Source organism: Tinamus guttatus, unplaced genomic scaffold (genome assembly GCF_059628265.1).
Source record: "Tinamus guttatus ecotype Peru unplaced genomic scaffold, ASM5962826v1 Tinamus_guttatus_pri_ptg000278l, whole genome shotgun sequence".
Lineage (NCBI taxonomy): Eukaryota > Metazoa > Chordata > Aves > Tinamiformes > Tinamidae > Tinamus > Tinamus guttatus.
The window spans coordinates 246125-369122 of NW_028288812.1; the positions used below are offsets into that span (position 1 = coordinate 246125).

General features: G+C 44.7%; 7 protein-coding genes across 7 annotated transcripts; 3 read left to right on the forward strand and 4 right to left on the reverse strand.

The window, feature by feature from the left end:
* The first annotated feature begins 4948 nt into the window (after positions 1-4948).
* Positions 4949-9733, forward strand: SLC25A51 (solute carrier family 25 member 51). Its single transcript, XM_088527322.1, has 2 exons — positions 4949-4981; positions 8804-9733. Exon 2 carries the CDS (start codon positions 8843-8845, stop codon positions 9716-9718), a length of 876 nt encoding a protein of 291 aa, XP_088383448.1. The 5' UTR covers positions 4949-4981; positions 8804-8842; the 3' UTR covers positions 9719-9733.
* An 8628-nt stretch (positions 9734-18361) lies between these two features.
* DCAF10 (DDB1 and CUL4 associated factor 10) lies at positions 18362-26795 on the reverse strand. Its single transcript, XM_088527323.1, has 7 exons — positions 26671-26795; positions 24487-24600; positions 22756-22953; positions 22185-22387; positions 21375-21485; positions 20111-20256; positions 18362-18792 (listed from the first exon to the last, which is right to left on the reverse strand). Exons 1-7 carry the CDS (start codon positions 26766-26768, stop codon positions 18424-18426), a joined length of 1239 nt encoding a protein of 412 aa, XP_088383449.1. The 5' UTR covers positions 26769-26795; the 3' UTR covers positions 18362-18423.
* A 656-nt stretch (positions 26796-27451) lies between these two features.
* Positions 27452-35150, reverse strand: LOC104573467 (uncharacterized). The gene is made up of 5 exons (XM_088527324.1): positions 35100-35150; positions 30565-30741; positions 29213-29312; positions 28466-28596; positions 27452-27742 (listed from the first exon to the last, which is right to left on the reverse strand). The coding sequence occupies exons 1-5, from the start codon at positions 35148-35150 to the stop codon at positions 27455-27457; spliced, it is 747 nt and encodes a 248-aa protein (XP_088383450.1). The 3' UTR covers positions 27452-27454.
* Positions 35151-38482: 3332 nt separating this feature from the next.
* TRMT10B (tRNA methyltransferase 10B) lies at positions 38483-43121 on the forward strand. Its single transcript, XM_088527311.1, has 8 exons — positions 38483-38593; positions 38858-38966; positions 39143-39267; positions 39712-39864; positions 40684-40762; positions 41647-41714; positions 42006-42129; positions 42997-43121. Exons 1-8 carry the CDS (start codon positions 38483-38485, stop codon positions 43101-43103), a joined length of 876 nt encoding a protein of 291 aa, XP_088383437.1. The 3' UTR covers positions 43104-43121.
* A 2497-nt stretch (positions 43122-45618) lies between these two features.
* On the reverse strand, positions 45619-70576 carry FRMPD1 (FERM and PDZ domain containing 1). Its single transcript, XM_088527319.1, has 15 exons — positions 70375-70576; positions 68292-68449; positions 66306-66408; positions 65696-65741; positions 62785-62892; positions 58610-58705; positions 56100-56225; positions 54824-54943; positions 54508-54644; positions 53433-53559; positions 52638-52733; positions 51057-51239; positions 50473-50620; positions 48613-49422; positions 45619-47918 (listed from the first exon to the last, which is right to left on the reverse strand). Exons 1-15 carry the CDS (start codon positions 70473-70475, stop codon positions 45643-45645), a joined length of 4635 nt encoding a protein of 1544 aa, XP_088383445.1. The 5' UTR covers positions 70476-70576; the 3' UTR covers positions 45619-45642.
* A 20749-nt stretch (positions 70577-91325) lies between these two features.
* TOMM5 (translocase of outer mitochondrial membrane 5) lies at positions 91326-92257 on the forward strand. Its single transcript, XM_088527327.1, has 2 exons — positions 91326-91472; positions 91825-92257. Exons 1-2 carry the CDS (start codon positions 91352-91354, stop codon positions 91857-91859), a joined length of 156 nt encoding a protein of 51 aa, XP_088383453.1. The 5' UTR covers positions 91326-91351; the 3' UTR covers positions 91860-92257.
* Positions 92258-96010: 3753 nt separating this feature from the next.
* Positions 96011-111491, reverse strand: IGFBPL1 (insulin like growth factor binding protein like 1). The gene is made up of 5 exons (XM_088527312.1): positions 111104-111491; positions 98559-98668; positions 96931-97047; positions 96479-96631; positions 96011-96076 (listed from the first exon to the last, which is right to left on the reverse strand). The coding sequence occupies exons 1-4, from the start codon at positions 111489-111491 to the stop codon at positions 96482-96484; spliced, it is 765 nt and encodes a 254-aa protein (XP_088383438.1). The 3' UTR covers positions 96011-96076; positions 96479-96481.
* Positions 111492-122998: the final 11507 nt, after the last annotated feature.

A 122998-nucleotide genomic window follows, 5' to 3' on the forward strand; every position in this document is an offset into this window, starting at 1 on the left:
CACTTGGGCTTTCACTTGGGCTGGTTAAACCAAGCTGTGCATAGGAAAGGACACAGCACCAGTGTCCGAACCAAGGCTTGGGTGTTCCTCCTCTTTTGCTGTCCAGAGACTTTCTCTGAAGTCAGCATCCTTGCTGGCTGAGCCTACAAGGCTTCAGGCTTTGAAGCAGAAAGGAGATTATTTGGTTCCTTCCCTATAGCAGTCATTTCATGTGTTTTCACTGTATCCACTGGTGAATTCCTCCAGAGTTCCTGCTTGGTCATGGTACAAGAGGTTGGGTCTGGCACTTGCATGGAAACTGAGTATGACTTGGCAAGTCTGGTGAGGTGCTTTCAGGCCCAGTTCCAGTCAGAGGCTGGGCAGCTCTCCACAGTTACTGAAGCATTTTCCCTCCCAGTGAACTCACAGTTCTCCAGGATTCCACACTGTGGAAATGGATGCTGGATTGGCTGAAGGTGCACAATTTCACCTGCCACGTTCCTGGCGTGTGGATACGCAGCTGCCCATTTTTGAAGTTGCAGCTGTCAAACTGGGCATAGCCTGATGCGGTGTGGCAAACAAGCACATGGTGACAACACTGGACATTACAAGGAAAAGCAGCCTGTAACACCTATTGAATTAACAAGAATCAGTTTTGCAACAAGTGACACCTACCGACTTCTCCCTGCTGGTAAGTCTATATTTAACTTCCCTGTCAAGAGGCAATCTCAGCAAAACCCAGCAGTACAGGAAGCCCTAGAGGATGCACTAAGATCACTAAATCTTAGTAGTGCACCTTGCAGAGAAGAGCCTGTAGCCTCCCAAAATATGAATTTGCCAGCTGGCATCGTTAATGGGGAGCTGACAGCAGCCGTGTCTGGAGATCTGTGGTCCTCTCTGGTGCCTTTAGCACGCTCGGAGGGAGGAGACTGCATGCGTGGCACACAAAATACAAAGCAACAGATAAACATTTCTCCCATATTGCTGCCTGAGCATTACACTGTGGTGTTGCAGCAAGCCAGATTCCATCCACTCCTGGTCTCCATCTAATTGCAGCCCTGATGTCACGACACCTGTAATACAACAGGCCATCCCTACCACAGCCTTTCTGTTTTGTTATGCTATGCATGCAAAGTTTGCAGGTGCTGGGGAACCACATGTACACTTGTGCATGGCAAAATATTTCTTCTTTATCACGCAGGAAGAACAAAGCCCTCTGCTTATCTGTAGAAAGGGCAACATGGGTGAGTCAGGTTCAGAGGGGCCATTTAAAAATGCTGAATAGTGTGTTTGAATCATTATTTTATCTTATTATCCACTAATTCCTACTGGACCACTCTAAAAGGGGACAAATTGATAGGTTTTGACATGTGAGCCAGCACAAATCATCAAGATTTACAGTGTTTGCAGCCAGTACACCCCCCTGACATTTGTTGTCAGCCTTGAACACTCCCAAAAGTGGCCACACCACAAATGGAAACAGGTTTCCCTGCATTCAAGGACACCACCACAGAAATCTTGCCAGACCATGGGCTTGTTTCACACCAAATCATATCTCCCATTTTTTTTAATTAAAAAGTTAATTAAAGGGGGCACAATCACATCAGCTTCTGTCCAGAGAAGCTGCTTGTAAAAGCCCTTCTGAAGTGCAGCCCAGTTTATTTGATTTTCCATTCATTTTTCATTTTGTGTTCTGCTGGTGGCAGACACTTTATCCAAACACTTTATCACGCTGCTGAGAATAGGAATGACAACTGAAAGATGACATGCAACAGCTTTTACAGACCATAAACCAAGCACAGGAAATACTGCTGAGTAAGAGATAACACATCTGTTTCAAAAATTTTGCAGGAAACACAGGGATAGGGCAATTTTCAAATTAAATGTTCAGCCTCATGGTCCTTGGTGCCCTCCATGCAGTCCGGCCTCGGCCGTTCCATGGGCAGTATCAAGGAGGTGACAACTGTTTGACACTTTCCCCTGCTCTCCACCACACAGATGACAGATTATGTGGAAATAATCAGAGAAACGATCCATTATGAATTTGGAGGAGTTGCAGGGTTCTGGTGGTTTTTCTTTCTTTAAAAAATATATATTTTTTAGGAATTTTCTGGTCCTAGAGATGTGGGGCTAACATGAAAGGCAACCAGACATCACTTCCCAAGCAGGTGACAGGTGACTGCTCACTGTTATGTGAAGTATCTCCGTGCTCTCCGTGGCCGAATGGAACTGTTCTGTTGAGGTGGGAAAGCCAGAACCAAGCAACTCCCCCAGCTGAATCTCGGTGGAGGTCTTCTCATCTCACTTCTCTAGGGCTGCCCTCTGAAACGATATCCTGCCTCCAGATTTTCCTGTGAGGAAGGTGAGAATGACCGTAAAATCAGTATGTTGGTTTTAGCTGCTCGTTCCTATTGCAAGAGGCAGGGCAGTGATTCGTGGTGCAACCAACTATCTCATGAAACCAGCGCACACTGCACGGAGATACTGACAGTGCAGTGCTAAGTGACTAAGGTGCTCTCGGAGTAGTAAAGGGCTGTTAGATGCACTATGCATACGAAATAATGGCAATAATCAACTAAACAGTCCTGACCTTTTAAATTCTGGACATTCTGTGGAGCAAACTGTCCCCAAGACATCCAGGACAGAACTAGAGCCTCAGCACCCTTAGTGCCCTGCATAGCTGCAACCACAAACACCCTCATAGCTACTGCCTTGCTACTGCCATGCAAATGTCTTGTCTTTCTTTTCTTTTCTTTCCTTTCTTTTGTATGGCCCTCCCTCCTGGGCTATCATCTGAGACAATTTTTTTCCCCTGCAAGTTCCCATTCAGCTGTGCAAGAAAGAAAAGCAGGGCGAAGAGACCCCCCTTCCCAGCAGTGATGCAGCCCGTGTACTCTTGCCCAGCCCAGGAGGTGCCAGACAGTGCTGGGGGGCATTCATCCAGCCACCCTCACACACAGCTACAAAGGCAGTGTGGATAGGCAGAGGTACACAGCCGGGGCTGTATTTTCCTTCCCCGTAAGCATTCACCAAAAGAAAACACAGTCACAAGTTAAAACGAACAGGTTAACTCCTGCTACACAGTAAGCTTGGCCAAAACTACATGATGAGGATGCCACGACTTTTGCTGGGAGGGATTTCAGAAGGTCATCAGTCCAGTCTCCTGCTCCAGGCAGGACTCAGTCAATGATCCCTCAGGTTGCTCAAAGTCTTCTCTGGATGAGAGCTGGGTACATCCAAGGATGTAGATGCCCCTACTACTCTAGGCCCGGTGCCAGGGCTGCCCCACTCTCCTGGCACAGCCTGTGGTTCCTGGGAACTTGTGTTGCTGTTGCTGATTCTCCTCTTAGGGTGAAATCCCCAAAAGAGCATGGCCCCACGAAGCAGCACGTGACTGCAGCCACATCCATTTACCTTCTCTGTTCCGGACTGATTGAGTTCAGCACTCTCAGCCCGTCCTTACATGCCATGAGCACCACCAGCACGCAGACCACCCTAGTAACCTTGTAATGAACTCTCTCCAGTTTGTCCACCTCTCTTCTGGTGTGAGACAGAACTTCAAATTCTCTTGTTAAGAAAGGATTTCATCAATCTGAAAATCTCTCTCCTCCTGGGTCACTGGGTTTTTTTCTTACCCTCCCTTCCAAAGGGGTTCCTGGCGTGCTCTAGCTTCCAGTCCACTGACATAAGTGCTATTTGCGAGGCAGCTTTTCACACCGGCAGGTTTCTCCCAAGGGCGCCCGCCCCTGCAAGCTGCAGGCCGGAGCGCTGCTTGTTTCGAGCACACGCAAGGGGGCACTGGAGCCACTTGAGGGGAGGCTGGGGCCGCCGTGGCTGCGTGCCCGGCAGGGCCACAAACCCGGCGTTCCCTGCTGATAGTCACCTCTAAGGCTTGCGCCGAGAGCCTCAGGGTTAACACACAAACAAAAGGAAAGCAAAGGTATAAAGTGCTTTTGTACTGATATATAATGTGGTTGTGCATAAAGTTATCTTGACTCTGGAGACACAAGTCTGACATCACCTCTCCTACAGAAAAAGCTGCGTCAGTTGGAAAGCCCTGGCTTTCTGATATCCTGCAGATGACCCTTTGAGAACCCCTGGGAAGGGGACGCAATATTCCCATGCTGGACGCAGAACCAGAGCCATTTCTCATCCAGAGCCAGGGAGAAAAACGCAGCCTGGTGCGCGGGAACTCATTCCCGAGGTGGAAATCCTCCACGACCCCCAGTCCGCCTCGCTGGGGCCTACACAAGGCAGTGTGTAGCCCTGGGAATGACCGGCTGTGCGGAGCGGCGTCCGGGCTGGCACCCACTTCCACACGGCCCGTGTCCCAGCTTTCCCTCTCTGGTGATAAAAATCTGCGTTTTTTTTTTTTTTTTCCCGGCATCTTTCCGCAATGACACTCCTGCCTCTGTGCCGATCCCGGTAAGGAAAAAACCTTTTCCGGCTCCTTTCGCCTCTCTCCTCCCGCGAGGCCCTGCCCTGTGGAACCCACACGGGGACCCGATTCCCGGCGACGACATCGCCCCTCGCTGAGGGTCGGAAACGCGTCCCTTGTGGCAGCGGAGCGCGGTGCTCGTTAGCTGCCGACACACAGGCTCGGAGATGAATTTCCCGCCACCGAATTGGGGAAAAAACCGCCGTTTTCCGCCCCATTTCGCAGCTCGCGTCACGCCACCGCCCCCGCTCCGCGGCGCGTGCGCACGAGCCAGGCCCGCCCCCCCGGCGGCCGCGCCCTCATTGGCTGGGAAGGGCCGGGAAGCCCCGCCCACCGCACCGCCCGCCCGCGTCACGTGAGGGAAGGCTCGACGGCGCCGAGCGACTTCCGCCCGTCTCCGTGACGTCACGCGGCGCGCGGGCCGGCGGCGCTGCGTCACGCGGCGCGCGTCAGCCCGGGCCCGCCCGGCGGCGGCGGCTCCCGGTCTCGGTCCCGCTCGCGGTCCCGGTCCCGGTCCTGGTGCCGGTGCCGCCCGGCCCGCGGGCGCCATGGCGGCCGCCGCAGGTGCGTCACGGCGCGGGCAGGGGGCGGTGGCCCCGCCCGGGGCATGGCGGAAAGCGGAGGAGGGGAGCGGGGGGGCGCGGCCGGAAGCGACGGCGCGCGCGGCGGGTCATTTCGAGGCGGGCGCGCGTTGCGGCGGCCTGCGCCGCGGCCGGGTCCGCGTCGCCGTCGCCGCTGCCCGCGGAGCGGCCGGGCCGCGCGGGGTGTCCGCGTGTGCCATGGGCGGCGCGCGGCCCCCAAAGCGCGGCCCGTGGGGCGCGTTAGCGCCGGCGTCGCGGGGAGGGCGCCGCGAGGGCAGCCCGGGCTCCCGCCGTGTTTCGGGGCGCTTCGGGCCTGAGGGACGTTGCCGGGGAGCCTCCAGCTGGTGCGACGGCGGCGCAGCGGCAGGTAGTGAAACCTGGAAATGTGGTGAAACAAACCGCAACCCTTGACCGTCTTTGGCGTCAGAGAAGGAGTCAACCCTAAATATGTAGGTGCAGGGTTCCTCACGCTGGGTGGTGAAAGCAGCGAGGTGCTGCCTCTGGGCGAATGCCCAGTTCCCGAGATAAAGTACAGCTGGGCCCTGAGGATGCTTTAGGCAGCACGTTAACCCCTCAGCGTTAAGCAGTTTGCAGTCAGGTAGCCAGCGTTGTGATCTCTTGCTGCTGTTACAGGTACAGCAGAATACTGGGTACCAAATTACTCTTTCCAAACCCGCCTGGATGCCACCCTGTGCTCTGGGTGTCCCTGCTGGAGCAGGGGGTTGGACTAGGTGATTTCTAGAGGTCCCTTCCAACCTCAGCCGTTTGGGATTCTGTGTGATTCTTTTGCTTTTTCTCTCCAGTGTGTTTCTGATCTAGCAGGTTTTGCCAGAGTTTTTAAAAGCATGGTCATTTAGGCCAGTAAATTGCCTCAGATCCTTCTGAGGAGGTGGGATAAATGCTTTATCCCACAGGCTGATAAAAGTTGTCAGCACCTCAAAGTATGGTCTTTGCATAAGGGAACACACTATGGAAAAGAATCATTTGTATCTCCCCTCTTAGGGTCCTGTGAAACTTGTCCCTGAGGGGAGGATAATTCCTTTGAAGAAATCCTACCTTGTCAGAGGTTTGTATATATTTGTATTGCGATTGACCCAGGATTTTGTTCTTTTTGAGAGCAGTGTTTTTGTAATACGTTTTAGCCAGAAAGCACCTGTAGTCGCTGTAGTTGGGACAGCAAAGGCTCTGCTCTGGAAAACATCTCTGGAAAGCCTTGCTGTACCTGTCTCTTGCATGCTTCCGAATCCTAGGCGTGAGACCTAATATCTGGATTAATAGGGGGTGTGTGCGCAGTTTTAGATGCTTTTTGATTGGCAAATGGAGCTGTTCCACCAAGGGGAACATGTAGCTTGTGAAGTTGAACAAGGCGTCCTATTTTATTATGAGTGTGTCTTGAGGAAAAAATGTCTGGGATGCAGGCAGCTGTCACCAGTATAACAACGACTACTCAGTTATCTTTTGAGTCCTTTTCTTTTGTTTCTCATGATATTGTTCACTACTGCTGTAGCAAAGTGAGTGCATCTCCCCCTTCTAGTGCACAAGTAGCTCTGGGAAGGTGAGGGAGAACGTGGGCCTGTTGCTGAGTAAGGCTGGAGCCCTGGTGGCAAAGGACGCCGAAGAGGCAGAGGTGCCCAGTGCTTTCTTCTCCCCAGTCTTTGCTGATCAGACCAGCTTTCAGCAACGCCAAGGCCCTCATAGCACCACAAGGAAGGTCTGGAGCAATGACAGCTTGCCCTTGGTGAAACGGGACCGTGATAGGGAATGCATAAACAGATTGAACGGACACAAGCTCGCCGGCCTTGGTGGGATGTACAAACAGCGGCCAAGGAAACTGGCTGATGTCATTGCAAAACCACGCGTGATTATCTTTAAAAGGTTATTTTGGAATTGATTTTGGAATATTTCTGATGACAAAGAGAGCAGAAGTGTCTTGAAGAGCGAGGAGGGAAAAAAGAAAAAAGAAACCAGAAACTATAGGCTTGTTACCCTCACCTTAATGATCTGCATGAAGAGACCCGGTGCATCCTCAGCAAGCCCGTAGTCACACAAAACTGGGAAGAGTGGCTGGTGCCCTCGATGGGTATCTTCCTGCCAAGAGGTGCTTCAGGAGGCTGGAGATGAGGGCCAAGAGAAACCTCATAAAGTTCAACAAGGGGATGTGTAAAATCCAGCTCCTCGGGAGGAATCAGCCAGTGTGGCACGACAGCATGCAGGTCATAATTGCGGGCATTTATCTTGGAAAGCAGCCTGGCAGAAGAGGTGGTGGATAAGTTGGACACAAGGCAGCGCCGGCCCTGTGGCCAAGAAGACAGCAGTGTAGTAACCTGGGCTCCCTCAGGCAGTGTTGCCAGCAAGTTGTGAAGCAAGAGAGTTAGTAATTCCCTCCTGCTCAGCCCTTATGGCCACCCCGGAGTGCTGCGTCCCGTTGGAAACCCCATGGGGCTTCCCAGTACCGGATGCATGGATGTGCTGGAGCGAGCATGGTGAAGAGCTGTGAGGATGATTAAAAGGCTGGAGCATCTGTCATACGAGGAGAGGCTGGGAGAGCTGGGCCTGTCCAACCCGAACAGGAGAAGGTGTGGGCAGGGAGGGGATTTCACTGCTGTTTGTACATATCTGACAGGAGGATGTGCAGAGAACTGGACCAGAGTCTTCCCCGTGGTGACCAGAAGCAGCGTGAGAGGGGTTGAAACACAAGAAATTTTGCTTGAACACGAGAAAACAGTTTACTGCGAGGGAATATCTTTTCATGGGGAAGTTGCGGGGTCTCTGTCCATGGAGATATCAGAAATCATCTGGATGTGGTCCTGAGCAACCTGCTGTAGCTGAGCCTCGAGCAAGGGGATCTCTGGAGGTCCTATCCAACCTAAACTATTCTGTCATTCTCTGAATTAAATAAAACTATATTTTCTGTTAAAAAGAAGGAGTATGCCTGTTGAAAATAACTAATCAGGTTGCCTCAGGTAACACAGGTGTTTAGCCTTTGCTGTGCATCGTTCCTAGCACAGTCTGCAGCAGCTGCATGTGGAGAAAGAATTTCTCTTGCCAAGCAGGAGATATAGCCAAAAACATCTTTTAAAAAAATATTTTGAAAATATCTTTTACTGCACCATCAGAATCTACTTAACTACTAATTGATTGTTTCCAACTTCTTACTAGGCTGTGATGCAATGGAAATGAGGATTCTGGTCAGCTACAGGCCCAGAAATTGCTGAATAACTACCCCAGTTTGAAATGCAGATTGTGGGCTTCCTGTTCGTGGCTACTCCAGGGTTTTCTCTGCTTTAGGAATAGTTCACCGTGTCCTTCAGAGTCTGGGAATGAGCGGAATGCCTCCTCAGATGGCATTCGGTGGCCAGTTTGGGGCAAGTGCGGCTTCGAGATGCTGTCCTCTCCTGCAGGTCATTTAACTGTATCTGGAGGTTGAGTTGCAGACACAGTAACTCCATTTTCCTAGGAACTTCGTTGTCATGTCAATTTAAATCTGTGATAAAAATAATAAAAATTGTTGAAATATTTAATGGGAAATCTAATGTGTAAAATTCTTATTTATCTTGAAATTTCCAGACAGAATGGAAGAGGTTCTTATCTGAACTTGCTTCCCCATTTGTTTTTTATTAACCAAACATACAGAGACAAATAGGTGTATTCTGCGTGTACCTGTGACTGTCAGATGTGGCATGACACTTTTCTCCTTCAAATTTTAGGGACTCATGGCTCGTGTATAATACTGGGTATTGCACAAATGATCTAGCGGAGGGAAAAAAACTGCATTTTTTCCATGTTCTTTCTTTTCTTTATGTAGGAGAAGAGAACTGAGTTATAATACAGTAAGAAAAACAAGATGATGGATTCAAAAGGCTGTGCCCCAGTGAATTCAAAGCAAGATATAAGTCATCACATAAAGGCTACATCTGGTAAACATTATCTTTGTGGCTATTGTGCTGCCTTCACAAACATAGCAGTCACTTTTCCCATCCAGAAGGTCCTTTTTCGGCAGCAGCTGTATGGCTTGAAAACAAAGGATGCAGTACATCAGCTACAGAAAGATGGGATTCGAAATCTCTACCGTGGCATCCTTCCTCCCTTAATGCAGAAGACGACGACTCTGGCTCTCATGTTTGGGCTGTACGAGGATTTCTCTTCGTTGCTGCACAGCCACACGAGCGCTCCCGAGCTCTTCACGCGTAGCGTAGCAGCGGTGCTCGCAGGGACCACCGAAGCTCTCCTTACCCCTTTTGAGAGAGTACAAACTTTGCTCCAGGACTACAAATACCATGATAAATTTACAAACACTTACCAGGCTTTCAAGATGCTGAAAAACTATGGCATGAGGGAATATTATCGGGGTTTGGTACCTATTCTGCTCCGAAATGGACCCAGTAACGCGCTCTTCTTTGGCCTACGTGGACCCATCAAACAGTGTCTGCCTGAAGCAACCTCTTACAGCGCTCACTTGGTGAATGACTTCATCTGCGGAGGGTTGTTGGGTGCCGTGCTGGGATTCTTGTTTTTTCCAATGAATGTTGTAAAAGCCCGTATGCAGTCTCAGATTGGTGGAGAATTTCAGTCTTTCTCAAAAGTCTTTGTAAAGATCTGGCTAGAACGTGACAGAAAACTGATCCATCTTTTCAGAGGAGCCCATCTGAATTACCACCGCTCAGTCCTGTCTTGGGGCATAATCAATGCAACTTATGAATTCCTGCTAAAGCTGTTATAAAAACAAAACAAAACAAAAAAAGAATCTACATTTGCAGGCTTTCTGTTCACTTGGGTATTGGCACACGTGATGTCACTGAACCCTGGAGAACAGATCTGTTGTGAAACTTTCTATGAGTAACATTGAGTATCATGAAACATAATTCAAGGCAGCAAATATTACAGTAAGGAGATGAGTGCCCACTTTGTGTGCACTTAACTTAATCTTGGCCTTTAATACTCATGAGGTAAACAGGGGTGCATCTAAACTCAGATGCATTTAGAAAAAAAAACTGAAGTATTTTATGTTCTAGCAGTTCAATTTGACTGCAGGGGAATTCCTAGACAAATGCAGGATTTAGAACAACGAAAAACTTATATATCAGTCCAACTGTTTATTCCATATCACTCCCAGTTTTAACACTCCCTGTGACTGGAAATGCTTCATGGTGTGCATTGTAAAATATGAAAGTCAAGGAGGTCCTGATGAAAGCTATCTTGATACAAGAAATACATTTTCAAATGCTTGGGAGTTCAAAGCACTTGTATTACAGTTTAAAACTACATGGACAAGTTCTTATGGGGATGTTTTACTTCTTGAACCTCAAAATTAAGTAAGTCTATACAATCTGCTCTGCGCGGTATTTTGCTGCTTGGCTTTGACATGAACTGTTCAATTCAGCAGTGTAAAAGCAGTTATTAGATGTTTAATTTCAGTGTGAGCTGACCCCAGTTCAAAGTGGGATTATGTATGTGAATGTGTGTGCCTTGATGTGAAAAGGGAAATGGGGAAAGAATGAAACAGGAATTTTACTTAAAGCTTTAAAGTGTCCTTTCCTGTTTAATAATCTTCCTGTGAACTTGTGAATGTCAGAGTACTTGGGTTTTTGTTTTTTTTTTTTCCTTTTCTGCCTTGCATTATTTCTGTTGCAAACAGCTATGGTGCTGAAAAGATGACTGCTCTTTCTTTAGTGTTAATACAATAAATAGTTCAGCTTCCCCTTGTCGTAAAAGTAGTTCACAAAGCTCTTTTCTACAGATATCCTGCCTATTTTGCATATTATTTCTGTTTCCTTTGGGCCTTGGTGTAATTGTGGCAGTTCTGTCCACTTTATGCATATTCAGAACAATCTGTAGGACAGGACGGTGCATTTAAGCAGAGGTTTGTAACTGTAACAGAGATGACACCAGGAGACAGACAAAGAGGGCACTAGATGCAGCAGGGCAAGAGAAATGCAGAATTTGGAGGCGCCTTAAGGACTTCTGTAGCCTTGAGTGCTGGAAAACACTTGAGTACTGTATTGCAGACTTGGGAGCTAAGGGAGGTGACACAGCATTAGAGGGGGGACAGGACAGCAAGCGTAACCAGCTGTGAGATGTTTGTCCTAATTAATAAAAGCTATTTGATTCTCTGGGGGAAGAAGGGAGGAATTCCCCACATGTGATGGAATATTCGCTTTTGTGGGTGAACAGGAAAGCTTTCAGACTCCGTTCTGAAGTGATCTTTTCCTAAACTTGAGGGGCTATTACATTTATTATGCCTTTGCTGTACCTCTTCCTAGAGATTGATTCTAAGGAGTACCTTATGGATGTAATCGTAATAGGTAGCACCTAGCTTCACCTTCAACACAGCCAGGCACAAATGATCATTTTTTTATCTATCTCAATGTTGTGATTATATGCATTTAAATATCTGTTGAATGTTTATTTGCAGATTCTGATTTTTACTAGTGTATAGTGTGTTTTTTTTTTTTTTTTTGTAATCACTCCTTGATGGAATAAAAAAAAAAGTGAATCCCGTCTGTCTTTTGGAATGTGCTTCTCTAAATTACAGAAATCTGAGGAGTTACACATAAGGGTTTAACAGAGGTTGCCCCTCCTTTGTCACCCACCTTACCCTTTTTCCTATAGTAAGTGCAGGCCTTATCTATGCTCCTCATGCTTAATATTTCTTTGTGTTGTAAAATTCAGTCATGTCATAAAGGAATAGCTTACATTAGAGATTTTTAACATGCAAGAGGACAGAAAACAGAAACACTAAAGGGATTATGAAAAATGCTTAGAATTTGGATACTAACGACTTTGAGTGGTTAAGTGTAACACGACACAACACTGCTGTCCCCTTTGAGGCTGATCTCCATTCTGAAGATCTACCTTTTTTAAGCCAGTCAAGCCTGAGCAACTGCAACTGCTTTCCAAGTTGTCAGTGCTCAGTTGTTCACACTGAGACAATGTTGAATCTCTTTTATAGAAAAACAGCAACTAATATAAAGGAGATCATGGTAGCTTTCAGCACTCTTAATGAGAGAATGCCTGGAAAATGCAAGAAGCTTCACTAGTATCTGCATGAAATAAACATGCAGCATTTACTCATTGTAATATGCTTTCTTTTTCTCCTCTTCCTATAGGGAGAATAAAGTAATTATTCATCTAATGATGAGACAAAAACCTTTCCCCTCACTTACTATGATGTGTTTAATAAAGGGCCAGGAAAGCTACATGTGCTTTAGAGACTGAGAAGTACCTTTCCAGAGTCAGTACAAAACACGCTGGCACCAGGCCTTATTTTAACTGAGTACAGAGTGTTTAGCACAGTCTGCTTCCGAAGCTGGCCTCAAGAACAAGGCTATTCCACGCACAGAGGTCAGATTAAGAGCTAGAGTGGAATTTCAAGGGAACACAATGGAAGAAGAAATGCAACTGGTACTTTCCTGCAGGGCCTCGAGGCTTGCAGCACCGGTTCAAACATGTTACTGCTCCTATAAAGGCAGTAGTAAGCGAGCTAAAAAAAAACCACACAGGTAAACAGGGTGCTCGTTTCTCTGCAGCTTAGCAGAATTGCTTTGGCTTCCTGCACTGTCTCACTTAAGCTTGTGTTGAGCTCAGGACCACGACTGCTCCTGCCGGCGCTGGGGCCTCCTTTACTGCGAGCAGAGTCGCGTATCTGAAGAATGCGGGGGCCTCTGTCACATATCTGAAGAGCGCGGCGGTACTAGCACATTACAGGCCCAGATGGACACCCTGATCCACCCTTCAGGTGATGTTGGAGAGGCAGAATTAACTCTTCCAGGTGCCGTTCTCACTGTATCTAGCAGCAAATGGCTCTAGCAGAGTTCCACACTTTGCAAGTGGAAGTGTAATTCTGTGGAGAGCAAATGGGATGTCACATTTGCAAGAAAAGGCATCTTTCTACTCAGAATACAAGAAGAGGGTAGTTACCCAGAATACCTGCAGTACCTCCCTTCCACTCAGAGACAGGGAAGAATTGCCTTTAAAACAAAGCAAAAATTGATATTGTTCCTGTTGGATTGTGTTCTTGTTACCTGTTTTGGCAAGCAGAAGGCCCACAATTTAATTTGTATTCCATGTAACAATTTTGAGGTCTGCCAAAGCACAGCTTGGGGGAGAGGGCAGCATCCGGCATAGAGACAGTTTCAGAACACACACGCACACGTTATATAATTACATCTTTAGGAGAGGACAACTGTGTGAGGCAGCATTTTTTACACCAAAGAAGCCACTATACCTCATGCACGCCTATCTACCTGCTCTGCCAAGGATAATTTCCTTTTCCAGTTTTTCATTGTTCCATCTCAGCTGACACCTGCTCGCTTGCAACTGCAAAACTCCCTCAGCACAATTTCTAAGACCATCAATGCCTCTGCTGTGCAGCATTCAAGGGTTGGAAGGGTTCAACATGGCCACAAAAGGAACTCCGTAAACGGCAGCTAAGATCTCAGTGAACAGTGTGATCAAGTGCAGCCTCACCTGGTTATTTCCACACTACCCCCAATGTATTACCTGCTTCCTGGGCTCGGCGAGTCAGACCGATGGGGGAATCACACACTGCAAAGGCACCAGTTGTTTTCTTGTGAGCGCTGCTCCTTTTTACCCTTTATAGGGAGTGGACAAAAGGCAGCGCTATAGAGGAGAGCTCAGTGCAACTAGAAAACATTTTAAACTCACTTGGTTATTACGTATCTAATTTATCATGCAAGCAAGAGGAACTGTCTGCAAACTACAAACTACTCTATGGCTGTAAGCACAATATATTTTGAACAGTTCTGATACTTTAAAGTCACAGTAAAAAGCTAAAGATTCTACTATGAAAACTTAGGTATTTTAAAGTATTCTAAATGCACAAACTGGTTTTGCATATATATATATATATATGTATATACACACACACACACATATATGTATATATAAAAACACCCTTAGGCCTGATTGAGGATACTTAGTGATTTTAAAAAATGCCCCATGAACTGGTATAAGGACATGAAAAGTGTGGTTTTTTTTCCCCTCTTCTCTGCTCCAGAACAGATATCTTATGGATACTGTCAACTTTTTCACTGTATGCTAATCTATTCATTTTGCAGATCAGACTTTTCTTAACTTTCACTTGGCAAGTGTATTTTGCTATCAGGGCTCCTGTTCACAACATGGCCTAGGATCGCCTTACCAGCACGGTCTGTGTTCCAGCCGTGGCATTGGGCAATAAAGAAGAGCATCCTTTTCAAGGCAAACCCCGGAACAAGGGGCTATCTCAGTCATGATGCTCTTCCCCTAGCACCAGCTTCTTTTTTGAGACTACGTTTTCCCCTGAAGTAAGCACATTTGACAAACACAGGGACTCTCCATAGCTGTAGGGGTATTGCGCTACGCAAACATACCTAACACAGAGAAAACACACATAAAGAAATGCCGTTTTGTAATCCAGTTAAGTTTTTCCTTTCTCCCAAGCACTAACAGGGATGCAGTGATCTGAAGTCTGAGCTCTAGTGGAATATTCAGAAACACATTTGATTCCAGCAACGAAAGGCTCCCAGACTGTTAGCAAAGGCTAACCGCCTCCAAGCACACTAGTGCGGCTGCAGAGATTGTGCTGGGCAGCTTATCCGCGTCTGCTGACCAGACATGATGAGAATGGAAGAATTATTGTACTTATAGAGATTTATAGAGCAGATTACAGTCAAAATAAGAGTTCCATCTTCAGCATAAATTCTGTAAAATTTAGCAAGTGATGTAATACTGGAGTGGTCTAAAACAGACCACTGTATAGAGAAACTAGTATAAACCACTACTGCCTTTTGCTATTAATGCAAAGTTTCAAATTCAAGCTATTGTTTGAAACATTTTCTTACACATGACAGTTGCTTTTCTGCTTCTTTTAATAGTTCTGCCCCTTTGAAGCTTAAGGATTGATAGTTAAGAATTTATTTTTCCAATCTAAAAGATGGAAAATTACACATATATATTTTTTGATTTCAAAATAATCCAAAGCTCACCTACAAATTACTACTTTAATTCAGTAAGGCAAGATAATATGACCTAGAAAGACAAAAGATGAAAATCATTCCATCAACCAAGATGCAACTGCAAGGTAGATCTGTTACAGATTACTGAATGCAACTTTAAGGTAACCGTTGCGTGAACTTCATAGGTTCTGTTGGTTGAACTTTATATTTGCTGTCACTGAAGACTCCCAAGTATTGGTGCAGAAGAGAAGCAATCACTCACAGCTTAAGACTGTCTACTCATGCTAGCTCAAACTTATTGTAACCTTCATCAGAAGAGTTACGATATTCCCACAGTTCACATGCATTGAAACTGTCTTAACACAAAGTGCGCCTACTCCTTTCCATTCTGCGCATGCTACAAAAGCATCAACACATCATCAAGACCCTCAAGTAGGTCAGCTTCTGCCATCGGTCTTGCACTTCTCAGCAGTCTTCGTTTTTCAGGGCTGTGACCAAAGTTGGCTAAGATATCACTCTTGATGCTCTATACGGTATGTAATATTTACATAAAATAGGACATGTACCACTTTGTAGCAACAGTTCTTTATACAGTGTAGTGTCCAGTATGTCAGAACAATAACCTTGTAAAAAACAGCATGTTAATAGGTAGAATTAAAAAAGTAGAACTCGGTATGTATTAACAGGCATAGCTTAAAGTAACAAGCAGTCCTCGTGATTGACAAAATAAAGAGTCTGGAGGACACACATCTTGTGATATCACATCTTGTGGTAAGTCCAGTTAACAAAAATCTGAATTTAACACTAACAGGCCACAGCAGAGAAATATCCAATAGAAGATCTCAAATAATTTAAAATCATATCTACTTCTCCTGGGTTGATCACAGTAAATCTAATACTTCCACTGGATTAATTTCAAGAATCCAGTAACCAGCATTTTTTCTGGACACAGTGTTTTTGTTTTTACTTTTAATTTGTAAATAGCCTGGCAAATAAAAAACACATTGTAGTTAGGTTTCTACTTTGTATAAGAAAATTGTTTTCCATCAACGTCACCGTTACGTGCACATTTCACTTTCTGTGCTTCATGTTAAAAAACAGAAGCTGCTCTCAAGTCTTTCTACGAAAGCAACAAACCCAAGCTGCCTGTGATCTACATTTGGTCGCACAGGCTGTTGTGCACACCTTGCACACCTTACATGCCAACTGAAGTTACACATTACTTGTGGGTCTGCGTAGGCTGACATCTTTCCACATTGCTGCTACACAAGCCTTATTTTTGCAGTTACTAGACCTCCATCTTTCACGACTTCGCCAATTTGCTTGGAGAGAGGAACATTTTTATGAATAACTTCTTGCTGTCTTCTGAAAGCACTTATGTGTTTAAGGGTCTGAACTCAAGAGCCATCGTGTCCTTTTTTAAAAACAGAGGATGTCCCTTAGTTCATGATTTTCCATTAGTGTAATTTTGAGTTCTAGGCAATAGTTTCAGCAAGAAGAGAGCTGCTCAAAAGGCATTTGATGGAACACAGATCCGAGTTGCTGGAAAGATCATTAATGTACCTCTGCCTTAAGTTAACTCAGGAAATCTACTTAAAAATTCCACCTCCTTTAGGTGGGAAGACATTCTGCTGAGACACAAACATAGAATAATTCTGTTAAAAAACACATTATGAGACTATAAAATTGTGGACACTTATCCAAGAATAAGATGTCTTTTATCTAAGTCTTTTACTTCTCAATTGAAGATGAAAACCCAAGGAAAAGTAATTAACTAGCCCAGTGTTCAAATACCAATATTAAAGGCTTAATGCTAAAGAAATTCACCAGCAGAAATGGCAAGCTTAAGTTTTTTTTCCCTACACTGCAGAGAAGCATTAAGTTTCAGACACTCCTCCATCAGCAGCACAAAGAAGAATACCTACAAAAACTCAAACTCACATTGGAGGATTGTCAGCTTTATGGTCAGCTTTACGTGTTCCCAGCTATTTCATCCTCACTGATGTCTCATTTTTTCCCCAAGCATCAAAGATTTTTGGCAAAAAGGATGTTATTGTCAGCCTTCAACAAGTATGTTCTGTCAAGCTGTAGGTACTTAACCTAAACACCAAAATATGACAGTCCTTTTTAGGTAAAGCTTCCTGTAGAATTATGTTTATGTTTGTCAGTAAAATCTTAGTGAAATACTCCGTTACCTTAGAACATGTAATGGTGTGAATAATATAAACCGATAAGGATGTAAGAAACTGCAGTTACATTTACAAGGTTAGCTGTAATAACTCAAGGATTAAAGCTTGACATTTGTACTTAATATGTGCATTAATGCTAAACATCAATATTTTTCACATCTTGTGATAAGTCCTGTTAAATTCAGATAGGCCTTACTTTAGGCAGAGAATACTTTTAATCTATTCCATAGAACACACTTGGAAAAAAAACGCTTATTTGAGGCAGGTAGACGAACTCCTCTAACAATGGTATACGCCGGTTGCAGAAGAACATTCCTCAGTTGGAATATGGCTTTAGTATCAGCTGAAAAAAAAACAAAAAACTGTAGAACGGTAAGTGTCAAATATGTTATCAAGATTTATATCATCAATGCAGAAAGCTTCCCACAACAGAAGTACCCCAGTAGCTAAGCAATACAGTTTGCTCAGAGGCCAGCTAACCTATCAATTTACAAAAAAACATTCCATATACAGTGATTATGTGGCAATATTTTTGCCCATTAAGCTCTCAATTCCCTGCCCCAGTCTTCTACTAAATTCTCTTGAGAAAAATGCAGCTGTATCTCCATCCAGACGCTTTTCTCTCTGGCAATAAAGACAATATATACAATTAGGGAAAAGCAGCCTAACAGACTTTAACTACAGCAAAACATCACAGTAAGTTTACTAATCTTTCTAGCCGATCACAAATAACCAAATTTGTATATATAAATGAAAATGTTTTTTCTTTTTGTGGCAGTAACCAATCTGGCATGGACAAAACCGGCTCCATTACCTAATCATTGTTGTATAGTAGCTTCTGCAAGAGAAAAGGCCAGTCTATGCAAGGAAGTCCATTTCCCCTGGAGCAAAGGGACATTGTGCCAGCGAGACCTGGGTACGTTTGGCTGAACTACTACTCACGCTGCACCTGCATCTCTCTCGGAGAGTCCACTTTAAGTCACATTTAAATGAAAGACCAACAAGTATTGCTACACAAAGCAGCCAGAAGGACAACGCAGTGGTGCAGGATCAGCGGGAGCAGAGGTCTGCAGGGAAGGCTGAGAACAAAACGCACATAGCCTTGCTTCTGGATGCAGTACATCAGAACGCACACCGTGACAGAACGTGCTTCACTGCTATGTTCACCGACCATAGTAACTATGATCTTATCTGAATTTATACGATTTCAAGAACACACTTCAACTAAACTGAAGTAATTAACACAAACAACTGGAGTTCCTGTTGATGAATGGATGTCCCTAGAACTTTGGCTGGTACAAAGAAACACGTCCACTAAGGCACCCTGAGGCAATCTGACAGTGCGTTGGAGAAAACTTTGTTGTCAGTACCACATCATTGTGCGAGTAGAGGGAACGGATCTCCTGTAAGGGACTAGCTTCTTTGGGCAAACAGTCAACGAGTTCACTGCACTGCGCGTCGAATCCCAGCAGGCGGATCCCGTAGCCGTGTGGGGATGAAATCATCCGACCATCAGGGCTGAAACAGAGTTCTTTGATGTATCCCCGGCCCACATTGGCTTCTTCAATGCAGTGAGTTAACCGCAGAGAACAACGAGGAGAGACAGGACGCACGGGGGCTCCTTCCTGGAATTCATAGACACAGGTCCACTGAAAAACAGAGGCAGGGCAGAGAATGTTGAGATACTGTCCAAATACTGACTAAGACATGCTGGAGTAAATTACAGAGAAACAGCCACAGTTGCCACTCTGTGATAAGTATTTACTATGAACTGCTGAAAATAGACTCATGCTCCTTTTCTTCTTTGAACTCTCTATGCAAAACAGCTTAATTGAACTATTAGTATGCCTGTTAGATGTAATCTTCAAATCTATTTTTAACTGGAAATATTAGAGCCTAATCCTTTTGACAGGAGTTTAGTTAAACACTTAAATAACTTACAGTTGCTCTCTGGTATAATAGAAAAAACACCTTTCAAAGGACCAATACAGATTTTGAAGTAATGCTACAAACAGATCTACAGGCAGTTTATAACATGGGAGACAACCTGGGATTTTAACGCAGAATGTAATAATTTAATTTCAAGGCAAATGCAAATCCATTATTCCAAACCAAGTTTGTATTACTGCAAAAGGTACAGACAGTGCTGAAGATTTCCATCTAACTGACAGAAGAAATGTTCCTAGTACGGTTCAGTGTACTCTAGCATAGTAAACACAATGAGAACACACACCTTGTGTGAGTGTTCATAGAAGAGATTATGGTAGACACTGGAACTGTAGAAAATTTTAACTAGCTTATTTGTTAGGATTAACCCGGTCTAATATATGCATTAAAAAAAAAAAGACTGTTAAGTTGATAGAGGAAATACTAAAATGGATAATGAATCTGCTAAATTTCTACTCAGTCATCTATACCAGATCTGCAGGAATATACAGTGTTATCAGAAGATGCAAAAAATATAGTATAAGATTTTCGTGGCCATATAAAGTGTATTTATCCTCGAGACACTGATGGACAAAAAATACATTCTCTTGAAAAGACTTCAGAGGAGACGGTCTCCTCAACTTAAGCCACAACAAGCAATACCCAACTCTGTAAGTCTGCTTTTTCCAAGAACCATCCTTCCATTGGCAGGTACTTTTTTTTTTTTTTTTTTTTAAATCACACAGCTGGAAGAACAGCTGTTCTTCCTGAAAGTTTTCAGACTTTTATATATATAAAAACATAAGTTATGCCTAGCTCTTTTAGGGAATAAAAATGCAAAGCCTTTCAAGGAATCCATAAAAAAAAAAGAATAGTAGAGTAACAAAGCTTTTTAAGTACATAAGTACATTAACTCATTTATTTAGACTCATATTTACCCCAAAAGAAGGAATTTTTACACAGTTGTATGATCAAAAAGTAGTTATTTAAAATAGCTACTCTTACATATTTAAAATCTTTAAAAAAATGTATTTATTTTACCTCCTGGTCATCTGTATTACTTGAACACCGCAGAAGCGTGGCCCACCCTTTTGGATGGAGCTGAAGCGATGTAATGCAGTTCCCACGGTCTCTTTCTCCAGGAACTTCTGGTGTTAAAACCTCTAGACTATTTCTAGGTGATCCACCTGGGAATGGAAGTCAACTTTAAGTGTAATGCACTCTACAGATTTATTTTCACCTGTTTATTCAGTCTGACTACTTGAGCATGTGAAGTTTACAGTCTTTTCTAGCAGTTAGATACATTACCTTTATGAAAGTATAAAACACACCAACAAACAAAAGGTTATTGTGACAAATGAAGTTAATACTAAGAGCTCAGTCTTGATTCCAAACATCCTTTTTTTAAAATCATCTGCAGCGGCCAAAGTTGGATTCATCTCATATCATGAACTAGGTCAGGGATAAGTATCCACATGTAAACTTTGTTTTAACTTTGTTGTTAATAAAGAAAAGTTTGAAGAGTTCTTGTAAGGAGTTACTAGCTATCTAACATGCATGATGTCCTTTCCAAACTCTTGTAAATCTACTCAGCTGTTTGCAGTTTGCTTCCTTTCTACACTAACCCGCAAAGAGTGTTTTGCAGATAAATTGTGTCCTGGGTCCAGATAATCCTCCTTCTTCTTCAGTGATGATTATCTTACAACTGGAAGTAGTTAGAGCTTAACACTATCCTTATTTTAAGGTGGCAAATGGAATTACACAAATACTTGCCTCTTTGCCCAAGTTCATGCTGACTCTCTGAAGGGGTATTCAAGACCAGACCCAGCCTGCTAAACATAGTTTCATGGTGTTTTATAATTTGTATTTAGCTAGGATTTGATTTCTAAATCATAACTTCAAAAATAATCCAGCCAAGTCTAAGAGCCTAACAATACACCTCTTTTTCCATGCTACTGACAACAGAACGTACATCTGTCTGTATGGTAAATGGTCTGCTATTTGTTTACAAGGGCTACATTCTGCTCTTTTAAAATACTTTTTAAAGATGATGTATGTAAAGTTTGCTGAAGAAAAAATAATAAAAAAGACAGTACATCTGCATAACAAAGTTAATGTATTAATAAAAATTAAATATCTTTTTGCCTATTTTCAGATTTCTTGGGAAAAAAACAAATTAGATCTCCAGCCTTTACTGTGGCAGTGCTATATACTGGTTTTTTTTTTTTCCTCCAAAAACTGCAGCATTTCTAAAAAAATCAAAGGAAAAAATGCAGTTTTCCACAATTTCTCTATCTGCACTCACCTTCTCGCTGTGATGGCCGTGACATGTGTTTCTCAAACAACAGACCTGAATCGTTCTGCTGACACGGTGAACTCGCAGCTCGAGAACCCGATGAACTCGTAGATGTTGTATCTGCAAAGAGCATCAGCCACATGAATTCAACAATAAGAATTGCCTTTTTAACTGTATTTATCCCTCACTTATCATTCTTTAGGAATGGCACCTTCCAAAGAAAAGAGTTCTCAAAGAATTGCAGATACCTCAAGTTGCAACCTGAAGTACCATTATGTTTTTGCCTCACCCAAATACACCACAAGCATAAACTCTTCCCCGGACCACTCCTTTCATATTTAGGCACCCAAAATGGCAGTTTCTGACAACTGCCTCTGTTTTGCTTTGACACTGCTACACGGCAGAATGAAACAAGAATCAAGACTTCAGAGCACATATTCTACCAGGGCTGCCACTGGGAATAGTTGCAGCACCACACAGGAGCCATTAGCATTTGTCGGAGAGCTCACACACCAAACTCACTTTTCTTTTACTACAGGGCTAGACAGGTAAAAGCAGACATCACCAGCCTGAGCTGACAGACTAGCACAGGCTAGTCTGTATTAGCAAAGTCTCGGTATCAAGAATTACCCTGGACACTTTCTACTCACTGACACAGGACATGTCATGCAGCAGTATGGATGTATGAAACCTTTGAACAGATCCCCTAGAGCTCCCCTTCAGAGTCTGGCTCCACCTCTAGCTTCTTTTGCTAGCCAGGAGTATCACACGAACCATTTCTAAGGCAGAAGGCTGTGACAGTCTCACAGGAGCACTCACCTGAACTGGATGTAGTTCTCCTAGCTCTTAAAATTGGGTAGCTGCCAACCTCTAAAGATTTATTCAAATCAAGATCATGCAAAATCAGAAGATATCCAGAGGAAGTAGAGATCAGCATCTTGGAACAGTCTGGTGTCAGCCTCATTCTCATAAGAAAACGGGTGTGAAAAAACTTCTTGTGAGGACACCCATCTTCTGTGCACCTGGACCAGAGAGGAAAAAAAAAAATGATGCTGAGAATTCTGGTCTACAAACTTGTTTTGGGCACTTCTTTTGTTCTACTTAGACTCTAATGACATGTCACATGTAGCATTTTCGTACTGCCATGACAATGAAGATGCCACATTTTCATGAAAAAAAGCATTTCTCAGCAAATAAAATCCCCTTCTCTTTCCACCTGCTGAACAACTGCTGTATCAAGGCAATGCAAACTTCCTTAAAAAGGCTTATAAATTAACAGTAGTATTTAGAAAGGACTACGGCATCCTTCAGTGAATAGCATTTACATCTTATGTAAAATAATCCTATCTTTGCCTGTTCTAGAAATGTCACAGTTGACACACACACGTACCTGTTTGTGTCCCAGATGATCACATTTCCATCAAATCCTGATGTTACTAGCAGTCTTGTATTGGTATCATACTCAATGTTCTTAACCCAGCTAGTGTGACCATGTAAAGTGCATACTTTTGTATTCAGCTTTCTTAAATCCCAAAGTGCTATTGTAGTGTCATCAGAACAAGTTGCAAACAGTCGATTATCTAGAAACCTGCATATTGGACAGAAATACATCTTAGCACCTTCTCCAATTTAAATATTTACACACATTTAGACTTAAGTTAACTTTGGAAAACAAACAGGAAAAAAAAACACATACAGAATGACGAAAATAAATTAATTTATATGAGAATGTTTGTTGAGAAAACTTGCAGTTGTGCTAAAAATAAATAAATAAATAAATCACAAAACGATTAAGGTTGGAAGGGACCTCTGCAGATGTAGTCCAATCCCCCTGCTCAAGCAGGATCATCTAGAGCAGGATGCCCAGGATTGTGTGCAAGCAGGTTTTTAGTATCCCCAGAGAAGGAGGCTCTCCGGACAGCCTGTTCTGGTGCTCTGTCACCCTCACAGTCAAGATGTTTTTCCTCAAACTCAGGTGGAACTTCCTGTGTTTTGGCTTATGCCACGGCTTGTTCTAAGCCATGCCACTGCTCCATACCCCAGCATTTCTGGGAATGAAGCACCAGACCTACAGAAGCACAGCAGGGGGTTTCTTTTTCCTTTTAAACAAAAGATTCTTTCCTTTTAAGTAAAGATTGCTGATAAATGATCAACAGGTTGTCCCCATAGTAACTAAAGCAGTTACTCAGATTAACACTGTTCAACTTGATTAAATTTACCATGTCTGGATGAAGCACAACCAACTTCTGACTGGTCAGTTTTTAGATCACTTACTGGCAAATATTCCCACTGACTGGTCTGGCAGCCCCTGCAATAGAGGTCTGATATCCTAGATGGCACCTAAACTCTCTCTTCAGTGTTTCCCACTTTTGCCAGATCCCTTTGTTACTCTGGTTCAGCAGCATCAAAAGACACAACAATCCTAACTTTCAGATTAAGAGTTTAATGGCTCTTGATAAATTAAAACCATAGTTTACTTTTTGTTTCTACTCCCCTTTCATTCTTCCCATGCTGTTTTTTAAGTCTTCATCTTTTTCCCATTACACATGCATACTCCCTCCATGCAAATTAGATTTTTTAGAAAAGGTTACTTTTGTTAACACCCTGTTGAAGTTTTTAAATCCTGCTGTTCCACACAGCACACATCCTGCCTGCTCAGCCAACACACTTTGTATCAGAGCTTCTTTTAGATAACTTCTGAACTCAGTTTGAAAGGATCTGCTTGTGGTTTGCATCACGTATTACTTAGCACTTCACCTTGTCAGCTGGGAAAGCAAGCAGGGAAAGATCTTACCAGACCTTGACCTCCCTGCAACATGTGAAACAGACTAGTTAAAACAGCTGATAACAGCTTGAGAAAGCTTCCCATAAACTGCACCTCCCCCACTAAAAAGGGCATTTGGCTTCATTATATACAACCACCATCAGACGCCTTATTCCCCTTCCAGCGCTCCCCACCCCTAACTTGGGAAGAGAAGGAAATGGCACAAAGAGTACAGCCCTACAGCTGCATGAATCCACTCCACACACACAAAAAAGTACAAAATTTATTATGCTATTATAAAAAAAAAAACCCCACCACATCTACCAAAAGGAAAAATTAGGGAAAAAAATGACTTACCTGATGTTATTTACACAGTCTTCATGAGCTTCAGAGAGAGTTTTAATATGTTTTGAAGATATTGGGTCAAAAAGCAGGACTTCAGTTTGTTCACAAGCAACAGTCAGCACTGACCTGCAAAATAAAGCAAAAGGAAGCATTTTCATTCAGTAAAACATAGCATTTACGCCTGCCTAGCTAACTCTCATCCCTAACCTCATGGAAACACCACTTAGGTTGTAAGTTATTTATTGTTTTTTTATTTTATTTTTTAGTTTTATATTCTCCATACACAGAGCCTGCAACAGCATTTATCTGTTTTTAACTGCCTTTTTCTAAATTCCTTCTTTCAAATATCCTTAATAATAATAATTTTCTAAATGCTCAGGGGCAAAAATAGCCTAAACCTGATATTAGCAGAGACTCAGGCTGCCAGGGTGACTACTTGTTATCCACACTTTCTGAGACTAATTTGGCAATAGCTACCAAAACAAGCCCAGAGCAAGACCTAACACCTTACTACACCATTAATTCATTTGCAAATAACAGGAGACATTACCTATTGATTCAAAAAAAAAAAAAAAAAAAAAAGGCACCTTTTCTTCCCCACATGAAGACAAGACCCCAGGACATCTAATAACAAATATCAACAACTACTGCAAACTCCTCACAGGAGATGAAAATGGGTTCTTGAGCAGCAGCTCTCCATAGGAAGGGCAGGTGAAATTGCTAAGGCACATACAGTCCTGGAATGGTACTTTGAGGAGGCAGAAGCTGCTACAGGATGAGCAAGGAACGAGGGACACAGCACAGCCGATCACTGTTAGCTCTCGTGAGAAAGGAGGCTGCAAAGAGACTGCAAGTTACCAATGCAAAACACAGCTCTGGTCAACATCAACATGTCTGTAGATTTCTCACTTTAAACTAATCAACACAGATTTGAGGAAAAGTAAACAAAGTTTATGTAGCGGGGTTAGGTCCTTGCTCTGATACGTGGGGTAGCAGGAGGAACAGGGAATCTTATCACAGGAGCTGGCAAAGATGACTTTACACTGCAGCGCAGCTGCTGCAGTCTGCACTTTCTACACCAACACAGCGTACTCCCGTGTGGGGGTTTTCCACCATCATGTCACTGCACCCAAAGTAAAGAAGTGCCTGGTCTAGGAAGGCTGCAGCGTTCCCTCCTCAAGCGCTCCTTGCTGAGGGGCTATAAAATAAGTTACTTCCCTGCAAGGTGCTAGTTACCCAAGACCGGCTTTGGTAACTGTGGGAGCTCGGCTCTGCCCTTCTTTGAAGGGATGCAGGAGCAAAATTAAGACTGGAATGGCAAGCGGCACCATGATGCACGCAGGGTAAGCCTTACTCGGCTCTGGTGTACAGGGAAAGGAGAACTTTGTTCTGGTAAAAAGTTACCAGAAGCAGTGAAGGGGACTGACCATCACAGGGAACACATATTTTAACTTTTAAAGTTTCTGAAAAAGGGACTGTTGGCGGCTGCTCCAGCACATGCTATCATCCACGAAAATACATGCCACATGCCACGAAAATACAAGTACACAATATGCAGTTATTACACGGACAGCTCTGGATTGGCCTGGTTCCGAGCTGCTGTGGCAGCACTTCCCAGCGCTTTAAGCACAGCCCAAGCCCCGCTGGGTGGCACCTTCCACACACGTACATTTAACGTGCACAGTTTGATGTGACTCGAGCAGCAAACTCCAAACCTATGCGTGGGTGCAGGCCCATCTAGAACAATAAGTCTCCTTTCAAAAGCACCTCAAAAGACAACAACAGCTTAGGACACGCAGGGCCTCACTCTGAAGACCTGCCAGCACTTTGCTCATTCCGGGCGCGACTCCCCTGACACATGCTCATCCTTGTGCCCCATTCCACAGAATCACAGGACGGCTGAGGTTGGAAGGGACCTCTAGAGATCAACCCCCTGCTCCATGAGGGACACCCAGAGCACAGGGTGGCATCCAGGTGGGTTTGGAAGATCTCCTCCTGAAGGAATGACCTGCAAGCGCTTAGAGGAGACAGCAGACACAACAACCGCGGCGGCACGGGCCTCTCCCAGCTCCCCCGCAACACACCTGCTAACCTAGAAGGAAAAAAAAGACCCAGCGGGACTGCTGCAAACGCCGCGTGGGTTTGAGAGCCGGGCACGGCGGTCCAGGGAGCAGCAGGGACCGCGCGGGGCCTTACCCGTCGGGCGAGTACTCGAGGTTGAAGACGGCGCCGTGCGTGCGCGTGCTCAGGTGCACGGAGTCGGCGGGCTGGATGGAGCTGTACAGGCCCGTCATGGCGCGGAAGGTGTCGCGGGCCGGCTCCACGGCGCCGCTGCGCCCCAAGCAGCGCCCGCGCAGCCACCTGAACAGGCCGCCGCCGCCGCCGTCCCCCGCGGCCTTCGGGGAGGCGGCGCGCGGCGCTTCCATGGCGGCGGGCGCGCTCATCCCGCGCCGGGAGCGGGAGCGGGAACGGGAGCGGCGCCAGCCATGGCCGCGGCGCCTGCGCGCCCACGTGACCGCCCCGCGCGACGTGACCGGCCGCCTCCCCGCCCACGCGACCCGCTTCCGCCTCCTCCCCCGTTACCCTCCTCCTCGGGCTGGGCCAAATCTCGTGTTTTTTAAGGAAAAACGCGCCCCCGTCCCCCGCCCCGGCTCCTCACGCAGGTGTCGCCTGCAGAAACACGGGCTGCAGCGCGGCGTGTCCGCTGCGGAATTACAGCACGGTGCGGCACCCTGTTTGTGTTGCTTTTTGACCCGCTTAAACGCTTTCCAGCGTGAAATTAACTGTTTTAGCAGCAGGGAAGGTGCTCAAATCGCCATCTAGTCAAAAAAGCCCTTGGGGGAAAAGAAAAAAAAAACACAGAGTCATGTGCCATGATTAGAATCCGGTATTAATGTTTAAAAGTACATTCGGGAGTGGGCGAAGTGAGCTTGGGACCTTGGCAGATCCCTCGGAGGCCTGCAGGTGCCTGAGCAGTGGGTCAGGCCTGCTCGGTTTTCCCGTTCTCCTTTTCCTCCCGCGGTGTCCGGCCCATCGTGTAGAACTCCGCGTTCGGGCGCAGGTCGATGTAATGAGCAATGCGATTAGACATGGCGAAAAAGGCGGAAATCATGCCGATGTCCCAGGCGTCCTCACGGTCAAAGCCGTGCGCCTCCAGCTTCTGGAAGTGCTCCTCGGTGATGTTATCGGCTCGGCAGACCGCGAGGGCGAACTCCAGCATGGCCAGCTCCCGGCCGCTCAGGTCGGCCAGTTTCCAGTTCACTACGACCTGCGGAAAGGCAGAAACTGGAGTAGTGGGAGAAGCACAGGCGGAACCAGCAAGCGGTGGCGAGGTGGCTTAACACCCCCTTGTCTCCGTGAGGCAGAAAGGTGGCAGCGTGTGGGCTCTTTTGCTCACCTGCTGAAACAGAAACTGTGAGTCAAAGGGTCTGTTTTGCTCTCCCTCTTATCCAGGGATGGTGGAGGAGCTCTGGGAAAGGGACCCAGTGCCCGCAGGATGCTGCAGTCTTCCTACAGCAGCAGGTTCCTTCACAGATACAGGGCTGAAGCAGCTAAGGCTGTGGGCAATAGGTTGAACACCCTGCAAAGTGACTGACCATCCCTGCACATTTCTTGGAGAGTAGATGAGATGCACAGACCTCCTCTCTCCAACTTCTTCTCCAGGGCTAAAGCCAAAGCTCACGCTGGCTTATGAACACAGTTTCAGTAGTCAGCCGTGCATTTCATGCTTGTTACGGTAACAGCATCATGATGACGCACTTCTGTGTGACACACTTCGGGTGGTCTAACTGCACAGCCACAAACCACACTAGCCAGGTATTGCATTAGGGCCCCAAGCGCATGGAGAAGCTTTCCTCTGCCTGTGCTGGGAACCACAGACTAAACCATCAAAGTTGTAGGTGAAGAAGCAAACACATAAGAGAATGCCATTCCTGCCTTCCAGAAGTACATTCAAAGCAGTTGTAGCACATGTAATTGCCCCAGCACTGACCTGATCAGCCAGTGCTGGCTGCTTGGAATATATCCGATGAAGTGCTCCATGTGCAACCACGCAGTAGGGACATCTATTCACAGCACTTGTGGCCACAATTATGAGCTCTTTGTCCGCCTTGCTGAGCCGACCTACAAGGAGAGGAAATGGTTGGGCACATTTTGTTATTAAAAAGTACCCTCTGACACAAGTGTCACTGGGGAAACAGGGCTTTTCGTACCAGCTGCTCAATAAAACAGCCCAGAGGACGTAAGTCCAAGGGACCTCCTAGTCAACTGTGGCCTAAGCTCCTGCCAAAACTGCGGCCCTGCTCCATGGCTGTGCCTGGCCCTGCTGATCTGCAATGTGAGCCTGGCCTATCTTGAGCCTGCTTTTTCTTGCGTGGCTCTTGACTATCCCTGGTCACCTGCACCACACCTACTATGTTCTCCTTACTTGGGTAACGTAGGACTACACCCCTGTCAGTGAAGCCATTGGCCATGCCTGCTCTTTTACCAACTTTAAGCCCCAGCTCATGGTCCCAAATGCAAGTCAGCCTCTGCTTGGCCTTTTTAATCTCAGGCAAAAAAGGCTGAAGATTTAATGCATATTTGCAGAAGGGAGAAGCTGCAAAACAGATCCAGCCTCTGCGAGCTGTTCCTCTGAGCTGAGATAAAGTATACTGAGGGAGTTCAACATATGATATCAAAGATATCACTTAAATCAGTTTTTCACATCCATGGAGCAAGCAGCAGTTTGAAGGCTTACCTGTGTCTTTGTTCATAATGGCATTGTAGTAAGCAAAGAATGCTCTGAATTCAGCAGGCCGATGAGACATGGCTTTGAACACATTAGGCAAAAATCCGGTCTGTTCAAAGAAAAGGGTAAGTCAAGAACTGTAATCGTTAATGCACAGTGCAGCAGGCAACATTAATGTGTGAAGCTTAGCAAAAAAAATGTTAGCATGGAGAGTCTGCAGCCTAATTCTCTCAAATTCTACTGCATCCATTTACAAATATGACTGTTGGTGAAATTATGTGGTATTGCTATATTTTCATAGAATGAAATCTCCCCTGCGGATCTTCTTCCACACAAGTAATGGCTACAGTCATCTCACCCCTTATGGCAACTTTCCTCCGAAGTGGGAAATTGCCATCTATTTTGTCTCTGCCTTCACAGAACCTGCTGTGTCCATCTGACCATCCAAGATCTTCTCTAATTCTCCCCTTCCCTACAAGATTACAGGACACAAGAGAGGGCCAGCCTAAACTGAAACCCACATAATTGGAGGTACAGGTGTGCCATGGAAGTATGTGCTGGTCCAAGCTGTGGTTCTTCACTCTTTTTTCTCTTTCTGATGCTCAGTTCTTATCTTGGATGGTGCACTAACCTACCATTCCCAAAGACCTGTTGCCTCTCCTATGCAAGATCCCGTAATACTGAATGCAGAGGTCTCCAGGTCCTTCCACTCAACATTTACCAGTATGGGATTTCAGCTACTGACTGCCAAACACCGAGCAATCCCATGGCAGTTTTATTCAGTCAGGTTTTTTTTTAAGACTGTGGTGTGACTGCAGACCCTACTGGCTTGCTGGCTGTTCTTCAAGATGCTTATGAAAAAAGAATAGTTTAGATTTGTCAGACAATCTCCCTCCATTGTCACACAGCTGACTCTGTATTCCTCCTACCCCACACATCTGTCTGTTGTTAGTTAACTGAGGGGAAGGTCCTCCCTCTTAAATCATGATTGAATTATCTTTTCAGGAGCCTTTGGCCACAGAGGTTGGCAGCAGTTTCTGGAAATCTTAGTCCCTTTAGATTCTACATCTAAGTCTTTGCTGAGCCCTTTAATACACCAACAGAGAGGAGTTTACATCACAGTATAAGAAAGTTATGCTGGATTTACCTGTGAGCCTCCTGACTCTTTTTGTTATTGCACAAATTTCACGGAGATTACTGCAACTGTAGTAGAGCAAAAATACAGTAGACAGCAGGAACTATAGGGGTGGAAGGACCACGCATTGCAGATAGAATAAACCACAACAGAATCTTACAGTGTGTAACATGTGAACACTCTGGACCCTTTCTACTGAGAGGATTTTGCAGCAGAGCACTTTTACCTTCATTTCCACTTCCTCCATGAGCTCCACAATATCATATGGCATATCCTTCTTGTTGGGCACCGGGTACCGCCCAATCGGCCTTGCAGAGCCCTCTTCCTTGGTGCTGTATGCGTGGGGCAGGGCTGCCACGTGGGGCCTTCTCTGTAGCCCCACTGATACAAGGCGATGCAGGTGCTAGTGGGAAAGGAGAGAGGAAAATGTATCATTGCGTAGGACAATTATCATCTTGGCCATCTGGAAAGAGGTTACTATTTCTTACACCCTTGCCAGAACTCACAGGCATTTCTATCAGGCACTGCCCATTTACAGTGAGACATCTCCTAGGCATAACAGCTTCTTCCAGCTGCTCTTCACACAGCAACGTCACCTAAACATCTAACAGTTGCCCTGAGGATCTCCTTCAGTAAGGACAGCTCTAAGAACTAATTGATGTCTGGGTTTTTCAGCCTTCTTTGAGGGAAAGCAGCTTGGCTTCCTGGGGTATAATTAGCAGCTGAAACCTGAAAGGTAATCAGATTTAGATCTTTCAGTGTTCTGAAGTAAACTGTATTCCTATACCATAGCAACTGGAAAGGGTTTTGTACTGACAGGATGCTCTAAAATTCTCTCATTATTGCAATAAAAGTTGTGGTTGTGCAGCATCTAATAATATGGAAATGCTTTGCCCCTAGGCAGTTCTTCATTCTACATTCTTCTGCACACTGAACTGTGTTCAGTTTTGGGCCCCTCACTACAAGAAGGACATGGAGGTGCTGGAGCGAATCCAAAGGACGACAGTGAAGCTGATGCAGGGGCTGGAGCGCAGACCTGTGAGGAGCAGCCGAGGGAGACGGGGTTCTTCAGTCTAGAGAAGGGGACACTCGGGGGAGACCTTATTGCTTTCTACAACCACCTGAGAGGAGGCTGTAGCAAGGCAGGGGTCGATCTCTTCTCCAGAATAACTAGGATAGGACAAGAGGAAATGGCTTCAAGTTGCATGAGGGATGGTTCTGGGCAGACATTAGGAAAGGATTCTACACAGAAAGAGTAGTGAAGCCTTGGGACAGGCTGCACAGGGCAGTGGTGGAATCACTGTCCCTGGCAGTGCTCAAGAAAACGTGTACATGAGACACTTAGGGACATGGTTTAGCAGGATGGTGTTGCGGGGCTTATGACTGGACTCAGTGGCCTTGAAGGTCTTTCGAACCATAACGATTCCATGGTTCTACGATTCAGCTGTTTCAGAAAACGCTTTTCAAAAACCAGCTTCATCTTATTGATGGGAAGCTAGGGCTGAAGGGTGAAGTGACTAAGACCAGGTCACTCTTAGGCCATCAGCACAGAAATAGGAACAGAACCCTGATGTCCCAACTTCCTGCTTGGATGGTACCACATTCTTTCCAGGTCTGGCACAGAGCACAACAACCTTGAATTTTCACAGGATCACTGTGAAACACCCCATACTCAAACACCCCATGATCACAGAGAAAAGCACTAGCTTTCCCCACAGTTTTAATCTGAACATTAAATGGGTGTTTTTGAGTGGCACAAGCTGGTGTCAGTTCCAGTCAGAGATCCCAAACTGCTACTACAGCACATATGAAAAAAACAGTGATAGCTGGGACAGAAACACATCTGTTTGCTGCTAAGTGAAGCAAGACACTTAAACATCTGTACATGTACAACCTGCACAAAAATGATCAGAAAAGCACTGCAGAAAATATAAACAGTAAAACCATCTAAGAAATGAAATTTCTGAGAATAAGCATGACATTGAATTGTAAGAAGTGACTTAGGAGTTGACCTGCTGCCAAGCAGCTCTGTGGAGAGGGAAGAGGGGTTTGGGAGTCCTGGCTGATGATAGGTTATTGGCACTGGATGGATGGCAGAGCTCAGAGGGTGGTGATCAGCGGTGCAGAGTCTAGTTGGAGGCCTGTAGCCAGCAGTGTAGCCCAGGGGTCAGTCCTTGGTCCAGTCCTGTTTGATTTATTCATCAATGACCTGGATGAAGGCACAGAGTGCTCCCTTAGCAAGTTTGCTGATGATACCAAACTGGGAGGAGTAGCCGATACCCCAGGGGCTGTGCTGCCACAAAGAGGGACCTGGACAGACTGGACAACTGGGCGGTGGAAAACCTCATGCAATTCAACAAGGCCAAGTGCAAGGTTCTGCACCTGGGGAGGAATAACCCAATACACGCTGGGGACCGACCTTCTGGTGAGCAGCTCTGCAGAGAAAGACCTGGGTGTCATGGTGGACGACAAGTTGACCATGAGGCAGCAGTGTGCCCTCATGGCCAAGAAGGCCAATGGAATTCTGAGCTGCATTGAGAAGAACGTCTCCAGCAGGTTGAGGGAGGTGATCCTGCCCCTTTACTCAGCTCTGATGAGGCCACATCTGGAGTATTGTGTCCACATCTGGAGTATTGTGCCCAGTTCTGGGCTCCACAATACAAGAGGGATGTAGAGCTGCTGGAGAAGGTCCCGCGCAGGACTACAGGGATGACTGGGGGCCTGGAACATCTGCCCTATGAGGAGAGACTGAGGGAGCTGGTCCTGTTCAGCCTGGAGAAGAGAAGGCTGAGAGGGGACCTGATCAATAAGAACCTCAAGGGAGGCAGTGAAGAGGATGGTGCTGGCCTCTTTTCACTGGTGGCCACTGATAGACCTAGAGGTAATGGCCACAAACTGAAGCACCAAAAGTTCCACAGGAACTTAAGGAAAAATTTCTTAACAGTGAGGGTGACAGAGCACTGGAACAGGCTGCCCAGAGAGGTTGTGGAGTCTCCTTCTCTGGAGATCTTCCAAACCCGCTTGGATATCTTCCAAACCCGCAGTCCTGTGCCACGTGCTCTAATGACCCTGTGTGTGCAGGGGGGTTGGACTAGATGACCTCTAGAAGTCCCTTCCAACCTTAAGCATTCTAGGTTAACCATGAGGCAGCAATGTGCCCTTGTGGCCAAGAAAGCCAATGGGCTCCTGGCTGTACCGGGAGGAGCGTTGCCAGCAGGTCGAGGGAGGGGATCCTGCCCCTCTGCTCAGCTCTGGTGAGGCCGCACCTGGAGTATTGGGTCGGGACTCCCCAGGACAAGAAGGAGATTGAGCTTCTAAAGAGGGTCCAGTGGAGAGTGACGAAAATGATTAAGGGACTGGAGCATCTATCATATGAGGAAAGACTGAGCGAGCTGGGCCTGTTTAGTCTGGTGAAGACTGTATATCTTATCAGTATGTACAAATACCTGAGGGGAGAATGTAAAGAGTATGGGGCCAAACTCTTCTCCATGGTGTCCAAGGACAAGGACAGGACAAGGGGTAATGGGTACAAGTTGAAAGCCAGGCAGTTCCATCTCCATGTGAGAAAGAACTTCTTTCCTGTGAGGGTGCCAGAGCACAGGCTGCCCAGAGAGGCTGTGGAGTCTCCTTCTCTGGAGATCTTCCAAAACCGCCTGGATGCCACCCCATGCCCCGTGCTCTAGGTGACCCTCCTGGAGCAGGGGAGTTGGACTAGATGATCTCTAGAGGCCCCTTCTGACCTCAACCAGTCTGTGATTTTGTGTGACTTTTTGGTCACGCAAGCACACAGAAAAGCAAGAATTGCGTAACATAAAGACCTATTGCATATGCTGTCCAAAATCAAAGCAAATCCGAATATGCATAAATACAAAAGCATTTGGTGATTTTTTTCTGTAACATGGTCAGGAAAACTATTGTTACAGATGTACAAGGTATGCAGGGTGTATGCAACACTACAGAGATAGCCCACTGAGGGGGTGGTAAGCAAATGACTGGCAGATTTGCTGTTTGTTTGCAATGATTTTTAACAACATGAGAAGTAAGATGTTCAATCTAAATTACTTATCTGAAGAAGTCCACAATATTCCGGGTACTGTAACCTACATTAATGATAGAATGAGTGTTTCCTTTTTCCAGTTGTTTACAGGGGACCAGCTAGAGCACACAGGTTCACCTGGGCCTCTCTTAAATTCTTGGCCATGCAGCTAAATTTTAAACCCTGACTAACTGCATGAGTTAAATTACATGCTTAAGGATGGAAAAGAGCAAGGCACGTAAGACTAGTGGAAGACAACACAGTAGTACTACAGCACACGTAACTTACAGCTGCAGAGGCAGTAATATCAAGCAGCCACAGAAGATCATTTCAGTGGGATGGTGGCTTACACTTTGATAAACCAATGCAACCTGCCAGGCTTCCCTTTGGATTATTTTTTTTTCATCTGTAAACATTAGAGGGGCAAGAAGCAGCCGGGATTTGGAAGCCGCCCGCATTAACGTATTCCTGAAGCACGGATGTCTGCGTCGCGGTAGGAGAGGGACAGCAGAGAAAAACGCTCCGCAGAGCGATGTGCCCAAGCTGCCACGGCGCCAAACCCCCACTCCCGGCGTGTCCCCGAGCCGCCACCAGGCCTCTCCACACCGATCCGATCCGCGGCAGAAAGGGCCTTCCCGGCCCCGCTCCACAGACAAGGGCGGCAGCGGCGCCATGCCGGAGGGGCGCCGCCGTGCCCGCCTCCCCCGCCGCGCCGCGGTACTCACGGGCAGCGGGGCCCGCGCGCGCTGCAGGCCGCGCAGCGCCCAGGCGCCCATGTCGCTCGCGCAGGGCCTTCCCGGCAGGCCGCGACGGGACGCGGGGCGGAGCAGCGCGCGGCCCTGGCAGCCGCAGCCCGGGGAACGAGGGGGCTCGGAGCCAGGGCAGCGCCCCGTGCACGCGGAAAGGGAAGTCTCTCCCAGTGCGTGAGTGGCCATCTCGGTCAAAGGCACCGATCGGCGTGACAAAGTGTTTCAGCACCTGCAGACACACGCGTGTGTCATGAGGCACAAAGCGTGTGCTGGACCCAGGCGAGCTCAATATGTTGCTGAGCGAGCTTTGCGTCTCTATGTTGGGGATGTTGTCACAGAATGTGGGACATCCGCCATCCTGAAGTTTCTTGGAGAGCTTCTGTACACCCTCCTCTGTGTCTGCAGCAAGTGCTGCTGCAAGATGAGGTGAGGGCTGCTCCTGAGGCAGGAGATGCCCAGGCCCCAGGGTAGGAAAGTGAATGCAGGCAGCCGAGTGGTCTGAAGGTGACAGGACGGAAGGCAGGATAATTTCAGCTTGTGCATGTGGCATCCAGCTTGCTTCTGCTCAGGGATGCACAGAACAAGGGCTATTTGTGGATAGGCTTTGCTCTTCACTTGAAAGAAGAGGAGGCCAGCCAGGCTCCTCAGTTTTCTGTCTTTGTCTCTCTTGGAGAATGAGCTGGGGGCAGGATGGCCAATCACACACCCTTTGGTAAGCGGGAAAGTCCAATATGCCTCTGCTGCAAACTAACTCACCCTGTAATTAAGTGGGTATATGCCCTAACGTATCCTACCATGGGAGAGCTCAGTGAGCAAGCAGGCTCCCTCCCATAGCTGCAGCAGGGAGTCCCTGCCACCGCAGAAGGACAGAAGATCAGGTAGATAAAGGCAAGGCTGGTTTCTGCAGTAACTAGTGCAATGAGATACAGCATGAGTCTGCTCCACTGAGTAAGTAACAGGAATTTTGCCTTGTGCTGCCTGTGAAAAACTGCCCGTTGCACTTGTCATGTCCCACTCACCCTGGTGCTGCTTGGAGTCCTGAGAGTCCAACTTCTACAGAGTCAGCTCCACTGTCTAAACATCAGGTAACTCATTTCCATACAGATGCGGTTATTCTTCCACAATGGGAATAACTGAATGGGAACAATGGAAAACATTTTCCTAACACCCTAAATGAAGAATTAGGCCCATTCTCAGCACAGTCTCATCTCTTCCAATCAAAGGAACAGTCAGCCTAGACTACTGTTTTCAGGTGCTCCAGAAACGCCTACGAGTTCTGTAACATTATATTAGAAACTGGAGTCCAAACTGGTTCTGACGGTGATTTTGGTGTGTCAAAGTGAGCCAAGAGCTGAAAACTGATGAAAAGGTAGGCAAATTGTGTGAGGGTGCAATCTCAGATTATCTGAGCCAGGTTAAACACAGCAAATACAGAGATTGTGTCCAGGGTCAGACAAGGGATCAGATTGCCATGACATGGCAGGCCCAACAGCAAGCCAGAAAGTTAGTTGGAGGCATGGGTACAAGATCAGGCCCAGCCACTGCTGTAAGACAGTTGCAGTGCAGCTCAGGTGGAGGCCAAAAGCTGGAATGACGGTATGAGAGCAACTCTGAAGGGAAGCGATAGGCCCTTGCTGAAACAGCATGAGGAGATGTGTTCAGAGCTCTGAAGCAGTGCATTATATGTTGTGAGATCTCCACCATCCTGATACAGGGAGATATGCTTTGAAACACCAGACTGGAGAACATCCATGCACAAGGAAGCTCTACAGGTATAATAGCATGTGCAGGATGACTCTCAACCATCGTAGATTTCCGTGCTTCCTCTAAAGGTGGATGGAGTACTCCAGTTGTCCGTATCGTTTCTACCATAAGGCACATTTGGACAGTTTAATGCTTTCAGCCGTGTCATTCCATGCCAATTTTTCAGGCTCTAAGACACTGCTTTTCACTGGCAGCAACAGACAGCAGAGTTTTGTTGTCCAAGAAGTGAATTCATCACCCGGTATGCAACAAGCCAATAATCACACATGCAGGAGAGACATTTGCTTGTTTATTTTGGAGTTGTGCAAGGCCAGGCGCTCGGTGTTTTCTCACAAATCAAGCACAAACTCCTGGCTTTCCAAACCATATTTACGCACTCAGAAATCATCCCAAGCACACTCTTACAGTGATTGGTTAGTGATTTTACACATAATTATAATTTTGCTTTCTTACTATGCCCAGTATTTCTCATGCTCAGGGAAGGGGTCCTTACCCCCTGGGCAAGGGGCTTTTTAACCTATGGGCATGATTTTTAGTATTATCGTGAAAGTAGTTGGCTTAGGGATGCATTGACTCAGAGTTTTCTTGCCGACTTTGCGAAGTGTTAAAAACATTTTGATTTTAATGAGCAGTTTCAGGTTGTCCTTGGTTAAAGAATGCTGCCTGCTCATTGTTGCTCTACCGATAATGTCAACTAGTTGTTCTACTGATAACCTAGCTTAGTCTACCGAGATACATCTGTTCTCCTTACTTATAAATACGGTGAAGCAATTTACCACATAATTAATCCTAATTTTACAACAGTTTTGCCCTCAATTTTCCAAGTGCAGAGTTCTTCACCTGGCCTCAGGGCTGACAGGTATTTCAGAGCGTTCTCAAGGGCACTTTGCACCCTTTCCTCAGCAGCTCAGGAAGAATCGAATGCAAAAGGGTCTACTTTCAGCATTTTCCCTGTCCTAACTTCCTCCAGGCTCCTCATTGCAAATATTGTCTTAAAACATGTGCTCCTGTGATACAGAAGATGCACTTTCCACAGTAGGTGTCCTGCTTGCTCATTCCATAGAGACGCTGGGAACTGAAGGGCTATTTATTTTATCTCACTGAAGAGAAAAAAATAAATAAAAGCTCTGTTTTGGTTTCCTCCATCTCGTGGCAGACAAGCAGAGGAGGCTCGAGCCCTCGCTCGCTGTCACACACAACCCTGCTCCTCTTTAAGCCGTGGCTCTGCCCTGGAGCCATTTCAGAAACAGGGAACGACCATACAAATCCTTATGCCCCCCCACCCCCCAGCCTGCTTATTGTTTATTTTTTCCCTAAAAAAAATAAATAAAATCCCCAAAATAATAAAAGGCTCATGCAGAGCCGTAGCCCTCACAGCGCTGCACGCGATGGCCGCCGCCGGCCCGGCCAGGGGGCGGGCAGAGCGGAGCGGGCCGGGCCGGGCCGCACCGGGCCGGGCTAGGGGCGGGCAGAGTGGGCCGGGGCGGGCCGGGCCGGGCTAGGGCCGGGCAGAGCGGGCCGGGGCCGGGTCCGGGCCGGGCTAGGGGCGGGCAGAGCGGGCCGGGCCGGGCCCGGGCCGGGAGGAAGCGGCGGCCATGGCGGGCGGCGAGGCGGTGGAAGGCGCCTGCGAGGCCCTGCGCCTGCTGCAGATCGACCTGGTCGCCGGCCCCGCGGAGCCGCGGGCGGCCGCGGCGGAGCCCTGCTCGGTAGGAGGCGGCGCCGGGGCCGCGGTGCTCGCTGGTTTCTCCGGGGTTTGGGTCGTCGCGTTTAGCGGTTTTGCATGCGAGGTGCTTTGAGGGCGCCCTTTGCTCCTCGTGAGGTGCCAGAGCCATCTGACTGCAGGCTGCCCTTCCTGGCAAGGCATCCCCGGCCGCACGCGCTGCAGCCCCCGCGGTGCCCCAGGGCTCCCGTCTCTGCTGCTGGAGGTCCTGAGGCCGGGCATATCTCTTTGCTCTCTCCTTTGCTAACAGCGGAACGTCCTCCGGAAACAGAAACACTGGGAGAAAGTCCTCGTGGCGAAGAAGAAAAAGAGAACGCAGGAAAGAGAGAGAAGGAGAGCACGGCAGGCTGAAGGCGGAGGTAAGAGGGAGCCATCCAGCAAACATGGAGTATGATGGCATCCAGCGAGGAAGGATCATACAGGAGGGAGCAGGAATCACTTGCATGAGGACAGCAGCATGCTTTCTTGTGCATACCGATGGGGCAGGTTCACCAAGCCAAAGTGCAGGCTGCTTTTCTCCTGCTCTGCATTGCAGGCACCGCAGGACAGCCTAGCAAAAGAGTTCTGAAAGCCCTCACAAAAGAACGCCTCCTGGAAGCGAGGGAGTCTGGTCCTCGGCTCTGCGTGGACCTCAGCATGGCTGACCACATGACAAAGAAGGTAAAAGGGCTCTGCTTACCACTCCCTGTAAGTACAGCCCATCTGCAGCCTGTAAGTACAGTCCAGCTTTGTGACCGTGAGACTCAGGGACGCAGATGACATATCATCATAGGTTTTGGGGGCTAGTTTGTTTTTTAAATATGCTTATGGAGACTTAAGAAGCCATCCATCAGACTAGACTTGGGACATGTGAGGGTGTGTGCTGTCACAGAAACACACAGAACACATAGAGCAGCTCTCTGACGTCTCCTGAGTTTAGGTTCTTGGGAGACACTGGACATCTTGAGGATTTGCCTCTCCCTTGGCCACAGGGCCTGCTTGCTGCTATCAGGTCTTTAAGTTTCCCTCTTTGGGCTGCCATGTTCCGTGAAAGCATGGCTTTCCCTGAAGGTGATGGATTAGCTGTGGACATGCTGTGTAACTATGCTTCTTCTTTCGTGGCAGGAAACGAGCCGCCTTGCTGCGCAGATCAGAAGACTGTACGGGGCCAACAGGAGAGCGGAAAAACCATTCTGGCTGTATCTCACTGAGTTTGTGGTGGGCTCTTCGATCTACAAGGAGTGCATCCGCATGAACGATGGCTTCTGCAATTATTTGGTAAGAGTTTCTGACCGCAGTATTGCCAAGGCCTAGGAGGAATGCCTCCCTCTGCCGGTGGCTCAGGTCTGTGCCTTGTAACAACTTCAGCTGCAGTGCTGGCCTCAATGCTGATCTGGTACAAGCTGAATGTCTAGCCTGCCATCGGCATTCGGCCAGATAGCAGGTGCTGGTCCTAGCAGCAAGATCGGCCATGAGTGTGAGAGCTGCAAATGGGGTAGAGGTACGGTTTGTTGGTAGTAGATAAAGGCAGATCGTCTTGCTCTTTGGGCAGGAGATGAAAGGACTGAGAGAAGTGGTCATAAATGTGCCAGACCTTCAGGGTTAGAGCTTGTGGTCCCTCCTGCCTGCAGGAGGAGAGTTCATCCCAGATGCTACTTCCATAAAGAGGTATGTGGACTTACTATAGGCAGGCACACCAGACTGTACAGTTTTGGGACAAGTCGTGTATTCCTGTCCTAGAGTCTTATACTGAGTTTAGTGGGGCTCAAGTATGTAGTCTGCACACAGAAGTTATGTGAAATTCGAATTTCATTTAGGATTAGTTAATTATTGCTGATGTCCCCTCCTTAAGCCATGTCTAAGGGTTTTGATTAGGAGAGGGTATAACAGGTCTTGAGAATAATTTTTTTTTATTGAGACCACATACACATTTTTGAGTTTTTTTTTTAAAGTGCTATCTGCAGCTGTGTAAACACCAAAGGCAGTGCCATCAGTTTCAATAAACTTCTCTATCTGAGGTTGGATTCTGCTTCAGGCAGATGGACTTTGGGCTAATGGGTTACTTTCCTCTCCATCTTGCTTTTTTTTTTTTTCCAGATGGATATAACTCCAGAAAGTTACCTTAACCTGTTTCCTATAGATGCTATTATTTATCTAACTCCGGACTCCGAGAATGGTAAATATTTTGCTTGAAGGAAGCACAGGCGCACAACGGTAAAAGACTGAATTCCAGCTGTTTAGAAATTATTTTTTAAGTCTATCTTGTACTTCTGGTGATTCATTTCAAAGCATTCGGTGTCTCAGATTACATGAGATAACACTCATGCAACTGACCACTGATCTGGTGGTCAGTTTACCCTGATCTTAAACTGCCTTGGAAGGGAATGCAATTTTGAGTTAAGGCTGTGTGTGATTTGCAGATAACTAAATTTGAAACCTATTTGTACAGTCCTGCAGTTTGTAATACTTCTGTCGATGAAGTGGATGTGCTGTGGTGTTTGAGTTTTGGTTGAAATTTAAATTATTCTTTGAAAAAAAATGCAGCAGTTTAACATCCTCTTTATTGCTTAATTTGCTGTATTTATTTTCTCTTCTTCCTTCATGTCTAATTGGTGACATGCTTCTGCAGACACAGACTCATTTTACGGGAAAAGTCTAGCTCTGCTAAGGGAGGTAATATAGCCAAGGGAAGGTTTTGGTGGGTGACATTGATGTGATTAGAGGGGAGGCATCTGCAGAGCAGTCTGTCTGCGGAGATTGGACTAACCAGATAATCTGCATGTCAGAACAGAAAACATTGAAAAAATGACCAGTGTGAAGCCTATAAAACTGCACTGTGCTCCTTCAGCCTATATCTGATAACCCCTTTTCAGGCTGCCTGAAGGTGAAGGCAGACGGTTCTGCCTTTAGGGGCTCAGTCGACTTTATATTCAGAAGCTCTAGAGCAGGGAGTGACTTTGGCCACCACTCTTTAAGGTAACCATGGCCTCGCTTGGAGAAGGTGCAAAGTGAGTTTTGTACAGGTGAATGCTAATGAGCGTGTGCTTATTTCCTTTCTAGTCCTTGAAGATATTGATCCAAAAAAAGTGTATATCCTTGGAGGACTGGTGGATGAAAGTATTCATAAGGTGGGTAATGAAGGTGCTATCTGTTCTGTTTTCAATGAGGGATCAGATACTGCTATGGTAGCATCCTGTGCTTCTGCTGCCTCAATCTGGTATGTTCCTTCTGTGCATTCATGCATTCTTTCCACAGCACTGCAAGGTCCTGCCTTGATTCAGCACCAGTGTGAAAGAGCAGTCTGGACGCGATGAACCCCAGGATCCCTGCTTTATAGCTGCCTATATGCAAGCCAGAGTACATGCTATAGGGGTATAGGTCTTTGCACATTAAGTGTTTTGTTCTTGTTTCCCTTGCAGAGACTGACCTTGCAAAAGGCTCAAGATGAGTCTTTGCAAACAGCCCGCCTCCCAATTCGTGAGTACATGGTGAAAACCATCAACACCAAGAACTACCATTCAGAGACACTTGCAATCAATCAAGGTGAGGGGCTGTGCTGTTTCCTGTCACTTGCATGGGGTTCGTGTGTGTAGGCAGATGTCTGCACTGGAGATAAGGGGGGGCCTCTGAAGTCCTTAAATAGGTCCATTTCCTAAATGGAGCTACGGTGCTGACCGATGGTGGAAAGTCCTGTGCAGAGTTTTTTCCTGATAGGCTTTTTCCTTTCTGCCCCCATTTTAGTGGTTCGTGTGCTATCTGGTCACATTAATGGACGTGCCTTTTGCTTTTCCACCTTTGGAAGGGTGGCGGTTTGTGGCTTTGCAACCATTGTATGCCAGGTATTGATGAGAAGCTGAGGCCCTGGGCAAGCTCTAGCAAATTCTGACTTCCACCTGGAGGAGTTTGTCCCTGTTACCTGTCACCTTCACCACAAGTGTTGATGGGATGGCTGAAGGCTCTGTGGAGCACCAAGCCTAGCTTCTAAATAGCATAGTGCATTCAGAAGAAGCCCTGATGTGGAGGCACAGCAGCTAAGAGGCCCTGGTGGAATCACTGAAGATAGATGATTTGAGTGAGCAGTACTGTCATCTGCAACACAAACACAACTTGGGAAATACAGGATAGCTGAAAAGATGATTTGGGATAACCCATAATAGCTGTCTTGCCTTGGCTGACACAGCTTTTGCTTTTCCTGGTCAGAACTTTCAAAAGTAACTTGTGAAGTATGTATATTATTTGTTCTCAATCATTGCTCATCAGATTTTAAATGAAAGAAAACAGAAGATATATGCTAGCCATTTGGGGCATCAGTTTTTGTATATTCCTGATGTTTGCAGCCAGTGGGGTATGTATGACAGCTTGGCATTGATATCAGTATCACAGTCTTGTCTGTCTCTCTGTTATTAACAGTCTTTGACGTCTTATCAACTTTCTACAAAACCCGAAGTTGGCCAGCAGCTTTGAAAGCTGGAGTTTCTTCAGGAAAAGGCTATGTGCTCCCAAATGCAATGAATTAAGTAAAACTACATGGCAAAGCACAAGCAAATTCTTTATTTTCTGATGTTAAGGAGTTATGACAAACAAGGGAAGCAAACTCCATATTTCAAGCAGAGACATCACCATGAATGTGTATACAGAAAATAGAAATCAGCTGAACTCTGGGATAAGAAGCTTGTGAAGAGTGAGAAATTACACCCCAGCAGGGTTAAAGATATTAAAGAAAATCATCAACTGATAAGGAAATCATTCTCATCAAAACAGTTAGTACTGTTGGAGATCACAGGATGGGAAGTGATTTCTAGACTAAAGAGGTAACAAAGTCTAGAAGTACCATGTCCCATTTTCCTTAAGCCAGCTAAAAGACTCTGAGCTGCTGAATTCCATAACGAATTTTGTGCATTTTGCATACAATCTACAATAAATTTTTTACTTTTCAAGATCTCTACTTGCAGCCTGATAATTATCAATGTGTGGTGCTTGAGAAGTTCAGCAGCTCTCGTATTCCTCCTGGAAAGCAAGACAACTAGGTTTTGACTGTGCTCTGCCTGAAGAGCACTGACATATTTCAGGACCAAAGTAGGAAGCATTCGGATGTTTATTCTGCATCCAACTAGAAATTTTCCTTCAGCAATTGTTGCAAATAAGTACATAAAATCAAAGTGAGTGACTAGCCATCACTGGAAGCAGTTGAAGGTCTTCTGAGGTAAATTCCTCTCTCATTTCCCTACAGGTCTTCATTCCTCTTTGCATTAAAACCGTTTTACAATGCTTTGAATGAGACAGACAAAACATGTTGGCTATTTGTGGATACACTGACCCTGAGTTTGCTAGGAAGCAGCATACAATTACTCAAACCAGGTGGCAGTGATGAACTGCCCTGAAATCCTGTTTGGGATGTGCAGTTTGAAGAGTGCTGCCCTCCCCAGTAGCTGAGGACATCATGGCCATCCTGTCCCTATGCTACCAGAGTGCCTTTGGTTAACTACCTGGGTGCCTGCAAGGATGCCAAGATTGGTGGCTGCCGTGGCTTTGGTGTAGTGCTTCCAAGTGCTGCTGAGTTCCCATGTGAGAGTGCTTGCCTGGCTGCTGGCTTCTTTTAGGTTAGGTAGCTCCTTCAGAGCTCCCACAGCACCCCAACCTTCCTTCAGACCAGTTCCTTCCCTCCCAGCTGCTTGTCTAGTGCCTACTGAAAGGTCTCAACCTTTCTCCCACAAAGACATTATTAAAATACAAGGCAAAAGTAAGGCTGGCCTCTGTTTGATGTCATAGAACATCTGTTAGGAATAGCATGGGCACATATCATGTACATGTTGTCCTGCTGCTTTGGAAGGAGTGGCTTGTTGCAGAGCTAGCCACCTCTCTTGTAAAGGCCTATCTGCTTGACTCATCTGAAGGTCCTTCAGTTGTCTCTCTGCTGCCTCGTGCAGGCTCCTCTGTCTTGAACACAGACTCTCAGCTGGGTGGACCAACAGACAGCAGTGTCAACTTCCTGTCTGCTGCCTGCATATCTCAAGGAATAGAAGCAGCTACACAAGGCCTTGAATTAAACACCAACAGTTGAGTACCTGCCTCTGTCCTCTTCAGCGCTGGAAAGCTGAGGTAGTGCCTTCCAGTGACGGAAGTCATGCTGATCCCACTAAAGATGCACAGCTGGAAGACATTTAAAACTGCTCACATCTAGCTGGGTATATAGAACGTAAGAGAAGAAGAACAATTAATAAGAAGGCTGGGGAATGGCTTACTTTCTCCTGGTCTAGTAGGCATAAAGGGTCATTTGTTCTCTAACACTGTGAGAGCAATACTTCAGTGTTCTGGATCACTTTTTCCTTTTTTTGGAAGACAGGGATCCATAGGTAGCTAAGGGGTGTGGGTTTAGACTGGGACTTTTTTTAAGCATCAGCGGAAGGCACATATTGTTATGGATAACCCTCTTTTTCTTGCCTTGCAAGAAGAAGCAATTAAATACAGAATAGATTATTTACAGAGTGTCTTTTTTTTTTCTTTTTTTTTGCTATTCTTTTACCATTCCTTTAATCACAGATGGTGGCTAAAGCAGTTTGGGTCCTTCTGCATCAGACCAGGGCCAGGGAGGACTCTTCACATGAAGAGTCTGCCTGGTCTCCTATATTCTTTGGTAGTCAGTAAGAAGTGAGAGGCAGACAGGCCAGCTGCAAAGGGCTCCTGTCCTTCTCCACAGATGACAAAAGGAAGCTAAAGCAGCACCCTGAGACTAGCTATCTGCAAGGTGTTCAGGATATGAAGGACAAGCCCCTGACAAGATACATAAGCCCAAGCCCCTGAGGAACTCTGTGAGTTTGCAAATTAGCCTGAGATTGTCTTTGCAGAATTTAAAGAAGTTTGATTGGAGTGGGGATGGGCCTTTCCCCAGGACCACCCTTGGACGGGGCTGCTGTTCACTGGTGGTGAGCAGGGAAGCATGGACAAACCAATCCATGACCATTCTTTGAGTTGAATGACTGCGCACCCTGCTGACAGACAGCAGGAAATACAGTCGGGTTTCTTAATCAGCACCTCTGTATGCCTAAAGAAGCCTTATCACAAAGAGGAGGGCACCCCAAACTGCTGCATGAGACAAAGCACTGAGGCTGTAAGGGCTGTGTGTTGGCAGGCAAGGAGCTTGGCACTCACAGCTGGGCAACTCTGCCCACGAAGCAGCTGGTGAACAAGCTGAACCAAGTGGTGGTAGGTGTCTACCACATCTGTGAGTACGGCCACAAGCTCACTCTGCCTGTGCGTGCACAGCTGGCAGTGTGTCACCTGAAAGCAGGCCACTGTCAACCGGACCAGGTCATCAAATGTCACTCTCAATGCATCGTGCAGCTCCTTAAGGGGTCGCTCTGTTTTCAGGAGCTCCTGGCAATTGGACAGCAGGTCCTGGGAGGCTGATTGAAGCACACCCTTTCTCTTAGAGCTGTGGTCTGCACATCTGTCTTGCAGGTGTGTTGATTTGTTGCCAGAGAGCTTTCCCACAACCTCCTGAAGTTCTGCAATGTAGGCAAGGAAGCAGGAGAAATCTGCAGGGCTCATCTGCGCTTGTTCCTTCAACTTGGTCAGGGCTTGGATGTGAGGCTCCAGCCATGCCCTGTCGCTAGCAGTAACATCTGTGTGACTGTCCATAGGGGTGCCAGGAAGATTGTGGATGGTGGATGGTGGAGTGGTGAGGGGACTCGAAGACACGCTGTGTGTAGGGGTAGTGTTTTCATGTTCCCCCTCTTCTTCAGGCCAACGGAAGCAGCTTACATAGGACAACTGACAGCTGCACTTGTCCATCCCAAGCTGTGGTGGAAATGTGTTCTTCATGGTGGAAGGACCCAGAGATCTGGTCATGTCGCTGGGCGGTGTCTGCTCATCCTTCTTGTCGTTAAAGCAAAGGAAAGAGTGATTTGAAGCCCTGTGGTCTCCTGTGGTCTTCCCCAGAGAGCCCAAAGGAACTAGACTGGAGGGAAAGGAAAGCCCCAGGGATGGAATTAAGGGATAGTCTTTCTCAAGTACTGTAGCTTCTTCTTTGTGAATAGGAGTCTGACTATGCTCAGACTGCCCATTATCCACATTTTCCCTATCTTTTCTGAGCTTTCCTTCATCTGGGCCCTGACGGCTCACCACTTCTTTTTCAAAGGCTGGTACTGCTGAGGGTGTTTGTGTCTCCATTCTCACAGTATCAGCCCCACAGTATCCACTGGTCATGTGAGCTCTCTCTGAAGAGTCCAAAAGCCCAAGTGGGTTGCTCCTCCCCTCCTTAGTTGAGTTTGGCGATGTGAGGTCTGTTCTCACCTCAAATGAGAGGCAGGAGATGCGAGTTACGATGCCTGAAGTGCCACTGCAGTCTTTTAACAGTTGGGTGACATTTGGAAAGCCCACATGACTTTTGCTGTGCGCTTTCCAAAAGGCTTCCTCACCTACTGCCTTTCTGCTTTTCACCTGAGACAAACCTATGTCACTCTGTTTTTCAGCAGAGCTGACAAAATCACCTTTTCTTTCTTCATAGGGAGCAAGAATAAGCTCTCCACGTCCTTCTTCTTGCCCTGCTGCGGGAAGGAGATTTAATTCTGAGGTCATACCACAGGAAGAAGGGGCAGAGGGGCATATCATTTCCTGGCTTTGAAATTCAGCTTCACTGTTGACCTCGCAGTGGGCTTCCATCATTTCAGCTGGCTCTCTGCTGGCTTCACAACTTTTCTCACTTTGCCACCCAGTTTTTAACTCAATGTTGGGATCTTTTGTAGGACTTCTGCTTTGTTCTCTGGGAAGGTGCACAGTTTCCTCCCACAGTTGGAAAGGTGCATGTACAGCACTTGCAGGATTGAGGCCATCATCCACACATCCAGCAGTGTCTGAGTTCTCTTCCCCATTCTGGTCAACCTGTAGGTGAATAGCTGAAATCAAAGGAAAAAACAAGTCAGTCACTGATTTTGTTTCCAGAGTGTCAGGTTCCATTTCCATCAAGTCAGCCGATGGGTTTTTGCTTGCAGTGTTTCTCTGGGCCTCTGTATTAGTTTGAGCTCCCACTTCTGTGTCCATCTTGATGTTCTCTGAGGAAGTTGGATCCAGAGGCTGAGGGAGGAATGATGAGAATGACCAACTGCAACTCTGCTGAGAGTCTGGTGACGTCAATGGGAAAGTGACCTGCGAGGTATAATCAGTTTTTAGGAAAGATCTCCTCTTCCGCTTGGCGTAAGTCATATCTTTCTCCATCCTGTATTTTTCCCTTGTTGTCTGCCTTGACACGAGGTTTTCCGCCAAGCTGTAACACCTTGATTTCTTTAGGATGCAAGAGGCATCTTCTACACTGTCCCAGGATGTGAGGCTATGGCCTGCAGGTAGGGACAGAGTATGGGAGTGAGGAAGTGGCACCAAGCAGAGCATACAAGCATCTATGCATACGGCCAAAAGATCTTAACACAAGTCCTGATTATAGGCCTACATATTCAATATCAGAGACTGGCTCCACGTACCAAAGGAAGGTGTCTCTTACGGTACGATCATTCATGTGCTTGCAACCAGCTATATCAGAAAAAGAGAGGAGTCTGGAACTGTGACCACAAAGACTGAGTATTATGAATCTCCTTGCTTGAATAGCTTACTGGGGTCACTTCATCTGACTGCAGATACAGCTATAATTTGTAAACTGAAAAATGTGTTATTAGTGGCAAGCTATAGAAAGCACTGTCTAACAGTGGCAGATTATTAATATTGAATAGAAACATTAACAGAAATTCCCAGCCTAAACTCTTTTTTTCCTCCTGGGACCAGTGCTTGAATGTCATGAGAAAACACCCCCTGTAAAACTGCAGTTCTGACCCTTATTGAACACCCACTACCAGCTTGGTAAGCAGTAGAAGCTCTGTTTAAAGCTCCAGCCCCTAGAACTCTAGGGAAATCTATGAAAATCTGAAGGAGCAAATGGTCCCTTCTGTATGATTGACACAGTAAATAAGCAGAAGCCTATCATAAGAAGTGGAAAAGGTGAGGACAGGAAAGTAGCTGCAGGGGGCCCATGAGGTTTACCTGCTAGAGCATCTGGAGGGCTCAGTCTGTCCGCTGCATCGTAGAACTCATCCTCGGAGCTGGTGTCTCCAAAGCCCGGCGGAGGGTCCAGAATGAGATCGTTCACCTCAGCCGGTTGGTCGGGCCTGCAGAGTACGCCCGCCTGGGCAGGCATGTCTGTCCAAGAGCTTCTCCCAGGGCTGTGACCGATGTTCCTCTCAGCGCTGCCAGCAGGGGATGTGCTGTAGCAAAGGCTGTAATAGCCCATGGCATTTCTCTCAGACAGCTTGGTCTCCAGCACAGATGCAGCCATGTCCTGTCTTCTCTGCTCATAGTGATTGTGTTCAGACCCAGGTTTAGCTGCTTCTGGTGCCTGAAGGAAACAGAAGTCTCTGGCATCTGTCCTGCAGGAGCCCATTGAAGTACCAGTGGGGAAGAAGCTCTGGACTGGGCTGTTCATCTCATGCACTGTTGGCCTATAGAGATGGAAGAACTCTGGCCTAGAAGAGGAGCAGGCTTCCAGTTCATCTTCCTCCAGTGCATCCATAGAGTCACTTGAGCCACTTGTCTTATACCCTCGGCTCTCAGTGTTGGCAGAATCTGAAGCTTCTGATATGCTATCTGTTGCGTTGTCAGACTTGTTGCTTTGTGCACCCCCTCCAGCTTGGGGCTTTATGCTGTCCTGCTCTAGGCTGTGGAGGTCTTCCATCTCCTCCTCCTCACACACATGGTGGGCATGGCCATGTGGTGCAGGAATGTCCAAGCAATGCTCTGAGGAGGAATCTAGCTCCCAGGAGTCTTCAGAGTCACTGCAGATTCTAGATTCATACCCTGAAATTTAAACACACACATGAGTCTGCACTTAGCAGAGCAAGGACAAACAATCAGACAAACTTAAGGCCCAGGGAGCTCTGCCCTCATTTTTGCTCCACAGCAGTCAATATCTCAGTATCTCAATATCTCAAGTGCAGGGCCATATCTGGGAGCTACGACTTGCTCCTTCTTGCTTTGTCTAGCTTTACTGCACAGAGCATGCAGGTGGAGGGACAGTGCCTCTCATGCCCTTCATTCCAACTCCCTTACATGAGTGGAGATGGAGAGGAAAGCCTAGGCCCAAAAGCATTAAAGGGTGAATACTGTATTTAAAATCTGCATTTTTGCTTCATAGGCTGCCCCTAAATCCCTGAGGTCTCCTGATTTTGAACATAGCCTTGGTCTCAGTAGTGCCCAGCATCTCCAGTTCTCCTGTGCACCTCACGAGTGATCAGCTCAGAGGTCTCACCAAGCAGTCTTGTTTCCCTAAAATTCTTCTAGGGCCCCTGCACAGAGACAGGCTGACAGGGTGAAGCATGTCTAGGCAGCTCAGTTGATCTGAACAGACCCTCGAAGAACCCTGTCTCTTAACAGAGAAAGCTTAAGAAAAACAGCCAGCCTATTGTCTAAAGTCTCAGTCTAGCATCTGCTAGGTTGCAGTTATCCTAACAATGGACAGGACATCATGAGAAAGAGATACCCCTGTCTCCTGTCTGGAGAAGCTAACAGATGGCAGGTGGTTGAAAAGGCTGGAAATACAGCACAAGGACTTGGTTACTGGTCTGCAGTTTCAGTGATAGATTCAGCCTCCATTTCTTGTGGAGAGAAGAGAAGCACTGCTAGCTTTTCTGTTGCTGCCCAACTTGTTTGGGGCTGATGGAAATGTGGTAGGGCCAATACCAAAACTGACAGTCTCACGACTAAGGGCTACTGTAAGGGCTACCCTCATGCCCAGGGCTACTGTTCTAGCATACTGGAAGGCAACAGCATAGAGGTGTCCCTTGGCAAAAAGGTGGCTGTTTGGGGTTTTTTTTGTTTGTTTGTTTTTTTTGCTTTTTTTGTTTTTACCTTCTTCTGCTGATATACGGTGGAGTTGCTGTTTTTTCTCCCCCCAAGTAAATATGGAGACATTTGCATCCACAAACAGCCTGTAATAGCCACTGATGAGGCAGACCAGGTCTTTTGCACTGTTTGATTCCAACAGCAGAGTCAGCAGCTTTTTTTGGGTATTGGGAGAGGAAGAAAGAAAACCACAATAACATTAAAAAAGGCGAACACCATTTGTGCTGCAATCTGCAGGAGTGTGCTGCAGGCTAAAAAGACATTCCCTGTCTCCTATACTACCCTCATTGCAGAACACTCTGATTACGCATGAAGCACAGAGAATGAGTATTTTTTTGGTGTTGTTATTGTTGTTTCATCTTTGTTTTTTGAAACATCTAGCTTATCAAGGACACCCGGAGGAATCACTTTCCTTCCACCATTTTGTGTTCTTCAAGAATTCTTTCCTTCTGAGTCTGTTCCTAGTGATTATCATGAAGGACACTTTCAGCTAAGGCGTCACGTTTTGAAAAATCATGGTGAGAATTGACTCCCCCTTGTTCTCTGGCCCTGACAGATCCGCGTGCTGGCCATTGTGAAAGCACCATTACCTTCAGATCCTGCAGGTAGATTTTCACCATGCTCACTTTCTCAGACTCCGCCATAAGTTCCAGCCTGCTGATGTTTGCAAACTCTGCCAGACTTGTTATGATGTTGAGCTTATTATTGATAATCTGGCTCACCCCGTACTTGGCTCCAACCAGCAAGGCAACGTATGATTCTCTGTCCTGTAGCTATAGGGAGAGAGGTTAAATCAAACTTCAGCTGAAATCTCAGATGAGGTGAGCCTGGCAAGACCTCCTGGAACAGGTCAGAGCTCAGCTCTGCTCAGGAAGGCAGACTAAAACAGCCTGCAGAAAAGGCTGTTGCAGATCAAGAGAAGTCTAATACGTTCCCTTCAACCCAAAGCAATCAAGGCTGCAACCCCTCTCAGGACTCAAAGGAACTGCCACTTTGTGAGCATTGTCAGACAGACACTGTGTTAAAGAGGAGCCTAGTATACAGAAAATTGCATCCAAGACTGCAATTGGTTTCTTTTCAGCAAAATTTAAAGACAGAATATTACACCTGATTTCTTTTTCCCAGTATATGCTCTTTTCTCCTGGCCAAAGAGGCACTGATAAAAGTCTGTGGTGGTTGATGCTGGGTGACCACCTCAGAGCACAGCAGATAGAGAACACCTATGAGGCACTATAGGATAATACACAGTCAGCCTTTTTTTTAAGAAAATGCCAGTGTTTTCTGTTATTATCAGAATTAAACAAACACTGCCAAATAGCACAAGTGTAAACATAGAAATTAATATAAAACAACAGCAAGGCACCTCTCTCAGCTGCACTGATCATCTCTCTGCACAAGATAGCCTGTAATCCCTGGTCTAGTGTGTGATGCAAGTGGTGACAGGTAGGAAACCAAGAGACTCTTATGAAAAGAGCACTGCTATTTTATTTTATTTTATTTTATTTTATTTTATTTTATTTTATTTTATTTTATTTTATTTTATTTTATTTTATTTTATTTTATTTTATTTTAATTTTATTTTTCATTTTAACAGAAAGGTTTAAGTTTAGCCAATGTATTTTCTTAATAGTTTTTAAAAGACCCTGAGATCTCTGAAGTCCTTTAAAACATACAAAATATGGAGACAACTCATCCAAGAAATAAGATTCACATATTTTAATTAGAAAATAATTATTGGATAAGCTGGTATGTTATTGACTTTAAAAGCGTTATGCAGAATTAACCTAGCAGGGAGCATGATCAATATTTATCATCATCTCTCAAGATGAAGTACTAGTAGCATGACTGGAGCTTGTTGAAACAGCATTGGCAGAGCTAATGTTGCATTTTCTACAAGCATTACAGCAAAGACAGGAGAGAAGACCCAGTTAACAGGTTGCTAGCTTTATATCAACAATCAATTTAGACCAATATGTACACATTTCTGCTCTGCATAGTGTTTCCTTTTGGTCAAGAAGTGATCTTTACTTATAAGTGAAAAAAGGGTTAAAACTGCTTCAAGTGCCTAATCCTTCCAGTTACTGTCCAAGTACACTGCCATGAGAAATACACAGAGCAGGTATTAAGACAGCATGTGAAAACCCGGTAAGACAGAAAAGCATCACTCCTACCATCAGAGTGGCATTAAAGGTCTTCCCGCTGTACATCTTCAGGTCTCCCAGTATCTGTAAGTAGCTCAGGCGCACTTGGACTGCTGCAAGCATATGCTTAGTTTTGCAAAAGAAGAAAAATTGTTTAGAAACATAGTGTTTACCATGTATCCTGTCGGCTAGAAGAATCAGGAAAGGTTATTTTCATATGGGATCTATTTTAGTTCAGATACACACTAGATTTGTACATGACTGTCCTACACTATAGCATTTACTGTCTGGAAACCTCACAAACTCCCCCACTAAACATGGAAATTAGGGGGTGGGGGGCTGTAGGAAAATCACAGAATCATAGAATCCTTCTTGTTGGAAAAGACCTCTGAGATCATTCAGTCCAGCCATAAGCCCCTCAACACCATCCTGCTAAACCATGTCCCTAAGGGCCTCATCTACACGTTTCTTGAGCACTGCCAGGGACAGTGACTCCACCACTTCCCTGGGCAGTTACAATGCTTTATCACTCTTTCTGTGTAGATTTTTTTCCTAATGTGTAACCTGAACCTCCCCTAGCACACTTGAGGCCATTTCCTCTTGTCCTGTCTGTAGTTATTCTGGAGAAGAGATCGACCTCCACCTCACTACAGCCTCCTTTTCAGGTAGTTGTAGAAGAGTTGTAGAAAAATGAGGAGAGGAACATATACCAAAACACAAATGATCATGTAGAAATGAGACCAACACAGGAAAGAAGTCTTGTCTCTGGACCTGAAATGTGCTTTTGGCACCTTAGGAAGAACCGCAAAGCTATATCCTGTGTACCTTCTGACGAGGATCAAGCAGGACCTGGTTCCGCTTCATGTGGTAGCTGATAGCCCTCTTGATATCTTTGCCTCTCATGTTTCGAAGCAAAGTTGGTGAAATGAAGTTTTCAATGCCCCAGTCCTTCCTGCCAGAAAGATGAGGAAAAGAGCAAAGGCAGTTCCAGCTCTGCTGCATCTGAACCATGACAGAACTTGCAGAAGAGAAGACTGTCTTGGACAGGGAAGGATAGAGACACCACCTCTGGCTTAGGAAATACTGAGTGCCAGTGTGCAGGGAGATTGTTCTGAAGTATCATGCAACATGACTGTCTTGCTCAAATCCTCTTCTCTGTATATGCATCTGATTAGGAGATGGGTATGGAGGACTGTGTAGAATGTTCATTTTCACATGCTCATACAAAAGACAATCTGTAAGCTCAGTCAGCACAATGGTCCTGTCTGTCTTTGGCACACAGAGAATGAAATATGAGCGTCATGTCAGCACTGCAGCAACAAATACCTGTTACCTAATGACTGACCCATCTTAAAGCAGGATTATCCCTTAAGTCAACTATGATCTGACAGTATCTGCAGCACAGTCCATGTGTGGCATGTTCTCTTTTTTTTTTAATCATTACTTCAGGTCCTAACAATTGTACAGAAATTAGATATACTGTCCATGCTATCCAAGCAGCTCTAAAGGAATGATAAAGACAGGGAGGTTTGATCAACTGTCATATGGCAGAATCCCAGAATGGCTGAGGTCGGAAGGGACCTCTAGAGAACATCTGGACCAACCCCCCTGCTCCAGCAGGGACACCCAGAGCATGTGGCACAGGGTGGCATCCAGGTGGGTTTGCAAGATCTCCAGAGAAGGAGACTCCACAGCCTCTCTGGGCAGCCTGTTCCAGGGCTCTGTCACCCTCACAGGAAAGAAGTTCTTCCTTATCCTAAAAGGTCTGGCAGGACTAAGAGTCTGTAATCTCTTTGGGTGAGGGACAGTCTCTTACTCTGTGCTGACAATGGGAAAATGCAGAGCAAATGCCATTTTGACTGACTCTTTCTTTTGCCTGGCCTAGTCACAATACACTTACTCAATGTATTTCAAGGACATTTTCTGTGGCTGAGCACAAGTGTAGATCCTTTCCTGTATGTGCAGGGCAGCTAGACGTAATGCCACACTGCATTTCATTTCCACAGCAAACCTTTCCTGAAGCACATCACTGCAGCTCTAGAACAGACGAAACAGAGATAACACAGTAATGGGAGCTCAAGGAAAAATCAAGGTGAGATGTCTAATATGAGTATCACGAGTTACATAAAGGGTGGCATAAATTATGCCTTGCTTTAAAGCAGACATGAAGTCTTGGTTAAGAAGGGTTCTTGAATCAAGGGATGCATTAATGTCACCTGCAGATAAAGATACTCAAAGGCAACTGGGTCTTCCTGCAGGAGGTCTAAGGGATCCTTTGGGATGAAGCAAACTCTGAAGAGGCACCGGCAGTCATGGGATTCTCTTTTTTGGACCACCTGCAATGAACAAACGCAAACAGCATTGTATCATAGCAACTGATGAATTCTTCCCTTTAATAATTGCACATTTTGGCTCTCATAAACATATACAGACTATTTACTGCCGCTAGTATATGGCATGGCTGCAGATTAGCAAGCACATGGGGGCATTGCTAATGCTTTTTTATTATTATTCTTTGTTGTTGATGTTGTTTTCTTTATTCTTTTCATTTTCTCTCTGTGATAGGGAGGGAGTCCTTTGGCAGCCAAAACTTCACTAAATATCCATGAATCCATTAAGTATCCATTGATCTTATGTACTTGTAGTGTAACCATGACAGAGGGTTCAAGGCCATAGAGTATCTCTGATTTTTAACTTCAGTTAGAAGATACAGCAGCCCAAAACAGACACTTTTGTCATCATCACAATATCAATACAATGCTAATACGTCAGCATATTTTATTTTAGGCAAAACCAGAACAGGCTCATCAGGAGAAACTAAGCAGAAATTCCTGGACTGTAGTGCTTCATGGACAGTCTGATGGAGGCTGTTAACTACAGAACCTCTGTGCATCAGAACCAAGTCAAGAGCATAGAGACCCTTAAATAGACTCAATGTCACAGCCCGGAATCTAGCTCACTAGAACAGCCCAGGATCACTAATAAAGCAGCTATGACACAAATACAAGGTTAGATCTGAGCAGGTTTCTGAAGTGATACACAGTTATTTTAAGGCTGTCTCAAATGCTCCTCTGCAGATGAGCCTAATAGCTGGCACAAAGAATGCTGGTCCTTCGTTGCACTACTCAGCTAGAGCATCAATAGCTTGTGGGTATTGCTCTCTAAGCTGAGTGAGCTCTGGTTAATGAGCTCTGCTTTCTCAGTGAGCTCTGGTTAATGCAGTTTTAATGTGTGTGACGCAGAGAGAAGACAGGACCTCTGTAGATTAGCTGCAGTGTCATAGCAGGATTCACTACTTCTAACATTGTCCTCCGCAGGTATTTGGTAGCTCCCTCTCCTTCACAGCACATCTAGTCAAGTCCTTTTCATTTCATATCTCTTGTGATATCTACAAGCTGGGCCCTCTAACTTGCTGAAGCAGGAGGGGCACCAGGCCAGCTCATCCTGGGACCCCCTGCATGGGTGCAACTGCATTGGAGGGGCTCTCCTCACCTGCTCAATGAGCTCATCATCATGCAGCAGGTAGATCTTAGCAATATTATACTGTTCCTCCAGGGCTAAGGCGAAGTGTGCTATGCTTCGTATGGAGAGCTTCTCCTTCAAGGTGAGAACAATATCCTAGGAAGGCAAGACATGCAGGCAATCGAATGCAATTTAAACACAGCTGCTGAACATTGCTAGGGCACTGCATGAATCCAGATGTTAACAAAGCCACCCTTGATGCCAGCCTACCATTGGCAAATGCTTGAGAAATAGCTGAATCCAGGCAACAGGCTTCTGCAGCACAGCAGTGAGTTTTGTTTTTTTTTTAGTGCTATTTGACAATGAATCAATGCCTACATGATTGTATTGCATTTGCTCTTCCCTGACAGACTTTGAAAGCATTAAGCTAAACAGACCGTTGAGGTCTTATGCTTAGATAAAGCTTGAAAGCTTATCAGAAAAAAGAGATACAGGGGACACCAGTCTCTTCGTGAGGTCATATACAAGTCTGACAGTCAGCTGTTAGCCCAGCAGGATGGCCAACCAGGAAATGTATATGCCACCCAGTCAGTCATCATTAAGGCAGAAACACCCATGTGCACTGGCTATAACTAGTGAGTAAGGGACAAGGGACAGAGCTGAGACAACTGTAGGGAAGCTTGGGAACTGTAAATCAAAGAAGGAAAGTGTATTTTTCAGTAGGTCAAGAAGGCTAGGGAGAGAAAGTGGGACTTGTGATAAAAGCATAGTAAGATGCAAAGCTTCAAAGTATAGCAGACATCAAATCCATTTCTTAAGAGTCGCATGTCATAGAATCACAGAATCATAGAATCATTATGGTTGGGAAAGACGTACAAGATCAAGCCCAACCCTAGACTCTTTCATTTTGAAGGCTTTTGCCTTGTAGACTTTAATCTTTCTTTATAGTTTTTAGTGGTGTTTGCTCTTACTCATTCTAGCTTTTCAGCTCTCCAAGATGCTATTCAAAGAAACTAAAAAGAACTGAAGAATATTCTTCTCTTGCAACAAAAAAGGAAGAATTTGAGAGCACAGTTGTCAGTAAATATATTCCCAAACTTGATGAAGTGTTCAGCTGTATGCAGAACTCTTAGAATATTAATTATTTATGGAAATAATAATTATTTGTTGTTGTTGTTGGGAAGCAGAAAACATTACATAAGGCTTGACTGAGTACAAACTAAAACAGAACTGCTTTGATTCACTCAAGCCTCATGCTTATGAAAAGACTTATTTCAATTTTCATCAGAGATCTTTCAAATAGGAGAGAAACTTCTGAAAACACCTATCTCAGCGCTTACCTATTCAAATGCCTCTCTGAGGGGAGTTGGTAAAAGTTTCACTCAACTCCTGTAAGAAAAAATTTGTTCCAGAATAGAAGTAGATAACTCAAGTCAATTGTGAAGATCAAAACCATTTTTAGCAATTAATCCCTTGTAAAAGGGCATTCAAATCTGACTTTTCTACTGCCTCCTTCTTTCATGGTTTTAATTTTCTCTCTCCAGCAACTGATTCTCAGAAGGTTTGACTTAATTGCATGAAAGACCATCACAGTTTTGTGAAATTTAAATTAACTGGACTTTTTGAGGATAGTTATCAATAGATTATAAGTAAGATCCCCCCTTTTTTTTGCCTCCTTGATGCTATTTCCGTTTTATACTCCGGAGTGTCTGTACATCACTTGCATTTTCATACTAGCTGCATCACTTCAGGATGGCAGATATTTAAAGAAATGATGGCCTCCAATTGCCATACACAAGCAAATCTAATCAACTCCAACAGAAACACTGAGCAGCTGTGAAGACTAGGCTAGAAAACCTCACAGCTTGTGGGCCTTTTTCTAAATGCAACAATTATGAAAGTGCTAGATTAATTGCTCTGGAGACCAGCAATTTATATTTTGAAGAGAAGAGTGGTAGCTTTTTGTGATGAATCCAAGCACAACTGATCGTAAGGAGATGGTATTGCTTTTCATCTCAATGGGTTATTCCGTTCTTATATCCCAGAAAGACGTGCTTTCCCTCATGCAGAAATGAGGGTGGCACACAAGACGCTTTAAAGAACAACTGGTGCTAATGCACTTGTTGAATTCACTCCAAACCTGGGCTCTACCCTCCACATTGCAGGCCAGGAAATGTGTTCTCCCTTTAAGGGTGCGCATTGTCAGCGCCATGTTAAACAACCTGCTTCTGAATATGCCATACTGTAGTTTCCTAGGAAATAAACGTTTGTGTGGGCCACTGCTGGTTTGCCTATCCCCTTCCAAGATGTACTGTTGTCCAGTTTCACAAGCTCTTCACAAAACTCTTCACAAATTACTCGTCACAAAGTTGTAATGGTTTCACAAGAAGGTTCCTGCAGGTTCCATGAGTGTTGCTAGGCAGAAATGGCCATAAATGTCACTGACTGATCTATAACCAAGTCTTTGTAAATTCTTCTGCTTGTACACTTTTGTAGAGATCATAGCAACAAATACAAAAAAAAAAAAAAAGCATCATTACCTTCACAGTAGTGCTCATCTCAAACCTGAAAGCCTTCGTTTGCCCATTTTCCAAGTATACCTTGAGGACGTTAGGCATGCAAAGAAGAGAATTCCCCTGTGCAACAAAAACAACAGTCCTAATTAATCTCAGATCTGAGGTCTCTGAAAGTCAGACTGCTCCACTTGACACAGCACATCTTGAAAAAAAATGCAAATCTTTCTCTGATGTTAAAACCTTATTCAGGGCATTTAGCTTTACGCAATGATTCTGCACTTGGTATGAGACAAAGGAAAGAGACCATAATAAATTAATTTCAAACAAAAAACACTGCCAGGTCAATAAGTGTACACGGCCCACTGTCCAATTCCCACATGGCATGTTATCACAAGCCATCATCCCTGCTCACCTACAGAAGAGCAGTAAGGGCTTCCAGAAAATAAACCTTCCCATTGCTGGGCACCAGACAATACAACCTTCACACTGACATCCACTAGCAGCAGCAGGGTCTTCACTGAAGAGCTACGCAAGCCCTTCATGCTACCATAAGCAGACCTTGCACATGAGGGGAACACGTATGGAAGAGTACTTTTCTTGAGAATACCCCTAAGATTTGTGATTCTTGTAACAAATGATGTCACCAGAGTTTCTTGCGGCATGTCTCAAAAGCATTAGGAAAGGCAATGACCACCATAATGAAACCACCTTCCTTGGATGTCCCCAATCAGAGGAGAACCTGAGAACTTGGCCTTTTTCCTTTTGCATGTGCCTAGAACTTCATCCGTGAGCTCACCTGCTTCTTTCTTAGTAGAGGCTGTTTCTGGCTTCCCTCTTGTTTATTTCAGCCTTGTTCTTATTCCTGCTCAATGCTGAAAAGGTGTTTACTCCTCCACTCTGAAACTAGTCATTCATGTCTCCCTTAACTGAGCTTGAAGCAACACAACATTTTTTCTACTTTCATGACAATCTCAAGGCTGAGTGGCATTTCTAAGATGATGTCATGCTTTATCTATGTTTCACCTGCTGTGAAACCTTACAAATCTCATGACCTTGGTCTCTATTGATGGAGACCCCACATGCCTTGGATGTATTAGAACAGAATACAAGAGTACTATTTGAGTCTTGTGCCTTTTTTCCCTTTTTCCTTACCTCCCTCCCTCACCGAGAGAAATGAACCACCATTGTCACTATAGCTGTACTCAAACTCCACTGCCTTTATGTTAAGTAGTCTAAACAGATAATGTCTTTGACAAGCTTTAGGCCCTTCATCAGTTATTGAGTGGTGAGGCTCTTTTACAACTGATGCTTATCGCCTTTGGTACCTCCAGTAGGTTATCATATGAACACAGCTCATTTGTTTTGTTCAGCCAGCACACAGCTGAACTTTAAATATATAGAATTTTTTTTCAAGTTACAGAGCAAAATTTAACACCACGACTTTCCTGATCAGATCAAATTGACAGCCTGATTCATTTGGTGAAGGCTCCGATAGATTATTATGAATGAATTCTGAAAGTTTCTGATATGTCTTAATCACCGATACTGCTCCAGTCTTGTCTGATGCAAGGTTGAATCACACCAGATTAGAGCTGGTCCACAGTTCCTGACGTTGATCTGATGATCCTGACGAATGTGTCTCCTGCATATCATTTAGCTATATGGCAATAACCCAAGTTTGGACCAGAAAGCAGAGGCTTAATAGCATTTGGGCTCATCAAAAATTTATGCTCGCAAACAGGAGTTTCAGATTTCATCTGTAGAATGCAGCTTTTTGGCTCTTTCCAAAGGTCACAGAGCTCATTTAGCAGTGCTTCATTAAGATGACAAGAGTTGTACATTTACTGAAACAGGAGACTCTGCAATTTTCAGTGCCACAATATTCACTTTGTTTGCTTTCATGCATCAATCTTCTCTGTGTCTGAAGGGATGCACATACAGAGTACCTGTCTGTGATGAATATTGCTTTTCCAGAAAGATGAAGTGAATACACAACAAATACGCTTACTCTTCTTTTTGTTCTAATATTTTACTGTACAAATCAGGGACTGTATCCAGTTGGTGTAAAGGGAGGTGAGACCTGTGGGATCCCATCTGTGGAGGAATCCACTTTATTGTATTTCTCTTACCTCTGCACATGAAGAGGTAAGAGAACTATCTCACTATCTGCACATGAAACTAGGTAGACTGTTCCTCCTCTGTACTCGCAAGGAGTTGATGACATGGCTCAGCAGAATATTGATAGAGGCTCTTTCCTCTCCAGTTGGAAAGTACAACTTTCCATCTGGAAGTCCCTTCTTAGTGATCCAGCTGTTGGAACTGTTGAGACTTACCTTGTACTCAGTAGAATGGCACAAGCTGGAGACCTCCATGCATTAGCAGGGTTTTCCCCTTCACACTTTCCTTTTTCAGGCACACTGGTGCCTAAACTTTAGCTCTAACTACTTCAAGGAGAAGCCAGTGTGAACCCTCAAGAACGAGGAAGTGCTGGCATTTTCGGCACTTCAGATCTGGCTTAACGCCAAAACCAGATTTGCCTGAAGCCTCTCACAGTCATCCCTGCCCATGAACCACTCCAGGGCTCTCTTTTCTTCTTTCTTGTCTGTATGAGATCTGTGAACTCATATCTTCCAGCCATACGAAAAGTCCAGCATGTGGCTTTTATGCCAAGAAGGGTGGCCCTGCTACAGCAGCACTCAGCTAGGACTGCATTAAGATTATCCTGCATTAAAATTATTGGGATGTAAGCACATTCCAAAATGGAGCAAAACCTTGCAGCAGCACTAGCACAGCTGGCAGAGAGGAAAGGATCCTTGAGTCTAGAAAGCTTAATGGCAACTGTGACAGAAGTGACACCTAATGCTCTCCTATTCTTGAAAGAGTGCCAGAAAAGAAGGAGCGATTCTGACATGCCTAGAGTCAGACATGGATGTCAAAGCATTCACACTCTGCCTGTCTAAAGTGCTGGAGATATCCAGAGCATCTCCAGCTTCATCTCTGTTTTTCTGCAGGATGAGAAGAGGAGGGCAATCAAATGTATCCCATGGAGGACTGCATTGCCTGAGCCAGGTCAGGAAAGCTGAGTACAGCTGGAATAGGACAGCCTAGAAGAGAAGAAGGAAAGGGCCTAGTGACTGGTTCATTACCTTGCTAAATGCAAAGAAGTAGAATTTAATCAGATCACAAACAAATACTGAGCAGCACTTAAAAGCACAGGATGAGGCAGGGGAAGTTTGGATACTGAACTTTATTCAGAAAGGGAAAAGGGAAAAAATGTTGAAGACTCCCAGCTCATCCCAATTCACACTGAATTACTTAGTAAGCTACATAAATGGAAAATATTTCTTCCACATAAGGATAAGTATTCCCACTGCTTGTACTTTTCTGGCAAAGGCAGACCCACAAGCAGTTTATCTGTTACCAGTACTAGAAACCCTGCAATAAACTTGCAGTGAGCCACGCTCTTGCTTGACACCAGGATGGACTACAGATGGTCTATCATACAAGCAGCTGTGAATATGCTGTGTAGTCCTCTGCAAGGACAGGAAACACAATGAGGCACCACCAAGTCATCCTATCATCTAGAAAATGTCTTGTGACAAATTTAATAGCCGAGCAAACTGCTTAGCACCAAACGACCTGAACACAGCATTGCCCAGGGCCAGGAGGAGATGCCTCTGCTACTTTGGCAGTGAAAAAAAACCCGTCGTGGACAACACGATTCACCTCTTCCTAATCCTAATGCTAATCTTTAGAGTGAGGAGTTAGTATTTGTTGTACAAAAACTTCCATCTAGGCTTACTATGACAAGATCAGCATCACAGAAGATGACTCTTCTGTGCCACGGCAGCAGTAGCACAGTTAGGTAATGCTAGGGCAAAGATTATATGATGACAAAAGGACATAAGAAGTATCTGGATGTATTTTTTATTAGTCTAAGGAAAAAAAAATCAAATTAAAAACCCCATGGTAAGGAATAAGACCTCTTGAGATTCCCCACTGATCACAAAAGAAACCTGGGAAGAAGGTCAAGACAGGATGCTTGGATACATATTCAGGAAACCCTAAATACAGTGAGGGTGTCACTATGCTGTAGGTCCCAGCCATACCAACCCAGTCAGGCATCTCTCCAAAGGGGTGACCTATTTCTCCCAGATATGTGGTCCCAAACATCCCACCAGCAAATGTGCCCCACTGACCTGTGAGTGTCCATTCACCAGCACCTCCTCTGCAAACCGCACTTTCACAGGGTTTGTTTTTAACTTTGCCCTCTTCTCTGCAGTGAGAAATGATGACTTAGGCCCGCCCTGAAAAAAACAACAGTATGGTGTTGTCTGCTCAGTTTGCTGCAACTTATGCGTGAGGTAAAATCCTGTGATTCAGGCATAATGTGATCACCACCCATGTCAAAGCTGCACATACCACACTGGCTCACGCTGAGAGAAACAGGTGATGGTGTTAGAGTCTCCTATTTTCTGGTGAAATCCAGGTCTGCTACATGTTCTCTGAGTTATCTGAATAGTTGCTGTTTTCTGAACCTAAGCCCACATGTTTAATAAATGGACACAGGTATAACACATATTGTGCACATTCCTCATTTCACTTAAACAGTGTTAACTATTTGCAGCATCTGACCATCTTCCCAGTTCCTGCAATGAAACAAAGATCCTGCAGGACTCACTGCTAAACAACCAATGGCTTGTTTGTAATGGGACTGCACACTACAGACCAATGTATGCAGTCTGCCTGCAAGCCATGGACCAGGAAAGCTCTCTCCAGCTCCTGTATGAACATATCAATGTGTGCAACCGTTTCCAGTCCAGCAGGGGTTTCTGGAGCATTCTATCACCTTACAAATATTTAAGAATTTTTTTGGAGGGCAAAAAGGTCAGGTTGACTTCGTAGTACTGTTTTCACATAACCATACCTTTACCATTAAGGGAGGCCTCACCAAATTCACACAACAGTCCAGAAACGACTGAGTCCTTGAGCCAAACTGTTTCCTTGCAAAGTATGATATTCCCTAAGAGGAAGCCACCAGGGAAAGAGATGTTTCTCAGTATCGTCACAAAGATTTTCAGGTGAAGCAATTCCTACACTATTCCAGAGGCTCCGGTGCCACTCAACCTGTCATAGAACCATCTTGCTCTAAAACTTTTTGGAAAGCACCACGGAAATAAAGCAGGCATGAATTCCCAGCCAGCAAATAATTCTCTAGTCTGGTTTCATTATATCCCTAAGGCTGTTCAGGAGGAGGACCAGAGCCTGGGGGAACATTTCTAGATCAGCCAAAGCAGCTCTGGCAGAAGGTTTGATATCCATCAATGGGAGGTGTTACCTCTCAGCTCTAATCACTGATGCCTGCAGAATGGGGCAAGAGTCTACCTTAAACCCAAGATCAGCCTTGACTGTATTTGAGGTGTCCTTAAAGTGACCTGCAAAGGAAAAAACAAAAATGGGTTTGTGCTCCATTTGCCTCTCAAAAATATACAAAGGCCTGTGAAGGGCTTTCCAAATCCCTTTTCTTTGTTGTTTTTTTAACCATTTTGCTGACATTCAGGTCTTGTCTACCTCTTTTTTTTTTTTATCTTAATTTCCAGAGCCAGACCAACCACTGGCAAGACTTGTATTTGACATACTATACCAGGGATGTCAGAGTAACAAAGGGCAGTCCCTATTTACTGGGTTTGCTTAAAGCATAAACCTGCTTTGGCTTTGTGCACATCTATTGAATTTCAACACCTGGGATAGTTTGGGCAGGAAAAGATTATTTTAAAGAGTTGTTTTACATCCCTACTACACCTTCAATGAACAAGAAACCTCCTGACATCACCCCTGAACTTCATCAGCTCTCCTGAAGGAGAACCACCATTCTTTATGTTTCTAAGAATAAAACTGCAAACAATCAAATGAGATACTGTCCCAAAACACTTCCATAGGGGAAAATAAAATCCTTCTCAGGCCATACATTGTAAGAAGCCAAAAAGCACACAGACCCAATTTTGCCCTTGCTTTGCAGCTCACCTTAAATACCCATAGGAATACATATGGCTAAACACATTATATTGGGAGAAGATCCCTTCCAAGTATCCTTATGCTAGAGAGGTTGTCCAATCAGCTCTGAAGTTTCCTGTTAAAGCTTTGATTCTTTTCCCAGTGGGGTGGAGGGAGGAAAATGCAGCCAGGACAAACAATTTTGTTGATCTGGGAGAGAGGTAGAAGAGCAAGAGTACGGGGAGAAAGTATTTGTAGATCATCTCTCACACAAGGACAATGAAGCAGGGTAGTGAGCAGCCTAGCACAGCTAGATCCCAGATTCATTGAATACATATATAAAAAAGGGAGAAATTCAAGAAGTCGAACCTCAAAGCTTTCAAGCAGCTACAGAGAATGCTGCACCAGCACCCTAGGCTATTCCCTTCCTCGTCCTCAGAGTGAAGCTAGCCTGCTGCAGGGGTATCCCAGTAGACTTGGACAGGCCAATAGCATGTGGAGAACATACTCAGCAATTCCGTAAGGGAACCTGCTTCTGCAACGAGGTACAAATCTTCAGGGCAGCTTGCTTTTGAAAGTTAGCCACTATCAATGCGGACCTTAACCTCCTCATTCCTGAGGAGCAGCTCTGGCCCCAACACACTCTCAGGCCCACAGACCTCCCCACCTCTGGATGGACGGGTGTGGAAACACAACTCATACATGTACTGGCTACCTTTCTAGGGCTGCAGGGGCACCATGATGCTTAGAGCTGCAATTTACTAGCTGCAGTTTACTAGCTGGGTCTGTTTACCAGAAGCAGTATCAGCCACAAGTCAGGACTTTGCAAACAGCTCTTGCCCCAGTGTCCAGAAGAGCTGTGAGGAAGCCAGTGCAGTTATTTTCCCCCAAGGCCCCTCCAAAGATAAATTTATTATCTGCAAAGACAGAGGGCCCTTTGCAGTTATTCAAGAGCTCTTTGATGGCTTTGGTTGACCCCTCGTTTCTTATACTGAGATCTTGTATCCTCATCTTCCAGACCTTCATTTGGTGGACATTGCTCTGTTAACAACGGCTGGACCAAGACCATAGAACAGGAAGCAGCACTAATAATAATGCCCAAGAAAACCAAATTACCGATGCACAGCGCAGAACAGTTAGGAGGAGTTTATCGCCGGCCTCCCTGTAATAGAGAAAGATGCAGTCAGCCAAGCTAAGCAGCACTTGATTCTTCCTTTCCATTTTTTTCTGGTAGATGGCATTAACAAGGCCTTAAGCAGAACAGATTTCACCATGAAGGAAGAAGTGTGGTTGGGTGGGATGCAACCCATGATATCCAGTATTCAGAACACCATCTTGACAGACAGTGCTTTGCTTTTGAGATGCTAGAGAAACACATGGGTCCTGCTGTGAGAGCCTACAACCTACCAAGCAGCATTTCAGGAACACTACATGTGCCATTTGATTTACACAGTGAACTTCTATCTGTGGGATTTGTTTAACTGCCACTCAGTTGCCAGCATATTCAATGGCCTAAGCCTAGCCTGCAAGGTTGTGGTTAGGCAGGACCCTAAGGTTGAAAGGGGAGATATTCCCTTGTGATAACGCTTTTTTCACATAACTGTACTTAGGACTGCACTCTGTCAAATACCTTCACAACCACTGGGAAAACTTTGCTCCTACATCTTTTCTCTCCTTCCACTACCTCATCCCTGTCATAGCACTCTAGTTTCTCAAAGGACCATACCTGATGAGATCAGCTGCATGTTCAATAGAAGTGTCTTCCACGGCTGTAGTGTTTATCAGAAGGATCTGGTCACCTGGCAGCAGCTTTCCATCAGCTGTGCTCCCTGTTGGAGATCAGCATATGGTTAGTCATGACAGACATACAGAAAACAGAGCTCCTGCCGTTTGAGATGGCTGCTCTATGACCTGAAAAGATCCTGTTACCACATGACTTGTGCTTGCCTCAGCAACTTCCTCTAGACGGTGAAATACAGATTTCTGGCCCTGGAATGAGCTGGTACATGTTGCCTGTGTCCATGCACATAGCCTTGGCTCTCCTCTGGCTTCATGTGGTGCTTCTGTACCTCATGAAATTATTTTTTGTACATGATTTTCTTCCCCAGTTGTAGCCCATCTGCACACTGTTGTCATAGTCTGAAGTCAACACAGAAAGCTCTGGAATGAACCAGCTGCTCGTTAGGACAGTCCCTGGACCATAATGTCCCCAGACCTAGGTAGTTAGTACTAGTTGGGAGACAAAATTATAGTGGGTCAAAACTGCACTGGAGCTATGATAAAAATTAAGCAGAATAGATGAATCAGAGACTTAAAGCGCGTAATTGCTCTCTGGCTCTCTTTATCATATAGATGAATCTATAGGCAAACTAGAGTCAGCTTCCCCCCTCTTCCCTGAGAGTACCCAAAACAAGGAAGATTGCCCCCACCAAAGCTGCAGCTTTACTGTGGAGTTCTTACTGACCAGAGCTGTTGGTAAGGTGCTGAAGCTCCCAAACATATGTGGACTGTGCCTATACAGTGAGGGAAGGGCAGCACAGGATCAATACAGATTTTCAATTTCCCCTCTGTCCTTGCTGATTCCTTGTCCTTCAGAGCTGAAGAGTTAGCTCTCCAGAACTGCCTGCAAGTCCTGTGCCCAAGAATGCCCCTTCAGCTCCTGGACACTTATCATAATACGGCACTCCTTTACACATTCTGCACCAGCAGAGAGATCCCAAAGTTTCACCACACTGTGAAACATTAGACACAAAGGCAAAGGCACGATGCTATTCGCAAGCACTAAGGATCTAGATCAAGGAGCAATGCTAGATCTTGGAGCATGTGGGTTGGATTCCTGTCACAGTAACTTCCCCTTTGTGACTCAGACTTTTCCTATAGTCTTGATAGAAGTGAGAAGGTTTCCTTAAAAGCATGCACTGCTATGAGAATACACAACTAATGAGAAAGAAGGTTTCAGAACTTTGATATCTAGAAGAAGAGCAGCCACAAAAGCTCTGGCTCTGAGAAAAAGATTTCTGTGAATGTGACCCACAGGCAGATCTGCCACTGCCTACCTGGTGAGTGAGGCAGAGCATTTAATTACTCTCACAGAGAGATTACTTACTCTTACTTGCCAAGTATCAAACTTGCACCTGTCACTCAGGGAAACCATAACATAGGTGACATATGTGAAATGCAGAACTCAGAAAAAAAAATGCTTGGAATTGAACACAAGGTTTTTAATCTTTAGCTATCGCAACACAAAAACAAATAAAAAAATCATATAAACAAAAAAAAAATCCCAGGACTTAAAAGAAAGGGTTTTGCTGCACCTCAGTTTTAATAAAATGCTCACAATTTCTGATTAGGAAAGAAAGGATAACAAAAAGGGTCCCTCACCATTTTTATTACATCCCCATACTTTGTGCTCATTTAGTAACACATTTCGCATGTGGCAAATGGGAAAAAAAAAAGATAAAACTTCACTAAAGAGTATTGTGAAAGAAGAGAGAACATGCTGAGGCAGCTTTGCTAAACATGCAGCAGATATGGACAGGGAGCCTTACCTGCGTGGGGAAACTGAAACACATAGCTGCTGAATACCACATTCCACATGGTCTGGGAGAGCCATAAATGAACATGTGAAGCCCATCACAAATACCATCTGGAACACCTCAGGCCACATATGCTGACACATATGCTGTTGTAGACAGAGAGAGAAGATCCCTACCTGCAGTGACAGACGCAATGGTAAGGGGAAGGTCTGGGCAAATCTCAAAGCCATAGTGATGGTGAACCAAATCCTTGTATATAGTAACTTCGAATTTGACACGGCTAGCAGGCTGGCCACTGCTGTCACTGGGGATATCTGCCACAGATCCTCTTCCCCTGTGAGACAAGAAGCTGGTGATTAGTTAAGACTCAGGCAGGAAATACCTCTTCAAACAGTTCCAGAAATCCTACACTTCCCTTTCAATTGGCTGTGCCAATACAAGGATAGATTAGTTGTTGGTATATCTGCATGCAGATCAATACTGAGCATGTCTGCAGTGCTCCCCAGTGAATGCCTAAGAAGTCAAGGCAATTTAACCAACTAGTTCCAAGACAAGCTGGAGTTGCAATTTCCCCAGGCACTTCAGTCCAGGGGTTGCATGGAGGGAGAACTCCAGGCCTTCTCAGCAACAAATCCTGACCTGTATGGGTAGCTCTTGTACCTGAAAGGCAGCAAGAGAACTCACAGCTCTCAGCTCCTCTGGAATCTAGTCCAAGGCTGTGTGGGCTTCACATTTTCAGGGAATCACTTCTCACCTTTGGTAGACTCTTTGCTGCTGGAAACTGTCATCTGTGCCCTGAGCATGATTTAGTTTTGGAAGGATTGGAGGACAATTCATAGTACCACACACACTAATACTTCAGGTTAATAAGCATAGGTAAGGCTGTAGATAATTCCGTCAAGGCTGTATCCAAATTCCATCAGAACCAAGAAAAAAAAAAGAAGAAATTTGGAGAATCCTCCAAATCCCACTCTGGGCTTTACATGTAGCGCTCAAGCACAGTCATGTGTCACAGCCTTCTCCTGTAGGAGCTTCTCAGTTGAAGACTGATGGCCCCTACTCTTCATGAGCCTAAGCAATGCCAATAGCTCTTTCCTCTTCAGTCTCAGGTCTGCATGGGAGAGAGGCATTAGATAACCCAAGGAAGAATTCCATATGACAGCTGTAGCTCCCAAGCTACTGCCCCAAGAAGAAAGAGGCCATGGCTGAAAAATGCAGAAAAAGTTAGATGTTTCCCAACAGGGCTCATTTCCTGACTCCTAATGCACTTCCATCTTGCCTGATGCTTCCATACACTGGAGAAAGACTAGTCCTGTGCTGCTCTTCCATTCATGACTTGAGACGCAAGGATTGCTGAGAAGTTAGTTAAAAGAACATCTGTCAATTTCAATGGGGACAAATTAAGATGACAAATTAAGAGGTAAACACATGGGTGGCTTTGTAGATTGAAGTCTGTCAGCTGACTGCCAGTAAAATTTCCATTATATTTTTTCTGATTTAACAGTGTACTGCTTGAGTCTGCTGGAGATTTTAAAATGTATTTGTCCACTCTACGGATCAGCAAATTTAGTATTTGACAAATCAAATAAACTAGAGATTTGAAAGCATAAAAAAGCAATTGCACTGTGCAGCAAAAGATGGTATGAAAAAATCTTCTGTGATCAAACTGAAATAGTGATTCTGGCAGGAAATAACCAACACAGATTCATGTTCTTTGCAGAGTGTGGGATAGTTTTGCAGAGTGTGGGATAGTTTAACCTGCTAAATCAGCCACTTCAGGCTGATTATTCCAGTCAGTGCTTGAAAGAGCTCAAATCCTTTGGCATTCACAAGAACAGGCAACAGATAGCCCACACCAAATGGAAGTATCCTAGGTTTTAAATGCAATATGTGTTGTTAACAGCAGACTTTTGGACATGGATCTTAGGAAAAGAAACCAGCCATGAGCAATGCTCTTCCCCTTTTTAAGTGTAACAGAGTCTTGCTCTAAAAACATTGACCAATGGCAAGCCACAAAGAGAAATAAAACCCAATCTGCAAGAGAAGAACATTTGGCCAACTGGAAACTTCAGGGGATTGCTTAAAAAAAAACCAATTTTCTAGAGAATGCAGCAGTACAACAAATATATTTCTCAAGAACAATTTAAAGAACGATTGAGATCAGTAGCCTGTAATTGCCTGTGTTCACTGGAAGCAAGTTTGTGCTGTCTCTGATCAAAGGTGATTAATAGGTGTTTCACTCACAACGATTATGATTACCTGGATGCTCCACTCCGAGAGCGATGGAGCCATTTTGCTACCATTTGTTCAATGCCACGTGCTTTGCGTGTCTGGACTAAGTTAGTCTCTAAATCTTCCATTTGCCTGAAAGTGATAGAAATCACAGAAAGAGAGAAGATTTACTATTATGGACCAGGCACTGAGCCCAGTTGCTAAGATCAATTCAGAAATTTTGGTAAAAAAAAAAGTCTTCAATGGCAAAAATGTATTTAACATCCCAGCTAGTATTTTTGCCTTGTTCAGTTGCAATACTGATTGCTATGCTGAATTAGCATAACAAGGAAGACCTGAGGTAATTGTTGTAGACTTTTTTTTTACACTTTCTCAGCAAAATAAAGTTGATTTCCTTAGTCATAAGAAAGCCCCTCTCCACTTTGGTCCATGTTCACTCCATGATGCATTTGGAAATACCTGCTGACTGCAGTGATTCAAATCAGACACACATTTTCCATTGACCATCAGCACTACAATTTGTCTGTTATTTATTAAACATGTTACTTCCACAAGTATTACTACCTCAATAGTTCATAACTGGGCAGCTAAGGTAAGCGAGTATCTTATCAACTACATAATTACAGCACGTGGCACGTACATCCCAACAATATTTGCAGTGCAGGCAGTAAGTGAAAAATACATGAGAGTGAGGATTGGCATGAAAACCAGAGACCTTTCCACTCTAAATGGCCCATACAAAAATGCAGGGATATTGCAACAAAACACTACTTTTTACAATGTAAAAATTGAATCATACTAGCTCTAGAAAGACAGGGGACTTTCAAAGAGCCAACTTCTATCCATTACACACATCTGCATACTGCAAGCAGCATTTCCATAGAAATGGTCTTGTCTTTTTAGTTTCTCTCTGTAAATTAAAAGGCCATCAGTCCTCATTTTGAGATCTTAAAACATTATGTCCTTTTTACATTCTCCACATGATATGGTTGAGCAATATAAAAATAGTTACTCACCCTGTGCATGTACCTGCTGCTTTTGACAGGCACTGGTATAGTTCAATTTTTTTTTAGTCCTACAGAATTGAAGAACCATGGCATTGGAAGCATTTGTCTCAGACTTGGTTAATTCATCTTGAATTTAATCATATCCATAAATGGTATTTCCTGTGAAGATGCGAAGGCTAATCTGCTTCCAAATCCCAAATCGAAGGTGTGAGGTGTGGTCTACCAAACCAGCTAATTTGCTACTTTAAAACTGTGCCTTCCAAGATGCATAAACCCATAGTCACAAAATACTTCTTCAAACACTGGTATAAACTGCTGGCAGCACGTGAACCTGAAGAGAAAATATGCCTGTAGCTACAAAAAGTCATGAAGAATTCAACCCTCAGATTTTGAAATATTGCTAAGAAAACAGAATTATTCTATTCACCTTTCACGTTGTGTCTTCTTCTCAACCTGTAATATTGGTAGGTCCTCAGCTTCTTTCTCTTGTTTATCTCTCAGACAGCAAGCTCAGTGTGCCAGAGACATTCTTTGGTACATTGGAACTATGTGTAGGACAGTGGGCTGCTGGTCTATTGTGTGAACTCTGCTGTAATAGAAATACTGATAAATTATCATCACTGTTGCTTAAGGTATAAAAGAAATGCTAGGCATGTGCCAGTACAGAGACATGAAGCATTTTGTCTCAACACGAATCTGCCTGTTTCCCTCAGCATCCTCCCAACTCACCACACTCACACTAAATAACCAACATTTGTTGATTGCTGTCTCCTTCCCTTTCATCAAGTCTTTCTGGCCAATTTCACTGTGTGACAATGTGGCAATAGACAGAAAAGAGGATGGATCATGAAATTCATCCCTTTGGCAGTTTTTCCACTGAGTGTCCTTATGGCTGCTTTTTCTTTTGCAAGACAATGCAAACTCATTCCTTCAGTCACGCTGCTGCCGCACCTGCCATGAGCACCCACTGAGGGCTGTGCAGGGAAAATGAGCGCCCTTGCAATCAAAACACATTTCCCAAAGCAAAACAGAACTTGCAGAATGGTAAATCTGCTACCTTCCCTGAAGCGCAGGTGGGAAATAATCACAGCACAAATATAAGTGCAGCTATTCATCAGTCAGGAAAACATATATATAGTCACGTCAAACTAAGGTATGAGCTTTCATTGTCTATACCTTGCTGGTTCCTTTCAGCCTCCATATTTCATGTCAGTTCTCTGGTCACTGTGACACTCATGCAGTGCTGTAGCTGCAGAGATCTTCTGATTATAACTGAAACTCTGTTCTCAGTAGCATCAAGTGCTTTCTGTTTTACAAATTCCCTCAAGTGCTCCATCATTTCTCTCAGTGCCATGTGGACTCCTAGAAAGAGGTTACTTCAGTTGCTGCTGAACTGAAACCAGTTGCTCTTTGGTGTTTCCTAGTTACTTCCATCTACATCTCTAACCTCTCTTCTGGCCCCTTGTCTTTTACTTCCTTGCAGAAGTAAAATGTGCTTGTGCTATGCTTCAGAAAAACCATCTCTATCCAAGAATGAGTGCCCCCAGTTGTTGCTGTCTTTGCTGTTCAAGTTCTACACTTGTGTTTGAATCTCATTTGAATTATACTTCAGGCTGGAATAAAATCTAAGGAGCAAGGAACTTTTGGAAAAATGGTTAAATGCCTGTCATATTCTGAAAAAGCACGAAGAAGGTTGAATGGTTTTGCTGATCTGATCACATATATGCAATGTGGTTTCATAGGCTTTAGGAAAGAAGTGACTGTTGACAGCTCCTTCAACTCGTGATATTTGGTGGTTTCTCTAAAGGCCCAGTTCCTGCAATCTTATGATTACAACCAAATCCACAACTTGGCAAGGAGGAAAAGCTTGAATAATGAAGGTAAAGGCTCAGAACCCAGATGAAATATTAAAAACAGATGGACAAACAAACAAAACTTCAGGATTTTTGAATCAAATAATATACTTTTCAGAAGAAGCAGCTTTTGGCAGATCTTTCCTATAGGAGTGCACAGGTAAATAGAGGTAAATTATTTTCCTAGATTGACTAGGCTAGAACTCAAATATGCAAAGATACTTAAACTCTGTTACAGACTACTCTTTGTTGGCATTTGCATAAGTGGCAAATGCGGAGATCTAGCGTCTGGTGTCTTACAGGAAACCTGGGTGATTCTTGCTCTTCAGCAAAAATGCTCAGATGTCAGAGGGCTATGGCAATTCTCAGAGTGCACAGGTATGGGGCAGCATAAATCCCTATGAGAAGAAGCTGTGAAGAGATGGATGCAGTCTCTGGAAGAAAACAAAAGGCCCTCGATTGGTTAGTGTTCAGCCAGTTAGTAGAGGTATGATTAGCAGGAAAAAAAATGTATTCTTTTGAGAAAAATACTTCCCCTTTTCTCACTTCATTAAATAGAAGATATCAATTCATTAAACTGAAGTTTTTTAACAGAGAGTTCTACTAGTATTTTGATTTTTTTTTGTTTTAAATTGTTAACTACAATCAAAATGTAAAGCTGCAGAAGATTCTTACTCTATAATGCTGATCCCTGGAGCTAATATCTAGACAGAGCTGCATAGCACAAAGAAGTACTTAATCAGAGCTCTAAGGAGAAATAAGATTTTTTTTTTAATGAATAAGCAAATCAGATTTTTTTAAAGTCACATATTTGCAGGGCATGAAACACATGCCGATAGATATTTCTAACACAGAAAATAATTTTAAAGAATTTTAAAGAATTTAAAGAATTTTAAAGAAAAACTTGGGAGACAAGCATTCCTTCCCACGTAGGTAAGACATCCCTGTATTCAGAACCAGTAGTAAATCTAGCCTTTAATACCAAGGGTTTAAAACCATGTAAACCCTTCATTTGAAATACTTCTTAGTCACATAGAGAACACTGAAAGTCAGAGAATCACAGAAGAGTTGAGGTTGGAAGAGTTATCTGGAGATCTTCTGCTCCAACCCAAAGCCGGATACCGCTTGAGTCCCACTGAGAAGAGTCTGCCCCATCCTCTCTGCTCCCTCTAGACCCAAGGTCTAGGCTTTTTATGGAAATTAAGAATAGCGACAATGTCACAGAGGCAGTCAGAGCAGTAGCCACGCAGCAGAGTCCTCTGTTAGCAGGTTGATCTCCAGCTGAACTGAGACTGAGACTAGCGAATAGAACATTTAAGGAAAAGGCAGCATTGATACACTGTCTGAGGTGAGCCATGCTGCTGTGATTTGGATGCATTCCAGCTACCCCTCCTATGATCTCCATAGAAAATTAAAACATGACACAATTTAATAATTTAAATTTCACTCACATACACACACACACACACACAGACATGCACACACAGACAGAAAAAAATGTTCTGGTCATCTTCTTTCATAACACAATATGAATAGGAGAAGGTTCCCCTGAATGAACCTGTAGTTCTTCACTAGCTTCTGTGCAGACAACCTGTGGAGACAGTCCCCTGGGCTTGCCCAGGTCAAAGGCCAGATCAAGGAGTTAACACAGAAGCTGCCTCCAGGGGAAAAGTTTTGGGACTCGTCTGTTCTGCCCAAAGGGGGCAGATCCTCTCTCTATGTTTAGAGTACAGTTGGCCAGAATTGTCATCCTTTATCATAATGTCCATCCTCTCACCTCTTGCAGGAGTGTTGCTTTTCACCCACGTGGAAGACATTACAAAGCCATTACCACTTAATAGTCCCTGTCTCATTAATAGGATTGAGGTCTGTTCACCACAGCTTAACCTACATACCCTTATATTTGCTGCTTATCTGATCACCTCTGAAGCCCTGATTATAACCACTTTGGTTACAGAATCATAGAATGCTTACGGTTGGAAGGGACATTTAAAGGTCATCTAGTCCAATCCCCCTGCACATGCAGGGTCACCTAGAGCACGTGGCACAGGACTGCGTCCAAGGGGGGTTTGAAGATCTCCAGAGACGGAGACTCCACAACCTTTCTTGGCAACCTGTTCCAGCGCTGTCATCCTCACTGTTAAGAAATTTTTCCTTAAGTTCCTACGGAACTTTTGATGCTTTAGTTTGTGGCCATTTCCTCTAGTTATTGGTGGCCACCAGTGAAAAGAGACCAGCACCATCCTCCTCACTGCCTCCCTTGAGGTACTTACAGACACTGATTAGATCCCCTCTCAGCCTTCTCTTCTCCAGGCTGAACAGGCCCAGCTCCCTCAGCCTCTCCTCATAGGGCAGATGTTCCAGGCCCCTGATCATCCTTGTAGCCCTGCGCTGGACTCTCTCCAGCAGCTCCACATCCCTCTTGTACTGTGGAGCCCAGAACTGGACACAATACTCCAGATGCGGCCTCACCAGGGCTGAGTAGAGGGGCAGGATCACCTCCCTCGACCTGCTGGAGACGCTCTTCTTAATGCAGCCCAGGATCCCATTGGCCTTCTTGGCCACGAGGGCACACTGCTGCCTCATGGTCACCTTGTCGTCCACCATTACACCCAGGTCTTTCTCCGCAGAGCTGCTCTCCAGAAGGTCGGTCCCCAGCCTGTACTGGTTTCTGGGGTTATTCCTCCCCAGGTGCAGGACCTTGCACTTGGCCTTGTTGAATTGCATGAGGTTTCTTACTGCCCATTTGTCCCGTCTGTCCAGGTCCCTCTGGATGGCAGCGCAGCCCTCTGGGGTATTGGATGCTCCTCCCAGTTTGGTATCATCAGCAAACTTGCTGAGGGAGCACTCTGTGCCTTCATCCAGGTCATTGATGAATAAATGGAACAGGACTGGACCAAGGACTGAACCCTGGGGGACCCCGCTAGCTACAGGCCTCCAACTAGACTCTGCACCGCTGATCACCACCCTCTGAGCTCTGCCATCCAGCCAATTCCTAACCCAGCTCACTGTGCACTCATCTATTCCACACCTCCGGAGCTTGCCCAGGAAAATCAAGGCGAGAATCTACTTTCTGCCCAAAGGACTTTAGAGCTGTGCTGTTGTCCACCTGGCTGCTTGAGTGTACCGAGGTCTTCAGCCCAGCTCCTTCATGACAGTGAATATAAGCTTTGACCAGGAAAATAAGTTTCAACACAGTTGCTAAAACAAGAAAGAACTCTCTAGCATCAACAGGTGAACCAGGAAGTTGGCAACTTAAATCTGAGGAGCAAATGACAGTCTGTTGTCTGCTGTTCAGTGAAAGAAAGAACAATCCACACCAATGAAACCATTTGTTAGAAAAATATCCCCAGAGGTACAGATCATGTATACTGCCTCTCACCCCTTTCCTCATACTCTCTTTTACTAAGCTATTTCTACAGGCCCTCAAAAAACTCCTAGCAACTGATATGTGCAGGAAAGCTACAGTGGTTGCATCAATTACTGGTATTGTAGATCTTAGTGAGAGACATCAATGAGGCATGCATTTACAAAGACGATTGCAACCTCATTGCTTTCATTCTGCTGAAGAGGAAGGGCAGCAGTACCACAGGCATCGCTATGAAGTAGCCCATTACAGAGAGACCAGTCCTGGAACAAAATATGCAACAAGATGATGACAAATGCAATTGCCACACATAAGTTAGCCTTGTCAGGAACATGAGAGTGATCTTGAGGTATACTTCTGGCTTTACTTGCATGCTGCAAATATTCAAGTTCTTGTATCTCTCATTTTCTGCGGAGAAAGTAAAATTTTACAGATTTCACCCCAAGGTAACTTGTCTAGGCTCTGACAAACCAGAGTATCTTCACAGATTCATGTTATTGGAGATAAGCTTCTCAAAGTCCTAATATCTTCCTTCAGATGATCTTCATGAAAAGAAGCCTGCCTTACTTTCGGCAGATGTGCCCAGCAGAGTTACAGAAACAGGGGACAGCATGACCATGGAGGAGAGGAAAGGCACAAGGCCCGGCTCCATCTGAGGACACCCTGTTTACTGGCAGTGTGGAGAGACTCAGAACAGCACCTGAACCTCATGTGGCATGGCTCTTGCAAACAGTAATGAGCAGGCATGATAGGTCCAACCCTAGCACTGCAGGGAAGTCTTGTTTCAGCAAAATAACAGTGGCGGGAGCTCAGCAGCCACTGACCAGCTAAAAGAGGAAGCTAAAGGTCCAACTGAGCTGTCCCCCTCACCAACAGTTATCTGGTGCATCCATCTACTAAGAGGCTCAGAGGAATCATTGCCATTTGGCATCTTTAAACACAAGCCAAGTATTCTTTACAAGGCCCTCCCTCAGTTAAGCCAGAGTGTGCAGACAGGAACATTCTTGATGAAGAAGGCTGAGAAAACACATGAGGCCAGTATGAACTGCTGAGCTGGAAAATGAGTGAAGGAGGGGGGAAAACAATGTCTGAGAAACCTTGAGGAAGCAGTCATATATTTGCTTTGAAGGAAATCAAAAGAAAAGTGTGTATTGTCACTTCTGGTGCCCTAAACACAAAGGACTTTCTCAGACAAGAGGGTAATGACAAGTCCTGCACTACCAATCCGCCCTTAAACTCTTCTTATCCCAGCTAAGGCTCTGCTTGTTCTGCCCACTGTGGAGTCATGAGGCTGGGCCTCTCATTCCAACAGTGTTTTTCTCCTGTTCTTTTTAGCTGCAACAATCTCTTCTCTGGTTCTGACAAATGCCAGACCACATTTATACGGGATGCTGGTATAAACACGTCTTTCCTAGAATGCCACCTCCGCTGAGCATCTCCTTCTCTTTTGTCACATACAGATTTTAGACAAGCAGGGCTTTTATTTTCTCCTGTGCAACTTTCTTTTCCAGGAGCTCTCCACTAGTATCTAGAGTAGTGCTGTGTGTTCCTTCAAATTCCTCCTTGGTGTAACACAGACAGAAATCCTAATTGGATCCCGGTGTAGCAGGTCTGCTTTTTATTGCACTAGCAGAAGTAACCATTTCCCTGGCTTTCGTGTCTGTCCATCTTTGCCTGTTGTCTTCTGTCCTTAAAGATTCCAAAGGCTCCCTTCATAAGTATATGTGGCCAGCAAGCCTGGCTCATGGTTTGGGCTTTTGGCTGCACTCTCAAGGTGGGCTCATTATAAACCCATAGCTGCTTACATGGGGACCACTGGCTGTGAGGACAACTGCAACGTAAGGAGCAAGTGGTGGCTGCGCTGCAACTGTCCTTCTTGGACTCTTGAGGAATCAACAGGGATGGCTGCTGTCAGCCATCCCACTCATCCCCAAGTAAATCTGCTCCATCGCACCATGTGAAACACTTGCCCAGGAGCATGATCTACCTGAGAACACAGACAAACATTGGAGAGCACATCAGCCTGGCCTTCAGCATCTCACCTACTTCTGCCAAAAACTCATGAAGACTATCCTTTTTTTTTCCTGAACAGCTTGCCCAAACATGCTAATGGTGGCTGAAACATATTACTAAACAGGAGTGTAAATCAGCCATTAACTATTGCTCTGCCCAACTAATATGCAGACATTGTCCGCTACTAACTTTCTTTCTGAAGAATTTTGGGATAGTTTGTTCTGTAACATTGCCTCTTTATACTGCTCTGGTTTAACAACTTCCTCTAGACATAGAACACTTCACATGAATGTTTTTAAAATATAGTGGTCTACACAGGATTTGCGAAAAGTTCCAATGCTGACTAACAATAATTTTTGCAGACTCCCCACATCCTTGCCTGGCTCCTGTATCTGGAGCCAAAGGGGAAAAGCAAGAATAGCTTCATAGCTTCATGTCCATTACACACAAACTGAAGAAAGTGATAAACAGAATGTTCAAGGTGAAAAAGGGAAATCAATACCTTTCCTCCTGAATAGCTTCTCTTCTAAAAATAGACTTGTGCAGAAATGTGTGGACACTTTCTTTCCTTCAGTAATAATTCTCTGAATAAGAATTGCATATACAAGGATGTTTCCTTCTCATTTCCTGGCTTAACTTTCCAAGAGCAACTTCCTGTAGAAGTGATAAAAACAAATGTATGAGTGCTGGTAGCTCCTCTTTTCCAGCCCCTCACTGTACAACACTGTTATGCCACTTGCAGTTTATACAACAGGCAAGTAAAAAAAAAAAAAAAAAAAGGGGAAAAAAAAGATTCTCTGTTCCATATGTCATTGGCACTGACCTCCAAGTTTTGGTGCAGACCTGGAACCCACTGATATACCTGTACAGTTCAGCACTCTGGACTATTTCCAGTGTCTTCGTAGAACTGCTCACAGAGAAAATTCACCTCATCAGACACAAGTTCAAGGCAGACAGTTTAGCAGGTTCTTCCATACCTGGCAGTGATCTTCATTTCTGGCATTGAGCATGAATATGTGCTGGCAAACAAATTCTGTGCAGACCCTTTTGGCAAGTATCAAGAAAGGAAGAATAAAGAAAAGGAAGAATACATGTACCTGTGAAACAGCTCTGCTTGCAGCACAAAACTGCAGTGTCAGTATTTCTTGAAACTCCTTAAGAGCTCCCCTTGAGCTTTAAAAATGACAGGCTCTTTGCCAGCATTACGGTCAAGATAGCTGAGTAGCATTAGGCACACTGCTCTGCTTGCTAGCAGCAGGAATTTAAAGGATAACTTAGCAAAATATGAAGGATAAATTAGATAGCACTACACTAGGAAATACATGCCAGATGCAGCTACCAGGGGCTAAACTAAAGGAAGAATAGAGTCCCCACCAGCAGGCTTCACAGTTGTCTGCAACACCAGCTTTGGCTTTCCTGCGGTCAAACATTTCTTTTCCATAGCAGCCAGAGCGAGTGAAAAACAAGAACGAGAAGCTCTGATAGAAAGGAGCTTCATGTGCTCTTTCCCTGAGAGCTTTGCTGTCTTCTTCCAAGTCTCTTTTCTCTCCATAGACCTCCTGCCGCTCTACTCAGTCCAAGAGATACTGTGTCCACATTTCAGTCTCTAAAGTCTCCTTAGGAGCATGGATTTGGATGGAGGACCAATATCTTCCTTTGCATTATGCTGTGTCCTTGCATTTTGTTCCACTATCCCCTTGCTTTCCCAACCAATTGGTTGGCTTTCCCAACCAGTTCAGCCACACTGCTTACCCATCAGGAGATGATCACAGAATCACAGAGTGGTTGAGGTTGGAAGGGACCTCTAGAGATCATCTAGGTCAACCCCCCTCCTCCAGCAGGGACACCCAGAGCACATGGCACAGGGTGGCATCCAGGCAGGTTTGGAAGATCTCCAGAGAAGGAGACTCCACAACCTCCCTGGGCAGCCTGTTCCAGGGCTCTCTTCTCAGAGACACACTGGCTGCACACTCTTTGCAGGCTGGTTTAGAAGCAGAAGGATGGAGCAAGGGAAGGATTAGATGCCTCTCTATTGAATCCAGAGGAAATTTGTAAAGTGAAAAGGAAATCTTCCTTGCGGGCTTCCAGAAGTTTTTCTTTTACAACTTTGACTTTTGTCAAGCTGTGCAGTAGCCCTCTGAACGTTTCTCCCTTTGCTTTGCTACTGAAATGCTCTACTCCACTTAAGGGACTGGAAACAGTACCAAAGAAGGAAATGTGATAGAAATGGTCCATTAAAGGCTTCCAGTCTAACATGACTATCATTTCATTTCCAGTTCTGCACAGTTTCAGCAGGATGCTCATGAAGTACAAGTGCCTTAAAGAAGTCACAGACAAGCAAACACAGGGACTTAGCAAAAAGGCTCTTCAAAAGGTAGGGATCAACACACAATATCCAGGAAAGTTACATGAGGAACTCTGAGAAGTGTGCTTTCGTGGTTAGATACCCATCATTAACACGCACAAACTGAGCAGATACAATGACTTCAGTCAGAAATACTAATTTATAGTATCACACAAATTTGCACTGGCATCCCAGTTTTATCAAGCATCCTTCACAGAGTTATATTCCAGCTGTCTTATCTTACACTGCCCTGCAAAAATCTTGCCTTCACCCAGCGAGAGCAGCACTCTTGACTAGGAAGAGGTTCTCCATGGCACAGTGTGCTTTCCACCAATTAATTAAAACTGCTCTGATTTCTGCTCTTTCAACTCAGGTAAAATTTCTCTCCTCTTAATTTTCCTTTGTGGTCAAAATAAAACAACACACAAAAAATATCAAGATCAGTGACTCTCAATTCTACCCTGGAGAAGGTTTAATTTTGGTGGAAGTCATATAGCTTTCTCCCATGCCAGGAAAGAAAAATTAGTGCAGAGTTTCGTGTGAAATTAGGACAGCAGTCACTAAACAACTGCCTTAAATGAAGAGAGAAGCACTCAAAATTCAGGGTTGTTAACACACAGAAAGTGCATAGAAGGTTATGATGCAGCTATGTAGTACTATTTTGGGACAGCAGGATACTGGAATAACAGGATAGTAGAACAGTAGACCAAACCCCAGTCCCACCAGTTTCTGACAGATTTCTGGGCTTCTACTGCAGAATCTCTTTCACTCTTTATAAGTCTGATCATGACAATCATTTGAACTAATTCATTGATAATAGCATGTTTTGGGTCAGAGCACACAGAGGTCGGCTACAACAAACTTCCTGTGCGTTTTTTATTTTTTATTTTTTATTTTTTTTGAGAAGCAGTCGAGGCTGAACAAAACCTTCCAATAACAATAAAATTTATCTTGAAGCTGAAAGAGTTTGGAAAAAGTAAAATCTTAATACACACTGGTATGTACATGCTATATGTATGTGCTTTAGCAGTGACCCCCAAGCACATCCAAACTCTCAGAATATCTCCATACTCCCCCACTGTCTCTCTGTATGTCAAGGGCAGTTTCCTTCCAAACCGACCACAGCAAACTAGATAAATAAATAAGGACAACAATGTCATAAGAAAATGAGAGGTGCTCCTAACCAAAATAACTCTTTGACGGGAATTGGCAAGAAACAAAAGTTTCACACAGATGACTTGCATGTAGGATGAAATCAATTGGAGCCAGTCATTTCTGCTGCTGCTGGCAAGGGCAGTTTTGCAAGTTTCCTGTGTTCCTCCTGAAATCTTCTGCAGCACTGTGCTGTGTGTTTTCAGAGACGATATACAGGCAACAATTTACAGAGCAATTTTTTTTTTTTTTATGAGAGAAGACTGTAACTCCTTCAGCACAGATCTATCCCGGCAGCCTGGCATGAAAAAAAGGTCTGCAAACTGGGAGACAAATCCACCTAGGAACAAGTCCCACTTACCCCTGCCAACCTCCTTGGCTGAGAGAAGCCGTGCGGGATGTCGCTTGGTGGATGTCGCTGCCAGGGGAGCCCTGGAGAGCAGGGCAGCATGTGCACCCCTGCCTCCAGCCTGGCCACAGGAGCACAGCCTGGAGCGCGCCCGTTCCAAAGGGCGGCGCAAAGCTAAGGAGCTCTCGGAACTGGCTCTCCCCGGCGCTGAATATGGCTCCGGCAACTTGAACGCAGTGGGAGCCCCAGCGTGTTGCAGCGCGGTCCCTGCAAACCAGCCCCCGGGGCAGGGATGCTGCAGGGCATCAGCGAGGACCGCGCTGCCCGCCCGCTCGGACGCGCACGCCCGTGCGCAGGGAGCTCCCCGAGCGCAACCCCGGCACGGGCGCCCCGTACCTGCTGGCAGAGCCGAGCCGGGCCGAACCGAGCCGAGCCGGGCCGGGCCGCCCGCGGGGAGCGCGGAGCTGCGGCGCCTCCACGTGCGCCCGCGGCCCGCAGAGGCGGAGCGCGGCCGGCCCGGCTCGGCTCGGCTCGGCCCGGCCCGGGCGCCGCCCCTCGCTGCCTGCGCCGGGGCAGGATTAACATAATCACAATAACAATATTAATAACAATGGCCTGGCTGCACAGCAAAGCTGGCTGTACGCACTGTGACTAGTCCGCACAGCTACAAGCTGGCAACGCTCTCCATCCCACAAATCTCCTACAGCCCACACAAGTTTGCCTAATTGCCACTGACTGATTTCTTCCTTTCTTTCCTGAGCATTAACATCCTCTCTCTATCCTGCATCTTTTCTACCCATCTTTGGCAGGTCCTGAGCTAACATCCACGTCTCCCCCTCACCTTGGCTCCTGAGCTGCCTTTATCTGTCCCCGCGTAAGTACATGCTGCCTATTGTGGGCTGCAGTTAGTGCTGACTAGTACTGCCAGATCCTAGCGCTCCATTTTTTTTCCCAGGATAAGGATTTCAGGAAAGCCTCAGTTTTGATTGCAGGCTGGCCTTGCATTCCCGTTGTGTTGCATTGCTAATGAGATCCTCCTAGGATGCAGAGCACAGTGACTTTGATGTGGAGGTACTGTGGAAAGACCTAAAACAACATGCGCATCACAGACTTCTGTGAGGTTCTGTCCTTGCTCTGCACTGTGTATCCAAATAAGTCGTGCTTTTTGTTTTGTTTTGTTTTGGCTTTATTTTTCTTTTTAGAGCACAATCTCTGCAGTGCTGTAGTTCCTGACACATCAGATATCAGCTGGTGGTGCTGAGGGCACAGAAACTGGGTGCAAGGCTGCTTGGAGATGGCCCAGCACTCTGTGACTTCCACTAGTGCTGGGCAAGCCGTGACACAGCTCCACCGCTTCAGTTTTCCCCTTCCTTCTTCTTTGACACTGGCCTTTGCTGTAAAAATGCCCCACTTGTGGTTTAAGCTTCTCTGTGATTATCCGCAGCCCTTTATTTAGCACAGGGATTATTAGGGAAAGATGACAGTCACCTATCTATTGAATTTGAAAAGCATTGATTTTTTTTTTCTGTTTGTGCTTTTCCGGTTTTGTTCTTTCAACTCCCTAATTAGCCCAGACTATTTTTGCACTGCGTATCCCTCTGCCCTTAGCTTGTCTGCTTTTCTGCTCTTATTCTACAGACTGCTCTTTTCTCAAACTATCTGATCTTCAGGAACTGATTACTGTTTACTTCTATCAATACAAATGTCTTTGCATCGACAATACTTTGGCTGGCACCTTTCAAGATCACTGCTTCTTTATGATCACTGAACTTGACCAAATAGTTGTAGTTAATATGATGTTTAACAGTGCCAAGGGTAAGTTTTGCATCAGCTGCTGACTCATGCAGCTTTCATGGTACAAGTGGTGATAGGCTCAACATTTACACATTGCTTATTTGGTTTCTAGGTTTCTGAAGACAGCCTTCATTCAGAATACTCAAGTCCTTTAGATTCACTGTTTTGCATGTGGAATTTTGCTTTTCACCACAGAACAGCAACAATTCAACATTCTAAGGTTTTTCCTTGTTTGTTTGTTTGTTTATCAGAAGCTTGAAAAATAGGAAGCAACTTCACTGGCAGTACTGGGGTGGAAGAGGTGAAAAGCAGAAGTTTTCTGCTCCTATAGTGACAATCATCATCATCATCTGCCTGAATGGAGAGAAAGGCTCAGATTTGTCTCAGACATGGCCCCGAAGAAGCAGTGGCATATAGGATAACCTTGTCATAGTTAATAGTCATATGAAGCGGGCCTCAGCCAACTCAGTCTAGCTTTTGTCTTAGCTCAGGCTTGGATCAAGGTGTTGCACTAGAGAACTCCTGCAGAAGTCTCTTCTGAATGGAATCCTTTATTGTAGATCATGAATCAGGTAGACTCAAAACCAAAGAAGTACCTGGAAAAAGAAAAGCCATGTACAAATATTCTGCAAAATGCTGTGATGCTAAAAGTTAACAGAGCTTCAAAAAGAGATTTTAAGTGCCTAGGGGCACAGTTACTGTAACACAGAGACCAATTGCATCTCTCAAGTCTCTGAGCTGAGCTCAAATCACTGAGCTTAGGAAGCAGTATCAGTGGATAATGTGGTTTGATGTACTCTTGCATGATTGAGAGTGGGATTTTGTTGTGCACAAAACTAGACACTCATTCTCCTTAATCCTTAAACCCTTCTGCCAAAGTATGAAATAAAGCATGCCACAAAATAATTTTTAAATATCCTATTTCTGACACTGTGTGACTACAGTGCCTTCAAAGAATCACAGAGCGGATGAGGTTGGAAAGGATATCTGCAGATCTTCTGGTCTAACCCCCTTGCTCAAAGCAGGGTCAGCTGCAGGATAATGTCCAATTGTTTTGAATAACTCCAAGAATGGAGACTCCACAAACTGCCTGGGGAGCCTGTTTCAGTATTCAACCCACTTCACAATGAAAAAATGCTTTCTTGGGTTCAACTGAAATTGCCTGTGTTTCAGTTTATGCATGTGTCCTCTCTGGTGTTGTTTGGGCAGTACTGAGAAGGGTCTGACCCCATCCTCTCTACATCTTCCCACTAATCTCATCTTTTTCAGCTTCTCCTCCTATGACAGCTGCCCCAATCCCTAACCATTTTAGTGGTTTTTCACTGGACTTGCTCCAGTAAGTCCATGTCCATCTTCTACTGGGAAACCCACCAGGGAAACAGCAGTCCAGATGTGACCTCACCAGGACCGAGTGAAGAGGAAGTATCACCTCTCTCGACTTGCTGACAACACTCTGCCTAATGCAGCCCAGATTACCAGTGAACTTCTTTGCTGTGGTGGTCCATTGCTGGATTATGTTCAAATAGCTGTCCACCAGGACCCTCAGGTGCTTTTTTTACTGAGCTGCCCTCCATATAATTTACCTGCAACCCATACGGGTACATGGGCTTATGCCTGTCCAGGAGCATGATCTCTTCCTCTTGTTGAACTCCTTGGGACTCTTGTTGGCCCATTTCTCCAGCCTCTGAGGTCCTTCTCAACAGACTTCTGAAAGGGCTTTCAGAGTCCTAAAAGAGTCTTAGGATATAAGATCTGTCTCTCTCTTTCTCTCCTTTGTAAATGCAGCTTATCTCAGCTATCACTCTGGAAAACCCTAGGTTTTCAGTACCATATCCAAGAAATGCTACAAGTTCTTAATTAGGGACTACAGCTGCTGGTATCCTATATAAACTGGGAAGGGTGGGTATAGTCTTAATCAGAAAGTTTTGCTTGATTCTAGGCTACAGAAGTCAAAAATGGTAGTAAAGAAGGATGCTGATGGGCCTAAAGGCCTTCTGAAAGAGAAATACACGACTTTGCTTACAGCCTGTGCTTGGAAGAAAATCGGTGTTTGCAGCTGCATTGTTCTGCTGCTTAGATAAGTTTTCAAGGCAATCTACACAGGGAATCAGACATTAGCTTAAAAAAATCATAGTTCTCTTCTATGGTGATGAAAATTGGTATCCTTTAACATGAGAACATCAGAGCTCTAGGCCAAGCTGTCATTTGTATTAAATCCGTAGCTCTGTGCTTGGCAGAGCTGGGTGTGTGTTTGTTTTCTGTCTATTTCAAACATTAAGAGCCTGGAGAAATATATCCGGATAGTTATGAACTATTTTGTCTCTAGATCTTCCAACTGGATGCTCTTTGCCTGAAGAATACCAGAACACAAAATCTCTAGGAGCTGATTTTCGTCATTACCTGGTCTTGTGAACTCACCTTCATGTTCTGTGATCCACAGAACAGCTCTGGAGTTGCTGGGTCTAGGGAGCTAGGGAGCCATCTGAAGAAGAGTAAATAAGATTTTGTGAAGGAGAAAAGACCTTCCAATTTCACACAGATTATCTGGATCTGGATGGTCTGCTTATCTGTGCCTTGAATGAGTTATTTGCTCCAGAAGCTCCATTTCAACTGCAGCAATGTTCTCCCTGCCCCTCTCAGCAGACATGAAGTAGCTCTGTCCTAGTTTCCTCTCTGTGGAGTTGGTTGTGCCATTTTGATGCTGCCCAAAGGTCTGATGAGGTTTCTGATGAGATATAACCCATAAAGAATCATTTAAAAATATGTCTGCAACTCAAATTACCTCCTTAAAATACTACACATCACAGGGATAAAGACAAAAACCTGTTAGATCCATAATTACAGAGATGAATGCACCAGAGCCCAAAGCAGCCTGCCTCCCTCAATATCCATGCAAGCCAGTGAAGTTGGCTCTCTTCTGACAAGCTTGTGTCTGTCTAACCCTTTCTGAGTGTGTCAGCTCTCCCTCCCCACGGTATGACCTGTCTGTCAGGCATTATATTGGCCCAGAACCCTCTGCTGAGTCTCTCCTATACAAGTGCATGTGTGCCCTTGAGAACCCCACGTCCTTGAAGCTCTTGCCCTTTGCACTTTGCTGTAGCAGATGGCACCAAGAGACAGTGCCGAGGAACTCCAAAGCCCACTGTGCAGCCACCCTTCACCAAACTATTTTTTAAGGAGTATCTTTTAGATTCCTTAGCAAAGAATGGATGAATGAGCCTCTGAAGCTCAAATGTTCTACTGTGTGATTGACAATTGACCTTGAAATGCTCCTCAACTTATGCAGAGCTGAACTGGCTGCAGTATGACATGTGTCCCCCTGTCTGTAACAGAAAGCAACCTCTGGTCATACTTCCCTTTCTCTTTCCCAAGCACCTCCAAATGAGCAGCTGGCATCTAGTTACTTTTTCCCCATTGTTAACAATTTTTTCTATGCCCATACTGTGTTTGGTATTTGTCTTCTCCTGCTCTGGTCCTTTCTGTGTTGTTTTGATAAAGATTTGTCTGTATTTACTTCAGTTCCTTTATTTTTGATCAAAGACAGGCTTGAGGGAAGAAGTGCTTTTAAAATATATATGAAATTGGGACGGATCAGCTATTTTGGAAGGTAGAGTGACTCCTTGCTTCTCAGGTAGGATGGGTCTGATATCTGCTAATCTATTTCTGCTAACAGGGCCAGAGAAAATCACCGTTCAGAATGATGCTGTAAGTAAAACAGTGAGACTTCACAGGAGGCAGCAGGATGAAGCTGGTTTTTATCCACTGCTAATCTAGACAGCTCAGTTAGATCTGTCTCATGTATGTTCTGTAAAGCTCTTGGGAAGGCACTTGCATGATTCTCGTAACCAGGAAGGACTTCCCGTTCATTTGCACATTGGAACAGGGAAGAGAAGGTCCTGCAAAAAGTCTGGAAAAGGCTCAGGGTAAAGGAGGGAAGTGGTTTACGAAGGCCCTCCTTGGTTACAGTTGGCAAAGGAGGCTCTCTGAGGCAGCACAGAAAGGCAGGAGAACCTCCCTCCCCACTGAAACATTGCAATTAGCCCCACTAATCTTTGATAAAATGCCGCCAGCTGCTTTGTAATTGGCTTTGCCTCAGGTCATGGAAATCAGTTTTCATGAATCATCTGCCTGTTTCTGCGCGCTGCAGGCAGAGCCCAGATGTCTTGCGGGGACGGTGGAGAGAGCCATGGGGCACCAGATGATTCCTTGTGCCTCTCCAGGCAGCACCAGCTCCTCCTGCGTATGTAATTACCATCTCTGACAGGGTTCCTGGCATCAGCGTGGTGATTCAGAAAGCACTGCCGGCTGCTTGGCATGGGCAGGAAATGCAGGACTTGGCTGGCTCAAGCCTTTCCGCTGCAGATAGCAGCCAAGCATTTCAGATGAAGCAGCACATGCAAGCCAGTCATGAGCTAAAGCTGAAGCAAGCCCTGCAGATCAGCAGTGGAGCCAGAGAGCGGTGCGTGATTTACCACATCTGCTGACATGATGCTCAGGAAAGGAATTTCAAAAAAAGTTGGGCACTTCAGAGGTGAAACATGCCTTTTATTTTATAGGAGATCATTAGTAAAAAGAAAACAACAGGTAGGTGCTATCACATCATGGTCTCATTGTGGTTGTTTGGCATTTCCTTTCTGAACCCAGACTACAAAGATGCTTAGCAATTTGCTTTCCATAGTCTCTCCGGTAAGAGTGTTTTTTGTTATTGCTTGGGGTTTTTTGGGCTTAAACAGCTTTCAATTTTAATTCAAAATAATTCTCCAGCAAGAAACTTGCTTCAAGTTTTCATGTACCAAGAAATGTGCGTTTTTCTCAGAATTCTTCTCTGCAGACAGACGATGCAGATCACTGCAGATCTTCTAGATCACTGTGGACATTTGCAGAGCCTTCACGCACGGGCTGGTGTCTGAACTGTCCCCTGCGGGGGAAGACTTACTATTGACTTGTTTTGTGAGAAGTTTTTGATTGTGTTTCTGAGGCTCCTGAAGCTGAACTTTTTCTCTGAAGAGAGCCAGCCATTGCAATAGATTTTGCTGCTCGGGTGATGCACCGACCAGAGGGAGAGCTGTGAACTGTGCTCGCAGCTTCCTGAAAAGCTGAGTTGGACTGGATATAGATAAAAGTTAGGCTTTCTTGGGTTTCAGTGCGTTAGAGCCCACCCTTGGCCAGCTTTCCCCTGATATCTTGTATGACTTCACACAAAAGGTCATTTGGGGGCACTGCTGGATTCAGGAAGGAGAAGGAAGGCCAATAGTGGGGAGCGCACACAGCCAACGCACCGATGACCGCTCCGGGGGCCAATGGAAAGTGGTAGTAAAACCAGGTGATCAGCACACGATGGTCAGGAAAAGACAGCGTGCACTGAGATATAGCTAAGCTAAAGCCATCAGCCATTTCATTTTTGGGACCGCTGCTGTAGCTACAGGGCTCTGAAAGAATAAGATGGCAATCCTTCTTTTGCCACAGTTCTCCTAAGAGCATTAGTTTACAGGATACTCTTTTGGGAGAATCCCAATAGGACACGTGATTCACCCCAGCTTCTGCCTTTCCCAGCCTTGCCCATTTCCTACCTGGCATCTTGAAGGCTGGAGCATGCAGAAACACACAGGCCTTGAGCAGAATTTTGGGCCCAAATGCAGGATTTTCTGTCTAGTCTTTCCTTTCTACTTCCTATTGCAGTGACAGGCATTGTATGATGCTTTGGGCCCAACATGCAGGATTTTCTGTCTGGTCTTTCCTTTCTACTTCTTAATGGAAGGCAGAAGACAGAGGTTTCTCTAAGTTCAGCAATGACTCTATCCTGGGACAGCTGTGGTGAGCGGGAGCTCCTGCTCCTTCAAGTCTTGTCAGAGTAACCCTTGCAGAAAGGCCCCCTGATTTCAAACCTGCACTGCAGCTTCTCTTTTGTCCCCAAGAAACCAAGCGCTGCCACGAGCAACTTGGCAATGACAAAAGACTGCCCATCATGCCTGTTTTATGCTAACCACTGGCCTGAAGAGGTGCAGCTGCTGTCAGCCTCCATCCTCTGTGGAAAAATCTCGCTGTCAAGAACTGAGTGTCCACAAAGGAGACAGAGGAGCCCTAAAACTTTAGTTGAATAAAGGGAGAGTCCACCCGGGCATACCCCTGTGGGGTCTCTCAAATAACAGAAGGGCACAGACTCCTTTCATCCAAATTTCCCCGCCTAGGTAAGAATTCTCCTTTCCCCCATCGGCCAAGGTACTCGGAAGTTGCAGACTTCTCAGCCTGCGTAACGTATGTTGCTCCTTGATATGTTCCCCCTCCCTGGTCAGACATCGGATGTCTAATTAAAGTGACTTTATGCCTCACCTGGGTGTGAAAGTTAATATTCATCAGCTCATTACGCTTCATGAATATGCTAGTAGAGCCTATTCTACTAAGGCTCATTCTGTGGTCATTTGTCGATATGAATCTTTCTGCCTCCCTCCTGTTTCCCCCCCACCCTAAGGTCAACTACACCCAATTCCATATGTATAGCATGGCCTCCCTAGCCCTGTTTGCCAAAAAATGTGGAGTATTTCACACATTTGTAAGGACACAGGCTCCTTTGTTCCACCCAGTCCCTAGTCCATGCTCTGTATGTCTCTCCTTTGGGCCAGGGGATCCAAGGTAACAGCTAGGGCACTACGGGGTAACCCATAGCATGTTACCACCTTCTACCTCCTCTTCCAGGGAAAAGGAAGAAGGAAAAGAAAGACAAAATGTTATCTTGTATTTTTGCACCAAAATAGACATATGAAACGTTTTGGAGAAGCTTTTGCAACCCTCTCTCGGGGATAGGTAGGTGCTGCCTAAAGCACACGCTGGAGGAGCCTCCCAAGCGCCTTCCCGCCGCCCCCACACCACATCCAACGCGGAACGCGAATCCCGGGAAAGCACCAACGCCGCAGGCACCGCCTAGCGCGGGCGGGACCCCGCCCCACTGCGGGCAGCGGCTTCACGAAGCTGCTGCGCAGGCGCCCCCGACGCCGAGGCACCGCCCATCTGCGGGCACGCCCTCGGGAGGGAGGGGAAGGGCGGAAGAGCGGCGCCGGAAGTGACGTCAGGCCGGGCGGGCGGCGCGAGGCGGCGGCGGCGATCGTGGCGGCGGCTCGGGGCACCGACATGTTCCGCATCGAGGGGCTGGGGCCCAAGGTGGACCCAGAGGAGCTGCGGCGCAAGATGCGGCGCGACGTGCTCGCCTCCGTGCGCAACTTCCTCATCTACGTGGCGCTGCTGCGCATCAGTGAGTGCGGGCGCCGCGCGGGCCCCTTCCGCCGCCGCCGCCATGGCGAGCCTCCATGTTCCCGCGCGCCGCCGCCCGGGGCGGCCTCGGCAGGCCCCGCCGCTGCGAGCCGAGCCCCCCTCGGCCCCGGCGTCCCCGCGGCGCCCGCAGGGCCGGCCGGGCCCACCCGGAGCCGTGGCCGCCCCGCGGTGCCGGCGGGGAGGAGGCGCTGAGGGGCAAAGTGCTGGGGGCTTATGTGGAATTGGGGCGTTATTTGTGTCGTTTGGATCTGCTACCGTCTCAGGGGTGTCTGGTTGGGAAAGGTTGCGTTGCGCAGAGCTGAATTCCGTGCTGTTTCCTTTCTCTTCCCCAGCTCCGTTCATCCTGAAGAAGCTGGACAGTATATGAGGATGTGTGAACTGCAGAGAAGAGTCGATACATGAAAACGTGGACCTTGGCTGATTTTTTTCCCCGTTCATTAGTTAATCATGGTGCCAAAGGCATCCCATACTAAACGGATCCAAATATTTTCATCTAATCATATATGACTTGAGAATGATAGCCTAGCTGGGAGAAGGGGGAAGATGCCAGTCTACCTTGCAAGGGACCTCTGGTCACCTTCAGGCAGTGACTTATGTGACCTCCCAGTGACCTGCAAGCACCTAGTCACAGCAAGCAGTGATTTATGATGGTAAATGTCTTGTGCTGCTCAGAAAAAAGTCCATCTCTATTTTGTATAAAGTGCTAAGTGCAAGCGAGTTATTTTGTTATGCAGCTACCTCCAAACTGCCACATGCTGTTGCTCTCAATCTCTCTAAACCTGTCCGAGTGAGGGGAAAAAAAAAGGGGCTTGTTAAAACCGATCCAGTTCACAAGTGTTTTTAACTGAAATAAATGGAAGAGCACCTGCCATTCAAAGAACAACTCTGGGAGTGATTTATTTTCATTACTCATCAGTTGAAGTAGAGGGCCTTTGGCACCTTATTTCCCTGGCTCCTTTTTTAAGCTCTGTCTTTTTTCCTCCCTGTCTTTATACACAGATTGAATTTAAAAGTTAAGGATAGTGAGAAGGGCTGAACTTGTCAGGTTCTGGATTGTGTGATAACTCACCACTGTGAGACATCTAGTCAAGTCTAACAGGCGTTAAGAGGGGAAGAACCGCCTAGTTTCATCTGACAGGCCTGTGCCAATTTCCTACTCAATGAGAAACTTACAGGCACTGAATCATGCAAATAAAACATGAATGAGATGTTATTACTTCAGTTAACTGTGAGCTATAACTGAATCTGAGTCACAGCTGACTTACCATAGTAGCCTCTGGCCACTGTTCGTGCTGTGCAGTGTTCTGTCGTATCATGAATTTATTCCTTTTGCCATGCCAAATTGCTGTATTAAGTTGTGCAGCAGGAAATGTTGATTTAAAAACTGGTAGGCTGCCTGTGCTAGTCTTAGCTTGGCCTTTTATGCGGATCTTGAAGTGGCAGATAATGGTTTCTAGAGAAACAGCTTGCTCTGTGAAGAGGATTGTGATTGTGCTCCCTGGTGTTCGGTGTGTGTAGTGCCCAAGCCCTGATGCTCCCTGTAGTGTCCTGTGGTTTGAGAGGAACGTGAGCTGGCTCGCCGCAGGGGGAGTTGGGTTGTCAGCCGTTTCGGGGGATGTTCCTCAGTTTGCCTAATTCTGAAAAGATACATTTAGGATTTGAATTCTTGGATCAACAGCACAGCAGATCCTCAGACACCGTTAGATTTTTTGAAGCACCTGAAAGTAAATCCTTCAAATCACTTGTCTTTGGGGAGTGACTGTAGAGTTACTTCTAGCAAAGGCACTGTTTTAGACTCGGGCTGATGTGAAGAAAGAGTCTGATTCTGCCCTTTTTTCTTGTTTCCTTGGGTGAGCAGTGCACCTGTACAATGTATGGCTGAATAATTTTTCTGCTCACCCAAATCCTGCAGCCTTCCATGAAAGGGGGGAAGATGGCTGAGTTAGTTCATATAGAAGGAAAAGACTTAAGGCTGGAATCAGGAAGGGTTTAACGTTATGGAGATTTGACCTTTGGAGCTTCCCCTGCTCCTGTTTCGGCCTAAGGTGGAGCTGTCCTGGAGAGTGAAGGTCTTAAATCCTGTGCAAGCCTGAGGCTGGAAGGGGGTGGATTCAGGAAGGGCACACAAGGGACTGTGGTCTACATGATGCCTTGGAGTCCCCATCCTCAAGTCAAGCAGCACTTCATGAATCTTCACAAACAGTTCAGGCCTGATTACTGGGTATTAGTTTGGTAGCAGGAAACAACTCAATACTGTTTAATTTCCTGAGTTTTATTGACTATGCAATGATGGTGGTGAATGGCCGAGAAGGCCAAGGGCCTCCTGGCTGCTGTAAGGAACAGGGTAGCCGGCAGGAGCAGGGAAGGGATCGTCCCCCTGTGCTCGGTGCTGCTGAGGCCGCACCTCAAACACTGTGTTCAGCTTTGGGCCCCTCACTACATGGACATGGAGGTGCTGGAGCGAGTCCAAAGGAGGGCAGCAAAGCTGGTGCAGGGGCTGGAGCACAGACCTGTGAGGAGCAACCAAGGGAGCTGGGGTTCTTCAGTCTGGAGAAGGGGAGACTCAGGGGAGACCTTATTGCTCTCTACAACCACCTGAAAGGAGGCTGCAGTGAGGCAGGGGTCGATCTCTTCTCCGGAGTAACTAGGATAGGACAAAAGGAAATAGCCTCGAGTTGCACAGGGGGAGGTTCAGGTTAGACATGAGGGTGAATTCTACACAGAAAGAGTGGTGAAGCCTTGGAACAGGCTGCCTAGGGAAGTGGTGCAGCCATCATCTCTGGCAGTGCTGAAGAAACGTGTAGATGAGATCCTTAGGGACATGGTTTAGCAGGATGGTGTTCAGAGGCTTAGGGTTGGACTCAATGATCTTGAAGGTCTTTTTCAATCATACTGATTCTATGATATAAGTCTGTAAACAACAGGAGTTCAAGGTCAGCAAAAGTCAACATGTGATATCTGTGCAGTCATACTCCTCAGAGCTGCTATTTCAGTATCAACATTTTCTAAAACAGTCTGTGCTTCGTCTAATCTTGATACTTTGGGGCTTAAAATAGAGAAGTTGCTGTGGTTTGTCAGCATTATTCAGGCTTCAAGTTACAAGGTTCTTCCAAATACTATGCTTAGGTCTTCTGCTTATCTTAAATGGAATGTGTTTTATTCTGAGGTGGAAGGTCCCGTTCCCAGTGTGGGATCTTTCTCTAATTCCTTCCCAAATTCCTCTTTCACACTGTCCTGCTGGGCAGCTCAGTGACTTCTGCACCACCATGCTAGGATGCTCAACAGTGTTAGAACTCCAACAAAAGGGAGAAGCATGACTTTTTGGGGAAAGGGCATGCAGTATCTTGAGAAAGAAGTTGTTACATCATGAAAGCACTGATAGCAGCCTCCTGGGCTGCGGCAAATTCCCAGAATTCCTGGGAGAAGCCGAGGAATATGGTACTGCTGTTACTGTTCTGTAAAACCAGTGACTTCTGCAGCACAGACTGTCTGAAATCCCATAGTGAGTGTTTGCATGTCCCGAGGTGTTTTAGGACGAGAAGTGGTGTTACCCTCTTGCACCAATCTGCTGGTGAGGTAACCATGCTCTTGCACAGTGTGGGTCAACAGCTTCTGTGGGGCCTGCTCTGGTTACCTCTTCTGGAAGTCTAGTGTATATGGATCATATCACTTGGCCTTGTTCAAAATGTTGCTTGGTTGTGCCTATCCATTGACTGTCCATACAGTGCTCCCCAGCATACAGCATATCCGGGACCTTGTAATCCTGGGGCAGGCTCTGACCTCAGAGAGAAACCTAACAGAAAAGAATTTACCAGAAACTTACCAGGGAAGGAGGTGGGATATCCACAGCTGCCTGAGCAGCAAATGCATTAGCTAGTGAAGGATGAAGTGGAGGCCTCGCTGAACGCTCGGTTTTCTGCATGAGGTTGCAGAGAGGTCTGCAAACCTTGATGCCAAGAAGGCTTTCTTGACAGACTGCCAGGCAGCAGCATTCAACCTAGCAGGACTTCCAGCAGCTTCCTGCCATTTGCTTAAGGGAGTCTGCCAACTGAAGGAATATTTTTCTAGTAAGTTCTGTACTAGCCATACTTCAGGCTGGTGAGAACACGAAGGTCACTTGTTGTCCCATACTGCAGGACAAGCAGGTAGAGCTCAAGGCTCTTGAGACTTTAGGCTGTGCCAGTTTTCATTAGACAACAGAGTAAACCAGCAAAATGCTTTACCACAATAAATGTAAGTCCAAATAAGTTTTATCATACCATGAAAAAACATGCCAGAGACAATGTCATTTAAAAATGCTAAAAAAACCCCTTGCTTTTATTGCTGTTTTCTCCTTACGTATTTTCTACCTATTTTCAATATTAATACAGATTTTCACCTAAGGATTTTGAGTATTAATCACATATCTTCTAAAAAGGAAAATGTATAAAAGTCACATTAAGCCTAGAACAAGAGTATAAAATCAACACTTTCTAACTCTTACAACCAAAGGAAATCAAGGTAACTGGCTGTTAGCCACTATCTGACTGTTTTTAGCTTGTACTCCACAGCGCAGCTCCTCTTGAAAGAACAAATGCTTTCTCCCTGGAACAGGAGAGAGGACAGATTTGAGTGAATGTTACCAAGCAGTTGTTTAATACAAAAGAGAACTTCCTAAACAGTAATTAAACTGCTTTCCCCTGCCCCCTCTCTTGAAGGTAGAGATTTTTGCACAAACTACTGCATTTCCAGAACAACCTTTAAAAATATGTACCCCCTCTCTACTTTCTTTCACATCTCTTGGTCTACCTTCTGGTCTTTCTTTACACAGAGCACACAATTCACCAGTGTTTTACTTTCTGGTCCAGCACAATATACGCTATCTCACCGGCATGCAACGCAAGAGGATCCAGTGTCAAACTAGAACTATTGGAAATAACGAAGCCTCCAGAGAAGTGAAGAAAATTCCTCTCTGAGCTAAGAATGCACTAGTGATGTTACTATTACCTTCTAGGAAGGGTTGTCCCATGCCAGGAGAGATGCCTTCTTACTTTTGTTCTGCTCTATCACTGTGATACTTCCATCTGCATGTGCCTCTCCGGCCATGTTGGTAGCATGACACTGGTAGGTGCCCTCATCTTCCTTCATTAGTGGGTTAATCTGTCAAAATCCACACAGAAAATATTTTATGCAAATATATTCTGGAAGGAAACTTGGGATTGACTCTCACAACTAAGATGATCTGAGCTTTTCTAATTTGCCATCTGTTCAAAATGGGTATATAATGTTCATCTGCTCTGTTGAACACATTTGACTGGATGTTCCTCCATGGTTCTTCTCTTACCACTCTCACCAGGGTGCGCTATATAGAGATGATTGAAAACTGGTAATTTTCCCTATAATCAGGATCTCTTCCCCATTCAAGCTTGTCCTTGAGCAGTTTTTTCTGATGTACTTACCAAAACCCACGCTGTGCCCTCATGTTGGGAAGGTCCTCCCCGAACTTGTACGGCCATGTTCACTCTGTCTCCAGGCAGTTCCTCCATAAGTTTGACTCCTTTGGGTGATTCTGAGACCTGCAAATTTTCGTAAGAGTGGGAAGATACTAGAAACATTTACTCATGACACGGTTCTCTCTTTGTCTACGATGTGACACATCTAAATAAGCAGACAGAAGAGCAGCATGCAGCACTAACAGTAGCAAAAAGTGGGGAATGTGCTCACTGGCAAGGTGCTCCATGAAGCTGCAGAGAAATACAGTGGTGAAATGCACCTATTCCTGTTTGCACCCAACCAGTGTCAGGACCTTCTGGTCCCTTTATTTTTCATCATTCCTGGAGCTGGGGCCTATAGGCCCTTAGGAGCATCTGTCTCAAGCTTACATAAGTCTCCCAGGATAGCTCCAATATTAATGATGAAGAGGAGACCCCTTCTTATCGTACGTACAGGACTTTGGATAGCACCTCTGAGCACTTTTCCGTACTTCTGAACACTCTGATCTGTATGCCCTTTGTCCGTCATGTATTCTTCAAGGTGCTCAGTGTTCCTCTGAGGTTCAGCACAGAAGCCCTGCAGACCCAGTCCTCTAGGTATCTGATGAGCTGAGGAAATTTTGGACACAGATTTTGTTGTGTGATTCATCCTGAAATGTTCTTGTGAGTGACTAACAACTCCTACAATGAAGGAAGGCTCACAGGAGATGGGCAAGAGCTACGTCATCCTGGAGCTAAGAAATCATGTAGGATGTAACTCACTAATCCGTTGCCCAGAGAACTGACTTTATCTTAACACACAGGGCACCAGAGGATGACCTTCGTGTTCGATAAGCAGTTGTAACTGCTGAGTGCATTATTTGGTATAAATCTTTCTTCCTGAGCTGATCAAATCCATGTGTAGGTATCCCTGAGATTAGCCATTGCAGCATGAGGGAAGTGTAGAGATAGCTCAGCCAAACATGGGTATAAAACCTGAACAACAAACAAGGAATTTTGAAGACAGCAACAGACGTGAACTACCTTCAGCCCATGTATTCCTTCCCGGTGATTAGGGATGCCCAGCAACATGACAGTATGCATGGAATATCAGGAAGAATCTGTTTAGAGAGCACTCTCCTCTGACAGTTCTCATCAGAGAACATGAGAACTGTTCTCGTTGCCTTCAGACACAGAGATAAAGCTGTGTAGGCAAACCACTAGCATGACATAGGCTCTGTTTTACCAGACATAAGGGTATATATGCGCTTAGCGTACACCACACTAGCTCTGTTGACTGCTTGGGCTGGTCCCTGCTTCAAAGTGTTTGGCAAGGCAGTCTGACATGGTTAATTATCTTCAAGTAATGTGAGGAAGACACTTTAATTCACCAGAAACTCTCAGGGAGATAAAGACTGGACCCTCACAGATGGAAACTGATGGCTATAGAACTGTTGGAAAAATCTGGCCCTATGCTGTGCTAGGCAGCATGCAGAACTATGTGAGTGCAGGTACCTGCAATGCAGTACAGTAACAGAAAGCATGTGTAAGAATGCAGAGTCACATCTGTATCTACACACTGAAGTAGTCCTCCTTTACTAGGCCCCCCAGCATACCTTTCTCCAAGTGATGATAGGAGTGGGCACAGCCTTTACTTCACAGGAGAGATACACCTGGACTCCAGTGACATTGTGAATTTTCTTTGGTGACACAACAATCACAGGAGCTAGAAGAAAAGAAATACCTTCCTGGAGGCAATGCAGCCCCTTGTTATGATCCAGCATTCCCCATAGAATCATCGTAGAATCATAGAGTCATTATGGTTGGAAAAGACCTCCAAGATCATCAAGTCCAATTCGGATGACAACACTAACGCTGTTTTCTCCTCTAGACCCACAGAAGCCCCTTGTGTGATTTCATGCTTACTCCTCCATGCGTTTCTCATTCTGGCCTTCTCTGGCATCAACTGATCAGCTGGAGACCAGTGCAAAGGAACACGTAAAAGGCAGTAGAAGCAACAACAGAAGCATTAACGCTGAAGTGCCTTGACTGAGGTTCATGAGCCACATGTGCCATACAGACTAGGTGCAGATGCCATTGCTCAGTCACAAATGGTTTGCATTTCTCTCCCAGCCAGAAACAGTTTGTGTTTTAAGCCCTCTTGCCTGGAAACATCACTTTCACCATTCAATGGAGTAACTCAGCCATGTTTTGCTTACCACCAGGTAGCTCAGAGCAAATGTGTTTCTCCCATTCTGCTCAGCTTTTAGCAATAGATAGCATTTTGTGGTGCAGTGCAGGCAAGGAGGGTAGGACAGGGCACCACCTAAATAGATCAGGAGAACAGCTGTAAACCCATGGCCACAGCCACAAAGTGCTATTCTAATCATATAAAGAAAATACGGGAGAGGCCAGACACTTCTAGGTCTAAGCATGTACCATTGCAGTGTAATCAGAAATGTGAACCCTCCATGCACTTTCTTGTCTCTCCTCTATATGCACCAGAACTAGCTGGTCTGAAATTTGGGATGTTTAAACACTAAAGCAGATACTTTCAAAATAAATATAGGTTTAACTGCCACTGAATCAAAATTCTCAGGAATTCCGTATCAATTTTGTTAAAGATGATGCTAAATCAAAGTTATACTAACCAAAGCTAAGACAACCGTAAATAAAATGTTAAGGACAATTACTTTCCTAAGATGCAGTGCCCAGGGCCCTGAAGCTCATGTTTCACATCTGAGTCACATCTGCAGGGAAGATACCAGAAATAACTCTGAGGATAGCTGTCGTTAAGAAAAGAAATGTGCCTCTGCTAGCACCAATACTCCATCACCATCACCTCAGAGAGCTCTTTCTAATGTATCTCAGCACAAGCTGAAATATCTCATCACAATGGGAAGCTCTGGTTTGGCACAGAAAGGATCATGTGGAGTGGTTTTTTTTTTTCAAGAGATGGTGCTTAGCTGTATGTTTCTAAAACCCAGACAAGTCCACAGCAATCTGTTGTGAGTCATGTTTCTCATTTAACTATGTCAATAGTCTCCAGAGAGACTCCTGGGACAAAATAGCTCATTTGCAAGCATTGAGAAGGGAGAAATTTCGGTGAGGCTCAGATGCCTTTTGTCTCCCTATAAGTCTGTATTATCTTTATTTATTTATTTTTTCTCACGAGAAGCTGGCTTTCTGGGTGTATTCTACAGCAGCATTTACTAATTATGGTGGATCTTCTCACAGAGCATGCTCTTGCCAAATGAGGACAATTTTCTAAAAGTGCATCTGCCTCAACAAGGAAGGGCACAAAAAGGAAACAAAAAATGTTGCAAGTAGGCATCCTGAACACTGTTCCCTCCACTCCTCTTTGCACAAGCCTTCTTCCTCCTCTATTAATAGGGAGTGCAGGAGGGAAGCCCTGCACATCACAGAATCACACAGAATGGTTCAGGTTGGATCTCTAGAGATCATCAATCCATACCCAACAAATTGCTAGTGCTGCAGTGAGGATTTCCCAGCTTGCTTGCCAAATTCATCTCCGCTCTATGTAAGGCTTCCCGTTGTGACCATTTGGCACCTGATCCCACTCGTGAGCCATAAGCAATATGTGGGCACAGACTGAATATCTGCTGCTGGACATGTTCTCATCTGGAAGAGGAAAGATTCACCCCCACTGTGTGACTAGTGCCTCTGTGTCAACTAGTACAGGAGACACCGCTCCTCGAGAAATCAAAAGAAAATGGGGGGAAAAAAAAGCCCATCTGTTACAAGATTCTCTATCTGCAAAATTACTGTTGACAGATGAATATTTGTGGTAATGCCACTTAATTGAGTCTGTAAGAAGACAAAGTGTCCTAAACAGAATGCACACTTAGGTCCCCGTAGATGCAAGGATTACTACCTGCTGAGTCCATTCTACTTTCAAGGATTCTGATGAGCTCGTGACTTAATGGTCTGCATCTGCTTTAAGACTCCTTTATACTCAGATGCAAATTTAAGCCTTTTGTGAGAAGGAAGAATACTTTATGACAGATTGCGAGGCTCAAGTGGGGTATTATGCTCAATGATTTGTGATGCTGCATGGCTTTCAAAACTAATTGCCTGTCTAGGTGCTGTGCTGCTACAGACACCAGCTCTTAGCCTGGTGATGTTCAGAAAAGATTATCTACTAAAAAATAAGTTATTGCTGCTGTAACATACTCCAAACAATGTTCTAAATAATCCACTTGAAATAAAATAAAATAAAATGAAACACTGATTCTTGCAAGTACTTCTAGGGTACACAGAAAACTGAGGACATATTTTAGGGTATGAAGAAGGGTATGACAGCCTGCACTCTTACCCTGATCCACTTCTCCTTAGAACTTTTTGATTCTCTGAACTGGGTTTGTCTCAGAGGCATTTAGAAAAAGTAGCATTTGGGTTGTTACAGGGAATCTCTGCAGCTCTGTCAGATCCTAATATTAACATGCCTTTCCTTCCCGTGCTCTATCAGAGCATTTTATGCCGCAGCCATCAGTGCAATCATCTCCCAGCAAAACTCATGCTTGTTCCATAAAACTGACTTTAATAAACAAGTTATGTGTGGACGGCTGAGTCCAGACACTCAGGGCTGGATTATTTCTTTTATCCCACGTAGAACCAGGGCACAGTTGTACATGCATGTTAAGTGACACTATTCATTCTGTGCTGGAGCAGCAGCCTCCAGTGCAAGGATAAACCCAGCAACCTCTTCTCTGATGACTTTCCCCTGAAGACTGGCTGATTTAAGCCTACCATTAGCACATTTGGGATTTCAGAAGACTTACAGGATGCTGAGGAGCAGAATATAGGATGGGAAAGTAATGGATTACGGGTTTGAGTGGGAACAAGGATGGGAAAACAGAACCTTGGATGTAAACAGTAACTGGTCTTGCCTTGGCCATTCCCTGTCTGGCCACGCTCTGTGCCTGACCTGCATAGGCTAGTCTGTCTTCTCAGCAAAGTCATTTTCAGCTTTTTTTTTTTTTTTATTTCCCTGGATGACCTTGCATATCTTGTCTACCTTACATGCATGTCTTTGTCGGCTTGTTGGGAGCACATGGTAAGCTTCACTGCTTGCTGGACCTGGAGGCATGAAGCTGCTGCATGGCTCCCACTACAGGTTTGATGTCACAGTATGCATATATTTGGTGGCAGGAGTTCTTCTGAAGATGTTCTATTTCCTTATTTGTAGGAAGTATATTATGATCACCAACCTTAGAAATAATTAAGTTGTGCTAAGTTCATAGAGTAGGCACCTGCAAAACAAGGACATGCTATGAGAGAGCCAAATGCTGCTGAAAAGAGCCACAGAGCTGCTCCAAGAGTCAAGGGTAGGATTTCATGATGCTTCCATTGTTTTATGGCTGCTTAGTTGTAGTTCACATTTTCAGCTGCCGTGTTTCCCAAGCCTTTGATTTTTTGTAAAAAAATCTCCTCTAAAGCTTTACATCCTGTCCACAGACAACAAAGACCAGATGGGAGCTCCCTGCCTATTCAGTTGCCCTCTGTCTTCAGCCACAGAGATAGTGTTTCTTTGTGTTGGCTGTCCATCAGAATAACCAGACTTTGTCTATTTGGGATTGTAGCGCACTTATCAGCAAAGCTTTCTCTTTTTTTTTTTTCCCCCCTTTTTTTTTTCAGTAAGTGATCTCCCTTTGAGCAGAGAAAGACAGAGAAAATGAACGTGGAGGAAAATTCAGTTTAATAATCCATAAAAAACACAGCAAGGCAAGTCATTAGTAGGCAAGACCTGTGCTGGACTGTACCCAAGAGAGAGCTGCAACGACCTGCTGTGACAGATCCTAGAAAGCAACACCTCGAATCGGCGTTTTGCCAAATGCATGGTGACTTTAGGCACTTGCTTGTCCTTTCACTGTTACATCCACCCACACTTTCCTGCTCCGTAAAACCACAAGCACATGGTTCTGGTCACGTTGTACTGAGTGCACTCTCTTGGTGACATTTTTCACTTCTTTCAGCTTCATTTTCTCAGGGTTGAGGAACCTATCAGCATATAAGAGGAGTGGATCTCTGTAGTGTCTAGTGATACATTTGCATATCAAAGCCTGTGCAGATTGCTTTGGATTTTCCCTGAAATAGGGACTGTATTGGAGAAATTCTCTGCCTTTTGGGTTGTGACCAGCAGATAGTATAAAGTGGCATCATAAGCATTCTACCCAGTGAAGAAGACCCCACTTCTGATAATCTGACCTCAGAGCATCAAAGCTGGGAGCTACCAGAAATCGGTGTTCCTCAATCCTCCTAAGGACTAGAGTCTTTTATTTACAAGTCCACATTCTGTATTCGAGCCAGAGAGCCAGACATTAGTAGGGAAACCAGACCGATGAGCTTTGTTATTCTTGCTCATCTGAATGCAGGCTCCTTGTCTGAAAACAGTAGCGCAGCTTATTAATGACAGACAGCTTGAGCTTCCAATTTTGTTAAGAATTAATCATCCATAGATGTGTGAAGATTCTTGGATAGGGACTTTTCAGGTTGCAAAGCTCTGTTGCAGCAAAAATATCATGGGTGTTTTCACTGCTCAGGAATGGACAATTTTTATTTCATCATGCTGGAAAAATGTGAAAACTGATAGTTATTTTGTATTTATGAGTTTATCTCAAATCGTTTTGTCCTGCAAAAAATGCAGGAGGGCAAAAGTAATTTGCAGGATTCTGTGCCACTTGTATGACTGTTCTCTAGGTAGCTTGGAGAACAGCATGTAGATTTAATCCGATTTCTTTATTTAGGCAGGAGATAGAGTCCAAATCCAAATAAGAAAGGCACTGCTATTTAAAAATATTGGTTTTGTTGATATCAAGAAATACTGCCTTTGCTACATATACAATTAAAAACACTAGTTGTGATTTTCCCACTGTTTAATATGTCCCCTGAGGAGTTCCTGAAAACAATGATTCAGTAAATCTTCAGTCTCCAGGGATATTTTTTCATCCACCAAATCCTTCTGTACCTTCTAAAAATAATTTGTAATGGACATCTAAGGCCAGACACTTCACTGAGTATCAGCTCCAGAAGATGTGGATGAAGATGAGCCTCAGGTAGTGTCCCAACAGCAACTTTTCTATCCTCAAGACTTCACCTGTTTTCTGTTGCCCATGGAGGTTGCCAGTAGCTCCTTTATAAATACTCTGGGCATTACTGTGCCCACCAGTTACAGAAGGAGCATTCGGCAGGAGAGATCTGCAGAATCTGGATTATATTGTATCTTTAAAAAGGAAGGTTCACCAGGTCTCCTTTCTGGTGGACCTACGCAATAAGCCTCAACAGCTCAGGCCTCACTCAGGGGTAATATGGCAGCAACAGTGGCTAGTGCAATACACGTACCTGATGGCACACCTTGCTAAAAAGGATTTCTACAGCTAGGGCTGGAGTAGGGATTTATGAAACCTAAAAAGTGAATTATTTAAAATAGCAACATCTCTGAAAGCAAAAAAGATTTTTGGCAGAAAGATTACGGCATTTTTTAGTATGCAAAATATATGTTCATGGCAGCACATGTTCACAAAGTAGCTACAGTTTTACATCGTTTAAAACTTTTTTTTTTAAGAAGAAGAAATTACAAAATTACAGGAAAACTTGAAAGCACCAGACATTCTTTGTGGTTTAATATCAAGAGGAAAGCATAACATGACTTCTGCATCACCATTTGCATGAAAGGATAATACTAATGGTCTATGTTAATCGGTATTGAAATCACAATTCCAGCAGGAAACATTAAATAGCTTAATTCAACTAACTGCAGTTTTGCTTCTGAAAGTGAATGGCATTTGAGTGGCTTTCATGCACAAAGACCCTTTTTTTTTTTTTTTTTTTTTTAAGCGAAGTGTCATTGTAGGCCCCCTTTAGTTACTAAACATCCTGCAAATATGAAGCATCTCATGGCTGTAGAAGTCCTTTACCTAAGCCTTTCCCTACTTTACAACTTTCAGTAACAAGTTTGGCAGGGGGCTTAGATCTTTCTGGAGCTGCCTTTAGATGCCAAATGGCTTGGTATTTTTGTTTGTCTGAAAACAGCCAATATATTTGCTAAACAAGAACCTATCTGCCATGTGCGATCATTCATCTAAACTCCAGTAATCCCCTGCTTGGGATTACCTCACATAGCAGAAGAGTATTGAGGCTCCCCAAGAGGAACTCACTTCTAAAATGAGTAAACTACTGCTCTAGTGCTTACAAGAAAAAGCACCTCCCAAATAAGCTGCACCTCTTTCACCTCCCAGAGATAGGGGGAAGCTATTTAAGAGTGATAAAAAGTCTGGTTCCCTTAACTGCATCCCTTCCCCAAGCCTGTGAGGACAAATGGTGTGCAGTTCAAATACCTTCTTCATTCCTTTCCCACCACTAAGGAACATCATTTTTCCTTCAAAGTGAAGGTTGTTCTGAGCTCATTCCTGCAGTATTCCCCTTCACCCCAGTGGCACCATCACCTCCTGTTTGATGTACATGCAGTTGAAACAAAGTGAAACTACCAGAATATATAAAGGGCAGTTTTAGCATTTTGTTGCGAGTCCCTTCAAGGAGTTTCTAGAAGCCTGGGATGACCAGAAGTTAAGAACGTATGGAAAGTACTCCCCAGCTTCCCCTTTGAGGGTGACAGTCTTGTTATCGTGGAAGGCTTTCACAGCAAGACACATAGCTATATGACAGTGAGTGGCTCTTGCTCGTACAATAAAAGGAGGAAAACAGGATTAGTGGGACCGGAAAGCAGTTTGGTTGACGGTGGTGGTCTGTTTCCATAACTTACTCCCAGTGTGTGCAGAGATAGCAGAGAATGAAGTTAAATCAGCTTGTGTGTTTTGTTTGTTTCCTTTTTGTTTGTTTATTTGGCTTTTCAGTAAGAATGAAGCAGGAAACAGCAATATTATATTTAAAATGTGCAGTTATGAGGTTCTAAATACTGTCTTTCCCAAACTGCCTTACGCCTTTTAGGTGGCTTTTGCAATATTTGGTATAACATGAAGGGCTCAATCCAGTTGCTTGCTGCTGTTTGTCAACCAGTCTTTTGCAACTGCTCTGTGAGTCCTTTGCTGTACCTGCAGCCATTATTTCAACCCCTCAGACTAAAGCCAAACTGCAGAAAACTGTAGAAAGAAATCAAAACCTCCATTTCTAAGAAGTTTTTTACATAACCACCTCTTTGCATGCAGCAGAAATTGTCACAGTTGCTGCTTTGCTATCACTGTACAAAATCCTTAATGCAGTTTTCTGCCCTAGAAATTGCTGCCAGTGGCTGTAATCATGAAAGGACAATTGAGGCAAACACCCACTGACTGTCAGGTACTGCATGGGCAGTGATGACTCTTCTATTTAAATACAATATCTTGCTTTAGGTTTTAGTCCTGTCTTTTCAAAGTACTGATGTCCTGGAATATCATCCTGGATATATCCTGGAATATCATGTTGCCAAAATATTGGCCACAATGCGACATAAGTATTTTGTTTATAGCACTGTAAGACTAAACTGCTCTTAAGGGACAGCATCAGATGATACTGACAACACATTTATAGAGTTGACAAGCACCACAGAAAATGGTAAATCTATATCTGCTATTTTCTATGGAAAATAGAAGCTAATTGTCTGTTGCTCAGGTCCTAACATAAATTAAATATGATGCAACTTGTAGAAATGAAGCATGTAGAAAGGATGGTCATCTTGAACCATGCTGGCCAAATGCACCAGGGTGACTGCAAGGCTGTGGACTGGCATGTTCCATCAGTTAGCAAGAGTTTGCTTCCCAAAGTTTGCTTCACAGACCTGGAACAGCAGTAGGGAAACAAAATACTCCTGAATCTGAGAAGCTGTGAAGAAAAAGCATTTCACAGCTTCATTTGAAGACAGTCTTTCCAGACTATGCACAGTCATAAACCAACAGCAGGTGTTCATACTGAAAGTTAAAACTCAAAAATATCTACAATTTCTCTTTCTTTAGGTTCTAAAAAAAAGGGCATAAAGGGGGTTAAGTTGGATTCCATGCAGCCTCTCAGCCTACAGTCACCAACAGTGGAAGAGCTGGACATTTTGGGAAGACTGAAAACATACATATCATTTTGGATTCTGTTCTCTTTTTAACATAAAAATATGCAAAGATGTTCATGGTTATGAATAACATTATTAAAAGGCAATAATGGAAAACTTATAATGGGCCAGGATTAAACTGCTTCAGGGTGGAAGGCAGCTCCTGCTCATAGACACATTCCTTGATTTCCATGGCCCTTTTTTGCACTTCAGAAGCTCACCGTGAACACTGCTCTTCCTGCTTCATACAACAAACTCAGGATGCTTTATAATACTGAGGCATTAAGGGATTTCTGCAGATCTGCACAGGCTGAGCTGACACAAAGTCTTTAGCATAACAAAAGCTGTGTCTCAAACTGAGCAGCCATCACGCTGATCTAATGAAGACTTCAGAAATAAAATCCATGGAAACACATGCATGAAACAGCTGAGAAATCACCAGTCCTGAAAAGGCCTGTGGATGCATCCTGAATGCAGAACCAGATTGATGTATAACATAGTCAGTGTAACGTAACAAACATTTTTAAAGGGGCTGCATGCCCTGACCTTACCAGGGATGGGAGCATTTGCTACATCTTTAGAAGTCCCTAAAAATATAGAGTGAGAATTGATATGGCACGATCCTGAGCATCTGCTATGTTTCTCAGCATAGAATTAATTGCTGAAGACTCTAGCCTAGCTGAGAATGTAAAGAGATAGGGGGTTGAATTTGGATGCATTTTCATAAGCAATGAGCCCTGACAGTTCACAATGAAATTGTAGTCCTTTTGCACAGGAAGTTTTGCCTAAGAAACATATGCCATACTACAGAGCCTGGACCAAATCCTGCGCAAAGACTTACCACTTTTGCTGTGGGGAAGAAGGCTGAACCGCAAAAGTAGTCAGGCTGTGTCCTACGTGCAAACCCATTGAGCAAGAGAGGACACACTCTATGCACTGTGCTCGCATGCAACTCAAAAGAACAAAGTGGCTTTGGAGTAAATTTTATTGTCGAGAAATAAGAAAGTTATGGTCATTTTAGCATCTTCTGAATGCAAAATGCTCACAGATATTATGACCTGCTCTTTAAGAATAACCAGGAGAGAAAATGCTTCAGCCAATCTGCTCTGAAGCTCCACCAACTCCAGCTAACCTGCTGTTTGTCTAATGTCACTCTGTATGAGACAACAGTCAGAACAGGAAAGCACTTGCACTTACTACAGCACACGTTCATGCTGCAGGCAGATGGAGACCTGGTTCCAACTGGTCAGTCACCTCTCACTGTCTATAAATGCTGCCTAATAACATTGCAAAGTGACTGATTGTGTTTGCAGATGCTTGAGGAGGAAGTTCTGCATGTTCTGCCAGGATACCTGCCCCAGGTGAGCAGCATCCCTCCCTGGCCACTAACTGAAGTGTTCATCTAGAGCTGCAAAGCACACTGATGAGCAGTATAAACATGATGAGGACCTAGGATGGAGAGAGCTTAGGGAAGAGCAGTAAGAATAATGATTGTTCTGAAAAGGGGAGAAAGACCAAAAGCGTCAGAGTTGCTTAATCAAAGCAAGGTGGGGGAAGACATGGGAAGCAGCAAGATTAGCTGAATGGGGGAGACGTTTGAAGGGTTTTATGAACAGGTTAGCTACACCTACGGCAAGAGTAACTGAGTAGTAACTAATAGTGTTAGATCTGTTTCCTCTGTGTTTGCAGAATATGGGCTTTCATTCTTCCAGTGTCCTGGCTTTGGAATTTCTGTTTGTTCAAAAATAAAATACTAACAATTTAGTTCAGGATGCACTACCAACAGTACTGATTTGTCTATCACAAGCTTCTACTTCCTTTAGGTCAATGGCATCATAAATGGACCATAAATGAATATAACCACATAATTACACACACTTGAAAGTTGGAAAACAGTTAAGTTCACCATTTCTGCTTTGGGAAGCAATAGCTTTCCCTACACTACCCTGTGTAATCCAGACATCATGACACATGTGGCACTTCTTGACCAAATTCTGCAGGTAATATTCCCTTCTAGTTTAGCATCCAAAACATTCACCAAGCCTCTTTTTTTAAATTTAAATTTAAAATTAAATTTTACACTATCTGAAACAGAATGACTGGATGGAAAATGAGATATCCCTTTCAGAGTAAAATAATTTCCTCATATAAGAAAATAAAGCAAATAAGAGGCAATTTCAAGGAGAAAGCGCTATTTTTTGTGTGTGGGGAGGTGCTACCCTAAGTATCCTAATTTACAAATATTGATTTGTATTTCCACTGGCACAAAATTTAGTAAAGCTTCTGCCTAATCTGTTGCCGGCTGAGTCAGTGAGAGGAGTAGGGAGAGTGTGAAAAGCACTGTGGTGGAGATGAAAGGAGATTATACTTTGATTTTTCCGATATATTCAGAGTATTGTAGAGAACATTGTTGTGGGCAGTTCCTCGAGGCAGCCTGCGAGCTGCATCACATGAAAGACTCTCATTTCAGAAACTCAGATACGCAGAAATGCAGCCTTTTATACATACAGCAGTTGTTAGAAAAGCTGGCAGGTTTTGGAAAGAGCTAAACAAGCTCTTTGTTGACTACATGTCAACAAAGACATGTAGTCTGACTACAAATGACTACAAATGACTACAGTTTCAAACCCCACTTAACACGCTACCATTGTTCTTAATAAGACCCATAACACTAGAAACCTATTGCAAAGGGTGCCTTTTCCAATGTTTCAAACAACTTTAGCACATACCACCTCGGGGTATACCAAAACTGTGACAAGTCCAGATAAATGGGCCTGAGCATTCAATAATCTCCTCCTGACTCTGTGCCTTCCCTTAGGGGCTTCAAGGAAACTCATTAAAAATAAACAAACCAGAAAGGGTGTTTTGGTCACAAATAACAAGTTAAACAGCTGTTATCCAGCTGTTATCCGTGTCCCAGGAGAACAGTTAAAATTAGCCCCCTGACTAGAGCTGAATAAATCAGTGCCCCTTGGTTACAATATTATGAGCTTTTTGCCTATACACAAAAGCCTCTTTCTTTGGGTGCACCCTTGTGCTGGGAACAAAGGAAAGAAGATGCAGGCAAACGTGGTCTGGCCCTGTCATCCAGGATGTGCAGGCAGGTGCAAGTGATAAGCTCACAAAAGGAGCAGAAAAACAGTCTGACCAGGTTGAGTCCTGCTGGCTCAGACCAGCATAGCTACAGGAGAGCTTTCCTCAGGATGCTGAGGAAAGGATCACTTTTATCAGCTTAAAGTGCCCAGGCTGTGCTCTCACAGATCAGCGCAGTCCAGAATCCGTGAACGCACCTGTATTTGGCACAACCCTATCTCTCTCTTGCATTTGAAGTGCAAAATAGGTGATGGATGACAACTGAAGACACAGGAAGTAGCAGGAGATGTCCTCTGTACAATGAACTTTGAGCAGAATGTTGCACACCTACTCAGAATTTACCTGTGCAATGGAATTTAGTAGAAGAAAGGAGCACAGAATTGTCTCAGGGTGTGGTAGCTACCATGGGATATTCAACATGCTGAGTAGGGCGTATGCTAAGAATCTGCTTGGAAGAGAGCTATATGTTAGGCTTTAAGGACTGAACTTCCTGGCAATACAAGCTATTTTTTGGAGTACCACAAATGTCTAAGGCTTTGTAACATGATCTGCTAAACACATTTATTTGCAGAATTCACACTTCCAGGCATTCAGCTACATAAAACAAAATAAAACAACAAACAAACAAAACAAAACAAAGAAAAAAAAAGAAAAAAGCGTGAACCCAGAGAAGACAGGAGGAGCCCCAGAAGCTCAAGAGGAAAAAGGGGTTGGGAAATGCTCCTTGCCATGGCAAGGAGCTTTCTTTGTGCCAGCTGTACCGGGACTTCTCCTTGATCCCAAGCCAAGGGGATACGCCGGCGGGTCCCGGCCCTGTCCCGTTCTACTCCCGGACAAGGGACACGCGCGGGGGGCAGGCGGCGCTTGCGACCTGCTGCCCTCCCCACCTGCTGGCACCCGAGGAGGCGGCCGCGGGAGACTTGCGGGCAAAACCCGCGTGCAAGAACGGAGGTGCCGCCGGGGACGGCCGCGCCGAGGGGCGCGCAGGGAGCGCGCCGGGGACGCGGCACTCACCGAGCTGGCACTCGCCGTCGTGCGCCTTGTGGACGCGCCGTCCGCCGCCGCGCAGGGCCGCCCAGCTGCGCCGGCGGAGCGCGCAGACGCTGCGGTAGGAGCGCCCGTCGGAGCCGCACACGGCGCCGTCCCGCTCGCACGCGCAGCGCCCCGCGCCCGGCAGCGCCCCGCGCCCGGCCGCGCCGCTCACGCACACGAGCCCCGCGCCGCAGCGCGGGCCCCGCGCGCCGCCCGGCCCGCGCCCGCCGCACGGCTGCCCCTCGGCGCCCGCGCAGCGCGGCCCCGCGCAGCGCTCCGCACCGCAGGGCGCGCAGCCGCCGGGATCCTCCGCACGCAGCGGCGGCGGCAGCAGCAGCAGCGGCAGCAGCAGCGCCGGCCACGCGGGCATCGTCGGGACGCGCCGCCGCCGCCGCCGCCGCTCCTCCTTCCGCGGCGACGCGGGGGGGTTTTTGACTTCGCCCACGGCGGAGGGAGCCGGGGGGGAGAAGGCAGCCCCCGCGGCCGCTTTGTGCCGGGAACCGCCCCCGCGCCCCGCACGCGCGCGGGGACGGGGCTCCGGGCCGCCCGCAGCGCTCGCGCTCCCGCGGGGAGCTCCGCGCGCTTCCCCAGGCGCACTGACGAGTACGGAAATCTGCGCAGTTTGTCCCCCGAAGCGGGAAGATACAGCCTGCCTGTACCTATCGTCAGACACAGCTGTGCACAACTTAAGCACCTGGAGAGGCACCTGCATCTCTCTGCACACGTGCACAGGCCTGTTTGCTGTTGCAAAGGCACCCATGCATCAGCACGCTGTTTTCTTTCTCTGTAAACACCTTCTAGATGCACTCATTCAATACTTGTACATGTTTACAAATGGAGCTCCCTGTGACCTGAACACAGCATGCTAACAGCTTCCCTCTTCTTCAAACACAGCATTTCCCTTTCTGTTCTTACATATTGACCTTTTGACTTACATATTGATTGTTATTTTTTTTATCTCCTACACACCAATCTACTCCTCTTCATCTTTGTTTTTGAGCTTTCTCTTTCCTGCATATATATACTGTACGTATGCTTCTACATGACACATGTACTTCACATCTTGCATTGTCAAACTCACCATTATGCCTCCTTTCCCACAGACTCTTCTAATCTCTCTTTTCTTTTTTCTTTTTGTTTCCATGCATCTACATGCATTTTTCATTAATGCTCTTCACCAGTATTTGTCCTATTGTACAGAAGTTACCTAGAGATGTGTCTGTTCCTTTTTTTTTTTTTTTTTTTTTTTTTTTGGTGTGACACTTGCACAAAGCAATTCAGCCAGCCTACTCAAACATGCATTTCTATCATCTTAACAGAATATAAAGCCTCCTTAAGCTAACAGCCTCCTTAAGCATTTCTAAATGCAACAGAAAAGGCATGTCCAGAAAATAAAAAACCATCATCATCAGCCCCATCTGCCCCTACAGCCCCTCCTGATGCTTTCTGGTGCTGTGTAGATATCATTAGCCCCCTATAGCAAAATGAGACTTTCTGAAAGTAAGAAACATGCCACAGCTGAACATTTAGCATCCTGTGTAATATCAGACAGAAGAGTGTGTCGGGTATGCACTAAGAAGTTGAGTTTGCAGCTTTACGTTGCTCTTTTTTTTGCATTCTACCTGTGGTGAAGAGATAATTATACTTTTTCGCAGAGTGGAGTGGAGTTGCAAGGATGTTACACAGTTTCATTACTCTAGATTTTACACTTGGAGTCAACATCTTTGACATGTAACTTTTTTTTTTACAGTATTTAATGTGTGTTGATTGTATAAAAAGTTTCCCCACAGGTGCCCCCTCAAATATTTTTTATTATTACTATTTAAAATTTTAAAAAGGCTGTACGTGGTAATAAATAGCACCTCTGTATATAATATTTGTATTTGAATCAAAGCAAGTGACTCCTATCCCACGTTCATGTCTAATTATGGTTTCAGTTACACACTTAAAAATGCCAGCATAGTTTGCATACAAATATTCATGTAATTCTTCAAAGTGTAATTACAATAAAAAAAGAAACATTCATTATGACTTCCAGACTGACTGAAATCCACATACAGATTTTCAAGATATTTTTTCAGGTATTTAATTAGTACCCTACCTCCTGTCTCAAAGACAATTTAAATGTATATACACCCATGTAAAATACCACTGGATTTTTTTTTTTCTTAAACTTCAAATTATTGTGTATATCTTAGGCATACAAGCTCTGTATAGAATAAAATTAGGAAGGTACTGGTTATGCAGAAGTAAAAACCTGCTTTCACAAAGTGGTAAAATGTTAGAAGAGAGCTTGATATTGCAATTTCTAAGTGCTTTCAATACCTCAATATTTGTAAGAGTCTGAAAAAGGCTCAGTTTCTAGCATACAGTTGTAACCAACTAAAATTACTCAAGAAGAAGCTCAAGAGCACAGAAAATGTTTTCATGGCTTCTTTTATATCTCAGCCAGATGTTTTAGCCCCAGAAAGATTTTTTTTATTCCATATATTTGACTAGTTGTTTTTAAAATTATAGACATTTTCATCATCAATAGCGATCCTACAAGAAAAAAAAAAAAAAAAAAGGAAAAAAAAAAAAGGCTTGTGAAAGAAACGCCTTTGTTTATCTGGAGCCTGCCACCTGGTACTTTCATTTGATGCTTCAGGGAATTTGCATTGGAAGAGTCCGTGAACAAATGTTCCTTGTTTGCTTTTTCTAAGTCGCTCTGGATTTTATATGCTACTATTGCATCTCCCCCATGCTGTGTCTCTTGAAGGCTGATGAGCTGTGTGTTCCTTTTCCTTTGATGATTTTGTGTTCCTCTGGTACATCCAATTGTAATTATATATGCACACTGAACAGAAATTCATCCTAGTGTGGTAAATGCACCAGACAATGAAGCAGGAGCCTTTATATCATACCCCTATTTTAATTGCTCATTGTGAATGTTATGAAACATTCCCCCTTACATGGCTTATTGGAGATCACATTGGACTGCAGGAACTTGGACTCCAAATCCTTTGTTTTCATTCATCTTTGGGTGATTTTGTAAAACATTCTGTATTTTTTTTTAAAAAAAAATTCTATTTATTCCTCTTCCTTGCCTCAGAATGAGAGATCATCCAACTAAAGCAACGTGGTGAATGTGATTATGACACCTTCAGTCATTCCTGTGGGAGTAATGCTTTCCCCAGTAGCTCCTTCTCCTACGTGTGGTTGCTGGACTGTCCTCTCGGGTCAAGAGACAGTTCTCCACAGTGCAGAGAACCCCCATTGATGTGCCAGACCAGAGAGAGGTGTTTGTGAAGGAGAGGGAAACTGAATCTCACGGAAAGTGTAGGGGGTCCCATCTTTGCCTTATCCTTGTAGGGACACAGGTGACACAGTTGAGAGCCATGCTGCAGAATTGCACCACAGTCTGGCCTGCAGCCGCTTGGAACAAAACGGGCAGACCACGACGCAGACATAGCTCAGAGCTGGGATGGACTCTCACAGCTTTCAAGCAATTGCTAAGCGAGACTTTAAAACACAAATGAGCAACTTGATAACCCTCTAAAATCTGTAGAAAGACATTGTCTCCATCCTCTTGTAAAATCTGTGCACAAATTGGTCTAACGAGAGATCCTGCCCTCTGGAAGCCCTCTAAATGCCTCCGGACTGGAATACCCTGTAGTTCATTTTCCAGAACTACTTACCACTCCTGCCATTCAAAGGCAGCTTAGATTTCAGTGCATCTGGCCTCCTTGGCCATTCATTTCCTAGAAATGACCAGGCTCAGAGCAGGAATTGTGAGTCAGATGTGCTGCAGGATTCTGCTGCTTCATTGTACAGCATGTATTAGCGAGCAGATTGCTAACAACCAATGCTGTGCTGAGATTAATTATTCAGCTGCAGACTTTTGATGTGCTGAACCAAGTGCACTGTGCTGGCACCATGGATACACTGGAGTCTCCTGCTGGAGTCAGAGCTATTCTGCTGCCCCTGTTTTTAATGACGCTGGCTGTCATGTATGGTGCTAATGTCCTTTTCAATGAGCTCTGTGTCTTTTCAGAGGTTTCCCAGCCTACCCGAGGGTCTGATGATGTCACTGCTATCTCTAAGAATTTTGGACATACACTGGAGTGCAGGATCAGGTGCTTTGGGGCAGATGGAGCCCACTGTCCTTAGCAACTCATTCCTACTCACTGTAAAGGTTTGCAAGACTCTGACAGGATGAGGAGCTGATATGTATATATCCTAGTCAAAAAGGTCCAATTTTGATGTGACTACACCTTCAGATAGGTCTGTGATAGCTGACTTCCAGCTTATAATCACTGAGTTAGTAATTCTAAGGATAGAGTAGGTTTTGTCTTTGAAAATGAGAAGTAACTGCAATACTAATTTATCCACTTCAAGTGACATAAAAATGATTCCTTCAATTGTCATGGTCAGGCATATTTATTTCTGTTCTTAAGATAGAAAACAGAATTCTTCTGAATTGGCATTCACTGTCTGAACCTTGTTCTTGAACCTCTACAGAAGAGACTTCCACATCACTTAGAACCTAGGCTGTCTGCAAGCTTTGCACGCTAAGGAAAGACATGCAATTATAAAAGTGTGCTTGAGATAATGCTGAAAAGATTGCTGTTCTTTGGGCTCAGTCAAATACCTCATGTGAGTAAGAAAACACTGTATAGAGCATAGGAGCTTGGAAAGGCATGCAAGGTGTACAGAGAGTAAGGAAGGAAAGGCCTCATGTGCTGCAACAGCTAGAAAGGCAGGACCTGTGAACTCAGGTCAATGAAAAGCTCCCCAGGAGAAGTGAATCCTATCCCTGACACTGCTGCAAATTTCAAAACATGTTGAAAAACATTCTTCCCCAAGCACGTGATGTGTTTTGTTTTCTGCATTCCTGGCTATGGTGGTAGACTTTTGCAGACAACAGAGCCACTGCTCTTAAAGCTCACAGCTACTCTACTGCCCATGCCATACTGCCACGGTCTGTTTCAGCTCTAGTTAAAGAGCATTGCTGAATAGGTTGACAGCAGTAAAGAACCACTTTATCTTCATGGGCATACAGAAAAGTGTGCAACAGATGGACTTTAAAGCTCTTTTCTTTTTTTCCTACAACACACTCGGTGGCAACTCCAGCTGCTTCAGAGCAGTTAGCTCTGAGCTTCACAGTGCCATGGCTGGGGTCCACCTCATGTGGAAAGTTCTTCAGATGGTCTAGTGCAAACTCCAAACAGATCTGTCTCAGTGCATTGAGAGCATAAAAAGGTTAAAGCTTTTATGGTTAAAGCCATAGTATCTCCAGTCCTGCATCCATACAGTAATGGGCAGTTATCAGAAAAATAACAACCATGAAGCATTTAAATACTATAAAGGTGAATGGCAATAAAAAGCCTTAAAAGAGTTGATGTGCTGTCAGAAACTCACACTTCTGGACTATCTAATCAACAGGTCACCAAAGCTCTGAGAGCCAAAAGAGATAAATTCCCAGTGTTCAATACTTCATGATACTCCACTAAATATGACACTTGCCAAAGTCAAAATGATATCCCGCAATGATATCATGGTCTTGGTGGGGATATGTGCATGCTGCCTGCAGAGGCATCATGTGCCTTAGCCAAATGGCAGGCTTAGTGGTTAAATACTTGATGATAAAGCTAGAAAAAAACAGTAGGGTAAAGCAAGTATTGGGATGTGTCTCAACTGCACAGAGGAAGCAACTCGGTTCAATAGAGAGTTTAGTGGAAAGTATAATTAATGGAGAGAGCTCATAAGAATTAAAAGGTGGCTGCATATAGACAGTTGTGAATACTCACCATGCAAAAAACACAAGGATGCTCTATATGAAAGGAGAAACTGATTTTTGGGCAACTGCTTTTTTGCAATGATCATTACTCTGACCATCTCAGTGGCTTCATCTTTGAGATTGACATCTAAAGCTGATGTCTTTGTATGAGGTTCTGTACATTTTCGTTGTCGTTATGATGACTTCCTCAAGTGAATGAAGATTAGCCAAACCAATTGGGCTGAAAGACAGAAGTATGGGGTAAAGGTAGGACATTTGGTCTTCTGGAAGAGGTAATTTGAAGTCAGTGATCCAGGAGGAATCAGTGTCTATTCCAGCTGACAGACCTGTCCCTCACCTTCATTTCTCATGTTATATAAGCTATCCCTGCACATGCAGTAATGATGTATTTCTGAAATCCTTGGAAACAGCCACCCTCCTTTACAATAATTCTCATGGGGAAGTTGGGAAATTGCTTCTCCATTGCATTAGGATATCAGCCCAGATATGGATGTATTGAATTCTGATCCTGTCAGTGAAAATCCTTGAGGATCTTCTGATGATGAGCACATCTCCAAAGCTGGCCAGTATGCCACTCCCCACCATCTGAGCTCTCCACCTCCAGGTGGAGAGACAGTAAAGGTAGAGACACTGTGAACACTAAGTTTCATGACTTGGACAGATAAGAGAAAAAGCCATGACTACTGGATCTGTATCTTACAGGGCCAATGGCAGTACAATGTAGTAGTGAATCAAACATCAGCATTTATAGAGTTTCTGCTGAATTAGCTAAGCCGTTTTCAGATGCTCACACATTCAAATCCCTGCTCTGGTATAGCACCTCATAGTGTAACTGCTTGCCTTAGCATGGAAATACAATATTTGTTCAGCAAGGAAAAAATGCTGGAACATTATTTACTGCTTCAGCATCTTCTGTGTGTTTTTGATCCACCAGTGTGAGACTGTGCTGTGTATAGAACCACCATCTTCTACAAAGAGCAGTCTGATGATCCTATACCATGCTCACATGCTTGCTAACTTTCAGTGAAATGGATAGACTTGGTCCAGCCCACAGGGCTGCATCAGCTTCCACATCTATAGGTTTCTGGATTCATTTTTGGAAGAGAATAAGTAAATACTTAGGTTTTCTGCCAAAGCTGTGTTAGTCATTCCTAGCTCTTAATTCGGTTGTGATTTTACCAGCTCATCAGTTCCCGATGTTAATTAATACTCACACAGAGAAATGCTTAACCACTCTAGAAGAAGTCAGAGAGCTTCGGCAACCAGCTGGCCTCCTGATGAAGAGATGTTGTACACAACCTGCTCCTTCGGGACAGTGGAAGATGTTGTCTTTGGGGATACCCCTTCTTGCCTTGTCCGACGCTCCAGCAGGGGCAGGACTTGCTGGAGACAGCCTGCCATCTAGTGGAAAACAATTTTTACTTTTCTCTCCACTCTCTACAGTTAGGCAACAATACCTGCCCCTTTCTGGTGTTTTGCCCATTCACTAGCAAGACGAAGACTGTCCTAGTTATTATACTATAGTGGTCTGACATATAAGAACACTTGCATTATTGACCTCTCTGATCTCTGTAGCCCACCAAAAACCCACTTTTTTTTTTTTTAATTTAATCCTATCATGAATGCACCTGCAGCTCTTGTTTAATGAGTGATTCTGGGCTGGCGTAAGATGAATGATTTGGTAATGAGTCACATGACAGGAATCAGCAGGAAAATTCTGGTACCTCAGGATGGCAGCTGAAAAGGGAAGGTAACACGCTAGAATGCTGTTGCTGTGGTGAAATGGAGCAATCCTCCTTAATCTATCTCACATAGAACATATACGCACATTTACAGAACTGCAGCTTTGCCATGTAGCGCATTTTTGCTAGTGACAAAGTGCTGTCCCAGGTACTCTTTGAGCACTTTTTGGAAGCCTAGTCTTTGAACTTTGTCAGGAATTCTTCTTCTGGCAAGCCAACTCTGCCAAACTGAGGGTTTGGGATGATTTGTTTTGGGAATGCTTTGGAAGATGCCAACAGGACTGACTATGGGTCAGTTCTGTAGGACACTGTCTGGAGTAAGAGAAATGGGACCGCTTTCCTAGTTTTCTAGTAATGAGCACTTCTTATTAGCTTGGGAAAACAAGTTTCTTATGGAATTGAGCTGCAAAACGCATTGAGTGCTAGATAAAAAAAAAAAAAAAAGATTTCTGATATCCCTTTTTATTGCTATTTTTTTCTCCAAGATTTAACATTTTTTTCCCCAAGCTTTACCAATTAACAATAACGTGAACTAGGTATGTATGTTCCAGCATTCACTGTCTCATGGGTTAGAGGCATAGACAAGATTTTCAATTAATCTTCCCTCTTCAGCAATGGTAGAGGAATAAATTTATATTGGAAAAGACTTTAAAACACATTGGCTACATATTTAACAGAAAGAGCTCAAATAAGTGGTATTCTAATATTCATACAAGAAATATTCAATTTCTGTGGTCTAGCTCCAGGCCAGTCCTTGAACTGTATGCCTGCTATTGCCCAGGGAGTGTTAGGTTGTGATCCTCAAGTGTGGCTTTGGTTTAGTTGCTTTTTGAAATGAACCCAGTTCATATGTGGTGAGGTCAGTCTGTGGTGTGAATGGAGGTGCAGTAGATGGGAGGGGGCTCTCTTAAAATCCTTTGTTTCAGAGAGGAAAAAGACTAGCTGCTTTCAAAGAGAAAGAGCTAATGGTGACCCTAGGACAGGAAATATCTGCATAAAGACATCTTAGTCCCCTAAGATCTAAACATGGTAAGCAGAGCCAGGTGATGGTAACAGGGTTCCTTTACAGCTCCAAGTAAGGCAAAGGATGAACTAGTTCCAGTTTGTCCAGGTTCTGTCTAGGGAGAGTGGTGTGGAAAAGCAGAACGGGCTAAAGGCAAGGCTGGAGAGAAGGCTGCAACATGGGTAGACACCACTAACCCAGGGCTGGAGGTAACTATAATGTATGCACAGTAAGACCTTATGGCAGAAAAAAGCCTACAAGTCAGATCTAAGTCAAAGATCCATGTAGCAGGTAGGGCCAGAAACAGTACTAGAGACAGGTATACCTGTTAATGCAACTTAGACAAGAACTGAAGGCTACAGCCTGAGCTTAAATGCAGCCCTTGGGCCAGACAGACAGTGAGGGTGCAGGTACCAGATAAGGCTGGTCATTTAGTGCCCCCACTCCAAATAAAATTGTACAGAAGTGCGTGCTGTAGGTCTAGGAGTTAGTGTGTTATGGTTTGCAGGCAGATGACTAGATCCTGGCCTGCAGATAAGCTGACTGAACATGATTGATACAAGAAAATATTGATGTGCATGGCCATGTTTTGCCAGCAAACTTCAAGTTATGAGAGTTATGGAAAGTACCAGAGATGGAACTGCAGACTGGATGAAGGGCCCAAGGTTTGGCCTTGGATACTGGATTGACTTGAACTCTGTGTCAGGCTTTAGGAACCTGCAGGTGTAAGTATGCCTGTGAATAGGGTGTGTGCATGTTCCACTAGTAAATCTCAAGCTTGATCAGCCACAAAGAAGGAACAGGATGTTGTTTTCTATGTTATTTGAATGGAGACTGTTTTTGTGTGGAAAGTTGCTTGCTGGAAGAGCTATTCAGGCTGTTACTGTTATTCTGCCCCCTTCATTTCAGGGATTTTACAGCACCTTAGATGTTACCCTCTCAAATCTTTCCTTTGAGTGGCAGGACCAGCTATTGAAGTAGATCTACCAGCTATTGAGGTATATCTACCTGCTGAGGTAGATCAGCTCAACGCTGAAGAAGTAAGTAAGTCAGCAATTCTGGACTCCTTTGGACACAGTGGAAGAGGCTGCACCTAAAGGTCCTGTTCACTGTGAAAAGTCAGAACAATGATCCCACACTGAAGGAATGATCTGATAACAAACTGGTAACAGATGCCATAACTAATCTCCATGACTAGATCTAAGTGAGCCTGGCTCTTATAATGGGCTACTTTTTTTTTCTAAACCACATTTAGTATAGAAACCACAATATGGACTATATTTCTGGAGCTCATTGGTAAGAAAACATGACTTTTTAAAAAGAAAACAATTGTTCAAACCTATTATAATTCTTTTAGCATTCAGACAAGAATGATCCAAAGCTGAAGTTTTGTCAAAAATTAATAATTTCATCAAAGAGAAGAAAAAAAGGAAATAATGTAGGTTATTAATGTAGGTTATAAATATCTTGTAAAAAGAGATTATTTTCATGAATTTCACAATTGGCTTAACTTTATCTGAAAATGACCATAATCAACAGATGAAAAAAAAACCTGTGAAAAAGCAACTAAAAATACTGAAAAATCCAAAGGGATGTTCTAATGCAAGAACATTTTAAGGACACAGCTATGAGGACAGGTAGGGAATCAGCTATCATAAATGATAGAGAGGCATTTGTATCTGGGTATTTCCATATGAATCCCAGTTCCATGGACAGATTCAGTACAAATGCAAAGTTATGAATTATTAGTATTAGAGGACAAGACAGAAACAAATCTTTTCGCATAAAAATAAGTCTGAAGTGTTACATCAATGCTGTATTTGCTACTGACCTTCTCTCTTCTCCTCTGTCCTGCCCTCACCCTTAGGTGAGGAATAGTTTGTAGGTTAGGGGTCTTCAGTTTGGCTGATGGAGAATGAGTACAGTAGCTGAGATGGCAGTGTCTAGAAGTTTGTCATATTGTGAGTGTCATGAGTGACTTTGGATGGTTGTATAAAATTTGAGAGCAAGAAAGGTGATATGACTACACTGTACTCACCAGGATGAACTTTCTGACATGGTATGGAGCTCTGCTGGGAAGCCTGTGACTACCACCTGCTATGCAGACCAAAAAATAAATAGGGTTCAAATAACCAAGAATGTAGGATCAGCAATTATAGATGTGGTGGACCAGATATCGGACTGTTCAAAGAACCCCTGAATTATGAGCTGCTACAAGTTGGAAGGGGAAAGCCAGGGGAAAATCACTGTGTCTTTACTGTGTTTCCTTTATGAGCTACAGATGTCTATTCCAAATAAATTATTTAATAATATTTTCTTCATGGAGGTTATAGTGAGACACTTTTAGGAAAAAAGGTCATAGGATCAGGTCCAGTTTTAAGTTGCTTTGAAAATGAATTCCTTCAGAACGCTTGAAAAAAATATATTTCAGATTTATTAAGAGACTAAATGCACTGAAAATCCAAAATATAGAATCATAGAATCATAGAATGCTTAGGGTTGGAAGGGACCTCTGGAGATCATCTAGTCCAACCCCCCTGCACACGCAGGGTCACCTAGAGCACGTGGCACAGGACTGCGTCCAAGCGGGTTTGAAGATCTCCAGAGAAGGAGACTCCACAACCTCTCTATGGCCCTTCACTGTCTGGACACTCAGCCCTTCCAGGAGTAAAATCCTGGAATCCATTATTTAAAAACAAAGAGGGTGAAATTTTTCTGAAGTAGTTTAATTTCACTGGGAATGGCCTCATTTTATTTTCTGAATAAAGGCCATTAAGGCCTTTGTTTCTAAAGGCAGACTTTATTCTTAAATATTCAGCCACTAAGACATTAGAAATACACAGCAGAAAACTGCATTTTTATGATGATAAAGTTACATTACAAAAGCACAAACTTTGATACCTTACTAAGTGTTCTGAAAGGGGCAAACAAAAAAGGGGCACAAAAGCTTTTACTGTGAATGAATCACTCGTTTTGAGGTTTCGCATAAATTGGAATCTAAAATGAGGCCATTGTATCCAAAATTAAACACAGCAGTTCTCTGCAAGATAATGTTTACATCTATGCTTGTGCCTGTCAGCTGTGCTGGCTTACAGCCAGCATGCTCAACACACCTAGAATCAGGAGGAATTTGCTGGGCTTCCCCTCTACCTTCACCTCCACTATGTCACCTTGCTTTGAAACTCTGCAAAAAATAATTTTCCAGCTTTTCAAGGCCAGTGGTTTGCTTGTGTCAGTAAAACATACAGCCAGGCTGTAAGGTGAGGATTTATTGGCAAAGTTGCTTGGAAAGCAAGGCTAGGTTATGAGAAGAACTAGAAGTACAAGGAGAAGATTTATTTTTTGATTCATTA

What these genes read in the sequence shown, in the direction of transcription:
- SLC25A51 (XM_088527322.1), top strand. Translation starts at nt 8,843, where the DNA reads ATGATGGATTCAAAAGGCTGTGCCCCAGTGAATTCAAAGCAAGATATA.
- DCAF10 (XM_088527323.1), bottom strand. Translation starts at nt 26,768, where the DNA reads ATGACGGGCCTGTACAGCTCCATCCAGCCCGCCGACTCCGTGCACCTG. An exon ending in GACTGTGTAAATAACATCAG is followed by an intron (nt 22,954 to 24,486) that starts GTAAGTCATTTT and finishes TCCAATATGCAG; the next exon opens with GTTTCTAGATAATCGACTGT. An exon ending in ATCATCTGGGACACAAACAG is followed by an intron (nt 22,388 to 22,755) that starts GTACGTGTGTGT and finishes TCTCTGGTCCAG; the next exon opens with GTGCACAGAAGATGGGTGTC.
- LOC104573467 (XM_088527324.1), bottom strand. Translation starts at nt 35,150, where the DNA reads ATGGGCGCCTGGGCGCTGCGCGGCCTGCAGCGCGCGCGGGCCCCGCTG. An exon ending in GCGCGCGGGCCCCGCTGCCC is followed by an intron (nt 30,742 to 35,099) that starts GTGAGTACCGCG and finishes CTTTCCCACTAG; the next exon opens with CACCTGCATCGCCTTGTATC. An exon ending in AGCCAGCACTGGCTGATCAG is followed by an intron (nt 27,743 to 28,465) that starts GTCAGTGCTGGG and finishes GCCTTTCCGCAG; the next exon opens with GTCGTAGTGAACTGGAAACT.
- TRMT10B (XM_088527311.1), top strand. Translation starts at nt 38,483, where the DNA reads ATGGCGGGCGGCGAGGCGGTGGAAGGCGCCTGCGAGGCCCTGCGCCTG. An exon ending in ATGGCTTCTGCAATTATTTG is followed by an intron (nt 39,865 to 40,683) that starts GTAAGAGTTTCT and finishes TTTTTTTTCCAG; the next exon opens with ATGGATATAACTCCAGAAAG. An exon ending in GACACTTGCAATCAATCAAG is followed by an intron (nt 42,130 to 42,996) that starts GTGAGGGGCTGT and finishes TGTTATTAACAG; the next exon opens with TCTTTGACGTCTTATCAACT.
- FRMPD1 (XM_088527319.1), bottom strand. Translation starts at nt 70,475, where the DNA reads ATGGAAGATTTAGAGACTAACTTAGTCCAGACACGCAAAGCACGTGGC. An exon ending in CTGTTCTGCGCTGTGCATCG is followed by an intron (nt 62,893 to 65,695) that starts GTAATTTGGTTT and finishes TGTTTTTTTCAG; the next exon opens with GGCGGGCCTAAGTCATCATT. An exon ending in TGGTGAATGGACACTCACAG is followed by an intron (nt 58,706 to 62,784) that starts GTCAGTGGGGCA and finishes TTTGTTGCACAG; the next exon opens with GGGAATTCTCTTCTTTGCAT.
- TOMM5 (XM_088527327.1), top strand. Translation starts at nt 91,352, where the DNA reads ATGTTCCGCATCGAGGGGCTGGGGCCCAAGGTGGACCCAGAGGAGCTG. An exon ending in CGTGGCGCTGCTGCGCATCA is followed by an intron (nt 91,473 to 91,824) that starts GTGAGTGCGGGC and finishes TCTCTTCCCCAG; the next exon opens with CTCCGTTCATCCTGAAGAAG.
- IGFBPL1 (XM_088527312.1), bottom strand. Translation starts at nt 111,491, where the DNA reads ATGCCCGCGTGGCCGGCGCTGCTGCTGCCGCTGCTGCTGCTGCCGCCG. An exon ending in CGACGGCGAGTGCCAGCTCG is followed by an intron (nt 98,669 to 111,103) that starts GTGAGTGCCGCG and finishes CTTTTCTTCTAG; the next exon opens with CTCCTGTGATTGTTGTGTCA. An exon ending in CTATCATCACTTGGAGAAAG is followed by an intron (nt 97,048 to 98,558) that starts GTATGCTGGGGG and finishes GAAAATTTGCAG; the next exon opens with GTCTCAGAATCACCCAAAGG.